The sequence below is a fragment of the Plectropomus leopardus genome, chromosome 18 (assembly GCF_008729295.1).
Source record: "Plectropomus leopardus isolate mb chromosome 18, YSFRI_Pleo_2.0, whole genome shotgun sequence".
Classification (NCBI taxonomy): domain Eukaryota; kingdom Metazoa; phylum Chordata; class Actinopteri; order Perciformes; family Serranidae; genus Plectropomus; species Plectropomus leopardus.
This window is the reverse complement of record NC_056480.1, coordinates 5,961,209-6,076,555: the sequence shown is the minus strand read 5'-3', so window position 1 is coordinate 6,076,555 and position 115,347 is coordinate 5,961,209. Positions and strand designations below refer to the sequence as shown.

Below are 115,347 nucleotides of genomic sequence, written 5' to 3'. Positions count from 1 at the left end.
ATTCTTGAACGTATTATGTTGGACGAATGCAAAAAAAAAAAAAAATCTTAAACTAAAAAAGCTGCATTGAAGCTACAAGTATTTGTCCTTGAGGCTCACTGAGATTGATGGAAAATGCATGACCCTTCCTGCACCATAATTCAATTATTATATTTTAAAAACATACCTTTTTAATATTGAAAGTAAAAAGTTTTAACTATTGTCACACATGCTGGTAAGTGAGTGCAAATGTCAGATGTAGAATAAAGTGATTTTGATGAAATACCACTTTTTTAGTATTAGATTTTTTTTTTTTTTTGCATTCGTCCAACATAATACGTTCAAGAATTGCTGGAAAGTTGGAAATCCAAAGATAATTTCTGGTTTTACAGTTTCTGGCTGTGATAAATGGTGTCATTTTGGCACGTTTAAAGACAACAGAAGGCATTTTTTTTCTTATAAATAGCGATGAAATAAATAACAAACAGTCCCTAAGAAGAAGGAATACTACATTAATCCCTCTAGGGAAAATTCACTTTACAGATACAACTCGCAAGCTGTGATTTTCAAATTTATCTCAGCATAGGAGCGAATAGGTGCTAGCCACTGTATGTTCATAACAAGATAGTTGTTTTCTCACTTTTTAACATGGGACCTTGAAGTCAATAATAGCAATGTATCTACATGGCTAATTAAAACATCTTAAAATATGGCCTGTAGCAACACCTTTCTGATGCAGTCAGTCAGTAAATGAATAAACATAACCTGCACAAAGTTGGCATTGACTGCAGAGCTAATAAATCAGGTTACGCTGTACAGGTGTTGTGGTTGTGATTCAGCATGCGTCTGAGCAGGGCTGTCAAAAACAAATCCAAGTTTGCTGCAGGTAACATATATATATATATTAAAAGTGCATGTATTCATTTTTTAATTCCCACCTTCTGTTTATTTCACACCAACCAACTTACACACAACACATTCTGAATTGGAATAAATTTTAGCCACAACCCCTAATTCAGCCGAAATCCAACCCTGGGCAGTTGAAATATGGATCAAAGTGAATTATTGTGTGTCGGGATCAACGCTAAAATTCTGAGGACCAACAAGCTAAATATACAGATAAATACAAGAGTGAAATCCTGTGTTTTACCACTGTAAATACTCCAAACTTAAAGACTACTTACTAGCTTCTTTTCTGGGCATTTCGACTGTCTCCATCATCAGAGGATGGAATTTGCTCAGTTGACATGGTCTAATGTTCATCCTCTGACAGGTGCGATCATTTTCATATATTTACATGCTTGTCTGTTAAGTTCCTCATGCATTTGACAACAAAAGAGCTAAATCATTTGAAAGCTCTAGAAAAAAGCTACTAAAATGGACAGAAATTGAAGAATTTCTAAAATGTATTTATATATTTTTCACGTTCAACAATGAACTTCAATGCTAAAAAAAAAATTGCAAAGTCACAATTTGCACAAAAAGTAAGACAATATAAAGACAGAACATACCAACTGCTCCCAAAATATTTATAGGAACAAACATTTAGAAAAATGCCAGTGATCAAGCTGTACTCTCAAACTTGCAATTGTATCGATATAAAATCTTAAAAAAATATGTGGCTAAATATTTCCTTATTCAGAAAGTAGACAGACACACTAGAGGACATATTCAGATATTTAACGTAAGTAAAAATAGTAATACCATAGCATAAAAATACTCAATTACAAGTAAAAGTTCTGCATATACATCCATTTAATGTTGTAGCTGGTAAACATTGAGCTAATTTCATCTTCTTAATATGTTTAATCTGTAACAATATATCATAATTTATTAGTTGATTTACATTTTGTATCTATAACTTGAATCTGCAAAGTAATGTATTTTATAAAATAAATGGAGTGGAATAAAATATTTCTCTCTGAAATGAAGCATAGTAGTTTAAAATAAAATGGAAATACTTATAAGCAGACCAAGTACAGTACTTAAGTGAATTCCTGCAGGCAACACTGAGATTACTGAAAATGCAGCATTTTTTTTTAAGACCTTTGTTTGGCGTCAAATTCACAAAATGAAACATCTTGATGTGGAAGCCACAGGGTGCATGTTTTTGGCATATGTGTAGACAATTTGCAGAAATTCAACATCTAATTGTAGGCTTAAATGTATTTGTTACTGAAATTAGTGTTGAAATATCAAAAACAGGTCTGTGTAGGTGGGTTTGCAGGGTGGTCTTTGTTGCTAAAAAGTAGCTGCTGCTGATTTTTGAGTGTAAACAGGGAGAGTTACAGTCAGCGAGCGTACTTACACACAGCTGTAAATGGAAAAACCAGGCCAAGTTAGTAACATCGCAGCTGAACGTGTGTGTATGTGTGTGTGCGTGAGCTAGACAGCCCGTGTGCACAGGAGTGTGTGTGTGTGGCTCTATCATCGTCTCCTCTCTCCACCACAGACAGGTGATTAATAAACATTAAACAATCCCTCCTCTCTCAAACACACCGGAATCTGACGGGAAGAGCAGCATATGTTTGCCTGGAGGCACAGAGAGAGATGGAGAGCGGCCCCGCTGAGTGTCAGATAGAGGGAGAGAATAGGGGGAGAGGGGGGTGAGGAGGAGAGGAGGAGTTAGGTTACGGACTGGGAGATGAAGGGATGAGGAGGGGGTTGACACAGGAGGGTAATGAGATGGGAGGAGAGAAAGGGAGATATAGGCAGGTAGAAATGAGTGATGTTTGAGTGTGTTCGAGCAGGCGACGCATGTATGTGTGCCGTCCCTGGAAAGCAGTAATTGCGTTGAGTATCTCGTCCTGGTTAAATAAAGCGAAGGACTGTGCAGGGGAGGTGAGAGGTGGTCGGTGGGAGAAATGTGGAACAGATGGGTTGAGGGGGAGCCGAGGTGTGAGTGGCTTGTTGGGCGCTGGGGGTCGCACTGCTGCCTGCGCTCCCTCACAGGTACAGCGTTCAGGGCTGCAGCTGTGACGCAGACGTCTCCTTGGGCCCCTGATGGAGCCCTGAACGCAAAGACGGGCCCTGATTTTTGTCTTTTTTTGTTTGAGTGGTCCCTTGAGGGGTGCACAAAGAAAATTTGTCCTAACAATGATATGGTCACTAACTCAGACTATTGTGTTGGCAAGTTTCAGTCTGTGCGACACAACTGCTAAAACAGTTCATTAGTTAGTTAGTTAGTTAGTTGGTTAGTTAGTTAATTAATTAGTTTTTATTTATGTGTCATGTCATTTCTGTCCCATCCCAAATAGGACTGCAAGACACTGTCACAATACAAAGTAGGTGTTGACAGATTATCGGCCTGGCTAATTATTGAGGCCAATATCTGATTATCTGCATTGGCATTTTATTTTGATGATCGTCTATCATATTATTTAATTAAAAAGTTCACAGAAAGTGTCAGCATGAGAGGAACTTTTTCTTAAATTTTCTCTTGACTTTTTTTTTAAATGCTGGGAACTTGCTGTATATAATGTTGAAATTTTCAGTTTAGATTAAACATTTGCTAAAGGCATTTAAACAAAGCTTTGTGTTGGAGTTTGTTTTAGTCCAAATTCTAAATATTGACAGAGAAATTGTCAATTTTATTGTAAAAGCATAACCGATGAGACTTCAGAGTTCACAGCCATGCTTAAGGCCTGAGCTAAACATTAATATTGGCATGCTAATTGGGCTGAAGCTAACTACTGTCTACTAACTAATTTTTCCCAACTAGCGTTATACCACTGGAAGATAATGGTTTTGCTGGCGACACTTTTCTAGCAATGTGTCTCATTGTGATCAGCCCTTAAAACAATTATTCGATGATAAAAATAATTGGTGAATAATTTCTATAGACTGACTTGTGGATTAATCAACTGTTCTGAGCTATTCTACTGCAGCTCTACATGCAAATATGCTACATTTTAAAGAGCTGCAGCAGTGCGTAAGTGCAAAGCAAAATGCACAGCAGTTAAGTTATAGCTGGTTAAGAGAGAGAGAAAGTGAGAAATACGTTTTCAGTTTTCTTTTAAAAACATTTAGCAAGGTTGCTTCTCTAATAACTATAGGCAGTGTGTCCCAGAGCTTTGCAGCATAACTAATAAATGCTGCATCCTCAATTTTCTTTTGGCTGTTTGGGGAACCTCCGCTAACATCAATCAAATCAATGCAATGCAATGGACTTGTGAGAAATACCAGTTGAATTTTATTTTAATATTATTATTTATACATACAGTAAAGAGCCAGAGCTGGACTCGAACCCGCGGCCGCTGCGCAGAGGGCGCTGTGTCGCAATAGCCTATCACCGTTGACGTTATTCTGACGTCACTGATGGTCACAAATGGAGCACAAACAAGGTCGCTGTCTCTGGACATAGAGACATCTATGGCGGGCACCTGTGGAGGTACACTCAGCGTCAGTACTCTGTAGAGACCGAAGTGCGGACGTGGAGTCCTGGAGATTAGCGTCTGAAGCTATAATCATACATGGTAAGTTTTGAAAATACACTTGTGTCTTGTGTAAACTATTCTTGTTGAGTGCTTATTAGCACACTGCTCTGAGTAATTTAAATTGGTGTATTATTGTGGTCAGAATATAATAAAGACTGTAACCGTCTCGGTTCACGGCGCCTCAGGGCACCGAACCTCCGTGTTTACATCCAGCTATCTGTTGTGCTTCACTACAAACCGAGTTAGCCGCTAGCTGCCTCCCCCAGGAAGCTAGTTAGCTGAGCCGTTAGCTCAGCCGTTAGCTGAGCCGTTAGCACAGCCGTTAGCTCAGCCGTTAGCTGAGCCGTTAGCTCAACCTTTAGCTCAGCCGTTAGCACAGCCGTTAGCTCAACCTTTAGCAAAGCCGTTAGCTCATTCGTTAGCTGACCCGTTAGCTCAGCTGTACAGTCCAGTTTTTGCGCCTCCTGCGGTGGTGAAAGCACCTTATAGTTTTAAATAGAAACATCAAGTTGTCTAAAACCCACTTTCAGACTTGTAAATCTCATATTCTGTCTGCGAAATTTGCAATGAAAGAGAGATTTCACTTTATTTTTACATGTTGACCACATTAGACCCGATCCAGAAAAAACTACTAGCTTGGCATACATGGATCAAATCTAGACTACATTATTCCTGAGAGGCTAAAGATTTCAGGTTTCAGGTTTGTGAAATATTAAGTCTCTTTATAAAAATGCAAAAAGCATTATACTTAGACATTATTGTAGAGAGGCAAAAGACTGATAAAAACACAGTTTCAAATTTGTGAAACCTGTATTATCTACAAGAAAAGTGCATTGAAATTTTGAAAAATTGTTTTTGCATTTTCATAAATAGAATAAATGTGTCAGAAATCTGATATTTTAACTTAAATAATATTTAGTCACTCTGGGATAATGTAGTCCACATTTGACTTGTCTAAGTAAAGTGGTTTTCAAGAGAGACACAGTCCAATGTGTTCATCATGTGAAAACACAGGGAAATCTCCCTTTTTTTGCATTTTCGCAAATAGGATAGGTTTCATAAACCTGAAATTGTGTTTTAAATAATCTTTGATCTCTCTGGGATAATGTAGTTCAGATTTGACCTGTCTAAGTATAGTGCCATTTTATCTGGACCTAGTCCAGTGTGGTATAGATGTGTATGTGTAAAATGCGGTAATATCTCACTTTCATTTCATTTTCACAAATAGAGTAAAAGCTTCACAAATTTTAAAGTAGGTTTCAGACAATGTTGGGACTTTACTTAAAACGTCTAACATGCTATCACCACAGCAGGAGGTGCAAAAAGCCGAGGGTTGGTCATTAAGCTTGAAAATTATTTTTCCCCTAACTTTCCCTTTAACTGCTGATGAGTGAAAATTCACATTGCTTTCTGTGTGATCGTGGCATGTAACACCACAAGTGTTTAGTGTTGCTATATTTAGTGTTATTTAGTATTTATTTAGTGTGCTATCGCCACAAAAACTAAACACCACACGAATCACCAACTCTGAAAATGCCAACAAAATGACATCACTTTGGGTTCTGGGAAACTGTAATGGACATTTTCCTCTACTTTTTGACATTTTATACACAATACAATTGAGCTAAATAAATTGACACAATCAATAATGAAATGAAGTGTTGGTTGCAGCCCTTACTATGACCTTCGTGTGTAGGTCACAACAGACTTTGCCTACAGGGATTAATAAAAAAAACATTACTGGCGTTACTGGAAAGAGCAAGTATTTGCAGTAAGAGCACGATAAAAGCACGTTGTCATCTTTGGATTTAAAAGTTGAAGTGGGCAATTGCAATTAAAGATATCTGAGGGTGCTGTTACTTTTTACCATTGTGATAATTCACATCTAAATGTAAAAAAACTCATAAAACTCAACTGTTCAGTTCTTAATTCTTTAATAATATATTACATTTATGCCGTAATACAATAATAATAACAACAGTAATAACATTAATAATAAACATACACAGAAAGTACAAAATGATTTGTGTTATTTTCTTAAGTTACCAACACGCAGTACTTTAAAATAAAAGAAACCAAATCTCCTTTAGCTGCCTTTGACTCCTCCTCCTCACCCTGCTGTTAGAGAACTCAATTTCCCATGACCACCACCTAACTACATATGGAAGCTGTGCCTGTCCAGTCAGGTAGAGTTAAAAGTCTCCCAAAGTTCAAGAGGAGCAAAGAGCAGGTTGTTGTCTCGGATATGGCTTTACGAGACTTCCCAGATGAGTTCAGTCCAAAAAAATGTGTGTAAGTGTGTGTGTGAGAGAAGAAGGCAGGGTTTCTAAAACACAGATAAAGGTGACATGTTTACCCAAATTTAAAAAAGGAGGGGGTAAATAAATACAGCCATATGTAGGAACTCATCCTGAAAAGATGTTTTGTAGACGCCATCATGACACAAACCAGCTACTGAGAAAAGAGGTCCATGCGTCATGTTGAGTGAGGTGGTTGTGGACACACATTACAGTACAGATATCATCATGACCCCCCCGCCTCCTTGACGAGAGGGACCGCAGAGGTTTGTCTGGGAGGTAAAAGTCTCAGTTTTTATCCTGAGGGCAAAGGTAAAGACACAGAGGGGCACCAGTCAGTCTTTCTCCCCTCTTTTTTCTTCCTCCTTTCTGCCTCTCATGTCATCCGTCGACATATTTTGTCCGTCCTCCTCCTCTATTTGCGGTGTTTCATCTCCTTGTCATGGTGGCTCTTCCCTCCGCCCTCTCCTTTGTCCAGCATTTTGATTGCCTCCATCAGGTAGCTCTGGAAGGCGGACAGCGCGGCGCATATGGCGGGGGTACCGAAGCCGTGGGTGAGCAGGCTGAAGTGGGTGAGGCTTCCCTGGACACCGGGCTCAAGGCAGGGGGTGGGTCGACTCCCGCCCAGCGGAGAGCGGTCCTGGGACATCATGTCCACAAACTCCTTACAGATCTCCCTGAGAAGAAAAGAGAAATTACTTTTTAATTGTGATGCTCTGAGAATTATTTACACAAAAATAAATTAGATTCATTGTTTAGATGGTTGTTGAAAAAGTGTTTTTTCTTAAAGAGGCCCTTTTAATGTGTATTTTCAGGTTCATACTTTTATTTGGGTTCCTACTGACACATATTTACAGGCTTCAGAGTTAAAAAAAAACCCAAACACTTATTTTCCTCATACCGTCAGTCTGAAAAGCTCTGTGTTAGCACCTGTCTCTGTAAGTTCCCCTCCTGAAAAAGCCCAATCTGCTCTGATAGGTCAGCGTGTCCCTGTTTTTCAAATTTCAGTGTTTCTGCAAGGTAACAGAATGTAGTAGCGAATGTAGCAGCTTCTTAACAAAATCTTCCAAACCTGATATGCTTTAACACACACGAAACACGAAATTGGGAAGAAATGAACAACACTGTCAACCAAGATTACATGTTTACCTGACATTAGCATGTAGCTAGCTAATTGTAGTAGTGAAGGCTAAACACTTGCAGTAGTGTGCCTGGCGCAGATGACTACATTAGGAAATCTGTCACAAGCTGATGTCAGCTTGTTTCGAAAAAAGAAAAAGGTATTAAAGTTTTTGCTTATTTTGATTGCTTTTTAGCTGCGTACGTTTACCTCAAAATTTTGATCATGTTTACTACGATCAACCAACATCGTAACGCTGTTCATATGACAAAATCAGTATATAGCCAAATGAGGTAATACAATGGCAATTGAGCCACAGGCCAACTGATTAAAGTATTGCAGTATTTGTATATTTGCAGTTTTCTGAACTGAGTGTCAAGAGTGACATTCATGGAGAAAAAAAATGCTGTATTAAGTTACTGCTAATACAAACCAAACATTTCCTACTGCTACAGCTTCACATTAAAAGAACTGAACTGGTGACACTGATTTTTATCATGAAGTAGTTACAGGAAATACAATATGATTGTCAAAATGCTTAGCACTTTGCACTATCATTCATCAAAAATGCATCTACAAAACAAGACAAGTCATTTTTGCATTTTTTTTCAAGCAGATCAATATGAAATATAGACTCATGCTGTGTGCAGCATAAAATTAGATCATGGATGCCCACAGAATGATGGAAAAGGGTAAATTAGTGCCTGGTTATTAATTGAAACTGCAATAGTTTATTTTGCTGCCCCCAGAACTCAGTGACCTGAGATGCTCCCTGTCTGGTAAACACTCAAGTTTTTCATCTTTATTACTTTATTATTAATTTATAGTCTGCAGGTCCACACTGACATTACTCATGTGATGTGACTCCTGCTGCTCCCCATGACCAGCATGAAAAATAGGTGAAGTGGCCCTTTAAAAAAAGTGTAGCGGGCGGGATGAAGCACTCACTTGGTGGCGAGCAGCATGCTGCGCCGTGTGGGGAGCTGGTCGGGCTCGCTCTGCCTGCACAGATACTCAGCTGTGGCTCTGGCTGGAAACTCTGTCTCACACACGTAACCAAAGTCCCGCGCCAGATGGACGGCCTCACCTGCAGGAGGAGGAAGAGGAGGAGGGTGTCTATTAAAATAGTCAAACCAGTACAAAAAGGGATAGTCTTTTACATCAGTTAGGCAACAAAGCAGCTCTATCTCTTCCTGTTTTTAGGAGCTAAAGGTCAGTTGAGATTTCGGATAATTAACCATATATTTGGTTTTAAATGATGCACATTTAAAAGACAGCTGTAACCGCTTGGGTCAGTTCAGGTCATGAGATAAACTCTGCACCCATTTTTCTCACTTTCACTACTCAAACAGTTCACTGCTCTTTGGCTTTGTGAGGCGGCCACAGCTTTAGCTTTTTCAAATGACACCAACCATGCATGCAGCCACCCGTGCTATGACTTGTTTATTCATGCCTGCTCATGCGAGGACATTTCTATGTGAATATGTGTCTCTATCTGTCAGGATATATGCAGGTCACTGTATGTGTGTGTGTGTGTGTGTGTGTTTGTGTGTGTGTGTGTGTGTGTTTGTGTGTGTGTGTGTGTGTGTGTGTTTCCCCTACCCTCCACTAGAGATGTTAGGAGAGTGACGTTGGCTGCCTTGCGTCGCCCGGCGGGCAGGTTGAGGCCAATCTTCTCCAGACGCTCTCTCAGACAGCGGCCACCATTCTTTGACTTTGCCCTGAGGGGGGACAGGGAGACAGAGAGAGCAGTTTTTAGGAGATGGTCCTTGTATATGTGTGTTTTATGCGCGTGTGTGTTTTTGTGTGTGTGTGCGCGCATGTGTCTGTGGCTGGGTATTTATGTGTGCTTTTGTGTCTTTGTGCGTTTATGTAAGTGAATGTGAAGCTGAAATCACCCGACAGTATGTTCTCTGTCAACACTGATAGTGTCTTGGATTTTTGCTGTTTTTAGTTGTTCTTTTACTTTACTTTGCACCCTATTCTTTATTTTTTTAACACCTGAATTTAAGGGCTTATTGATACAAAAATATTTTAAGGAATTTATTTGATAGGAGAAAATGTATTTTACACCTTAAGTAAAAGAAAAAACAAGAAATTAAACAGAAAAATCTACTTAAATTATCAAAGTAATCAAAATTAATAGTACCTAATATGTAGAAAATGGCCTCTGTGAGTGTTAAATTGTAATGTTTTGTTATAATGAATTATAATGTAGAGAGAATGTTGTATAGATATGATACCAGCATTTCATTGTTGTTGTTTTGTTGAGGTGGAGCTAATTTTACTCACTTTATGGACTGTTAGATGGTTCAACTATAACAATGCATTGTATTTTATTTTATTTTTCATATCTAAAATCTTAATTTCTATAGTGAGTATTACTATCAATTAATTGTAACAGTTAAAAGTACAATTTTTCCTCTGAAATGTAGCAAAGTATAAGTGTAAAGTAAAATGGAAATAATCAAGTGATGTACAAGTACTTCAAAATTACAGGCACTGATGTATTATTATCAGTGGGGTCGCTGTATCTCTCTACCAAGGAGGGATTATGATATTTACTACCCTTTAGATCTTTTAATTATGTCCTCTTAGAGTATTTCAGCATGCAACCCAAATCATAAAGTTGTTCTCTTGCCCTCAGGTGGCGGTTCGTTAAACCACATTGCATCTCTTGTGATTTAGTCCCATGACCCATTTTGGGTCCTTTAGCTCTGACCCCATCATTAAGTTCAAGCTCTCTTACTCTAAAAAAGCTTCAGTGTGAAATGACACCAAGAGTCTCTGTCGTGTGGTTTCAATCATTTTGTACAATTTTGGATAGACAGATAGTTTAACAGTTTACAGTATAAAAATCAACTTATGAGGCTTAAATGGCTTTTAACATTATTCATTTTTTTTTTGTAGGCCAACCTGGGACTTAACATTGCCCTGGTCCCCTTGACAAAAAGTCAGGTTGCTAAATGGAGGAACATATAAGAAATGGGAGGTTTGGTGGTCATCCCTTAGGAAACTTTAAACATCACACATTTTTGAGAAATTTTCTGCACCAATGTGTGCCTTTCCTGCATCAGTTTATGACTGACACATCTTTACTTTGTTAAAATAAAAGTCCTCTGCTATGCACATGCTCTATTTTTTATCCCTCTGCAATGCTGGATTGCTTCATTGAATTTTGTGAACACTGGCACCAAATAGTCACTGTAGATTTACTTTGGTTTTGGTAGATGGTTAAACAAAAGGCAGTAAATAATGGCTATTTTAATCTGAATAATCAACAAAATGTTGATTAATGGGAATAAGATATACATCACTTAATAACAATGCAATTGCAAGCTCTTTTCATCTGGATATATGCCATTTAAGGCACTGCCTCTCAACTTCTTAGGCTTGTAAAAGCTCAACTATGGACATATTTTCCCTTATGACAATTATATTTAGAGGCCTAAAAAGGTAAAACTCTCAAATGTAAAAGCTAAGATGCGAGAAAAGACAGACAAGATTGTGAACTTAAGGTGTTTTTTTGTCTTTGTCTGTAGCGCAACAACTTTTAAACTCCATCACATCTTCTTCATCCCCATCTCCCTCTCACCTGCGGAGGACTCCACCCAGCAGAGAGGCGTTGAGGCACTCAGGTGGGGAGAGGCGTCGCTGCACCTCCCCGACCGTCACCTTGTACTTGGAGGTGGAGCTGAGCAGTGAGAGGCGACCCGGGACTGAACAGAAAACCTCGGCTGGGTTGGACACAGCTCCCACACCCAGACCCTCCTTACAGAGAGACAAGGCGGACAGGGACGAGCCGTTCAGCTTGGATGGGATGGGAACTGAAGGAGGTACGAAAGAGAAAAAATAAAGTTTAGGCTCATTTGCGAGTTCAAAAGCAACAAACACAGAATGCAAACGTGAAAAAGATCTCAGATCCAAACATATGTTTTCTGCTGTGACAATTATTTTGTGTGAATGACTTGTGTGACTTCTCTGCTGATCTATTCAGTGTAATGTTCTCCCCTGCCTCGACAGCTCTAATTCTGGAGTGCTGCTTGTTGACTCTACTGTTTAGACTGCATGTGGTTACATTTTAATTGCGCATTCTCAAATAGCTTTAGTTCACACCTTAAAGACCTCATTTCACACTCACTTTTCTGCACTGTGGTAAACTTTTAAAATTCGGTTTTCTTGTATGGTTTTGGAGGAGGAGGAGGAGGGGTCATAGCGAATCATCTGAAGCCTTCTCCAACCACTTAGGAGTTAAAGATTTGAGGAGTAATGTGGCCTTTTAAAAGGTCCGGTGTGGAGGATTTAGTGACATCCAGCGGAGAGGTTGCAAAATTGAATTTATTGTGCCAAGCGTTTAGGAGAACTATGGTGGCCGATGCCAAAACGCAAATGAACCTGTTTGGTTTGTCCCTTTGCAGACAATAAACAGCTCATTCTAAGATAACAAAACCACAACTATTCTTATTTTAGGTGATTACAAACTAATGAAAAAACAGTTATCAATATTAAATACCATTTTTACCAATAAATAAGTCCTTAAATCTGACACACTGGACCTTTAAAAGGCATCTCCTTTATTTCTTAGTTGTCCAGATTACCTGTCGCAGCACTGACAGTCTGATGATTTATACTGAGATAAAAGTCTATTCAGCTTTTCTCGCTCCATCTTTGTTATGTCATCTTCTAAGGTGTTAATTGGTGTCGATGACATTATCTTTGCAGTCTTAATCTTGAATACTAAATCCACTTAAACTGCAGTTGTGTGGGCAGAAATCCTCTGAATTGAGAGGATTGAAAAGCCTCTTTGTGTGTTTCTGTGTGTGTTGATCTACTTCTCAACCACATCTTGTGAAAGGATACAGAGATAAATTAGAACACTACGTCATTGGTTTTATCCATTTTATTTTACCATAAATGCAGATGTTCCTTGATAGGACAGCAGCAGGTTTGAGGTTTTTTTTAGGGTTCATATTCAACCAGATAATTTTGTGTTACCTCTAGTGGGTTCTAGTCATGCAGATGTATTTAGTTTTGTACAGCCAGGTTTTGAGACACCTGTGTTTCAAATTTCTGCCTCTACCCCAGAAGAGTGGAGGCAAATGTTGTCCCAAAATGTCTTTCTAGAAAAGTTCCATTAACCTCTCTGCGAACTATTTTTATTGTAACCGCTGATTTTGTGGATTTTCCAGAAATTATTATGAAACTGTGTCTGGAAAAATGTGTTTATGTATTTTAAATGTGATTTTTCACCGCTGCAAGCACAACAAAAACAAAATCCCATTCACCTTCAATGTATCAGTGTGGAGGAAACATGAAGGATCTGGACAAATTTAACCAAAACTATCAGCATGACTAGACACAGCAAAAGCACAGAAAGAGAAGATATGCAAGAGAATCAGTATGTTTTTAAAAGGTATTTTATGCCTTTATTACTAAGCCAACAGTGGGGCTGCCTTATTTTCATTATTGATTAATCTGATTATTATTTTCTAAATCATTTAGTTTAGAAATGTCAAAAAAGGTGAAAAATGCTCATTACAATTTCCCAGAGCCCAAAGTGACGTCTTCAATTTGCTTCTTTTGTCCATCCAACAGTCCAAAACCCAAGACTCTTCATTTACTATCATAAATGACAAAAAACACAGAAAACCCTCAAAAATTAAGAAACTGGAACTGGCAATTGTTTGACATTTTTTGCTTGAAAAAAATGACTGAACAATTAATTGATTACTATTATAATAGTTTGAGATTAATTTTCTTTCGTTCTACTAATCCATTAATCGACTAATTGTTGCAGCTGAGTGTTAGCAGGAACTGACAATGGTTCCATGTTGTTCCCTGAAAGCATGTCTTTTCTCATAATTTGGGAGAATCAGCCCTTCACAGCAAGTTAATTAAGCCAGAATAGTAAACAATACATTTATGTTTACAAGAATATGCAACATGTGCCTGATTTTCAGAAGTCATCTTTCTCTTTCTTTCTGTGGTCTCCCCAGTCCCGATGGCTCTGCATTTTTTCCTTTCTCTTTCCTTAAAGAAAAGAATTATCTGTACAACTGTACGCCGGCTCTCCCCTCGCTCTGTGGGCGGCGGGTGGCCTCTTCACGACGCCCTGCTGTGCAGCACAGACTGAAAAAATCTCCTAAATCCTCTCATTCACAAGCAGCCGATCAGCGAGGCCACAGAGCAGCAGAGTTCCCTCTTTGTCATCTCTCCGCCCCTCCCTCTCTTTCTCTCCTTCTCTTATCATCTTTGACTCTTTCTTGTGCCTCCCACTCTTTATCTTCCCCCCTCTCCTTTCCTATACTTCGTCTCTTCTCCCTGTTGGATTTTCTTATTCATGAGGGCTTTAGGTTTGCTCCGCTATCTGCTCTATAAGTGCTTGCCGGGGAGAAGTCTCGCTGTGGTAATTGATCAATTCTAAGCGTTTGGCAAACAAGTGGAATCACTGTCACTTCATCAAATGACTGCTGGTTTGCTGCAGTTTGAATCAGGCTAGAAATGTATAGTGTGGGCCTCCTCCTCGTCTTCCTCGGGGATCTGATTTGGAGAATTAAATCCCTGTTTTTGTGAGAACTTTGGATTCAGGTTCAGGTCAGTCAAGGGTTTGGATATTTAGATTTATGATGCTAAAATATACTGAATTTATTATTGTACCTCTATGAAACAGAAAACATCCACTGTGTTTGAGAGTTATTTTGTCAGCAAAAGCACATTTAATAATTTGCTGTCAGTCATTTTACAACACACTGGCTGTCATGTTAAGCTTGTTTTCAGAGAAAAACCCCTTGCTTTTTTTTTCAGCACTACACACGTCTATCATATCTTTTTTTTGTTGTTGCTTGAGCGAGGTTTTCACAGTATCACACTCTAGCAGCAACAAATCCAACTTGAATTTTCTAATCGTGCCCCTGTGTCTCCTGCAAGTCGGTAATATTAGAGTGATCATACTCTGCAAATTCCCCCACAACTCCTCTTTTATCATGTTCCCCTCCCTTTTCTCTTCTTTGCCCCACTTCTCCTCTTCACTCTAATCCCTCTCTTTCTCTCTCTCTCTCACTCTCTCTCACACACATACACACTCACACACACTCACACACTCTCACACACTCTCACTCTCACACACTCACACACACACTCACTGACATACACACTCACACACACACTCACACACTGACACACACACTCTCACACTCACACACTCACACATCAAATGAAATAGCAAAACAGAATTATTTATAGTGTGTGTGTGTGTGTGTGTGTTGTGTGTGTGTGTGTGTGTGTGTGTGTGAGTGAGTGAGACAGCGCGAGAGAGAGAGAGAGAGAGAGGAGAGGAAGAGAGAGAGAGAGAGAGAGAGAGACTGGTGTTGGAGTGCCCCTAAACACAAAACCCCCTTCAGCATGTATAGCACAATTATATAGGTGCACACTTAGACACAAATGCACACATACACACTCAATCTTTCTCTTCTCTCTGTCTCTGTCTCTCTCTCTCTCTCTCTCTCTCTCTCTCTCCTCTCTCTCTCTCTCTCTCTCCTCTCCCTCCCTCTCTCACACACACACACACACACACACACACACACACACACACACACAGAGCCCTCCCACCTCTTACCTTTTTTAATGACAGAGTGGTCGAGGATGCCCAGGGCTGATCCTTCCTCCATTCCCTGTGTCAGACAGACAGACAGTCACTATCATTTATCCACCGGCCTCACGGCCAAAGCACACACCTACACACACTTATGCACACACTTGCACACACACACACACACACACACACACACACACAGCTTTTTGCTCTCAGGCCAAAGCAAGATGGAAGGTCCAGCGTTAGGTTTTCACTCGCAGCACATATGAACACTATCCATAGCTGAGTAAATAATAAAATCGGTTACTCTTATTCGATTTAGATGCTCTGTGCAGAATAGAAAGATGGGAAATTATGGAAGTTATGACACAGTTATTCATATTTCTACACATGTATTTTTGCCATTTAATGTTTTAAATTTTCAGAATCATATAAAAGCATATTTTTACATTGTTTATGAGCCCAGTGTTTGGTTCTTAAATCATTTTTTGTGCAAAAAAAAAGTTGCCTTTTAAATTTTAAATGCAAGAAATAATCCACTTATTCACTAAATATGGAATTAAATTAAAGAAAAACTGTCACAATTTACCCTGTTTCAAATAACTAAAGAGCAGTTTATTTATTGTATTTTTCCAATGTAACAATGTGACAAATGTAACAATTCATAATATGTGAAGACGACTTTTTTTTAAATCCTCAACTATAGGCATATTTAGGAGAATTTAAATGTTAAAAGAAGAAAATTTGATTAAATAATGATCAAAAACAGCCACCTAAATAATTCGATTTCTTTCATTCGCTAAGGATGAAATAGTCGTGTAGGGCGATTCTCGGATGTCTCCCTTTTGTGTTGAATTTATAAGAGGATTCAAACGCGGAGGATATAATCCATTAATCAAATAAAGGTCCTTGTCAAGTGGGAGCGTTTAACAGTAACATGCCCGGGTTGACTCCTTGCCTGGCGCTTCTCTCAAACGTTTCTTTTCTATTAATGACCGTGCACATCAATTGGTCTCGGTATGTTTTTTTTTTCTTTGCGAGGAGGCAACAAACAGCGTCTGCAGCTGCACCTGCTGCAGGGAAGCTGACTGCTCAATAAACCATAGAAACTATTCTTCTCACCAAAAAAAAAAAAAAAAAAAAAACTTGCAGAAGGCAAAAGGCTGCAGGATCACTTTGTCTTTGTGCGAGACATCGGATAATACTGCGTGAATGTCCTGACGAATAATAAGACGGGCAAATGTCACTAAATAAACGGTATTTTTTTGGGAACTCAAATCTTAAAATCTCCAAAAACTATTATATATTTTCGTATAATTTATGTGATTTATAAGACTTCCCCTTATAGTAGGAATTATAGATTAAGCTCAACTAAAATTTTACATTACTCGAAACACATCTTTGTTTTTAAAAATTATTAAAAACGACAAATCATGTTAGAGAAAGACGCATTCAACAGGCCACATAAAATCCACACTGACGAATAGAAACGCAGTCATCTAATATGTTTTTATACATGAATTTAGAACAAAATGTAAAGAAAAAACATAAACAATTCCTGCTAATATTCTGCAGAAATTAACATTTTAAACCTGACATCTCACTCAAACAATAAAGAAGGCATTTTTTTAAAAAAATCTGTTTCATTTTGTCTGTAGAAAGCGACGCACAATTGCTTTCTTTCATATTTAAATATCAGACACCAAAATCGCTACTGTGAATTTTTATGGGAAATACATATAAAATAAGCTAAATGTGTGCAGGAGTTTTGTTTAAATAAATAATTGCATTAACATAAAAGAAGAAGATAGAAGGTAAGTAACCATTCCAAATTAATGAAAATGATTATTAATGTGTAGTATCTGTTAATTAAAAGTGGTTCCTTAAAAATCTATTCGATTAATGTGAGCTATTTCATCATGAATTGTATCGTTTGAAGGAAAAGAAGATAAATTGCCTTCGGGGCCTGTTGCAAACATCCACGTCTTTTTAAGAACAGGAGATAATTTCGCAATTATTTTCCATGATATAGGGTTATTATAACAGAATTGGAATAGAAAAAAATGACAATTAATTAAAGAGATTTTGTTTAAAAAGAGTTAATGTTTGTGCGCACTTGATTGAGTGACTTTTACGCACGGTCTTCCCAGTGCGCAGCGCCAAAGCAACCAAGCCATAGAAAGCCAAAAATAAATAAAGTCACCTGAAGATCCTCCAGGCCGTGATGTCCCAGGTGCATCCCGAGAGGACCGTCCCCGAGAGCGGCAGCGCCTTCCCCGAGCCCGTGCAGCAGCCGGGGGACAGCTGGATACTCCCGCCGGGGGTCGAGGCTCAGAGCCCGGTGCGACTGTGAAAGGAGTCCCCCGTCGTCGGAGCGCGACCTCTGCGAGTGCCACGCCGCTTGCTGATGCTGATGGATGGAGTTGATGGAGGGGTAGGGGTCTGACAGGTGGGAATATGAGTCCTGGCTCTGGGAGTATGGCAGGGAGGACTGGGGGTAGGGGGGAGGGAAGTACGGAGGCTGGAAGTCAGAGGCCGGAGTGTGGCAGAGCGGGGGAGCCGAGGAGTAGGCAGCCTGGTTCAGGGAGGACAGCTGGGAGAGGCGCCCACTCGGCGAAGAGCCGCTTAGTCCGTCTGCGCGGTCCTGCAGAAAATTAAAAAGTTTGCTTCATGTCAGGAAGCCCTCATCAGACTGTTTCTCCCAAATGTGTGATACGAGACTATTGTATCAAATGTCAGACTCCAAAAGTTAGGAGCTCCGGGAAATTTTTAAAGTGAGAAAATTTGGAATTGCAGCTTCTTGGTGGCCATGACCTTTCTGACACCATTCATCTACGTTTGTGTGTGTGTGTATATATAAAGGTGGTTTTATTATAACAAAAACAGCTACACCACATAAATAAATGTATTTCCATTTGTGTTAGGTGGTTGGAAATAGCAGCGCTTGAAGTAATGCGCACTGGCAGAAGGCGCCCTTGGCATCGCCGCTGAACAGTGTCAGAAAGGTCATGGCCACCAAGAAGCTGCACAAAGGACAGGTAATGCACGACAACAACACGCTGCTCCGGGAGGGGGAATGCATCTGTAAATAATCTGTCATTGTGTCAACAAAACCACAGTGACCCCACAACAGGAAAAAAGGGTTCATTCAAGCTGACGAGGCGCAGAAAATTTATTTTGACTTTAAAAGTTTAACCCGCTCATGTAAAAGACACCAGCACGCAGCAGTGTGTGTAAAAACATTTAGTCCAGTAGCCTACATTTCTGCTCACACATCCTGGTATAATTGGATTTTTTAAAAAAGCTGGGTCACCCAGATCAATGCTGTTGTTGTGGAACAATGTCCATTATGTGCCAGACGGAGAGGCCCGCTGCCAGGTTAAAAACGCACATATACATGACATACAGCTGTAGGATTGTTTTCATTATTTTAGTCTAACAAAGTTTAAATGTGAAGCTGTAAAAACGATAACTCTCCTCCATACAGATGGAGTAACAGTCTTTTTCGGCATGTGTGCAGTGAGTGGACACTTCACTGTCAGCCGGTCTCACTTGCTGTGACACTGTGCAGACAAAGAGCATCTCCGCGGACAGATGCGCCGCGCCGCAACACAACACTCAGTGTCAGGAAGGTTTATTGGGAAGTATGGACACTTTGTTATCGAGAGCAAAGAACAAATTTACCAAAAATGCATTTAATTATAAAAAAAAGGAATCACCATTATACTCCTCAAGCTGATAGTTAATGTCACGTCCAAATATGGAGCAAATAGATGAAATCAGTCTTTTACTGACACCTTATATCAAACATATATATCACTGATACCTATACCTTAATCTGCACGGAATTAGCTGTTTTTAAGTGATAATAAATTTTGCCCATGTTCAATCTACTGACACTCGGCACAGAACTCTAAACTAAAATTGAATTACATTCATAATGAGCAGACATCCAACAGTCAAAAAATCTTTTTAAAAAAGCGAGTCTCTATCAAACTCACCATGGCCGAATAGGTGTGGATTAACATCTGGACCACTCTGGATACCCCCCAAATTTAAAATTCAACAGGATGCGCAGGCTTCCAACGACTCAAAGATGTTACCAAATGCTCCGACAGTGTAATCCAGACTGTTTCAACGGTCCATTAATTTCAAAAAGGTGTTATTTACTTTCCCTTCTCTCTCTGTGAGCTCTTTACGCGCAGATGAAAAGCTGCTGTCAGATACGCACACGCGCGCACAACACACACGGAGTCCTACAGACTCTCCATGAGCGCACTACTTATAGGTTTTGCGCACACCCGGCAGAATGAGGGGAGGGGTCGAGAGGGTCCACTTCTCTTAAAGAGATATATTCATTCAATTACGCTCCGTTAATTCAAACACGCGGCAGTTTTGCGTTTAATATTTTTAAAATGGCACTGGATGATGTTGTAGATTTTACGCACAGAGAGAGATGATTAAATATCACACTTTCTTTGTGTTTATTTAAGAAGCATCCCCACAAAAACATTTTAACGTCTAAGTTAAGACTGCAGTCGCTTTTACGTACGGATATGCAGTTCCCTCTGGTGAGATTTTTTTTTTCAGTTTTATAATCAAAATAATGCAGTTTTAGCCAAACATTTTACCCAAGCTGAATCGCTCAAACGTTTCACAAACGACAGGTGAATTTTCTGCTTCACTTTCCCTTAAAAAACAAGCCAACAGGCCCACCATGTGTAGCCTTTTACGCAGTGGTGATGGACTTAATAAGCCGCTTAAAGCGCAATATTAACAGAAGAAAACTGTGTCGTGTTGCTTTTACCTGCAGGCCGTCAGTCTTGGTTCGGGATTTCCAGAGCATGGTGATGCCGGTGGCTCTCTAGTCTGGTTGTCAAGCTGCAGCTGAGGGGTTAATGTGACGCGGTAGATGGAGAGGAGACGAGCTGAAGGTACAGAGAGAAGTGAGTTAGTTTGAGAGACGATGCAGGAGTTTGTATGGATGGGTGTTAGGGGGGAGGGGGGGGGCAGAAGGAAAAGGAGGGCGGGAGGTGACAGGAGTCGCGGAGGGGGGAACTGAAAACTTTTTCACGGTTTGTGCAGGAGCTGTAGGATCAATGGTGAATCAGAAAAACAAGTGGCAGGTGGTAATTAGAGGGCAAAACATCACTGATATGAACAAAAACGCGAATTCTTATACTTTGGATCGCCATGCAGCATTTTCATACTCCTTTTGTAAATAGTTGTCAACATAAAATATTCTCAACTGATAAGAATGAATACATTTATACAAATATTGGCAAAACAATAAATATGAATACATGAGTCATTCACCTTTCTACAACGTCTTGTTGCTCTTTGGTAAAATTACTTTATTAACACGGGGAAAAAATATTTTAGTCAATCTGCATTTTTTATGTATTCCTTTATTATATATGTAATACATTATCTTTATTATCTCTACGCCAAGATTTTACTGCATAAAATGACCAAACTGAAACAAAAACATTACTGGATAAGAGACAGGAAATTAGGTGGAAATCAAAAAAGAAGAAGAATCACGTAAAAATTCTTCTTTTACATGTCTCTGTGTAAACGCACGTGCATGTAGACAGAGGTATAATGTGTCAAGAACTTCACTTTATGTGCAAACAAGTCTCAGTGCGCCATCTTGTGGTAAATTATACACAAGAGGAGGAGGGGATTAACAGCAGCAAGTTATCCACCTTTACACCTTGAGACATCATGGTTTGTTAGATTTAAACACCTTTATTATGTTATATAAAAGACTTTTTAAATCCCACCCAGAATTAAATTTATGACTAATTTTACAGCAGCCACAATTGAAGGTTCAAAACAGCATGAACTGAATTAATAACTACTTAAGATTAGGGGGAATTTTGCCCAAATATTTATTGCAACATAAAACGTGACTTTCTGTTGACTGTATGCATAGAGTAAATTGTTATTATTATTAAAGTTAATGGTAATCGGAAGCTCTGACAGAGCAATGTCATAAAGAACTCATAAAAATTCTGCTTCTACTACACCACTTATGAGACTAGATTAACTTAAACTTTTGACAAGATAAAATTCCAGAACAATAAAAAATTATGACAGGCATGTGTTGCATTGTCACCCAGCTTAAATATTTAATTATTGTGCCTGTTTCAACAATGTAAAGTGTACTATTAACAGCCTTGCCAGATCATTTTCATAGTCAGTGTTAAAAGAATCTAAAGACACATCCTGACTTAAAAGTTACTTAAAAGGACTTGTGAACTAAAGTATAAGGTTGGCAATATTCAATTTTTGTTATTGTTTACCAATTCCATTAAAAACTGTTCAGTCTGTCTCTCGCTACTTATTGACTGTTTGTGGCTCTCAGTCCAGAGTCCATTTGTTCCTTCTGTAGATGCAAATCTTTAAAAAAAAGAAAAGTCAACATAAATGTGAGTATCAACTGGCACCCAAATAAGACTTAAAAACCGCTCTGCCTAACGTTGACGTAGTCAGCTAGTTGGGTTATTTATAAAAATAAATAAAAGATGCACACAAAGTAACATATTGTAGTTGGTTTTCTCACAAATTTGTTTTTATTAAAGAAATTAACATTTTACTATTGACATGTAACAAACTGTTTTCAGGGCGCAGTATGAACATCTGCATTACACAAAAAAAATATTAATTTTGAGTGCTGTCTTTTCAATACAAGCTCATTTTAAAAATCACAGGACCAGCAGCTAGGGCTGGGTGTTGTTTAAGAAATGATGATACCAGTACTCTTACAGTGACACTGTCACAAACAGAGTGCAATAGGAAGCTTGCAGTGACTGGCTGCAAGAAACCCATACACAAAGCCATTTTTTTAAACAGATTTGGGTACAAAAAACGTTGAAATGCAGGTATCATTTGACAGAAGAAGTTTTAGTACTACTTAATACTGAGTTATTTCGGTCAGTATCGAGTGATGATACCCAGCCCTCTCAGCATTATGTGGGGCCTTTCATCTTTTTCTCACAATAAAGTCTGCAGCAGCGGGTCACACATTATTCACTTCAGATTGGCGCAAGTATTAAACACACAACTTTGGCTTTCTTCTTTATTGCTTCATGTTCAACTCTACTGATTTCTTCAGGTTCCTCATAGAGACCAAAGCTCCTTTACCACTCCTCATCATGTCTCCAATCTCCAGTTTACACACTGGGCACTGGTCTGCCACGGCGCACAGGGCCTCCTCTAGCGCCTCCTGTGTGTGCTGGTCAGGCAGTGCGCTACATTGACTCAGCATGGTGAGTGTGTGTTTGAGCCAACCTTCCTCTCTGACCAGGGCGGTGATCCAGGGCTGAGCGCGGACGCAGCCTCCCAGCGCCTGCAGACCCAACCTCCAGAGCTCTGCTGCATCGTCCCAGCTTTCCTCCCAGCTGAGGCTCACCTTCACCGGACCGGAGCTGGAGCCAGAGTCCAGGGCGCTGCGGAGGAACCGGAGAGCTGAGGAGAAGAACCGTCTCTGGCTGGCTTCGACTGAGTCTGGAATATAAACAAGTATGTATGGTTAGTGGATATTTCTGATTTTTAACTAAAGCTGCCAATAATTGACATTTTGTGCCAATATTTACATTTGAAATGTGATAGAAAATATGTAATAACAAAATAATGACTTTCGGTCTATAAGCAAACCATATCACATTACAGAAAGTCAGACTGATTGATAAGTGCGGGTTTAAGAAGAGAGACTCGGTTAAAACTTTGAAACGTGGAACAACATCTTTTTTCTTGTGTTGCTTTCAGACACCTTTCGCAAGTATTTAAACCTTTGAACCCTGAGCAAATTGGTGCGATTTCTTTCATTTAGAAGACACAGAAAAAGGGCAGTTAGCAACCAAATGTTCCACAAATTCCAAGAAAAAAACAGATTTAGAAAATATTTGTTTTAGAAAATTAATTTAAAGGGAAGGGAAAATATCTAGGGAAAAAGAAAAAGGCTAGGGAAAAAATATAATCGCATGTTACAAAATGAATATATATATATATTTAGGAGTTTTTCTAATTGATTTCTTTTTTTTTTCTTTTTTTTTTTTCATTATTTATTTATTTTTAAACTAATTTTCAGGAAATGTTCTTGTACTTTTAACCAATTTCTTGCTAATTTTGGGGTCATTTCCTTTTTCACTGCCTCCCATGTTTTTAAAAGAAATCAAGCCAATTTGACCAGATTTCAAAGGGTTAACTGAGGTTTTAAGAGCAACAGTAATGTTTACATCCCCAATCTGCATCTCAAGTGCTGCAGAATTCCTGCCCAACCTCGAGCCCACATGATCTGCATCCCCAAAGGCCTTTTTCAAAGCAGTCATAGAAATAAATGCACAAGGGTAACTAATAACATTAGTAATGGCTGCATTCCATTTAGGTTTGCCATTTTCAAAGTCCTGGTACTTAAAAAACATTTTGACATTTCCCTACACGGGTGTAAATAATTGAATTAATAAAGTCTGAGTGCCTAACAAGGGTTAAAATACAATTTTAGGTTTTCTGTATAGCCCTGTAGAATTACTATAAAAAGAAACATGATAAAAACTTTACAGAGTATATTTACTGGACATAAGTTTGTGTTGTCCCAAACACAACGGGAAAAATTGGTCAGGCTTCCCACACACTTTCATGGACAAAACTTTAAAACTTTTCCATGACATTTCAAAAGCCTCTGACTTTTTTTGGCCCCACTGACATTTTATTCCAACATATCAGATCAGAATGAAACTCAAACATAATTTCCGCTAGTTTGAAAAATGCGGTAAATAAATTTACTGTTGCACGATTGTCACAAACCTGAGGGAGTTGATTTGAGTCTACCCATCATCAGACCCAACGTGCAGTAATTGGCTGCTAGGACCAGCAGGTGGGGTTTATGAACCAAGACAGGAAGTGCTGCACTCAGAAGGGCCTCCAGCGTCCTGAAACACGGGTCCTTCCTGGACAACAAAACAGAAAAAGTTCAGAAGAATGGTGATATCTCAGTTACTGATGGACATAAATAAAACAACAGATCATTATTTTGCCAGCTTCAGATGAGTGTTTCAGTTAGAAACCAGCTACCTGACTCTCTCGGGCTCTGTGACGGTGAAGTTGAGGAGGGCTGAGCAGGCGGTCTCCATGCTGGGATTCCTGGCCGACACCGCTCCACTTTTCCCTTTGAGGGAAGACCAGCACTGTGACAGAAAGTCCACCAGCAGGGCCGGGGTGTCGAGGGTGAGCAGCACCTTCCTGGGGCCTTCCTCCGCTGACAGGTGGCACAGAGCGGGGAGGAGATACCTGCAGAGAAGAAGAAGAGACCGATAACTACAGAATCTGTGGAGTAAATTATAAGCTATATGACTGATTTCCTCCAATATGTATTGCCATCTTTACCTCAGAGCTTCTTTGCCGGTCCACGCCTCCTTCTCCTCTCTAACGGACATCTCAGCCATCCAGTCAGAGAGGCCCTGCTCTGTGCTCTCGCCCTGCAGATGGCTCCGAGAGTAGCTGATCAAGAACGGCAACAGTGCAGTCACTTCCTCCTTCAGACAGGACGTCTCCTCAGCCAGCCACGAGCACAGAGAGCGGAAAGTGGCAAAAATAAACGGGTCACCATAGCGACTTGGATCCACCTATGAGAACGAGAAAAATTGAGGAAGCGTTCTTTAAAAAAAGTGCATGAACTGACCTCTGAGATTTAACATTTTAAAAAGAACCATTATTATAACGGAACATCAAAACACAACATTCATATTTTCATATATAAAGATTTATACACAAAATGTTGTGCTTTCCTCTCTCCTTCAATGCTCTGATACAAAAGTATTTTAACAAGTGAATATTGTTTTTTAAAAAACCTTCCTGGTCTCCCAAAAATATTTCTTTCTTCTTTTCTTTCCCTTGGCAGCGTATCTTTGCTTTTCATTGTCTTGCCAAGGAAAAAACAAGCAAAAAAATGCCTGCTATTGTTCCATTGTTCCACAATGTAATCCAATATTTGTTAGCTGCAGAGCTGCAACCAATAACAAGCAATAAATCTGACAATTATTCTGACAATTATTATGTAAGTTGTTTAGTTGTTCGGTCTATAAAATATTGAAAAACAGTGAAAAATGTCCAATACAATGTCTTTAAGCCCCAGGCCACGTCACCAAATGTCGTGTTTTGCCAATCAACATATCAGACATTAAAAATATTCAGTTTATTATCCAGTAAGACACTCAAAAGTAACAACTCATCAAATATGAGAAGCTATAACTACGGAATTTTAGACATTTTTATTTCATAAAGACCTTGATAAATAATCATTAAAAAAATAATCCACTTTTTAAAATACTGCCATTTATTTTCTCAGTTGACTGATTGATAAATCTAGAAAATATTATTTTAGCTCTATTTGTAGGCTTATTATTTCAAAATTAATTCCTAATTACATTACTAGGTAGTCACAGGCATTTACTCAGAATTTATGTCATACTCTTAATTACTAGGAAATGTAAATTCTTGTCACAGAACTAGCAAAAAATCATTTCACCCAAAACCAGCAACAAGTAGTGGAGTATAAAAAGACCAGAAGATAAGGTTGAAACGTTCTCCTCTCACCTGCTGCAGGTGATACATTAAAGCGGAGAAGGCCTCCTCCAGCACCCCGAGGACCTGCCTGCTCTGCTGCAGACTGAGCGAAGGGATGGAGCTCTGAGTCGGCACTGTCGTCTGCGACACTCCCAGACAGCAGGCCTGCTCTATGGCAGCCTCCATGATTCGATAACAGCCTGGAAAAATAAGTTATAAGAACAGTTAATCATGTTTAATCAAATCTTACCACATGGTTTCAGAGCAGATACTAAAAGCAGGGTGGTAGCTACCATTGAGGACAACAAGGTCATGTCCTCAGTATTTTTAAGAGACTTTGGAGATTTTAAACATCCTAAGAAAGTCCTATAACTACACACAAATTATACATGGAGAGTCTTTAAGCCTGATTTGGATATTTGAGACAAAAACTAACCATTTTTGTGGGAAAAAAACATAAAGTGAGATGATGTGATTCCATATTATTAAACCAGAATAACTGTCCATGAATGGCATTGTGGGGAAAACTGTGAAATAACATTTAGATGTTTAGGGAAATAGAATGGGAAGAAAATATATTTTAACTGTCAAATTAATGTGCAAAACATGTTTTTGGTGGTTAGTTAAGCATTTCAAAGGGGTGGATTATATTTAGGGACTCTGGACTCCTGGGATCAGTGTTTCTGTCCTGGCAACAGGCCTGGTTAAAAGAATTAGCTAACTTTTATTTTTATTTTTCTTATTTTGTTTTTAAATTTTAAAGTAATTCTCAGGTTATTTTCTTCTATTTTATTTTTAAACCAATTTCTTTTTTCCTTGATCATTGCCATCTTGACGTGTTTTTTTTAAGGAAATCAAGCCAATTTGCTCTGCTTTCAAGGGTTAATAAATAATGAAAATTGCCAAGGAAGCAGTGTGGGACAGGCATCAACACACTGACAAACTGTTGGCTTCAGCTTTGCAAGTATGCCAGTTATTAGGAAATTGACAATTACAATCACGAAACCTTTTTTTAACTGGAATACTACCTGTGAGTGTGTGCTGCAGCTCTGGGCTCAGATCGTTACCAGGTGGCTCCTCCAAACCCATCCTGACCTCCACACAGGCTCGGTTCACCAGTAAGCAGCAGAACTTTGGTGGTCCCACCAGCTCCCACCCGTGCAAATCCAGCAGACAAGCACAGAGGACCAGGATCGGTCCGATCTGTCTCGGGGTCAACTTAGCCTGCAACATGGGTCTCAATGCCCCCCATACGCGGGCCACGACCCCCTTCAGCTCCTCACTGTCTACTGCCACTCCTACTGGGGGAAGAAACTGCACCAACTGGGCACACATGTCAAGCTTGGTCTGGTCTGTGGCTTTGCAGAAGTCTTTGGAGAGCCTGACCAGCAGAGAGAGGAGTTCTGCCGAGTGTTTACTCCACACTTTGTCTTTATTTTTACCTGCGAGAAGGCAAGCAAGCAAGGCGAGCCCCCTCTCACGGCTGAAAGTCTGGTTTTGTTGCACTGCTTGGCACAGAGCGGGAATGGCGCCTCTGCTCAACAGCTGGTCGGCACCTCTGGGTAACGCACGCACAGCTGTGAGGACCTGGTAGCAGTCAGCAGCCATGGCCTCATCCAGCTTGGAGGACGTGGAGGTTTCTTGACATGTTGATTCTTTGTTTGCTTCACTGCCATCACCCTTTTGCTTGCTGGTCTTACCTTCTCCTAATTTTGCCACATTGGTAGGATTACTTTCTGTGTTTGAACTCTCTGCTGATTTACAACCTGGACTCATCTCTCCATCCTGGTTCTGTTCCTGTTTCTGCTGGTTCACAGGACCATTTGCTACAATGCCCAGCAGGAGTGGGACGGTGGTGAGGAGCTGGGGATGGGAGGCCATATCTGGATCTGTGCTCAGGGCAGCCAACAGAGCCGTGCCCAGTGAGAGGAGCTCCTGTGGGGGTAAGCCGGAGTTGTCGCTCCCTCTGACTGCTGTCACCAAAAGCCGAGCAGGAAGGTTCAGACCCACGGCCTCGAAGATGCGCCTTAAGGTGGGTTTGTCAAGCTGGTTTGCAGGGCACAGTCGAGTTATCTGAAGACAGAGAAGGCAAAAAAACAGAGAAAACACCCACCTATCAGATCTCTACGTGTACATAGCCTATATACTACACCATACACCTAGCTACAGTAAAACTAAAGCGGTACCTCTGGTATAAAATATACATTTGTGAAAGTTATTATATTCAGTTTTTGTTGAAACTGATTTCGAAAGGTGTTGATTAAACTTTACAATATTTTTATAAGGTGTCAGTTGTGATGCTGTGTTCATCTAAGAGGTATATTTTGCCCATTTAATCGATAAGTTTTTATGATGGTAAGACTTGAATATTGCAGCTTATCTAGGTGTAGTCACTGGTTGTAGCTGTGTTTTGTGTTTCTTTGTGGTTGTTTTGTCCCTTTTGTGGGTTTTTTGCTGTTTCTTTGCAACTCCTTGTGGAGTTTTTTGTATTCCTTTTCGGTCATTTTGAGTCTCTTCCTGGTCTCTATGTGTTGCCTGTGCGCGGTAGGCCCTGTTCAGTTATCCATCCAAGGTTGTGGTTAGGGTAGCAACTAACAACTAATGGTGAGTAATCTGTTGACTACTTTATAGACTAAGTGCTAAATCATTTAGGCTATAAAATCTTAAAAGATAGAGAAAAATAACATCCCCACGATTTATTCAATATCAAGTGATAAAAAAAACAGAGAAAAAGTTACATATTATATATTATATTTTGAGGAGCAAGAAACAGAAAATATTTTGCATTTTGTGTTCATCTAGTAATCATTTAATCAACTTATAATTTTTTGCACTAGTTACGGATAAATCAAATCTAAAAAGGGTAAAAAAAGCAGGGGAGTAGGTCCCAAGCTACCAGTCAAAGCCTCTTTTTTTTGTCTGCAGTGCCCTTTAATGCCAACATTTGTGCGCTTTCTGCTTTTAACCACTTCTATCACTGTTTTTAGGGTTTTCCAACTTGAACTAATGCTAATATTTTTCTAGCTGCTAGTTAGTACATAATATATGAATTGTACAGTCAATCAGTTAGCATACTAACAATATTAACTGTAGGGATTATAGTGAAAATAGTGTGTGCTGTGTATTTAATCTCACGTAGACACACACTTACCAGCAGAAGAGCAGCCAGTGTGTGACTGTCATTCTGAGCCTGTCTGAGAGCATGCAGACATCTCTCCAGCACCTCTCTCTGAGCATCAGTCAAACCACCTCCTGCATCCGTCTCTGAGCCTCCTCCACCTTCTCCTCCGCCCTGCTCCTCTTTCCCAGGAGTCTGGCTGCTCACGGCAGGTGTAACCTCGGCGTTGTCAGCCATTACGACCGTAGTAACTGAGCAACCGAGAGAGGAATTTAAAAAAAAGTAAGCAAAAGTTAAAAAAAGGAACTGAAATCAGATCATTAGCTCCACACTGTTGAGGACAACGAGATCAGCCTAATTTTGTGATTTCAGCTGGTCTGCTGAGTCACTCTGAGTAACGGCTAGAAATAATTCCACGGTTTGAATTTGAATTTGTAAACGTTAATTTAACTTACTGCGTGACAGCCCGATCGCGCGCGGTAACAGCTCGTGTGCGCTTCCCGGAAGTAAATTGTCAAAACAAAGCTGCGAGGAACCAATCAAAACGGTCCAAGAATGCCAACGAGCCAATCGCGGGAGGGATACTTGGAAGGCGGAGACGCCATTTTGGTCCGTGTTGTAAACGTCGGACAAGCAAAACTGCGCTGCTTTTAGGGGCACGGTAAACATTTTCACTCTTTTATTTGTAATTTTCAACATTAGATATTCTACAGTATGACTGAAGCTCGACAGGTGAAGTGTCTGTGTTGAACTGAGCGTGTTCGCTGTCGCTGCTGGTCGGCAGGTGGCGCACGGCGGAAGTAGTCGGATTAAAATCATTTGTCGTCAGTTTAATTTAAGATAATAATATATATGCATGTATTTTTATTTATTTTTTAATAGTATTATCATTCTGCTTGGTGATTTATTGTTGTAGATATATGTTTATATGAGTCATTTGATTTGATGAACAGTGGTGACAATGTTAAGTAAAAAAAGTTTAATTATATATCTTTCCATATATATATAAAAGAAGATAATTATAGGGAAGCAAGTTTCTATACATGACACGTTTTGTTTGAGTTATTGTAAATGAAAAAAACTGTATAAGGTGTGATGAAATATGTATAAAATATGATATTATGCGCACATCTCTTTGTACAGCTAAACTAAAAAATATTATGATAAAACAACCACTAGAGTAAGTGTCTGTTTAATATATATTTCTATTCTACACTTTTTTAAACCACAAATGTCGTCAATTTAAACAATTGTGCTTTTATTGGCCAAAAACGAGTCCAATGGCTGTTACTACGTATTTTATTTTGAAAATCCAGCCACCGGAAGCATTATTTATCAGTCATACTGGCGTCTTGACAGCAGCGTTAACACAGGCACATCAGCTGTACATGCGAGAGGAATACTGACCTAATTAACTGTACAGAGGACAACAACAACAACGACGACACAACACACCTCAGCCACCGAGCGACGTGAATGCCGTTTTACTTGTAACTGTAAGTGCTTGTTCACTTTTCTGTCTTTAATGGTGTCGTGCCAGTTGCCATTGAAAAAGCTCCGTGTTCCTGCACGGTGTGTAGTGAAATAGAGATGCCAGCAGCTGTTAGCCTCAAGGTGCTTTAAACAGAGGTGATCCCGGATTATACAGGTGAAATACCTTATGCTGTTCTACCTCAGCATTTATGTTTCAGTAGCTCTGGTACGTCGGTTGTAAAAACGAAAGAGCAGTTATTATAGGAAGTGTCATGTTTTTGATTTAACCGTGTCTCGTTTGTAATTTAGTAATAGAGCAGTGCACTACGCAGGCTGTAGCTATCGGCCTTTATTAAATTATTTGACAGCTGGAGAGAATTTTTTGTCTTGAGTATATCCCGGCTGCAGTTTTCAAGCTGGTATACATAATGCACAAGCCCACCATTTTGGATGAAATGTCTCTGAGATATTATCTCAGCAGTGGGTTTACTCATGCGTTTCCTTTGACTGACAGTCCTCCATTCATGCAGTCTGTCATGCACTTATTTGCGCTTTAATCAGTCTACTCTGCAAGAATCAATCATTCGTTTTCAGTGGAGCATAACTAACTAATATTTTCATGATTAATTTTTCTTTGAATTGTTTTGTCATTTTATCATTTGCTTGACAAGTAAAACTAACTATGGAGGCCACCAGAGCCTGCAAAAGCTCAAACAAACATGTAGTTTCAATCTTTGACAAGAAAGTAGTAGAACCTCAACTCTTTTATTTCTGTGAGGCTTTAAAATGCACATTTGTGGTAGTATTTTATATTTTTATTTATTTATTTTTTTTACAGCAAGCCATGAATCAATTTTTTGTCAGTTCAGTGAAGTCTTCATTGTCCTGTGTGGGAAATTTGACTCGCAGCATAATAGAAACAGACTAATCCGTCAGTCAACAGAATGAAAACCATCAATTAGAAAAAATGACATCCAGCAGCAGTACAAACGATAATGATAGCAATGAGGAGAAGGAATTGGGTAAAATCAAGAAACAAGAACAAGCAGTTAAGCAAAAGCATAAAAATGTTAATTTCTGTTACCAACAGTACATATTGTTCATGCTATTCCTGCAAGATGAAATAAATACACTGGATCAGAAAAGGCAAAATGAATACAATTATCAGCTTTAGTTGAATTTATTTGCACATGCACATGCATGGAAAAGATAGAAAAAGGAAATGTGTTGTGCAGGGGAGGTTAATAAGCAAAAATGTCTCATAGAGATACCCCTCCTCCTAAATAACCACAACAAAAGGTAGCTCAAACAGTCAAAATTTTGCTTTGGTCATGTGTTTAATGCAACCTGGTGTAAATACACCAGAATATTAGTATTTTAAATCTCATATTCTCTGCCCAGAACAGTTTAACACATGCTAAAGATGCTAATGGTGAAGCAGCATTTTGTTATTACGCAGCACAGACCTTGAATAACCTCTCTGATGATGTAAGACGAGCCCAGACTCTGACCACTTTTAATTCAAAGCTAAAACATTTCTTTTTAACACTGCCTATTTCTCTCCATAATGACTAAAAACATATTTTTAAACTCAAATATAAATAAGCTTAAATATTTTTTAAATATCTGCACCTCTTGTCTGCATTTCTGCTATTTTTAATGGTGATTTTTATATATATAAAAAAAAAAACCAACAATCTTGTATATCTTTTTTCTTTATATAATATTAATATTAGCATTTTTAATGCTGCATACACATTTCCTATATTTTTGTGGTTGTATTTCACTACCGAAAAATAAATATGTAAGATAATTATAACCTTGCTTAAAAAAAACAAAGTTTAAGGTGGCCTAAGACTTTTGCACAGTACTGTATCTTTTTAACCTCCTCTGATATCCCTGTACACGGGTTTGTGGTATTTCTCTGATACTTGCATTGGATCCATTTAAATATTATCCTAGGATTAGAGTAGTAGTCGCTGAAAGGATGTTGCTGTAGTTGTCACAGCAGAATCTGAGGGTTGTCATTATTTTGTCTCTCAAGGACTAGTCTGCCTGGGAGAGAAATAACAACTTCATTTTCCTTCCCTGTAGCAGCCAGAAGAAACTGTGCGTGGGACTTGGTGTCATTACAAAGAGAGCTCCACCAACCTGTCTGCCTAGAAGCCAATACGGAGCTGACAAGCGAGCTATTGACTGCTGCGACTGAGAGATTGGACGAGGAGGAAGAAACAGCCAGAGAGAGAGAGAAAGAGAGAGAGAGAGAGAGAGAATTGTCCTCTTCGGGTATAAGGGGGGTTTTTGGTCACAGAGATCATTGTTTTGCAGAAGCTTCTCAAGGGAAAAGTAGCCATTGCAACGGCTATAATGGCCAAGCTGTCATCAGCCCAGGTGACCGAGTGCACCTGAGCTTTACTGCTGCCGCACACACTCAAAGTCACCACCAGCCTGTGGGCATTTGCTGCGCAGTTAAAAAGCAAATCTGCTTTGTTGTAGATTGAAAAACGTGACTGAATCCCTCACTTATTATTTTTTTTTTTTTTTGCCCGGATTTATTTTTACCTAGAGCTTTTTTCCTGTTTTGGTGGCTTACCTGGGAGAGAAAAACAAGCACAAGGAGGACTAATGACGTTACGGATGACTGTTTGTGGATTTGGGATTTACTGAGCTGTTGATTATAGCACACGAGGAGCCTGCTGCGGCTCAAGCGTCCATGTGCAGGAATGTAGATCCACGTATGGAGGCACAGCATACAGGTTTGTGTCAGCAGCTTATATTGTGTGTGTGTGTGTGTGTGTGTGTGTGTGTGTATTTGAGAGTTTGTGATCTGTGCCTGGTGATCAAAACTTTGCTGGGATTTTTTTAAAAATTGTATTACTGCAGAAATATTTAACATATCATATAACAGATGCACATGTTTTCAGTGTAGACAAATTATCTGCAATCATGAAATAATCATAAATCTTTACTGAAGTCATCGGCTATCTTGAAATCTTTACTACAAAGTAGTAACTCTGAAAAGAGTATCACCATCTGCATGTCTTTAAATTCTGGCTGATGGAGACAGAGTTACATTATTTCCAACCATATGGATACATAGTGTCTCCATAACATCAACAGTGTCTGCACAGCAGATGCTTGTGAAATCTGCTCGATTCATTGCTATATTGCCCCGTAGTAATCTCCTGGTGAGACGTGGTGGTGGAAGAGGCATGCTCACGTCTTGAACACAGTGTCCCAGGACTTGTGCTGCTCACTCCCCCCCTTTTTTTTTTTATCCAGATCTGCTGTAAGAACTTGCATGAGCATTTGGGAGGGGAAAAAGAGCAGTATGGGTCTTTAACTCAGACTCAAACTGCATGCATTCCTCGTGAAACCATAAGCGTGTCTTCCTGAAGTGTTACTTTACTTGACAGAATTTACTTTTGTACCTCAAGAAAACACCTAAGTGGATGAACTTAGGTTAACCATTCTCATGCAACCGCATCTTGTGCCTTTTTTGTGACTCATCCAACAAGGTAATTATTCTCCAGCACGACTCTATCACCATGACTAATTACTTTGAAATGAGAAACTTCCTCATCACACTTCCCGTAGGAAAGGACATTAAGCATTTGGAAGTTACCACAGGGTTCTGGGTGGCCTGTGACTGAGTCTGTGGCATGATTTAACATAGTTTGTATATTTTTCAGCGCTCTTAAATTTGATAAAGTAACTTTTAGAGTTGTTCAGGCACTGATACCAGTATTGGAAATGCCTCCAATACTACCAAAAATGTTAAATAGGCATTGGTAAGTGCACAAGTCTATGAACTGATCCAATACAGCGTGATTAATAATAAACTTTTGAGTACTTTCACATCTGAATAAAAACATTATTTTCCCACATATTATTTCTTGCACTGTTTAGCCTGGCAACTACTATTTAAGAACAAAGAGGAATTGATTCCTGACAAGGGATGCAGCAATATATCGTTTTTTAAGGTATACCATAATTTGAAAGTTGACGATTAAAATGACTGTTTATTGAGTGATTGCAGTCTCTGGTTGCACATGAGAGAGATAACAGTTTAGGAGAGGGGTAGAAATGATTTGCATACAGCAACCATTCAAAGTGAAGCATTTCAAGCAGTCATTTCACTGTTGTTATTATCATACCCGCTGGGTAACGACTTGTAGATTGCATAGTTAAGATTGTCAAATAATGTGCTTAGACACTTCACTGCCTTTGGCTAAGACGGAGAGACTCGACACCTGTCATAGACGTGTGCAAACGTACTTTTCATTTTCCTTTTTACACCCATGTTGCTTGAATTAATAGTTAAAAGGAGGGAGCTCACAAGATTGTGAGTCATGTTTTACTTCTTCAAGAGTCACTGTCAACAGGATATTATCAGAATTGTTGCATAATGAAACAGACTTGTTGTATTTGTGCAACTACACTCAATCAGGGGAATTTTCTTTCTATGCTGCAATACAACAGAAGGCAGCAGCCTGAATTCTTATGTAAGGGGAAGATGTCGTGTGTTTGTTTCCAACAGACTACCAACTAGTTTTTGCTTCTTCCTCTGTTTTTGATGAAAATGTGCTTTTTATTAGCATCTTAATGTTATTGTAAATGGAAAATGATTGAAGTGAAATCCCTGCTCTTTGCTCTCTCTGAAACTCCAGTTGAAACAGTCAAATTTTATTTGCACAAACATTTTGGTTGACGTGTTATAGGATGTTCAAAATTTTTGGAGTGCATCTCTAAAGAGCTGAAGCACTGTTGTCTGTAATCAAGGCAGAGGAGGAGGAATCGCCTGAATAATTCATGCCATGGGGGCAATATGGCTAAAATCAGTAAAACATATTAAAATGAATGTTTTCTGGTAACTTTCTTTGCATTGCATCAGGCAAAACTCTTCCCATGTGTAAAACAAAGACATTAATGATTAATTTTGTTCATTTTTAGCTACATTTTGCATTGAATCATGAATTTGTAAAACAGAATTTTGTAAAACAATATGATCATCACAATCCAAAGTCAGAAAACAGCAATATTAAATGACTGCACATTCATTTATCCCGGTATGAATGATATTAAATGATCCATGTGTTGACTCATTTTCTCCCTCTTTTAGCGTAGTGTTTAAGCGGCTGAGCCTGTGAAGTTCCCGGAGACGGCCATGTTGAATCTCTTCCTCAGAGTGCTGGTGTTGACCCGTCTTCACCCGTCACCTCACAGCACCTGGCTGCCAACCTAACTCCCTGCTCCCTCTCTCTTCACGCATCTCTTTCTTCCACCGCCTCACTGGGAGAAAGGTAAGCATGGCGTCTTTTTCAAGTTACAGTTTTTGTTCAGAAGATGCACTTGATTGCTTTTTGGCAAGTAAACCATCTGCAGATTCAGGTGGTCCGCTGGATCTTGTTTTGTAGGCCGAGGAAAGTCATGGATTTAGTCAGAGTTTTAGAAAAGTTTTTTTCCTGCCTTCCATCTCTCCAATCATGTGTGCCAGCTAGCTGGAGTTGTGTTTGAGTAGAGTTTGGATCTGATATTTTCTTTAAAATAAATAAGTAAATAAATAATGTTGTGACAGTGTGATTTAACATGTAGGATCATGAATCCAAATGTTTCCATACCTGTGCTATGTCCCACTACTACCTTTAAATTGTTCTGCATTTTCACATTATATTTTATGGTCATGGATTTTAATTTTTTTTTTTGTGGGTCCTTGAAAAGTAATGGAAAAGTTTTGACATTTTGGCCATGAAAATGTGTGGGAACCCTGTTATTAATTACTTTCTTAGCAAATTCAGTTAGCCTCAGTTTGCACAAAGAATGGCAACTGGGAAATTGCAAGCATGGTTCTGTCCAAAGGTAACAAAAATACACCAGCATTCCTTAAGCTCACTGATTAACGCATGAATTCTCGTTCATTACATCTGTACCAAAATATGTATTTTAAAAAAATGGTTAAAATGGTTAAATATATTTCTAAAAATGTCTAACTATGCCTTTTAACCCATTGAAACCAAACAATGAGCAATGAAGGAATACATGACCCAAAAATTAGCAATAAATTAGTCAAAAGTTTTGGGAAAATTACCTGATAATTTGTAAAATAAATACAAAGAAATAAACAAATAAAAACAAACCAACAACAGCAAAAAAATGACCTTTGAAAAAGTGCTTAAGAAGTTATAATAATTTTGTAACATCATGTTAAATATATATATTTTATGATAATAGTAAATATATTTTTCCCTAGCTTTGTAAAATATTCTTTTAGATCTACAAATTTCTTGCAATTTTGTGTAACATTTTTTACCAAGTTGCTCATTGCCTATTTTTCCAATACTTGTAAAAGGCATCTGAAAGCAGCACAAGAAATGTGATGTCGCTCCAGGTTTCAAAGGGCGAATAGGTATTTTACTTTGCTTTGGTGGCTTACTTCTGTTGATCGACTGTAGAGGAAATGTTAAAGCCTACTCACAAAGTTCTGTTCCCTGTTTTTAGGTCCTTGGTCATTGTGAAAAATGCCCTATGCACACCACAAGCTGCTCACCTGGAGCTTACCTCACCTCCTCCTCCTCCCGCTGACCTACCTCTTGCTCTTGGCTTCTCCCACAGGTAAAACAAACCCATCGTTACCCTAAACTAAACTGGCAAAACCGCATTTGTTGACAGAGCACTGATAAGGAAATTAACATCTGTGCCTCATCTCAGCATTCATCTGCACTGTAGATTCACACGCCCCTGATTACTCAGGGCGGGTCTTCATCCTTCTCAGACTGTTATGTTATTATGATGCTTGTATAGTTTCAGGTCGTTAGTTGGTGTTTACCGTCCTTCTGCTCTGAGGCGGAGAGATAGAGGACTGTTGGCACCCCTGCTGTGTGTGTATGTGTGCTTTCTTTCTGATGCCACTCCGCTCAGTGGGTTACAATGTGAAACAGGACAATAGGGGCTCTGTGAGTGGACATTTTGTATGTGTTGAGGGGTGGGGGACAGAAGAAGAGTGGACAAGGGGATGACTAAATAGAGGCCAAAGGATCCTTTCTCAAACAAACTATAGTGCTTTTGTGTGTTTTTGTGTGTGCCAAGACCTGTGTTTTTCCAGACTTGAGTTACACTGACGCCCCGTAAAGTCAACCTTAGCTTTCTTGTTGCCATGGCAGCAACAGTTAAGGGCATAGCATTATCTGGGGCGGTCTGATAAACAGCATTTTTCAATTTCAGTTTTCTCTTAAAGCCATCATAACAGTTGTCGGCCTTGCCTTCAGCAGGACAAGCTCTCAAATCACTAACCTTACACTCAGCTGAATCTAATCTTAAAAAATATCTAGAAATATTGTTTCCACTTGTGTTTAAAGAACGGCAACAATCAAATGGGAAATTTTATAGATTAATGGATAGGCTCTGCTGTAGTTATGACAAAGTGATTCTCGAGAAATGTTTGCTGCTGACTGAACCTACTTTTAGCAGTTAAATACATCAGGACTGAAATCTAGGGGATTTTAAATTTAAAGAAGGTTTTGAGGCTCTATGGGATTTTAATGCTTTTGAATATGCTGTTGTAGAGAATACTGTTCTACCAATAAATATCAAAAGTTACCATAACTGGTATTCGCAGTACATTGATTGTTGACTTGGTTGCATTATGTGTGTCTACAAACTATAGACTTTTATCTGTTACCGTGTGTCACCATGCAGGACTGCAAGGCATAAATAAAACAATGCTGTGTTACTTTTTGATTTAGACTGCAGTTTTCTTAATTCACCTAGTGACTCAGCAGTTTCCCTTTTACCTGGACTGTTATCCACGGCTGGTTTGGCTTCTGTGTCTGTGTGGACATTTATTTACCTCCCATTTCTCCCTGTTTTTATTTTTACAGTCTGTGGCATTTTATAGTCTGCGCTGTTTTATTGCACCTGACAACACGGTGACTTTCTCGTGTTTGACAATGGATGGATTGACCTGAGCTCATCTGATAGTGCTCAAGCTCTTGAAGAATAATGCACACATAGGTGCAGCGAACTGTACCGGCTCACTGCTGATATGAGTCTGATATCGTCTGGCTCAGAGGGTGGAGTTTCGTGCATACTGCACAGTGTGCTTTGGGTTTTAATCAGTGTCTTGTTTTGTCAGGGAAAGCCTCACTTCCTCTCCGCTGCTGACTTGGCTGACTGCTCAAATTGCGGCTGCATGTCGGCTTTTCTGAGAAACGTTAACTCAAAGCCTAATCTGTGAAAAGTCTCGCTGTGGGTTTCACTTTGCCCCGTTCCCTTCAACAATGCCAAGAGTACCCAACAATGCCCTGATTGATAAAAACAAGTGCAATCTTGAAAGGCCTGGGAAGCACTGTCCGGTGGCGGATTCATGATTTCGCCTGCTTTTAGAATTTCTCAGCAGGAAAACCAATTCATAACCATCAACTATTATCTCCCCTTTCTCCCCTACATCAGCACCAACTTCCTTTTAACTGTGACACTGCTGCAAACGGTATCTGTCACAGTGACTTGTAGTTTTGAACATCACTACAGTACATCATTGTTTTCTTCTTCCCTCTGTCAATCTGTCTCCTGTCAGGTGTGTCAGCAAATCTCTGCAGGGTGACCGGCGGGGTGCTGGGGATCCACTGGAGCAGCATCGTCAGCCTAGGATGGCACTCGCTGGCGAATGGGCGAGGCGGGGCGACATGCTGGGAGTCCTGTTGCTTGAATCCGAGCTGCAATGCCGTTTGGAGCCTTGGCGGGCAGTGTGTGCTTCTCAGCTGCTCGCGGCGAAGGGGCTGCCCGATCAACACCCTGCCCCAACCCCACCAGGAGTCCCTTGGCCTCCTACAGCTGCTCTCAAAGGTACAGAGCGCACCTGAAACAACACATACACTCATTTAGATGACCAGATTTTTATTGATGTTGTCATTTTTCTTGATAGACGAATAAGCCTTTTCAGATGATAATGTCATTGATTATTGCAAACAGGACAAAATGAAGATAAAAACACATTTAACCCATCCTGGTAAAAAGAGAGAACTAGCACTGTATCAGTAGAGACACTGCACTGAAGTGTGTATATGTATATATGGCAACATTTTCTAAAATACTTATCTTGTCTGTAACTTTACTTTAAAGAGTCCCGTCTTAACAGCAAGACGTAGAAGAGCTCGTCAGGCACAGCATGCAGGAGGCCACGCGCCGCGCACAGGACCCTTTACCAGCACGGTAACTTTACAGAATATTGGTTATTTGTGAAACTTTTATATTGATCTTTGCATTGTTTGCTTGTAGCAGCAGCTATAAATTAGTCGGCCTTCTGTACTGAAATAAGTCGGCCAATGGACTTCCCTTTTCTTTGTAGTTTTTTTTCTCAAAGGGACAGTTGACATATTTTTCCTCTCACGTGGAGTGGTGTTTATCAGTCTAGATTGTTATGGTGTGACCTGCAGTGTAGAGATGTCGGATCCTGAACCAACAGGATAAACAGGAAGGAAATCAAGGCACTCCAAAAGTGTAAAAAAACAAAAAAAATAAGGAGGAATTACATGAAAAAGCATTTATTATAGTGGCTAAATAATTAAAAAAGCCACCATGTTTTGACCACTACCAGTCTTCGTCAGGGCTTTAAATAAACCTGGAAATTTCAATAATATTGCTCTTCACAGCATTGAAATCTACAATTTTTTACGGTTTCTATAGGAAAGTCCCAAACTGGAAACACCTGACCCGACTCCAACCATCCCCAGCACCATCACACTTCTCCAAACAGCCCAAAAGAACCTCAGCCAGTTGACCAATGGGAGTTCAGACATCGCTCCAGCTTCATCACAACAGAACTCAACGGTGGACAACACCGCCGGTACTGTTGCGTCTTCCAATAGCAGTGAGGTCAGCGTAACCACAGCGACTGCAACTGCGATCATCACAACTCCAACTCCAGCTGGTAAGGACACTGCCGTCTGCAGCAGCGGATGTCAGCGATTACCTATTTTCAGCTCGTTCAGTAATAAGTCTTCATTTATTAATTATGAACTAATGAATAATGTAGCAGTACTGTGGTTTTGCAGCCTTAGAGGAAGATTTAACACGACTCTCGGGTCTTTTTTCTTACTAAAATTAGTGAAACACATCCTTGTCTTTTTTTAAGCTTGAATTATTTTGTCACACATGCTCAAAAATTTGCAAAAGATCCTTTACTGCACCGTCATTGTTTTCACTTCAGCTGATGTTTGAAAAAAAGATGTACTTTGCCCACCAATTTTATGGCAGACTGCTCAGATGTTATTTTTCCAGATGAAAGCAACATGCGCTTTGGGTGTAAAGCCAAATGAGTGCAAGCAACAGGAATGTGCTGAGACGTGCTGGGCTTCTACAAACAGGAATAACTCGTATGATCCGTGTCTCCTCCCTGAAGGACAATACCGGCATTTAACTTCCATTCATTAAATAATGAAGACAGAGACAACCTTGCATGCCATTACATAATATATTTTTAACTAACTATACTGTAACTAAAGCCAACAATAACAAGATGAGCTGGTTTTGCTGCTGTCAGCTGTATTTTATGAGGAGTTTAGACTTTCTCACACAACAACAGCTGGTTATTCTGACACAGAACATCTGCCATTCATGGTTTGATCAAACAAAAAACAATTTCACACATTGTAATCAGTTTACAAGTCATATGGAGGAGTATTCAGCCTTTGAGAACAATTGCGTTATATCCCCTGTAGCCCTAAAGGGAGTTTTGTTTTCCTGATATCAGACAGAATTGCCAACTTGTCACACTTAGTTTTCATCTTCAGTCTGACATTTCGTCTACAATAACCAATTTCTGTGGATGAGAAATTTGATTTTCCCAACCAGTCACCAGCGACCAACGTATCCACCTGAATCTACTAGGGACTGAAATTTAGGTTATTTCTTTCTCTGTTGCATCAATTTTTGTTTGTATTTTTTTGTTTTGTAGATGCACAACATGTAGTATATTAATTTTGACCAAGGATGTGCTGGAGGACTATATTTCATCGTGCTATAAACACAATTGCACATTATTTCTCCTACCTCGGAAAATATATAAAAGACATCCATGGGATAAAATACTATCAGTATATACATTAAACCAATGTGCAAATATGTTATTCCCAACAAATTTACTCAGGTTTGTGCGTGTGTTCATCCTGAATCCATTGAAGGAGGGAAAGAATAGACTGCTGCTTCATATTTAAGTCTTTGATCATTTAATACAAATACCAAGAGCTTTTTTTCTTTTGTTTTTGTTCTTGCTTTTACATTTATCTGCCCTGAGTCCCCAAACTTTTTGGAATTTTAATAAGTATACCTTTTAGGATGTGTTATTCATTCCTATCCTGCTCAACACCACTCGTCAACCAGTCTCTGGCTTTTGGTTGCCATGCTGTGTTTTTGGCATCATTTCTGATCCTGTGTTGATTTCCACGACAGTGAGGGAGCTTGTGGTGTCAGCAGGAGAAAGTGTGGAGGTCACACTGCCCCGCAACGATATCGAGCTCAACGCCTTCGTCGTCCCAACGCCCTCGCCAGGTAAAAACCATGGAATCGTTAGAGAAACTATTGCGGTTCATCACCTGGAAACTTTCTGGGAACTTGTTACATATTCTTTGTTAAATTATGTAATTTCAGCAGTTTTCTGCTGAATTTTTACTAATATGCAGCAGAATTTTATTCCACACAGGTCGGTTTTCAAATATATTTCCAGTTTATAGGTGGTAGAAAGTAATCATCTCCAATCTGAAAATATCTGGAAAATCAATTAGACTCTAATGTATTCTAATTGTGTAATTGAGTGTCATTTATCATGTGATATTTTTGGTGTGATGAGTTATGAAGCACAACCTGCTTGATGGTTGTACTCCTGAGTCACCATCAGCACACTGTATGTCACACTGAGCTCTTGCCAGAGAATTTCAAATCCACACTGGAAAAAGATTATACAGTTACGAAGAGGGATGCACGTCATAATTTTGTTAATCCCTTCATCCCTCCTCGACATGCTCCAACGATCCCAAAATCTCTCAACTGGAAATGATCCGTATCTGATAGATTTTAATTAAATGCATGAGCAGTTTTGTTTAATGTTGCTGACTCTCTACAGGGACAAACTATGCATTTGACTGGCGTCTGATAACTCATCCCAAAGATTACAGTGGGGAGATGGAAGGGAAGCACAGCAAGACGCTTAAACTCAGCAAGGTACAGATACCCAGCATTCATATTCATGTTCTGCTAAAAATAAAACATGCAGCTGGAGCTCTTCTGAATGTATAAACAGGAGGTTTCAGTACTGTGTAGGGAACACTGATTGTCTCAAAAATATCACTTCCTCTTTGTGCTCTCTTTCTCAGCTGACTGTGGGCCTGTATGAGTTTGAGGTGATGGTGGACGGCGACGGAGCCCATGGAGAAGGTTATGTCAATGTCACAGTCAAACCAGGTGTGGATTAACCTGTAAAATCTCCTTCATATTGTGGTGATCTTAGAAGTTCTTTGCAGGAGAGGGTTGCTAGAGACTTAAAATAACCAAAACTCAATACACATGCCTTGATGCTTTGAGGCAAGTTTACAATGTTCAGCTCTGATCATTTAATATTTGACGCTGCATTTTGATATCCTGGTCTAACAGTCAGTGTTATTGAGGGTATATTTATGATTCATCTTCCGCTTTTGTTATTTAGTTTTCCTGTATTTGGAAAATGGTTTAATGGTTTGCATTAAGCAACTTTTCTTATTTCCACATCACAGAGTTGTGCAATATTTGAGTCGTATGAAGTTGAGTAGCTTGAAATGGTGATGCTTGTATCTGTATGGCATAATTATCGTGAAGAGAGTCTGTTTTTGGACACCTGGAAGTTCCTACTGGATTATTATTATTATTATTATTAGTAATTATAATAATAAATTATTATTTTAATTACTAATGATTTTGTTATTTTTTAATTATTTTTATTTGCTTATTTAGAACATAGAGAACAGCGACACAACAATATAAAAAGAAAACATACTTACACATATAAACAAATAGTCCATAATGTAGTTTTGATATTTTGGAAAGACTTTCCTGTTATCTGAGTCAAAGGTCTAATGGTAGCAGGTGTTGTCTGCTGTACAGACTGTGAAGTCCCTGGGGGCAGATTTGTGATTTGTGGTATTAGCCTATGCAAATAAAACTTTATTGACCTATCCAAATAAAGCCTAAAAAAATCATGACTGACTCACAGTAATACTGACTGCAAGACACTTCATGGGACATTTTTGTAGCAGTAAAAGCTACAGCCTCAAAAAAGGTTTTGTGGTGTGTAGTGAGATTTTGATATTGAGACTCTTGTTTTGCAAAGTTCCTGCTAATATTTGACAAAAAATTAGAAACATTTAAATGCAACTTTAAAAAAAAACATAGGACAGAACTTATGAAATGTAACATGTTTCCTATTCTAACCTGTGCTTTATGTTGTTATCCATACACAGTACACATGCTCCCTCTAATTAAACTAAGCTATAATTCGGTGTGACTCTTCAGCTGCATTAGGTCTTTTAAAGGCCGTGACTAATGTTTGATGGTGCTGTTTTTCCTGACTGCCAGTGTAAATGATACCAAATTGTCAGGAATCAGTGCACAGTTCTGCCTCATGTTGACTAATTACATTTGGAAGACGATGCTGCTTTCCTCCCACACACAGTTGTATTTCTGACTTTTGCCGAGGTAGCCACTGACGTGCAAACTGCCTTGGTCGCACAGCTCCAGTATGCTGGTTAATTTCTTGTTTTCCACCCGACAGAGCCCCGGGTAAACAAGCGACCTGTTGCCGTAGTTTCCCCAAAGTTCCAGGAGATCTCCTTGCCAACCAGCTCCACGGTCATAGACGGCAGCCGTGAGTGTCCCACGTGATATGCACAAACATATTTATCACTGGCCAAAGAGAGAGGCCATGCACCTAAAATATGCCACTATTTCCTGTCATCCTATTAAATTCATTTACCTGCCTTTTTCACCTGTGCTTCTCCTCCTCTGTGTCCTTCTCCTCCATACAGAGAGCACAGACGATGACAAGGTGGTGGCGTGGCACTGGGAAGAGGTTAAAGGTCCCCTGAGGGAGGAGAAGGTCTCTGCCGACACGCCTGTCCTCACACTCACCAGTCTGGTGCCTGGAAACTACACATTTAGGTACAGGTGGACCTCCGTCATCTGTAGAGATGGATGACATTGTTTTAACCTTTAGAAGTCCCAATCTTTCACAAGTATTTTGAAAAGACAAGTTAACTTTGCAGTAAATATGTTTACATTTCTGGTTGGCATACAGTTTGTGTATTTAACCTCACGTCCTCTCTCAGTTTGACAGTGACTGACTCAGACGGAGCTACAAACTCGACACAAGCCACACTCTTAGTCAACAAAGCCAAGGATTACCGGCCTGTGGCCAATGCGGGCCCTAACCAGGTCTGAAGCATTTTCTGTTGCCATGGTTCTTTCTGACATTTTAAAGATATTTATGTCTGTTTGTTGATTGGGTGTGTCTTTACAAGCCCTCAGTGGTTGAAAAAACAGATTTTGTGTTAATGTTCAGTAGTTTACTTTTATTTTTTTCCCAATTACATGTGATTAACTGTATTAGTATAACTTTTAATGCCAATAAAAAGACCCTAAGACCTTGACCTTGAGTCCACACCAGTGCAGTCCTGGTAATTTAAACCTTGTCTTTCCTCTATCGTTATTCAGGTCATCCAGTTGCCACGCAACTCCATCACTCTGTACGGCAACCAAAGCACAGATGACCATGACTCCCTGTCCTATGAGTGGTCCCTCAGCCCCGAGAGCAAAGACAAGGTGGTAGAGATGCAGGTGAGATACTATAGGACTGTAATGCATCCAATCCATTCTCATATTTCAGTTTATTTTTACCCTTGAGAAGAGAATCATGGCTCACAGTGGCATATTTTTGTGCTTTTTTAGGGCGTACGGACGCCGATCTTGCAGCTGTCTGCCATGCAGGAGGGAGACTACACCTTCCAGCTGACTGTGACAGACTCAGCTGGACAGCAGGACACCGCTCAGGTCACCGTCATTGTGCAGCCAGGTAAACAACTGGAGAGCAAAGAGCTTCTGTTTATGGAGCCTCAGCACTTCTGAGTAAGGTCTTCAGTGAAAAGTTAAGAGGAATATTTGGTTAATCAGCTCCTGAGAACATTCACTACAGTTCCTTACAACTGTCCTAACTTATTTCTGATAGTCATTTGCTCTGTTTTTAAGCCTATTTGTTCAGCTGTGTGCAACTTAAAGAGTGACCAGAATTCAACTCCTTATCTCAACAAGTCCTCTCCTCTATACTCAGGATGACCTGTTACCTCCTGTTTGCCCTCACTCTCTTCCACAGGTCATATACAAATATACACATGAAGTGTGAAGAGTACACTGAGCCAACTGTACATAATCTAGCTGTATTTACTGCACCTATATAATGTGTTAAGCTGATGTAAGTATTTATGCTGTGTGGAATTTCTATTTGCCTAACCTTTAGGTAACAGCATTTTAACTCAGTGAATGGGACGTGTACGTGGGTGCACATGTACGTTCAACCTGATAAGCACCTGGTGTCAACTTTAGACTGCAAACACACACTGGTAAAACATTCTCGCAGAGTTTGAACAGGAGCTGTTATGTTAACACACATCTACCTGCAAGGTCAGACCATGTGGGTTATAACATCTGAAAGAAAATACGTGTGGTTAAATTAAAACTTGTTGCAATTCAGGACTGCTGTTTGATAATACACTTTGGCCCTCATGTCTCGTATCAGATTGTCCTTTTTATATTATAGCTTTTTTTTCTGTGATGTTATTAGTTTTTTTACGTTTGTATCATTTATTGTGAATATTGTTTCCTTCTCATTCTTCATTTTGTTCTGTTGCACCTCTGATTAAAATGTTTGACATTGATCTGATTTGGATAAAAGCTGGATGAATTATGCATGTTGACCCCATTTAGGTGCAGAATCTCATAGTTTTTAAGGGCTTTCATGCTGCACTACTGACTCCATTTGAGAGTGGATGTTCTTTGTTAGTTTGCATTGGTTATGGAAGAAATGGTTCATGTGGTTTTCATTTCAGCTCAGACTCTTTTGACAGCCATCAGCCCACTTAATACTGTTCCTGTCATGTGGGTTGTAAAACAGAGATGTATTTTTAGTTTCCTCTCACTTGCTGTCCTTTTAGAAAACAACAAACCACCAGTAGCAGATGCAGGACCGGAGAAAGAACTGACGCTGCCTGTCGATCGAACCACGCTGGATGGCAGTAAGAGCAGAGATGACCAGAAGATCGCCACATACCACTGGAGACAAACCAAGTGAGTCAGACACAGACTTATTCATGTTTGCACACATCTATAAAGTTGATGCAATAACTGAGACACAGTCAAATGAAAGCTATGCTGCAATTACAGTATTATACAGTTTAACTGAAATTTACAAAAGAAACTGATTCTGTACTCCCCCCGACGAAGACAAAGAGAAAAACCCCTGGACGCTGTCCTGCTTACTGCTGACATATTTATTCAGTGAAAAAATGATGTTTTGGTCTAGCAAACCTTCATCAGGTATGATGGCAGCATCAGAACATTTGTTCATGTTCTGATGCTGCCATCATACCTGATTAAGGTCTGATAGACAAAAACCTCTTTTTTATATGTCACTCAATAAATATGTCAGCAGTAAGTGGGACAGCGTGCAGGAGTTTCTCTCTTTGTCTTTACTTTGCTCCCTTTTCCGATGCACCTGTCACAGATTCAGGTGTGCAGAGATTTTCCTCAGATTTCAAGGATCAGCACTTCCCTCAACTGTAATTTCTGTCTCTCTCTCTCTTTCATTCTTTCTATTTCTAACCATCTGTCTCGTCATCAGGGGTCCTGATGGTGTGAAGATTGAAAATGCAGACAGCGCTGTTGCCACGGTGACAGGTCTTGAGGTCGGCACGTACCAGTTCACCCTGACCGTAACTGATGAGAGAAAGCTACAGAGCAGCGACACTGTCACGGTCATCGTCAGAGAAGGTTAGGAGAGTGTGTGCATGTGTGTCTGTTGGAGTCAGACAGGTGCGGGTTATAGATGTTCTTCCGTAATCAAGGGAGCATTGACCCTTTTCTTTATACATGAAACCATGGAGGAAATGCAGGATCTTTTGGAATGCTTAAAAAAATGTATTTTACACTAACATACAACATTTGCATCCTTTTCATACTACATAAATGTAGTTTAAAGCCATTAGAGGCAGTGGTTTACAGTGATTTTGGAACAGCTAAGGGGTGTTGTTACACAGGATGCGGAGTGGAAACATGGAGCCAACAAAGTTTACCTCCATGGGCTCTAGTAAAACTCACGTTAGGAGAAGGGAAAAACAAGTTCTCACCATGTTACAGTTAAATTATAACCATGTACTTATCTACCATCTGCATCTATTACCCAATGTTGCCTACTTTTGACTGTTCTGGCAGATGAAAAATGATTCAGGGTTCAGTTGGCAGATGCTGTCCTTAGCTCTGCATCCCACATGAGAAAAAGTGACTAATTGGTGAAGTAATAGTGAAATTGCAATGGGGTCAAGGCTGTGTGTTTATACAGTGTTTCACAACTGCTTCAAACCCGGCTCAGTTAATCATAATCAGGGACTGTAACTATTCATTTCATAGAACAACACAGGTATTCAGAGAGAAATCATTGTGCCACTTGTTAATCATGACAATCCCGCTGGATTCAGAGTCACTTCTGCAAGAACAGGGGAGAAAATGTATAGCCTACTGATCCTAAAAAGATAACAAGTGCGTATTCTGGTTAGAGAAAATGGGCGCTCATCAACACAAATGTAAATAAGACAGAGATATTTCTCTTAACATTAAAGCAAGAAGAAAAACTCAGGGGTAAAAAATGCCCCTACACAGGATAAAATGTCTCTTTTTAGGTGTTACTGTGATCTAAACTTTGTACAAAACACTGAGGACTTGCTCTCTAACATATTTTTTGCTCAAAGTCTTGGTTCAGATGAGCAAGTGCTTTTACTGCACCTGGAACAGCCTCAGTGAATGAACATACTGTATTTCGCAGTAAGAGTGTTTTTCCAAACAAATGTGTTAATTCAGTGTCCTTCATAATATTTTTCACCAGAACTGGACCAGCCGCCAGTGGCTCATGTTGTGTCGAGTCAGCCCATCGCTCTGCCTGTCAGGACCGTCACACTGGATGGATCTCACTCCACCGATGACAAAGGTGGAGTCAGCTACCTGTGGACAAGAGATGATAGCAGCCCTGCTGCTGGGGTGAGACTGGCCTTAATCTGAATATTACAAATATTGTTGTTTATGATATTTTATATTGGACAGAATAGAAAACTAAAGAAAGGTCCACCATGGGATTTTCTGAAAACCTTATAACTTTTAAAGGTCCATTGTGTAATATTCAGGGGAATTTAGTGGCAACTAGCTGCAAGGACTGCAGAGTAAAAGCAGGTGAAATTTCCCTCAATTGGAAATTCTGCAGTTTCATTGTTCAGGAGGTTTTTACTGGGAGCTGAATTATCCGCAGAATTCTCTTCCTCTCAAGAACAAACAAAGTCAGTGATTAAAACTGGTAAAAACACTGGATGAAGCAGTTTCGTGTGCAAAAATAATGTTTTTCCAAAGCTGCTTGGCTCGTCTTAGAGGGTTTTACTACACTGACTGATGCTAAAACACAGATGCTCCTATCCAGAGCCAGTGTTTGCTTGTCAAAGTAGAAACATGGCGGTGAAACATGGCGGTGAAACATGGCGGTGAAACATGGCGATTTCGGTTGACAAGGTGCCGCTCCTTATGTAGATATAAACGGCTCATTCTAAGGTAACAGGTGATTATATACCAAAAAATATATATTATTACATTACATTTCTGCCAAAATGTCCCCTTGACTCGTACACACTGGACCTCTAAACCACACTAAAACTGCTACTTTTAACCAACATCAGGCTGTTAGAGTGAAAGTGTCAGGAGATACTAAAAAGATTTTTGTTTCTTGCTCCATTAGGATGTACTGAACAACTCTGACCACCAGGCAGTGCTGTTTTTGGGAAACCTGGTGGAGGGGAAGTACAGTTTCACCCTGACTGTCACTGACAGTAAGGGACAGACCAGCACGGACACGGGCACAGTGGAGGTCAAACCAGGTGAAGTGAACAACACAACTGAGAAAACTCCTTTATTTTTGCGTTTGCCCTGTCCACTGCCACATACTGAACATTTCCTTGGGATCATTAAAGTCTATTTTCAGAAAAAGAAAGAACATAAAAACTGTAGTTACAGCATTTGATGACAAACTACCTTGCAGGATGTATTGGAGTTTATTTTTTCCTGTAAATAAGTTTGTGCATGCAAATGTTTTCCCCGCAGCAAGAGACTTGACAACCCACAGCAGAAGGTTGAGCAGGTCAGTGTGCAGCATACGGTGCACAGACACAAACGCAGCCAGAAACTAATCCATCACTTGGTGCTCTGGCCTCTTTCCCAGACTTCAGCGTGTCAGATGGGCCGGCAATCAGTCTCATGTTATTCTCCTTGTTACATTTTCGTTCCCGCTCTTCTCTACCACCCTCTGCCAGTCCATGTCTCCTCTGTGCATTAATCTCCTTTCTCGCCTATTTTCTCCTCTCTGTTTATCAGACATATGGGAGCGTGACCTGGTGGAGCTGGTGCTGGAGGTCTCCGTATCCCAGGTCTCCCACCGCCAGCGCGACATGCTGCTGCGCCAGGTCGGGGTTTTACTGGGCGTGCTTGACAGCGACATCATTGTGCGAGAGATTAGTGCGTTTAATGAGCACAGGTGAGTCGTTCTGTACCTTTATAACCATCTTTCATCATAAACTCTGTTTGACTAACCAACTTATGAGACACACAACCATGACAAAGTCTGCGATGAGATTTTCTTGATTCAGCTTGATTGTTGGACATTTCTATGTAACAAAGTATTTTTCCCTTTGTCCTTCGTCCACAGTACTCGTTTGGTCTTCCTGGTGTCAGGCGGTCCAGGGCGCCCTCCTCTGTCCGGCCGTAACGTTGCACTGGGCCTCCGCAACAAACTGCGCAAACAGAAGAATGACTTTCTCATCTACAAGGCCCGACGAGTGGATACAGTCAGTGAGTACCCGACAAATATAGTTTGCAAGAGAATAGTTGTGAATATCATTTTGGTCATAATCTTGCAGCCCTACTTTGAAAGCAGAATAAAGTGGTATTATGCTAGACATGAATTTAAGATGGATAATACTGTGTATATTAGTTTATATGTTGTTTTTATGTTGTCATCTACTGTACACTCTGCTGTCTCTCTCCTTCCTCAGTCTGCCAGCTGAACTGCTCGAGTCACGGCGAGTGTGACTCGTTCACTCGGCGGTGTGTCTGCCACCCTTTCTGGATGGAGAATTTCATCAGAGCTCAGCTGGGAGACGCAGAGAGCAACTGTGGTGAGATGAGATTAATCTTAACTGAATATTTTGGGCTCGTTCTGAAACTGTGATACCTGCACCGGTGGCACGAAAGCTCCCTCCAGCTGTACTTTACGTGTAGATATTTTTAGAAATTTAATACATTTATTTAAATATATGATACCATAAAAATTCTGCATTTCAGTTGAAAATACTTAAACTATGCAATTCCTGTGATATATTTTAAAATAAAATCCTGTAATATTTTTGTTTCAGTATCAGCCTGCTATATAGTCGTATTCACACACATAACATGCAAATACGTCTAGAATTAGGTACGACCTAAACTGAGATGCAAGATAGTAATTAGAGGTAAAATTAATCTTTTTAAAAACTGCAGTTGTGGCATCAGAAGGGACCTGTTAGGAGAAGAAGTGCACATCAGGAGGAGAATATTTCAAGCAGCCTTGTTGAAACTGAAGTGGATGACAATCAACTGAGCACAAGTACTTGTGACTCGTTAATCAGCGGCAGTGAAGTCTCCACAGCACTTAATGATGAATAAGAGTTGTGTGGAAGAGTTCAAGTACCAGCTTGAGTGCTTCCCCTTTTTCTAACAGCGTGGCTGTGGCTAAAAACAGTCAATACATAATCCTCTGATTAGAAATAAAGCTTCCTCCTGTGTGAACTGCCTGTAGCTGATTAGGTTAGGCTGATGTTACTGTATTTCAGCATCACTCATAGTGGTGGTACTTGGAAAGACAGTTTGACAACCACAATTTTATTTGTTTAGTGAATTTGATGTATTCTCTTACATAAAAATAACATTCTTTGCTTGTGTCTCACTAAATATTTTATTTTCAGAGTGGAGTGTACTCTATGTGACTATAGCATCCTTCATGATTGTGGTTGCTATAGCAACAGTTGTCTGGGGGATGGTGTGTTGCTGCAACAGGTGAGCACAATTTCTAAAATATCAAATATTTTTAGGTTATGAACAAATGTCTTTTGACACATATAGAATATGCATCATTTGATGATAATTGTGTGCTTTTATTTCCTGAAAGGCGTAAGAGCAAAGTGCGCAGAAGCAAAAGCAGATATAAAATGCTAGAAGCTGATGAGCAAGACAGTCTGGAGCTACAGCCACCAAGAGCTGGTAAGACACACACATATACACCATCGCCACCACCAAATATCGTAGTTCACCTTTTTTGCAGTGCATGTTGCATGTTAGCAGGAGAAGTCTGAAAATTTTAAACTTAAAGTCACAGGAATCATACACATTCGTAAATTGCGCACGGTTTGCTGCTTATACTCATGGATGGATTACTGAACAGAGCCACAGGTCACATGTCGAGGGGCCCAAAATGTCAGGGCCCAAAATGTCACTCAGATTACCATGTGTTGACACAATCATAATCATAATAAGACAAAAATGAGAAATGACCTCAAAGAGACACAGAACAAGCACAAGGGGCCACAGAATGAACACAAAACATCTAAAAAAGACACAAAATTACCTCAAAGTGACACAAACCACCATAGAAAGACAAAACACGACTACACTGGATTCAAAATTGTGTCAGAGAGACACAAAGTGATTAAAAAAAGACACAAAAAGAGCACACAAAGATAAATAATGATTGACAAGAAACAGAAATGGCCAAATACGACTCAAAATGATCTCAAAGTGACAAGGAGAAAAAATACCACATAGAGATATATATGAATTGCCTCATAATCCGCCTATGCTCAAAATGCCAGTCAGTGATGCTTTGTGTTAAATGACCCATTTAACACAAAGCATAAAAAAGCATATTTACACAAAGCATATTTACTATTCTAGATAAAGTCAGACGACCTGTTTAAAGAAGAACTAAATGAAATATTCAGCTTAGTTTGACACATTTTTTGACACTTCATCATTTTGACATCCGATCATGTCTGTCTGTCCTTCTCCTCTACCAGCCCGCATGAAGCCGGTGCCTGCTCCCACCTCCTCCGCACTCATGCACTCGGACTCTGACCTGGACAGTGATGACGGGCAGGGCGGGGTCCCGTGGACGGAGCAGGAGCGCGGGCATCTCCTGCGGCCCCAGAACGGCTCCCTGAGGAACGGTCAGGGGCCAGTGAGGGGCAAAAAGCAAAGAGAAGAGCTGCTATAGCAACAGAGGAGGGGGGGAGCTCGCTGCTGCTGCTGCTGCCCTCGCACACACACACCTCCTCCTGCTGTCACACCCCCTCTGCTCCTCACTCTTCCTGTTTTGTTGTTGTTTTTCAACACAGAAACCTCACACTTCTCATCCATGAAGACAGACTGTGTGATACCTGGATTAAGGAAGGAAAAAGAGGAAAAAACATGCTGGAAACATGTTGTCCCACTTTTACTGAAAATACACCACTGTACTGACATTTCCCTGCTCCCACACTGAGCCACTGCGGAGGAAACACAAGCTCCCGGAGAAACGGGGGTGATGCTGTGTTTTGAATGGTGTAAAAACACAACATAGACCCCTATAATTTAACACAGAGACATAACGAATGTACTGTTACCCCTTATGGCGCACGAAGTAGCCTGAATTACTTTATGGATTTAAAAACTCTGCTTCAACGACACGAAAACCAGCCACTTGACACGCTCACACCTTGCCTCTCGTAGACACGCATGTACGCACACAAAGACGTCGTATTCACACTGTTCCAGGTCAAACTGATGCTACCAAACACTGCCATGTAAAAACCAATGGTCAACTCTGATGATTTTTGCTCGTGGCTGACACGGTGACTCGTCGGAAAGGAAAAACAACCAAAACAAGAGCTACCAACAGCAATGGACTCTCCTCCAAATAACAAAAAAAAAGTGCATGAAGAGTGACAGGTTGCAGTTCTGGTACAATTTGATACTGGAATGATCGTCTGCATGTTTGTGTGTTGGGTGTATGTGTGGATTTTTTTCTGGCTGCTGTGTCAAAAGATGTTTCTTCAGAGCCGTTTCTATGTTTTTATTTCTGTTATTAACCCATGGAAGAGTCGCAAAGTTGTCAGTAATGGCAGTCAGAGGCAGAAGATCCTTTAAAAGACGTGCTTTTATTCTGAAATGTCTGGGACACACTGGAATACACAACACTAATGAGTTTAGTCTCGACGGAGACGATAACGAGGAGAACTTCACGACACAACGAATCCTCTCTCACCTCGACATTAATTAATGAAATGCTTGCTTGAACCATGAAGACCACTTAAGTTTTTTGTGTGTGTTTTTTTTTAAACAACCTTCAGGCTGTGATTAGATGTCGATGCACTTTGATTTCATGTCTGTCAGCTTCATTTTATCACGTGTTGATTGAAAAGGGAGATCTGTGATGGTTAAAGTTGGAAAAGTTCAGCCACAAACTTAACTTGACTGCATCCAAAATGAAGGAAAATCTCCTTGACTTTAAAGGGACAGTTTGCCCCAAAATCAAAACACATATTTTTCCTCTTACCTAAAGTACTATTTATCAGTCTAGACTGTTTTGTTGTCAGTTGCAGAGTGTTTACAATCTTTAGTCTATTGGAAAAAGTCATAAATTTGGCTTCAAACCTGACTTTGCTGTCATGTGCAGGACTCTCTCATCCATCATCAGATGCAAGCTTTCAGCTGCGAGTTGATGCAGTTAGCAGGTGTAGTTCAGGATAGAGAAAATAGTTCCTACATGAAGCTGCTCACAACAAGATCTGTGGATTATCTTGAGTCACTGTGTCATGATTTCTGGAAAGAACACTGAAGTTGGTGTTTTCAAATGTATTTTCTGGTGCTTTGAGCACCACAAGCCCAGTGACATCGAATTAGTTCCATTTTATTTGAGCGAAGGCAGACATCTCCACGCCTGATATCTTCAACACCCAATAACTCACACCAAAATAATCTAGACTACTAAATAGCACTACAGGTACGAGGAAAAATATGTTTTTTTTATTCTGGAGTAAAAGATGTGTTTTCACAAATTTGAATGCAGCTTAAGTCCAGAAGGACCTCAGTTATTGGTGCGTACCTGTAGGCTTGAAGTGAAAAGGATGGTGTAAGTTCGCAAAGTGGGACTTTGTAATCTGTGAGGTAATTTTGCAGATTTCTGTGCAATTTTAGCAACCACTTCTAATCTGTGTGGCTTCAAATAGAATGAGCAATTTTATCCATGCTTTCCTTTTGGCACAGTTTATTCAATTTGGGGATTATTAAAATTACGCAAAAAGGAAATCCATGTTCAACAAAAATTAGACATTTAAACAGCCATCACTGAACTTCCATATGGGATGAAAGTGAGTTGTTCGTCTTGACAGACCTGAAACTGTTTTAAAAACTAATTTTGTCTTCCCACATACGTGATGAGAAGGTTAATCTGTGGGGTGTTTTGCCATAAATATAACAAGAAAAGGACACAAAGGAAGTCTGTAGGAACACAGACTTATCCGTGTTTACTGTGTGTGTATCAGTGACGGGTGTTTTTGCACTGAGGGAAAACTTTAACCAAAAAACTTCCCTGTAACATCTCAGTCTGTGATTGTTTTGCATGTGAAACTGGCCACATTTTGAGTCTCTTTTTCATTTGTTCTTTCTGTTGAATGTTAAAAGGGGTACACCATTGATTCACTTCAACTTGTACTCTGTGTGAAATAAGCAATCATTGAAAAATTCTGCAAAAAATGTCTTTTTCTTTTAAGTCCTCTCATGCTGATGTCAGTTCTGCTGCACTAGTTTAGCACCCGGTGGTCATCAGACCAGGGCCGATATTTAGAAAATAATAGATTTTATTCAGAGTAGCTGAATTTATCTGGTCTTCTTTTGCCGACTGGTGTGAGGCAAACTAAATTGAAAGTGCACCCAAGTGCCCTCTCTTGTGAATTATATTTTACAACACTTTAAAATAATGTTATATTCTTCCCATGTTTTTTGCACATCATAGAAAAAAGGTCTTTGGAATAATTGCCAAAATTGAATTCACTCTCATTTCTAGTTTATCTGTGCACATTTTCACTGCGAAAAAAAAGTCACTGTAAAAAGAAATAAAAAGATATTTTATGGTTAATTCTAGACCAATCTGACAATTCAAAATTAAACGTTTCTTCTGTTACATGTAACATTTGCAAGAATTGAGTGAATCGACCTCGACTCTGACGGAGTCCACTGTGAAGGCGGATAGAGGGAATGCGGAGCTAAATGAAGGGAGTTTAATTTAAGATGCTTTAGATCAGCTTTTAGTGAAGGATTTCCACCCTTCCTTTCTCCTGTGTGACCTGATGCAACTGGATAATCTGTAAAATAAAATAAAATGTTTCAGTTTGTTCTCGTTTTCGGACACGTGTGTTTGTTTTTTTGCCGTGTTTCAGAGCAAAAAGTTGAGATGAAAGCCTGAAATCACTCATGTTGGACCTGAAGTTCACCACAAAGGACTGTCCTTATTTCCCACTTTGTCTCAGCTTGTTTTTTCCTTGTAAATTGTCCATGTTATGGAACTTTAAAGGCTTTTAAAGGTGGCATAATGTTTGATATACTTGAGAACAGAAGATATGAAGTTACAGTAGAATCCTGACACATGCAAAATTAGCTGAAAGCATAATTGCAAGCTTGTTTTTCAGAGTATTTCTTTCTCTATTGATGTAAATTATAACTTGTCACCAGGCCTTCACAGTAGGATGATGCTGCTTGTTATTGCGTCTCAGTATATCTGCACTGTCTTCAATATTTCATGCCAAATGCATCCTTCTTGTACTGTAAGAGCATTGTTTTATTCTATTATATTTTGCCTCTCATCCACATTACACACTAACCGATTCCGCCCACTGACCCTGATATAAGTCATCATCGCATTTGTTTTTGTCTTCTCTGTGACTTTTATGAGCCCATTAACCTCACCGTTTGTCCTTTGCTGCTCCATTAAGATAATTTGTGAGATGATGGCGTCCATAACAACTGATGGTGGAAGATGCCGCTTTAGTTATGTAATATTGACCTCGTCGAGACCGCAGATTGAAGGAGAGGTCAGTAAATATTTTATATCAGTGACTGTGGGAGGGTGATGATAGGACAAGTATGAATCTGTAAGACAAACACAACAGAGCCCGACATTTAATTTTAACTTTTCTTTCCTGACAGCATATAAAACAGTTAAAGAAGGGCTGTAATGATCTGATCAAACAGAAACTTGACATTAGACAGCATTAACATTACAACTGTATACGATAAAATACCAAAGAAATTTTTTTTAATTTAATTTAATAGTTTGTGTCATGTTTTACGTGGAATAATGATATAATTTTGTTATTAATTGCTACAGATTATTTTACAAAAAAAAAAAGAAAATTAAAAGTGAGTTTTTAATTTAATGTTAATTATTGTTTAAACAGGTACATTTCTGTCATATGCATCCCACATCAGAAGGTGGGACAGCCCAACAAACATGCTTAACTCTTTGAAACCTGGAGCAACATCACTTTTCTTGCTTTCAGATGCCTTTCACAAGTATTTAAACCTTTAAATCCTGAGCAAACTGGTGTGATGTTTTCAAAACATGGGAAAACAGGCAACAGGCAGCAACTTTGTAAGAAATTTTCTAAATTTTAAAAAAAAGCTAGGGAAAAAGAAAGGTAGGAAAACTATATAATTATCAAAGTTACATATTAAAATTTTTACAAAATTACTACAATTTTTAACGCACTTTTTTCCCAGGTAATTCCCTTGATATTTTGTTTGTTGTTTTTTAAACTAATGTTCAGGTCAGTTTCTCTTTCATTGGTCATTTCCTTCTTTATATGTTTTTGAAAGAAATTCAGCCAATTTACTCAGGTTTCAAGCGGTTTAACATGACACATAACAGGAAGCATGCAACACTGATATGTTTCCTTAACTGCACATGCCTGCAGATGCATACACAGCCTATATGAATGTTTTTTTTTTTATTCCAAGGACATTTTAGGGAAAATTAATACCATGATTGCGTATCTTTGCTGCATAGCTTCCAGATGCATCACGAAAAGAAGGAAAACAGTTGTTTCATCTTTTTTTTCCTCGTTATAATGCTGCCCTCTGCCTCTCACACTCCTTATATGGGAAAGGAATTAGTTGCGCGAACAAGGGCGGAAACGCAGCGCGGTGACAGCTGGGTAAATTCACCGACATCCAGGAAGAAAAAGACGAAGCCCAGTCTGCTCTGCGAGCCTGCACACTGACTGACTGCACACTCCCACGGCCACATAAAAGGACCAAATCACTGCTTCACCAGTTAGCAGGTAAGCAGCATGCAGTTATAAGAAATACGCGGGTTTGTCGAACAATTTCGCTTTAGCCTTAAAACAATAAGCGAAACAGACAACCGCGCGTCGTCCTCTTCGCCGCTGCATCGAATCATTCAGAAATTATTTATTTATTGAAATGATGCTAACACACCCGGCTAGCTGTTAGCCGCAAAATCTGACGTTTAACGTTTGGCTGACACATATCTTTCAGCGCTTTCAATCCTCTTTCTGTGATGAGAGACGTCGTTTCGCTGAAATGTGGAAACTTCTTTTTTTTCGGGCAGCATTAGCTAACACTGGGAGGGGTGTGTGTGTGTGTGAGAGAGAGAGAGAAAAAAATCCAGGAAATGCCGTAACAAGACAGCAGACCTTTCACAGCAGGGAGGGGAAATAAATAACACCACATACTAGCCATTTAACTAATATATGATTAAGTTTAACTCCAATTTCGCCCAATTATGTCGAGCAGAAACAGTTAGTCGGCAGTTAACGTTCGCTGGCTCTCATGGTGTTTTGACACATTTTGTGTACCCCGCAGACTGCTTCCTCGTTAACGAAACAACCGTTTAAATGAAGTTAACGTAATTCAGGGACACATTTGTAAACTTAACCTGTCAAAGTGACTCATTGTCCTCTCAGATTTAACCGATATTTTACGTATAAGTAACGGTTTGTCGGTTCGCGGGGACTCAAATTGCCCGGGTCACAGAATTCCTCACAACACCAACCGGCTCTTAGCCTGCTAGCTTTAGCCGAGCTAGCGTCCCCGTCCGTCTGATTGAAAACCCCCGGTGATCGCATTAACATCAGCGGCTTGAACTTGATTTGTTGGAGCCCTGAGCCCACCGAAGTAGGACTGTTTTGGAAGGTTGGAGCTCACCGCCATTGCTTTGGCCTACTTTTCTACCTCTGCGACAAATGAGAGATAATGTGCTTTTTGGTTTATTTCACGCAAATTGATAGACAAAGCTACACATACAGTCTCTTCTTTATGTCTGAGCGTCTGGCCCCCGGCAGAGAAACCCTCACACAGACAGGCCTAACCTACTTCACTGCCCCTGCAGTGCTTCATGCAAACATTTCTACCATATGCTCCCAAAGTAGGTCTATGAATGCAGTGTTGCATATTGGATGAAGACCAGCAAAAGCTATAATGTAGAGGAGGTAAATGTGAGTGCATCTTCCTCCAGATAAGGGGCCTTTCACAATTAAAATTTGCCATGTATATGTACACATACGAGCATTTTGTCCTTATTTTCTAGCATTGCTTTTAATTTACAAGCACAGAAATGGAAAAGGGGTTGACCAATATGTGTTTTTCAGGCCTGATACTGATTATTTGTAATGATAAACCAATATTTGGAACCGATATGCATTTACAATTAAAAATGAAAAATTTTGTCATCATCAGAATATAACAAAACCCAGCACAAAACATTGTTTAAATGTCTTGTAACAAATGTTTATAATACATGTTGTACACAGATGTAGTTCTGTGGTACTTTAATATTTGTACTGGACACTGTCTTTCTAGCAAGGTATTAGCTGTGAATTTGCATACACAGACAATACTTGTTAAAAGGTTCATAGGGGTGGGAATCACCAGAGGACAGCTGATATGATATTAACACAGTACTTTGGGAACAATGCAATACTATTGTGATTGTAAACATTTCACCATTTTGCTGATTACTGCGCTAAAATGTATTGCTGTATATTAAGGATGTTTTTTTGTTTTGTTTATTTATTTATTTTTTTCAATTTTAAATAATACCCCCAATGGAGAAACTGTCAACATCTGTTTTATCTAATGGCATAATGTTTTAAAGATACCACCCCTAGGATCAAGTCACTGTTTATTATGGTCTTCTTTGGGGATTTGTAATCAATAAAATATCACCAGGCTTAGCATTTTAACTGTAAGAATCCAAGCATATGCATATCCAGCACATTTTGAGTTAAAAAGTCCACAGCAGACTCTGATTCCTCCTCCTCTGAAGTTTTGGTAAGCCCCGCTTCACCCTTTATAGTGCTTAGATCTAAGGAAAATGTTATGAAAGACATAATTCCCTGGTTTGACTCATTGCTATATCTGCTCTCACGTCTCTGGAAACTTGTCTCTGCTCTCTTGATGGTGGAGTTTCCTCGCCGGTCAGCACTTTGCTCGAACGTATGTGGTCACTTTACTTTAGTGCACTATAGGAAATGTTTTACATTTATATTACTGATGTAGCAGGGCTGGATGAAGCCTCTGAGTGTCATTATAAACAGCTTCTCATCAACAAACATTGTGTTAGCAAATTAAACAGTTTAGGTGCTTGTTTTTACTTCCACGTACACCTTTAGGGGCCACTCCCTTCCTGTACTGGTGTTGAGTCATCTCCCAGGAAATATAACTGTTGAACTCTGGTGCCTGCAGGTACACCTTAAAAACTGCTCTGGCCCCGAACATTTAGACATTTAGGTCAAGGGTAGTACGGGTGTGTATCCTGCTATGATCTAATTTTATCTCCATGGCTTGTGGAGAAATTAATTTATTTATTATAACTTATAAGCCTCACAATTTTTACCTAAGAGACTACTTTCTGAGTTGAATAAATCACATTTTGACAGTGTCAGTAATTAAAATATAGACTGATCCAAAAGATTGCTTTCATACTCAAAAGAACCTCAGTATTTTGGCTCTAAAATCTTCTCACGTCGTCACACAGCTATGAAATTTGACATGCAAGGTCCTGAAGGACGTCGTTATGCAATAAATGTGATGCATGAGTCATCCTTTGTTGCTTTTACAACCATCCTGTCACAACCATACCCGGTCTCCCCTATGCCAATAAAGCTAGTGTCAGGATAATACCCAAGACTTGGTGACTAAATATATATATATCTTCATCAACAACAATCTGACCGCACACTTACGTAGCAACCGCTAGCATAAAATGTCACCTCACATTTGTTTTTCATCTATTTTGAGAAAGGAATGGGTTCTTCTACAAAGGCATTTTGTCCAATTTTTCAAATATCATTTAAACACAATGAGAAGCACATGAGCTGTGCCTAAATAGAAATAAAATTGGATTTAAACCATCAGATCAAAGAGTAAGAAAACCAGATTAGGAATTTGACAAGGAATTTGGAACCAAAAAATCTCATGTGTCCATATTAGATCGCCACACATTTCTCCAGCTCCTTTCCCTCTTTTTTGTTTTTTTTTAACCAGTGAAAGTGCATTCAGATATGTCTCTAACTTCGTCTATCACAGCCAAAAACATTCAGCGCTCTCTGAGTCACTAGATAGCTACAGATTTGGTTCAGTCCCTGCGTAGTGAAAGTGACACTGTCGCTGCAGGTTTGTCTTGCTTGGACTCATTAGTGAGAGTGGTCTGTGCGCCTCCATTCACCGTCGGCCAGGTGTAAGTACCTGAGACTGGAGGCACTCTCAGTCACACAGGTGAAGGCAGCGTCAGGTTACAGCCGTCTTATGTAATGTTAGCTTTTCTCATTAGGTGTGTGTAAGTGTAAGATTATTCTAGACTTGGATTCAAGTTGGTTAATCATGTACTTAAGGGGAGTAGGTTAGGATAATCAGTGTGTATGTCGGCACACATTCCCCGCTGTTATCAGAACGAGGCGCATCTTTCGTGCTTCGTATGTGCTTCCTCGGTTCAGACTTTTTGTTATGAAACACACAAGAATCTGCAAATTACATAGCTGGGAGCAGGTCTGCGTTCTGCAGAGAGTCAGCACTGACTTGTAAAGATCGACATACCTTTACTCAGCAAGTCCTGACCTGCTTACCGACACACCCATCCTTCTTCTTTTTCATTACTCAAAGCACCAAAAGGGCTTCCCAAATTACTTAAAATGTGCAAATCTACATGTTTACATTTAAGGTGCATGACACACACTAGTATGGCTCTATGCATGAAATGTGTGTTTCAGAGTGAGGCTATAAAAAATATTATACATTAATATGATTTTCTGCTTTCATTGTTTTTCTAACCAACCTCAGTCCTAATCATAAACAGCAATTATTCATTAATTTTCGGATTTTTAACCTTTTTTAATGCCAGGTTTTTGTTATGATGCCACTATGTTTTTAGAGACAAAATGTTTTGCATAATATATGCAAAGTAGTTTTATTTTTTGACTATCACAGCCTGGGATGTATCAGTGATTTGCAGCAACACTGATGGTGACAATGCACCAAGTGGAGTTAACAGTTGCAGCCCTACACTGATCCAAACCCTAAATATAGAACTTATTAATTAAAAACACAGGTGTTGACATCTTGTAGGCAGGCAGGCTACTACAAAGCCTCATGGGACTAAACCAACAAAGAAAAAACGTTACGGAGGATCCAGAGCACTGCTGTTTGTTATTCCACTTAAGTAGCTGATTCTTAATTGCATTAATTGCCTTCATCTCAGTCCCCAATTAGAAGACTACCGGAACAGAAAGTACCTCTGTGTCTGGATGATTAAAATACAAACGCTTGGACAAACGAGGAAGTGAAGAGCTTTTTAAATTAAAGAAATGTGTGGAGTTGCGGATAAAAATATTGCCGTTGCAACAGACCTTGAAGCTCCTGCTTCATTTCTCTGTTGTTTCTTTCTCCCTCACAGGTATGTCTGAGTTGGCGAGTCTGGTGCAGCGGCTGGAGGTGGCCGTGTGTCGCCTGGAGTCCATGTCACCTGGAGGCAGCGGCGGTGGAGCTCCTGCTGGAGGAGGTAAATGATTAACTATCGTTATCATACCGTAGATTAATTCCACTTATCACGAAGAAGAGGTCTGTTGACCCTGTGTGAGATATCCTAGTGTGCTTAAAGTAGCATCAATCACATAAATCAAAGCGTTTGCATGTAGAAACCAAAGCTGAGCCTAAAGGAAGCTTCTGGGCTTTTCTTTCACAACTGTTAAAGAAATCAGATAAACGTGTTAATGCAGATCTCATATTAGTGCTGCCACAGCCATTCAGTGCAGCTTCACAAACAAATAAAGGTAACAAATCCTTTAACCCCTGTCTGCCTTCAAAGTGTAAGGACTTTGCAGTGTAGCAGTAAAAATACTTCACCACCCTTCCTATAGGATTTTTCCCCTGACGGCTGCTCATAGCTTTGTTAATCTGCACTCTGTAAACAAAGGTCCCAAACATTGGAAAAACTAGTTTGGTAGTATATTGTGTGTCAAAGAACGACTCTACACCTCCGTGCTAAATGTTTAATATTTAAGTACAGTTTCTGGTAACAGCTTGAGAGTCTATTTAATCCTTATTTATTAAGGATATTTTAAAACGTTTTTTTCACATTCAAACTCCAATGTATGAATATTCTGAAGAATTAAAAGTTAATTGCTCTTTAAAGCGGTTTACTTGGATTATTATGCTATAACATGTTCATCATATCAGTAGTATTATTGCAATTATAACTGGGACAAAATATCATTCAAGAAAAGTAGGCATGGTGACATTATTAACCGCCCATAAAAAGTTCTTTAGTAGCTGGTTATGTTCTTGAAAATACTAAATGATTATAGACATGACATTTGATTTTTTTCCCGTTGTGCCTCAGTCTTTGCCACATTCCAGTCCTAAGTAAAAGTTCTTTGATTTTGGTGGTATTTATCACTATTTCTTAGTCTGATGTTTGATTTTCATCCTTTTTTTGCCACCTTATAGTCATAAAAAATGTTTAAATGCATTTTTGTGCCTTGTATCTTTTCTCTCTGTAGCTGTATCAGCATACGTTGAGGCCTTTGACGAGATCGTCTGCGGTCCCGTGGCCGATTACCTCTCCCTCAGCAAGACGATCGGTGGCGATGTCCAGACACACGTATGTCAGAGTTTACATGCAAAGCAGCGTAAAAATGTGACAGTTAAATGCAGTCAGTTCTGCATATCAACTTATCTGATACACCATCAAAAGCATTGGCCTGTGTTATTACATATTCCTTTTAAAGTTGTCGTGTAATACAAAATTGCCAAACGGGAATCTCTCTTGATTGCAGCATGCATGTTTGTTTTGTTGGGTATGTGATTGTTGGTTAAAATGTCAAACACATTCAGAAACACCAGTATGAACATTTTTCCTCCATTTCTCTTCAGATATTTTGAACTAACGTCACTCTGTCTCCCCTTGCAGGCAGAGATAATGAAGAAGCTATTCACCCTTCAGAGAAATTTCCTCGTTTTAGCCTCCACCCACCAGAAGCCCTCTGATGTGAGTTAAACACACTTGGTAATTGTTAGTCCCTTAATTGTCTCAGTTAACTGAGCAGCTTCGATCAATCAGTCTCAATAATTTATTATGGTCGCCTCTTGTTTTACATCCCTGCAGCTCCCTCGCTCTCCTGTAAAGGTCCTCTGTCACGGTTTCTCCTCTTTCCCTGCCCTTTAAAGTTATTACATATATTATTATATATTTATATTAACAGTATCTTACAGGCTTACTGTTGAATTTTCCAGCTGGATTTGTAATTATTTAAAACTGACTAAAGCTGGATTTAGTCAGTTTTAAATAATTGCTTTTGTTACATAACTCTCCTGTTGTGACAGTGTTTTCCTTTCCAGACACAGAGTCACCACACTGAAAGAAAAACGTCTAAATCTAAACCTTAAACTTCCGAAAAATCTTTGCTCATTTTAAATTTTTCCCAACTGTGAAACTTTGTGTCGTCTCTTTTTATTTCAGAAAGATTTGATGAATCTCCTGAAACCCATGTCCGAGGTGATCGTTGAGGTGCAGTCGTTTCGCGAGAAGAACCGCAAGTCGGCAGAGTTCAACCACCTCTCTACCGTGAGCGAGAGCGTGCCCGCCCTTGGATGGGTCAGCGTGGTAAGACTGGGGATGGGATCATTCAACGTGCAGGGAGGGAGCTTGTTTCGTGTGCGCGTGCGTGTTTGTGTGTTTGTGTGTGTGTATAATGGCCGGAAACAAACCGCTCTTTGATTCTGTCATCGCTGTCTGCTGAGTGACAGTTTCTTGGCCGCCAGCAACAGAGCTTCACTGTTACAGTTTAGACGATTAACTCTTTGTTTGCTGATTTGGTTCTCATGAATAACACATCAGAGTTTGGAGTGGACATAACCGATTCTTTCATTTTCTGAACGCCTACTCCAATATTTTGAAGATCTCTTCGTCAGCTTAGCTTGTGAACCAAATGTATTACCACTCATTTTCCACTGAAGTATAAAACTTAAAAGAATAGTTCTACATTTTGGGAAATACACTGATTCCCTCTTACTGAGAGTTGGGTGAGAAAATCAATACCTCTAAAGGTCTTTTATGTTTGAATGCAGACAAAAAAAACAAGGACTAAAGGCTAATAGGGTTTATCAGCTGCACATTGGTATTGAGTGAGATTCATCTTGTTGCCTGCCATTGACCTATTGGCAAATAAAATGACTTTCACCAAAGTTGGTGACTTCTGTTTTTCTGTTGTGTCACTTCAGTTTTGCACAGGCTAAAAAGCAGGACTTGATGACTGATATTGTCCCAGGGACAATAGAATCCATGCATCCATCGTTTCCATATTAACTCTACATTATGAACAACAACTCAGTGTTGAAATCGGCAGGAGGAGAGCGAGTTAATGTAGTTTGTAGGCCGAGTCAAAATCTCCAGACTGGACCACACTCGCAAAGTCACAGCTCACAGAAAGTCTGTGAGTGCTGAGTGCCGTCAAAATCCAAATCTCACCCAGTCCACAAGCGGCCTCAAGCAGACTTTCTGCAGAAATGAGTGTGGTTTTTGTTGACGTGTTTTCTTTGTGTCCCAGGCCCCGAAGCCAGGCCCCTATGTGAAAGAGATGGAGGATGCCGGCACGTTCTACGCCAACCGTGTGCGCAAGGAATACAAGGGAAAGTGCGTAAAGCTTCTCTACATTTTGCAGTACAGCTGTACACAATTTAGCCCTACTAAAGTTAGAGGCTAAAATGTAGTGGGCCTCTCTTTGCCTTTAATTTAAATTATTTTATATCTCCAGTCATTTGAAATGTAACCAAAAGGGTCAGATGAACTTTTCTTATGCAGCCAAGCCATTGGCTCAACCCATGTGTCTCCAATCTTTCCTTCTCCTGAACTCTTTTTTTTAACATCAGTTTTACTGAGTCAGCACTGCTGCACGACACGCTGCTGACACATGCTGCTGTCAGACTTCCTGTATTTAGGGCTGGAATCAAAGCTGTTGTGTTTATGAGCAGAGTTACAGTCAAATTATAAGGTAGAAGACAGAAGTCCGGCTGTTAATGCGGAGCACAGAAACGGCTTGCATTCATATTTGTAAGTGAGCTCTGTTGAATGCTGTAAACAAAGAGGATATCCCAAAAATTAAACTGAAAAACGTTAAAGCGCTGTGCTGTCGCTCAGCTGAGAACACAGTGTGAGATCTGGACTTAGTGGTGACTGTGGGTTAGAAAATGCTCTATTTTAAGGGCTAAACCTCTGGTTTTGTTTCTTTTTTTGGGTCTCATGCATTGTCTGTTTTCCTGTGAGACGCAGAGACCAGCAAAAAGGAACCATAAACTGCCAGAGGGGGAAAAAACCATAAAATGTCTGTCTCTGTCGCTTCCTCGCAGGGACGACAAACATGTGGAGTGGGTGAAAGCCTATCTCAGGATCTGGACCGAAATGCAGGAGTACATCAAAAAGCACCACACCACCGGGCTGACCTGGAGCAAGACCGTGAGTCTCATGAGAGTAAATAGAATAAAATATGGGGGGTTATTCGCCCTGGAATTTTCCTTTACAAAATGTGGACATGGCCGATTTGCAGGGGATCAAAATCACAGATGTCCCCCGCAACTATTATAAATTACCAAAGGTCCCTTCGTAATACTGGTCCCGTGAGAAAAAGTCATTGGAAACAAAATAAAAACCAGCTTTGTTCTTGTTTGTTTGCAACCCAGATAAATAAAAATAAAAATGTATAACATCCTGAATGATGTTCAAATAAATCATCATCAAATATTTTTCAAGGACAATTATATTTTGTATAGTCGGTCCAAAACATGTCAGAAGGTTTGTACCTAACCACACCTCACCGATTCAAGAGTATTTTTAAAATGCATTTACATTTTTTTGTGTAGCACTTTTCAAAGCACAATTAGGAAATGCAAAGTTATATAATAGGAGTAAAGATGAGATTGGCTGATTTTTTTACTTTTAGCAGTTTGATAAATACTATACTCCTCATCTGTCCTCGCTGGTCCAGCTTTTAAACTTTTTAAAATGTGTAAATCCATGTTAGTGGAATCACGCTGTCACATTGTTTGGCTTCAGTATTTTCTGATTTTCTGTCTGCCTCAGGGTCCCATTGCTTCAGCCTCTGCAGCTCCTCCCAGTGCTCCTGCTGGTGGTTGTCCTCCCCCACCTCCCCCCGGTCCACCTCCTCCCCCCATGGACAGTGCACCCAGTGGAGGTGGTGGTGATGGCGGAGCGGCCAATCGTAACGCTTTGTTCGCCGCCATTAACAAGGGAGAGGGCATCACCAGGGGTAGGTAGTGAACAGCAATCAATCTGTTTTATCAGTTTTTAATTTCTTATTTTTTTTTTATTTAAGGGAAATAATAAATGTCAAGTAAGGTAGTGTGGAGGAAAATTATATTAATTTTTGTGTCTTAGAAATACAAAGTGAGTACCTCACAAGGTCCCTGCAGTTCCTTAAAAAATCTTAAGACACAAATAAATAATTAGAAATAATTAGAAATAAGTCCTTAATTGGTATTAAAATGTCTTAAATAATTTTGTCAAAAGTCTCAGTTTTTCAAAAAACTCCTAAAAAATAAAAAAAAGGATTTTATTTTTTTTATTTTTATTTTTTAACCGACTTTGCGTTGTAAAATCTCAAAATAATTGGTGATAAAAAACTAATTAATGGAATGCCTCTCGCATTACCATCACGCAGATACGAATAGAACCAACAACACATTTTCCAAATGTTTTTTACTTAGACAAAAAAAAGTTACATTTTATGTTACAATATGTTTGTATGATGGGTTTATTTTTCTATTTTTTTGTTATTCTAAAAGTGGTGTTAAATTTAATTCCAAGTGGTATTAAAAGGTCTTGAATTTTATCTGTTTTAGGCTGTAGAAACCTTGACCTCAGTACTCTTGTATTCTTGACAGCTGTGTAAGTCATAATCCTGAGTCGCTGTCGGACTGAGAAGTGTCTCCTCTTTTCTTGACATCTCTAGGCTTGAAGCATGTGAGCGATGACCAGAAGACCCACAAGAACCCTAACCTGAGGGCTGGGGGTCCTCCAGTACGTGCCGGACCAAAACCTTTCTGTTCCCAGACTCCCAAAGCTCCTGCGTCTGCCGCCAAGACGTCCACACAGCCCCCTGTGCTGGAGCTGGATGGAAAGAAGTGGAAAGTGGTATGTTGTTTGTGAGCTGAGTTTACTTAAACTTATAGTTAGTTATCCAGGTAAAAGGAGACACGTGAGATGAGGACGAGGTCGGATTAACTAGACTTTAAATTGTTTTTTTTTTAATAGCTAGCTTTTTATAGTTACTCAATCTTTTTTTTCTTCTCGTTCTGCAGGAGAACCAAGAGGGAGCATCCGACCTGGTGATCGAGGACACTGAGCTCAAACAAGTGGTTTATGCATTCAAGTGTAACAAGAGCACCCTGCAGGTCAAGAAGAAAATCAACTCCATCATTTTAGGTAAGAACAAAACTGTGTGTTGTGTTTTTTAGAGATAGTTATCCCATGTCAGCCTGCTGGTTTTGTGTGAAAAACAGCAAAAAATAAAACCCAAATTATAAATAAATTCCAATACTAAAGGTTGGCTGGAGAATAAGTATAAAAAAGCTGATGCGCTGTGTAGAACATAAATAAAACACAATGCAATGATTTGCAAATCTTTTTTTGACCTTCTGTTGTAACAAGAAAGAAATTTGAGATATTTTTTGGTCAGTTTTTACTGAATATTTGAAGGCGAGCTACATTTATGTTGGCATATATAACTGTAACACTTATTCTGTTGCAATTTTATTTTCTTAAAATTAGTAATAAAATGTTCTTAGTGTTTTTGTCATATAGTTGAGAAGATCCCCAAAAACTATTATAATATGATATAAAGGCCGTATCACCCACACACAGTGCCAACTTTTTTGGAAGTGGGTTTGTGAAAAGGCCGGTGTGGTGTGAGGTAGAACAGATGCTATTTAAACTCTTCATTTGACACGTTTGCTTCTGCTCTCTAAAAAAACATTTGTTTGCCTCCATCAGACAACTGTAAGAAAATGGGCCTGGTGTTCGATGACGTCGTGGGCATTGTAGAGATCATCAACTGCAAGGACGTCAAGGTCCAGGTGAGACGAGGACGGACACATTGAGTCCTCTGTAGCTCGCTCAGCAGACTGCAGTGTTTGTTGTTGTGTGTCATGATGTTACAGTCATTTCTGCCGTCTTTCCACTCTTTTTGCTGAACATTGATGTCTTTTTGCTTTATATTAATGTGCTTGCACACAGCACCGTGCTCAGTTTTTGGCCACAGAGCAGCTCCAGCGTTGTAGCGAGATTCAGCCCTTTCGCTGAAGGATTTGTCGGCAGTAGTTTGATGCAGATAAATGTGTGTCCCGTCAGATACAGCAGGAATAAATCCGACTCCGTCTAACCGACATGCTGTTAATCTGTAGCTGCCGCATGCATTTTGTTTCCTTTTTGTATCCAGGTCATGGGTAAGGTCCCCACTATCTCCATCAACAAGACGGACGGTTGCCATGTCTACCTGAGCGAGGACTCTCTGAACTGCGAGATCATCAGCGCCAAGAGTTCGGAGATGAACATCCTGGTACCCAAAAAAGATGAACCAGGGGACTTTGTGAGTACCCTTTTAATTTTTTACAAAATAATTAAAGGATAAGTCTGTTAATTTAAGTTTTAAGTTTTTTATTTTGTTAACAAATCCTACAAAAAGACGAATCAGCAATAGCCCAAGGGAGCTCTTTACTCTCCAAGCATAAGGCGAGATCAGCCGCTGTGTAACAGGGGCGGCAAATGATTGTTATTGTTATGCCATCATTATTGTTTAGAACGGGCCGTCGACGCGTATGTTATTTGTCACACTCGAGGCAGCCGCTGTTGAATTACATTTCATGGCTCTTTTGAAACAGTGAGTCTGTAATCACACACTGGAGCGGCGCGTTGCTGCCGTTGTTTGGTTGTAAAAGTGTAAAGAAGGCATAAAGAAGGGACTTTGATTTTGTGTAAAGGCTCATATACACCAAACAGACATCAGAGAACCAGCAGCCATTAAAGCCCCATGTGTCACCTTGCGTCGCCGCGTCCCTGCCAAAAAGTTGCACAGGAGCAGAGCTCACACTCTCGCAGCAGCAGCTAAGTCAGCAATTTAACGCGCCAGAATGCCGCCAAAACATTTGGCTGTGCTAGACTCCATTGACATTATGTGTATTCAATATAATAAGGTACTCTTAATCAGTTTTCGGGGAATGATATTGGTTTTTAATCAGTACAGAGGCTTTCTACAAATGAAATACACATTTCAGCACGACTTCTCTCTCCTCTCTCAGGTGGAGATCGCTGTTCCCGAGCAGTTCAAGACAGTCTGGGACGGCAAGAAGCTCGTCACCACAGCGACAGAGATCGCCGGATAGACGGGGGCTAGCAGGTGAAAAGGCAGCCCCTCCTCGACACCATCCCCACCTCCTTTTTTTGCAAATGCCTTCCTGACTGATCGACCACCCCACCAGCTAACTCTTCACACTGTAGACTGAGATTTGGACCGTTATATCTCCCTCCCTCCCTCCCGCATCAGCCAATCGCAGCTTAAGCTGTCCCTTCCATCAGCCAATGAGAGGACTGCTCGCTTTTATCTGGAGCAAAATCCTCCAGCCAATCAGCAGGGAGCGGCTTGTCGTTCAAATTGGTCTCTCCTCTCCTGTGAGCACTTTTCGAACACGTTCATGAGTTTTGCCAATAGCTGGGATGCTCTGTGTGATATTTTGTATCTTACCTGGATAATGCTACGCTAAATTTAACACGTAGAACAGCCAACATGGGAATGAAAGCAGCCAATCAGGCTCCGCTATCGGGATTATTCTTTCTCCTCTTCCTGGTCAGGAGGGGCTGGTGTTTTTTTTTTTTAAAGTTGTGGCTTGATAGGTTTTTGTTCCATTATATGCAAACCACTGGTGACGCACTTGTCAAACAAAGAGGATAATGGCATCCATATCACCTCCGCTGACTTTAACTCATAGTGGATAATAATACGAAAAACTCTCAGAGCACATAAATAGGATTAAAATCAAGTTGTGTGCACGTCATGAACTTCTCATTTAGATGATGTTGGAACAATAAAAATGATCATTCCATGTGCTTTCCCTTAAATCCACACATAGGACATTCCCGAAAACTAAAAAAAAACATTCCATACAAAAGAGGCATGTAAGGAAAAGTTTGCGATAAAGAGAAACAAAGTGGAAGAGAGAGACTGAAGGACATCATGAAATGCTTCACCTCCACCTCAGTCTCTAGATTGGAAATATCTGCTGTAATCATCTGTATAGATATCAATAATTACTAAATAAGTCTTAAAATATTATCCCGACCATCGACGTCTCTCCACTCGCTCACGTCCGCACTCTTCGGTTCAGCTCTTGAAGCTGTTCGCTGAATTTTCTTTTATATCGTCTCTTTCTTTTTACCTCCTTTTTATTGTTTCGGGTCCAAAAGTCAGAATTTTTGCTCATTAGTACCGGAGACATCATTAAAACATGTTGCAATAAAATGATTTTGTTTGTCTTTATTGGATTAAACATGTCAGATGTTCACAGATGCAACAAAAAAAAAAGTATCACAAAAAAGACAACAATTTGACCTCATCAGAACTCAGTGGAAATAACCCTTAGTAATGTAGCAGTGAACTAACACACAAATTAGCTGCTAAAATTAACATCACAAAAACACCAACAGGCTACAAATGATTAGTGCAAAAGGAATGATGTGCTCTCTGCACCCCCTGCCCAAATTATCTAGCTTTTACTCGCCGGCTGCATTTTATTGCTACTGAAACAGAAAAGTTAAAATCTGTTTTGTACATTTACTCCGATTTACATTTTTAGCGTAAATAAGGCAGCAGGTTTGCATTAAACCACTGTCTGGTGAACTGCAGGTGGTCTCCATCGGTTGCCAAAAACACTAACTTCCCAGCTTTGTCCATCGCTGCCAGGCCGAGACGATCCTGCAGGAGGACACACACAATTATATTATACCTCCTCAGAAACTTTGCCATCTAAAGGCAGCCTCTGGTATAAGATAACAATACTACAGTGTCTTAAAAATACTGAATTAACCATTAAACCCTTTGAAATCTGAGAAAATTATTTACAGTTTTTTCAATTCTTTCAAGGCAATGAGCAAGAGAAAAAGAAATGACCCAAAAATGAATAAAGGGTGCAAGAAAATTACAGAAAAACAAAAAAAGTTAAAGAAAGCATAAAAAAATGACCTGGAAAAAAGTGCTTTAAATTAACAATAATTCTGTACCATAATTTGAAATATTTAATTGTGATAATTCTACACCCTTGTTTGTTTTTCAGTTAATAATGTGGGGAAAAATTGTTGCAATAACATAATGAGGAATCATTTTTGTTCATAATAATGGTAATTTAGCATTTAATACTTTCAAATTCCTTTCAAATGACCAATTTAATTTTTACTAGTAATTAACTTAAAAATGTGTTTATAATTACAGTAACAGCACAGAACACTTTAAAATTATTTTTAAATAATGTGAAAAACTTCATGAGGAAAAATGTGTGTTAATAAATCTGGTAATTAAATAAATAATTATATAAATAATAATAATATTAAATAAATAATTATGAACAGAAGTTTTTTAGTTTAGTTTTTTTATAACCCATACAAGTTAAATTTTAAAGTGTTATATACTTAATTACCAGATTTATGAACGCACGTTTTAAGTTAAACGTTACTCATGAAGAAGTTGTTCACTTTTTTAAAAAATTATTTAAAGTACTAGACACATAACTCCTGCTGCCAAAATTACGTCACATGACGTAAGATGTCACGTGACAACACAACAGGGAAATGTTTACCTGTACGTGTCTCCCACACACCTGCAGGATAACAGCTCCCTGAGGAAGGCCGCTGTGCCGAAACATGTCGGTGGTTTTTCTGTATTTCTATTCTTTCCTCTCTTTTTTCCAGAGTGTGTGTGACTCCAAATTACCTCTCCACCGCGCTCAGGTAAGCTGCTTCTTTCTGGCTCCGTTTTTTCCAAACATTTAACCACAGAGCGCTTTGTTTCACCGCCAATACTCGGCACACTGAGCGCGCCAGTGTCCATTCATTTATTTGTTTATTTTGTCTGACTAATTTCTTGCAATTTGTGAAACGTTTCTTACTAAAGCGCCCATTTTTAACCGATGTTTTTGTAAGAATTCACACTAAATTGCTCAAAAGTTTATGAAAGCAGCACAAGAAAAGTGAAGTCGCTTTAGGTTTAAAAAAAAACTGCATAAAAATAAGGATGAAATGTACCAACTCTGCGACTTTACAATGGTACAAACTGACAATAATATGAAGACATATTACATATTTTTTAGACATGAAATGACTTTCAAACCAGCAGAATTTAAATGTACAATATACATTTTAATGTTGTTAGGGGTCTCTTAATTAAAACGATAAAGTTTCTCCTTATCAGAAATAGTGTTAGTTGGTCAGGACGTTTTTAAATAAGCAAAAAAAAAAAAAAAAAAAAAACACCCTAAAAACCCAACCAAAACAAAAAATGGGAACGTGAGCTAAATAAATAATAATTAAAGGAAATCACCAGGAAAACTGCTTAAAAATTAAAATAATTCAGTAAAGAAGAAAAAAAATGTAGTTCTCAAAAATAATTTTCTAAATCTTCTAATGTCTTGCAATTTGTGGGACGCTAAATGCCAAATTCCTCATTGTTTTTTCCCCACGTTTTCTGAAAGAAACTGCACCAGTTTGCTCAGTGTTCAAAGGTTTAAATACCTGTGAAAGGTATCTCGATGCAGCACAAGAAAAGTGATGACGATCCAGGTTTGAAAGAGTTAAGCGGTTTAAATAAAACAAATGAATGAATGGATGAGGAGACATCAACACATTTACCTCTTTGTAGAGAACGCTCTCCTGCAGAGTTTCGGTCTCTTTGGCCTGGCCGGTTTTCAGGAAGCCGAACCACTGCAGCGAGAATCAGGACAAGACTGTTTGTCATGCTGCTTTATTACAGAATATTCAATAAAAAAGACTCATAGAGTGTGTTAAATAGAGTAATTATGGAGTGTGTTTGTAACCTCCGAATCAACAGGATCCACCACCGTGTCCTGCAGGAACTTAACCATGACGAACTTGTCCAGCAACTGAAGATTCTTCTTGTACGTCTCATTTACAACCTTTTAAAGTGACAAAAACAAGTATTACAAAACATATTGAGAGAGCTGATGATGATTTAGATTCAGCGTTTGCACTGTCAGACTGCAGCTGTGGTCTGCAGCCACATACTGACCCTCTCCTGATTGATGTCGGCCAGGAAGAGGCTGTACTTCCTGTACAGGTCATCATTTAAGGGGTCGTGCCAGTACTGGGCCTGCACCAGGCTGATAAGCACAAACACAACATGCCGTCAGCGCTGCAGGACAACAGTCCAGGGCTCCTGCAAATCCTTGAAAAGTCTTAAAAGGCGTTACATTCATTTATCTAAATGTAAGGCCTTAGTTGGTATTATAATGTCTTAAATCAATTATTCGAAGGTCCTAAAGTGCTAAGACACAGAAATCAGGATTTCTATGATTTTTCAGATGTTGCATTGTAAAATCTCACAAAAAAAAAACTTAACTTGACCATACTCTGTGATAAACATTTGGGTAAAATTGTCCCTAACCCTGAGTAGTCAGTTCATGTTTTGTTTTTCTTGCAGTTTTGGTTATCATGAAAGTTGTCTTAAATTTAATTCCGAGTGGCATTCAAAATGTCAACCATTGAAAACTCAGCAAATTGTTGTTGTTAAAATATATATATATATATATATATATATATATATATATATATATATATATATGTATATGTGTGTGTGTGTGTATGTGTATGTATGTATAATGTTGGGAGGAGGTAATGAGCAACTTCAAAAGAAATTACTTAATAATTTGTGAAAAAAAGACAATTAGAGTAAGAAAAAGATTAAAAATAAATAAATAAATAAAAAGGAATAACTTGGAAAAACACATGTACATATTTCTGTGACATGACTTTAACCATGTAATAACAAAAATCTGAATTCCCCCATGTTTTGTTTTTTTTTTTAAATACAATTTTATCTCTCCTTTTAAAAACAGACAGCAGATTTTTCAGTTCCTTCTGTCATCATTTCCTAAAAGAAACCAAAAACAGTTTTCAGGTCTCAGGTTTTTTATGCTTGTAAAAGGCGTCTGAGCGCAGAGAACTGATGGGGGTCAAATCTAATTTGCCTTAAGCTGCAGGAACCCTGTCGTCTGTGCAGCGCTAACATATCAGCACCACTGAGCGGGAAACATTCAGAGGGGAGACGACTCACTGTTTCTGAACTATGTCGCTGTACGCGCCGTTGTTCAGAGCTCTGCGGATGAAGTCACAGATGTGGGAGCTCTCTCCGGGGCAGCGGGGCAGCCCGTACACTCCTGAGGAGGAAAAAAAAACACCACATCTGGATTAGACAGTGATGATTCATATTCACGCTGTCTCCCAGAGCTTTAAAAGATGATGGAGAGGTAATAAATGAGAGATAGAGCTGATAGATATTTACAGTGTCAGTATGAAGAATATTATAGTCCTGACAGTACTCACAATAAAATTTAGATTTAAACATCTGCAGTTAAGAGACAAACTCAGTTTCCTCTGGAGTATAATAAAAATCTACTGAAATTTAATGTAATTGTATTATATAAGAGATGTACAAAAAATATGTTTAATAAGTTTAATTTAGGGTTTTCCAAAATAAATACTGCTACACCACTGGTCTTACTGTAATGAAACACAACTCCTGGACAACATTTTACTGGTTTAATCGGTCAGCGTCAGACATCAACTTATGGGCTGTGGTGAATGTAATTTTTACATTTGAAGCTTTAACTGACTGAATGTTTGGCATCATTTATGACAAAAATCACCTTAAACATCCTGAACAAAAGACTTAATTTGAATTAAGTGATTCATAGGCTTAAAATAGTTTTTTCTTTCTTTTTTTTGCATTTTCACCTTTATTTGACAGATGAGTTTTTTTGGCATGTCTGTCTGTTTATTTTGTTTTGTTGCATGTTGATTTGGTTTTAACTCAGTATTTCTGCACAGTTGCAGATGACAGTTAGTCTACACTGATGTTATTACTATTGTATTATTTGTAGAATTCGATTTCACCTGCAGCTGCATAGGATTATTTCTAAAAAAAAGTGTGATCTAAACATTTCCAATAACTCCAGAGTGCTGTTCAGCCCAAAAGCAAAAAAAAAAAAAAAAGGATGTAATTATTTCCAAAATTCATATGTTTTGATCTAATGAAATGATATGCCTTAATCCTTATTTGTTGGTGTTTGGCCTTCAAAAACAACATTTTTACTGCAGTTAGAAACTGTTATTGCTGCAGAGGCACGCGCGTATTAACGGGCCGGTCTAACAGCACCATAAACTGATTTAATAAAAAAAACTCCACTCATTTAATACATTGAATCAATTTATTAAAATTGGGGATTTCTTTTAGGGTGATGCCATAAAGTATGACAATAGATATTTGGACTTTTATTCGAAAACCTCAATAGAAGCTTCAGATGTTAAAAAAAACCTCAGTATAGCCCTACATGACACCAAACGTTAATCCAGAATCGTGCATTTATTAACTTTTTATGATTGGTATAGAAATGAAAAAACGAAGGGGAAGTGAGCTGAACTCGTGTTTTGGGTTTTTCATCATGACGTTACCTTGGTGTTGGCCCCCGATGGAGATGAGGGTTTTCATTGGCGGAGAGGGACAGCGCTGAGCCACAGCTCTCCTGCAAACAGAGGAACCAGGAAGAATCAACACGAGCTTCCTCATTCTTCTTAAAAACACAAAAACTTTTAACAAACGGAGACTGCGAGAACGACGCTCGGGACTCAGACGTTTTTCTCTCGTATTTCATTCACTCTGCAGGAGAATCGGGACGGGCAAAACTCCACAAACACAGAATTCATCCAATTTCTGCCACATTCACATAACAAAACCAGCCCGTGTCCAGAACAGTGGCTACGTACAGAAACTGTGCCCCCTGGGAGAAGCCCATGGCATTGTATCCTCCCTTCAACTTTGGGTCCTGCGCCAGCTGACTGCACACCATGGACACCTGCTCATTCACGTCCATGAAAAACCCATTTTCTGTGTCCTGCAGGAGGAGAGACATGACAAGTCCAGAGCGTGACCGACAGGTTACAGAGAAGAAGACGAGCTCCGTCCACGAGGAGAGGAGCAAAGAGATAAAGTCACGGTGTTACGACGGATCAAAGCAGAGCCGTGCTGGTTTGCTATGAATATTAAAACTGAAAAATGACATAGTGAAGTTGTAAAAGAGCCACTTTTCTGATGTAACCTGCTCCCGGAGCACTGCAAATACCACAGAAGAAGAGCCCTCACACGTCATGTGGACGTTTCAATCAGACCGGCTGTGTGACTGCCGGGTTCACATGTGACATTCACGGCTAAACATTCATATTTTCACATGTATTGTGTGTTGGTGCAAGAGGGAAAAGAGGACCGTTTTTTTCTATTGAAGGCAGTGACAAAATTTACGCACCTTTAAAGAAATCAAATAAATTCTCAGTGGATTTTTTTTGGTTAAGTTTGGAGTTACTGAACTTAAAATAGCTGTTTTTAGCCACAGAAACATAAAAAAATAAATGTAATATAGATACAAACATAAATTCAAAATGCAGCTCTGCTATTTTCAGTGTTGGGAAGGTTACTCTGGAAATCTAATGTTACAGATTACTGTTAAAATTGTAATAAGTCTGGTAACTTTTAATTATTTCAAAGTAATATCCTATAAACATAAATGCATGAATTTTGCATTTAAACGGCTTCGCTGACACATGTTCGTTCCTGCACAGCAAAAAGATATAAAGCAACTGAATGAATGTTTTATTCAACATATAAACTTTTTTACTGAAAATCAATTTTTTCATATTTAATCAACATGTTGATTTGTATCTGTAATTTAAGCACATATTTTTCTCAGTAACTATAACTGATTACAGTTACATTTTTTTTGTAATTTAATAACCAGAACTAGTTCTATGTAACTAGTTACTCCCTAAGTTTGGCTACTTTACATTACAAATGTGCAGAGACCAAAAAAATGAAAAGTTTTCTTTTTTTTCTCCAGCAGCAATTTAATCATTTTGGGATATTTGGTTAGGAAATTCAAAAATGTTTTTTAGTGTGAAAATACCTCAATGACACTCTTTCCGATCTTCAGTGAGAGCACGTAAATGCCAGAGATTTCTTCCTCCATCATCTTCTTTATGGCCCCCATGCTGAGCGGGTTACAGCAGCTGTCGCCTGGTGGACACAAAAACATTAAATATCATTTATTTAAACGTGACTCACGCTGTAATGTTAAATATGGTTCATGTGATATATGCAGCACATGGTGACACGAACCCCCTTTATCATGAATGTGGGCACACTGTATTTTTATTTGTCACTTCAGCAACAAATGTGATGAGATTATACCCCCCAAAGTGCACGATTTATTCTCTTAGAGCAAAATTCATTTTTTATTTTTTCATTGACGGTGAGAAAAATGTACATCTAACACTTTGTCAAAGGACGATAACACAAGCTGTACTCCGTCTCACAATAACATCAGTTAAACATGTATTTAAAAAAAAAAAACAAAAAACCCGACAGCTCGTCAATCTTCTGTTAAAACACGGAGGCGTTTCTGTGGAGCAACAACAGCTTTTGTAACTTGACCTCAGACGCACCCGAGTCATTGTTACTGAAGCAGAACAGAAAGCGTTTGTGTTTTTTTTCACTTCCCTGTCTGTTAGTTCTTCGATCTTTAGTGTAAAATTAAAAAGAGCAACCTTCGAGTTATGAGGCTGCACACCTCACCTCGCTCACATTACAGGTCCAGTTTGTATTCAGCCGGGCTTCTGTCATGTGCACGTTTATACAAAGTGGTGCTGGGTTTTTATTTTTTTTTTTTTTTTTTTTTTGCTTTCCTTTTCGTGTGGGGAGCGCTCTCCTACAGTTTAGCTTTCTCTTTGTGTTCTGAAATAAGTCTGAGGACCAAACTGGAACAAACTGATAAAGAATATATACTGTAAGTGTTACTGTTAGAATCAGATGATTTTATCAACCTTAAAACCTTAAAACTACAAAAAAATGTTAGATTTTTGTACACAGTCTCCTTATTCTCTCTCTCAGAATCAGAGGCTACAATCCTGACTGAATATAAATGGAAATGTCAGTAGAAAAACAGCACGATGCTAAACAATCAGCCGTCTGTGCCTGGACTTCACTTACTGACAAAGTGAAAGACCTCGTGCAAAACCACTGAGTCGTGGACCCTATTTGTCTTTTGTTATTTTATTTATCAAAATTTGTTATTTTTCTTTTAATTAATTTTGATATTTTTCTTTTCTTATTTTTTATATATTGTTTTCTATTTCTCAACTTTTTTTCTGTCTTTATATTCTCTTTATTTTCTTCCTCAGTAGGTTCACTGAGGCCTGTTGTAACGTGGATCTAGTTGCTGCCAGGAGTGTGCGGTGGGGGGTTTTTGTTGTGTATTTGTGTGTTTGTTCTTCATGTTAATAATAACAAAGTTGGTTTTACACCTTAACACTTAACACTACATAAGGGGAAATAAAATGGAGAAGCTGGATGTTAAAGGCTTTTTTTTCTTCTTTTCAGAATAACAGGTGGCAGCCCAGTCACTCACCCATCCCATGCCACAGCACCAGTGGTACGCTCCCATTGTTGGCTTTATGAACTGGGCTGCCGGCAACCAGCAGGACTGAACCAACCAGCAGGAAACACAGGAGAGCTGCCGTCATCCTGGAGCCTGAAAGAAATACATAAAGGGTTCAAAGTGAGCATTTTTGTGTTGCAGAATTCATACTTACCCTTTTTCACTTTGAACTATTTTTAGCAAGATTTAAACAACTAAAGCTATCAAAAATTAACTTAACCCTCCCTTATCCACATAATTTGACACATTTTCCTGTACTAACTTACTTCCTGTAAGTATTAAAAACTAGGGGGAAAAGATGTCACCTTATACAATCACATTTTCCATTGATAACACTTATATTATTTATATTTTAATTACTACTGTGCAGCTTTTTTATATCACATTCTACATCATAATTTACCACATATTATATTAATACGCCACTTATTTTTGAGTCATATTCAAATCAATGTTAATACACACAAAAAGCAAGCACAATTAATCATATCTGGTGTACAGTTAACATACACTTGCTGACTGCTGTTATAAATCACACTACTATCACTTAACTTTGCAATTTTTGTCTTCATGTGCTCTTGTATATGTTCTTTAATAAAAAATACATATATATATATATATATATATATATTCTAAATTATTATTATTTAGTCTTTTATTTTTAATATTTATCTGTACTTACATCTGTCCTGCAACAGCAGCAACAGGTAGATTTCTCTTCTGGGGATCAATAAAAATTTATCATCTTAAAAAAGATCCTTTCAGTATCTGATCTCAGCCCTGTGTATTCTTTGTTACCTGTCCCTGTGCGCATTATTTTTTACCTATGTTTCACTTAATGCTTTATACTTTTTAAGAAAAAAAAACAACGTAAAATACTTAAAATAGCTTTGCTGTCAGCGTTGTTTGTTGTTGGTTTTTTTGCTATTTTTTGGAATCAAACTTTTAATTTTTGTTGTTCTCTACTGGTCCTAATATTAAGTTAATTACAAAGATACAGTACAATAAAAATTGTTAAACCAGCAGTCAGTAGATCAGAGTCATGTGAGTCTACAATGCTTTCATTTCGCTATAATTCCGCAAAGACTGTCTTGGATATATCAGCAAAAAAATACAAGGCTAAAACAAGTAAATCAGCCCTTGATGCGCACTAAAATAAAGACACTGTCAATGAATCATGGGGGAAGTTAGCTCGAACAAGCTAATTAACTTATCAGTATTTACATGGAATAAATCAGTATCGAAATACATTTTGAATAATGCGATAGCAACTATATGTTATTGAGAAGGCTAAACGTAAACACGACGTTTTAAAAAAGCCTATAGCTTTGATATAATGAGCCAAATTAATTTTAAAAACGAGCATAAATGTCAAAGATTACTCACCGTTTGTGTTCTTCCTTCTTCTGTTTAGACCTGCTCGTCATGTGACTATGTTTGGAGCGAACAGCCAATCAGATTGAAGGGGCGGGATTAATGCGTAAGAGGGGCGGAAATATAACTTGTGACTAGCCTTTTCTTTTTTTCTTTTAGTATTTCTTTCTGTTTTCTAGCCTGAATTAATCACACATTTTCCACTATTTTGGTTATTTAACGTATTGGTATCTTTTATTTTTAACTTCGTGTGGTTACGTTGCTTTCTGACGTTGGTATTTCAACATTTAAACACCGCGTTCATAGCTGCTAGCTAATTAGCCTGCCATGCTAGCTGGTTGTGAATATCAACAACATTCCTGCGGTGCGGATTATTCAACCAGAGAGCCAAAACTTCAAACGCTGACACACTTTGGAGGAGAGAGTAAGTAGATAAGAGAGAGAGCAGGCTCGTTAGTTAAGTATAAGATGTCTTTGTATGAGGAGCCCGCGTTAAGTGGGAGCTACGGGGATGTTGTGGGGTCGTTTCCCAAAACTTTTGGTTACGGGGTGGAGGAGGAGAGCCCCGCAGCAGCTGACAAACCGAGGATACTGCTCATGGGGCTGAGGCGGAGTGGAAAGTCATCTATTCAGAAGGTAAATCAACCAAACTGCACACCACAGAGTCAACTTAAAACACACATCTGAAGTAACACGACTGGTAAATGTAATAATGCAATGTACACATATTAACCATGTTAATGTTAATTAGGTCCACCTGGTTGGAGATTCAACATTTCCCTTCGAAACTTAAGCAAATTGGCTTGATTTCTGTCAAAACATGGGAGGAATGCAATGTGTTTTTCTATATTTTGTGCCTTTTTATGCTAATGATGTTTGTTTTAGCCATTGTACATACTGTATCTTTATATTGTTTATATTTTTTTTTTTTAAAAAATATTATTAGTATTTTTGCAATTTGTAGAACATTTCTTGCCCAGTTGCTCATTGGCTTTTACCAGAAATTTATTTTTAAAAATATATATAATTAATTATTAATTATTTTTTTTTTTATTATTATTTTATATTTATTTTATTTTATTATTTTAATTATTATTTATTAATTCATTTATGTATAGCATTATAAGAATTTTAAATATAGTTCTTTCCTAGCGTTTGTGTTTTTGTCCTATACAGTTTTCCCTTGCTTCCCTTGTTTTTTTTTTTAAATTGCAATTTGTAGAACATTTCTTGCCCAGTTGCTTATTTGCTTTTACCTGAAAATCACTTTGAAAATATATGAAATTTGAAAAAAAAAAAAAAAACTAACGAGAAAATGGCATGCAAAAAGTGCTATAAAATTGTAATAGTTCTAGAAATTAATTCTAAATATAAAATTATGATCATTTTAAATAAAGTCCTTCCCTAGCTGTTTGTTTTTTTTTTTTTTACAGTTTTCTCTAGCTTTTTAAAAATAATTTTCTAAATCTACTTTTTTTTTTTTTTTTATATTTGTTGAACATTTCTTACCAAGTTGCTCACTGCCTTGTCTCCCATGTGTTTGAAAGAAATTGAAATAATTTGCACAGAGTTCAAATGTCAAAATACTTTCGAAAGGCGTCTGAGAGCAGCACAACAAAACTCATGTTGGTCCAGGTTTCAGAGGATTAAATCCCTCCTTTAAGGAGGTTCTAATATTCAGGTTTTGTTCAAATTGTTTTAGTTTCTTAGAAACTATTGATTCAACATTATGATTGTTTACAAAGCTGCAGTTGTGTTGCTGTTAAGGTCAAGGTCCGGCTTTTTGTCATTATTCAACACAGGATTGCGTAAGGACTTGCAGTTGTAGCTCCCTCATGTTACTCACACAGAAAATGCAAACTAAAATATTTAAATTAGTAAAGATAAACTATATGGGGTATAAAATGGAACAATGAAAATTTAAGCATTAATGAAAAAAAGTATAACTTTATTTATATTTACAAGAAAGATTTACAGTTACCTCTCCACATCTAACTCAATGTGTTACATTTAAACACATCTTTTGGACTAATATCAGAATTACTCTATTGATCCCCGGGGAAACTGTATAATGTTACTGTTGAGGCATAGAGAGAGAAGTTATGTTAACCCTTAGCATAAAATATTAAATAAAATATCAATAATATGGAATATGTATTATGTCTGAAATATGTTAAGTGTGTAAAAATATAGAAATGTATGCATTATGTTACATTACAATGTATAAAACTGGTATGTAAAGTTTCAGAAATATAAAAATATGTATGTATGTATGTATATGTTTGACACAATAGACGTATCCTTGTACATTGCACACATATTCTCTTTACTGTGAACTCTTTCACATTGCCTGATCAATGTTTTTGCACATCCTGCAAAAAAACTGTACAAAACCTAAAGCTTCTTGACTTTTGGAGTACTTTTCTTTTATCTTTATTTTCCCTTAAAATGTTAATTGCATGCAACAAACACCTAATTCACTGAATGTGAAATCCTACTTTGTAATAAACCTTATTTTGATTTTCTGATGAGGTACACATGACCACAACCAGTAGATTAGTCCTGCAATAAATCTCTCCTTTATGAAAGATTTAATTTTCAGTTTTTTGTACAATGCGTACTTTCTGTCCACACTAAGAGTTTTTGTACATCCTAAAATCTATTTACAAAGCGGTCACAATCTGAGATTACAGGCCAGATATTCTGGTGTGAATGAGGAAAACTGAGCTTTTGGAAAAGAATGACTGAGTGTGGGCAGTAAAATTTAGCAGATAACCTAATGTTGGATGTCTCTTTTTAAATGTTAGTATAGCTGATAAAGCAGTAATGTTATTTAGCTGTAATTGCTTGTTTTGAAGCAGTAGCAGAGGAGGGATCTGTACTCTAGGATGGAAAACAGGTGTTTTATACGCGCGCACACACACACACATATATGTATACATACATTCATATACAGAGTAGACAGAAGTGACAGTAAAGTGCAAAACATAATATTAAGTCAGTGTGGGGGGTACTTGGATTAAAAGCAAAACAAAGACGTAAGAAAATAAAGACTGTGAATCAGAGAAGACACTGAAAGTATCTACATTGACCCAAAACAATAATCCCTCTGCTCCTCCGACAAGGTTGTATTCCACAAGATGTCACCCAACGAGACGCTGTTTCTTGAGAGCACCAACAAAATCTACAAGGACGACATCTCCGGCACCTCCTTTGTCAACTTCCAGATCTGGGACTTTCCTGGCCAGGTGGACTTCTTCGACCCTACATTTGACAGTGAGATGATATTCAAAGGAACCGGCGCTCTGATCTTTGTCATCGATGCTCAGGTAGGATGACAGAAGTGTGACATTAGTTTTAAACGCTTCCTGTGTGAGATGACTTAACACGTCACTTTTTTTCCCTGTTGCTAGGATGACTACGTCGAGGCCCTCGGGCGGTTACATCTCACCGTATCCAGAGCCTACAAAGTGAATCCAGACATCAACTTCGAGGTGTTCATCCATAAAGTAGACGGTCTGTCAGACGACCACAAAATCGAAACACAAAGGGACATTCACCAGAGGGCCAACGACGATCTGGCAGACGCCAGCCTGGAGAAGCTTCACCTCAGGTTATTGTCCGACACATCTGCACAAGTTTAACTGCAAGATTTAGCTGCAGATCATTACTACAAATAGAGATAACTTTTATAATTGTATTCTAACAGAATTAAAGTTACACGTGCTCTACGGACAAACAGAGAGATGATGATTTCAAGTTATCGACGTGACTTTTGGGTGTTACTTGTTTGCTATTAACTTGTGAAATTACCTAATGTGCCTTAAAACTGCACCTAAAATCGTGCAGCCCTATCTTTATGTAAGATGTTTATTGGTAATATCATAAATTAAGATTTAACATTAATTTAAGATGATAAACATTTAAGACTTTGTCACTGTGGAACAGCTGGATTTGTGTATTTTTTCGTCCTCGCAGTGAGCCAGCATCATTAGTAATGTTGGAACTGCGGTCTGTTTGGTGACTGTATCTGTGTCTTTTCTAAGCTCTCCTCTCCTTCTGTCCATCCTCAGCTTCTACCTGACGAGTATCTACGACCACTCCATATTCGAAGCTTTCAGTAAAGTCGTCCAGAAGCTCATCCCTCAGTTACCAACGTTGGAGAACCTTTTGAACATTTTCATATCCGTACGTAGTTACTTTGTTTATCCACAGAATAAAGTGTTTCCCGTCTGTGCCTTCTCGTGTTGACATCCTTCATGTTTTACAGCATTCTGGGATCGAGAAAGCGTTCCTGTTTGATGTTGTTAGCAAGATTTACATCGCCACAGACAGCTCTCCTGTGGACATGCAGTCCTACGAGCTCTGCTGCGATATGATAGACGTCGTCATCGATGTCTCCTGCATTTACGGGTGAGAAGAATTATATTTGTTTTAAGTGTTGGCAATGATTGTAACCGTCAGATCAAATTTTAAATGTGCCTTTCTGTCTTCTCCGTCTCGGCAGGCTGATGCAGGATGGCAGCGGCTGTGCTTATGACAAAGAGTCTTCGGCCATCATCAAGCTCAACAACACTACAGTGCTTTATCTGAAAGAGGTCACAAAGTTCCTCGCTCTCGTCTGCATCCTCAGAGAGGAGAGCTTCGAGAGGAAAGGTCAGTACACTTTATACGCAGTTGAGCTTTCATTAGTAGACAGTGGTGTTATTAAACAGGATGTCCTAAATGTGTGATTGAAGTGTGAAACTGCCGACTCAAAAATGTCTAAAATTAAAAATGTGGTTTGATCCTGCAGCTGATTTATGGAGCACATCCTCTTCCAGCTGGCAAACTGTTAAAAGCACATCTTTTTCTCTCTGTTTTGGCTCTCTGTTCACACTAAGTCACCGTTTTTCACACCCAAAAAGCTCAGCTTCCAAGTTGCTGGCCAGGTGTTTTGGTGTGAATGAGGAAAACTGAGCTTCTGAAAAAACATGACAACTTTTATGTATCTTTCATTGTAGTCTCTCATTTAAAATGTCTATAGAGCCGAAAAAATCAGACAGGAGAGCCGCACACTGTATTAAAAGCTCCCTGTTATTTTACGTGTGCAACGTTTCGCTCAAACAGAGATCTTCGTCAGGCTTTGTCAGTTGTTTTGTTTTTTTTACAGTGCCTTAAGAAGATATCCGCTGGATCGAAATATTGCACAATTAAAATTACCGCGTGTTTAAATAGTGTGAATATCTCCTGTCTGATTCTCACTTTAGTTTAAATGTTTTTATCCAGCACCTGTATGTGTTTTTTTATATGTGCGTACCATCCACCCTGTTTATATCGATAACACACCATTGTTATTTTACGATCAAAAACAGTTTATTGCTGAGAAGGTTTGCACATACACATATAAATATGTTTTAAAGTGGAAGAGCTGCACAGTTTGTGCAGGAATGTGCAAAATATTAATCACAGACAGATTTGCAAAAGTTCACAGTATAAAAGAATACATGCATGTGAGGAGAGCGTAAAGATGTCAAATAATGTAAAACATATTTACCTGTTGTTATGTTTATCGGAGTTTATTGGAGTCAGTTTACTCAAGTCCTGTACTTAAGTACAAATATTCAGTACTTGTACATAACTTGAGTAAATAATTTTATGCTTTTTAATACTCCAAAATACTGTACTTTTTACTTTGACTGCTATAATTGCTAATAACTACAAATTAGGATTTTACATGCAAAACTTGATGAACTTAGAAAATATGAATTATTGTTATAGGTTTAACAACAGTATATGTACAGTACAACACATGAAATTAACATCTAGATACATCATGTCCAGTACCTGAATCTTTATCAGGGGGTCCTCAGAGTTACTCCGTTTTATTTGCTTTCTAAAAATTTAAATACGTCTGAAAATACACATAAATATATTTGTGAATGTGGAGTTTCCTCCCTGAACTACTTGGAAAGGAAACACAGGTCAAGACTGCAGCCTGAGACTTTCCCCAAGAGCCCTGACACACCAAGCAGGCGGTCGGCCGTCGGTCAAAGTCAGGCCGTTGTTAAGCGTCCGGCTTAGGTCTTGCGTTTTCCGTTGGAACTAGTCGCCCGTTTTTGGCTACTTTTCAGCCAGTTCAGCGTGTTGAATTGGCAGCAGAGCTCGTCGGTGAGAGAAATCTCTAATTTTCAGTTCAGCTCAGTGCATGAGAAGAGAAAGAGAAGTGAGGAATGGAAACAAAGTTGCTAAATGAGGTAAGATTATGATTTTAGCCTCTGAGCTCTTAAGCTGAAATGGTTCATAACTGTTTTATTGTTCACTAGTGCACAGTAAATGTCATTTGTTCTTTAAACATCAGGTTGTGTTGTTAATGTGCGAAATGGCTAACTAGTGTATTGAATTCGTCTTGTCAGTTTTCTGGTTTCCTTTTTAAAAGAAGACAAACTACCTTTTTGTTATCCAGCATTAAAAAAAACAGCCTGTATTCACGTGCTCATTTTTTGTAGAAAAGGGGTGTCAGAGATTTTTGGAAATTGCATTTTATGTTGCAAAATCTCTTCATCGTTTGAAATTAAATGCTTTAAACTGTGTATTTGTTCTTTTTTTCAGGTTTGATAGAGTACAATTTTCACTGTTTCCGAAAAGCCATCCATGAAGTGTTTGAAGTCGGCACCTCACCGGAAGGCGTCAGCATGTCCAGCAACAACCTGACGGGCCTGAAGTACGCAGCGCTGAACGGCAGCGCGGTCTAAAGGGCAGGAGATGTGTGCAACTCTTCGGTTTACAAAAAAGGGCAGGGATGTGGAGAAACGATATGAAAGCACACGTCTCCTGTCAAACACGTGGCCTTACTGTGTGAAACTGAATGTGAAACCAGCAGGAGCTGCAACTGATTATCTGAATGATAAAAACTCAGTCTGATCAACACGGAGATGAAATGTGTTGTTCAGAAATATATCTTTCCAAGTATTACAGGTCACATGTACCAAAAAAAACCCCAAAACTAAACAGTGATTCCTACTTTCTGCACATTTATGGGTAGTAAAAGTCAGTGATGTTTACCTTCTCGGCCAGTTACTTCTGTGTACTCTGTTACATATAAATACTCCTGAAAGAGACTTCTGATCCAGTTTAAGCACTTATCAATATGAGCGCGTCTAAATCAACCGTATTTCCAGGGACTAAACTTTCCAGTCCAAACTTCAGTCAAGTTCCCGCTCATTTTCCTCTGAAATATTGCGTGCTCTAAGCCGGTTTAATCCCAGTGTAAAAAAGAGAAAGCGCAGTGTTTGTTCCACTGTGTGTTTTCTGTTGATAATGACTCATGTGACCAGCGAGCGGTGCTCTGCTCAGGATCCCCACAGACCAGTACTGTGCCAGTTACACCATTAGAGCCTCGGGTGATTAACAGCATGTTGGTCTTAATGCAGTCTGGAAATAACGGATGATGCTCTTCACTCGTACAAAGCTGCCTCGCCTGCTGACAGTCCACTTTTTGTAGCTTGTGATGGACGTTTTGACCAAATTTACTTCCCAGAGATTCAATTTCTGCTTTTCGGTGCGAGCTTTGAATAATATATATATGTTTTTTTTTTTTTATTATTGTACATAATAATTCTTTAATAAAATATGTTTCATATTTTGTTGAATTAAACTCGACTTTGTCTTTAAAATAGGAATTAAAATCTGCCACTATGGGGGAGGGTAATTTTATTATGAACTGTTTTTTTTTCTTATTTTATAGTTATTATCGTTATGAGATGATTTATTCATTTTGAAAGTTGATCATCATTTTGAGAAGATTTTGTATTTTTATAATATACTTAATTCATATTTATGAGATATGGTGTTAGTTAAATGTATAATTTATATAGTTTACTACTGTTTTCTTACTGATGTCCAGCAACAAAGATTTATTTGTCATTTTGTTTCATTATTTTGAGAAAGTTTCTTGTATGTTTGAGATGCATAGTCAGAATTATGAGAATCTTTCTCAAAATAGTGAGCTACGAAATTAGTTAAATATCCACAGCCGTTAGTCACACTGTTTGGCTCAGTGTCTCATAATTTTGAGTTTCTTAAAATTAAAAGATACTACAACACAATAGTAAGCCACTATCATAATTATGAGATACAAAGTTAATTAAAAGTCCTCCACCAAACTTTTATGATGTCAAAGTGTCTTATAACTTTAACTTTTGAGAAAGCTTCTCAAAGTACTGAGATATAAAATCAAAGTTTTAGGAACTTTTATAATTAAGGTATACTAGGGTAATAACTATTGGGCATTATTTTTTGTTCTTCATTATGTAATTTATCTGAGAAGCTATTTATTTTTTATTATTATTAAATTCCCCCCATCAGTCGTATTTTATATATATAATACATATCTATTATATCTTCTATATCTTATTATAATGATCAACTGTTGTGATTTTAAAATAGTTGCCAGAGTTAGTTTAAAATCTATGGCACGATGCATGAATTTAAGAAAAGAAATAAATGCTGTTTTTCATTATTAACGAGATGATCTCATTAATTCAAAGAAAAACAAATTGATAAAAAACAGTTAACAAAAATCTTACCTTGTAATTAAAATAAAAAACAAGAATTGAGATTAGCATTTTGTTAAATCAGGAAAAAAAGGATTAACAAGATTATTATCTTGTTTATTTTGTTCATTCAGTAAAAAAAAAAAAAAAAAAAAAAAAAAAGAGCTGATTTTTGACCATGCTTAAGCAGTGGGCTTCTATGGTGAGGTTTTAGGAGACCAAAATGTGATTTTAATTTAGTTTTTTAATTCACACCTTTTGCTTCATGTGTATTAAATCGGTATTTTAGTGAAACTGATGTAACTAACCTGTTTGAGCAGCAGGTGGCGGCACATTTACATGTGAATATTTGACATTTCAGGATGATTTAGTTCTGAACTTTTATCCTCACTCCAACTCGGGCTATAATTCAAAACATTAATGTTTTCAACAAAACCTCCAGCATGAACTCTGAGACCTATAACAGCAGCCCATCAGCATGTGAATAAGCTTAAAAATGCCACACACACGACTGAGCAGCCTTCATCACTTCATATACACATGTAGCGTCCATCCTGACTTAATGAGTAGTGGCAGGATGGAGCCGCAGCTGAAGCCTCTAATCGTCCCCAGACCTCCTGCTCACCACTGTGGAAAATGGAGGTCAATGAGAGGGAAAATGATATCTTGTTTTTTCTTTTCCCGGGACCCTGCAGTTTGCTCCTGACCGCAAAAAAATGTCGTGTAGCCGAGAAGAAACGTTAGACCGAAGAGTGAAACACAATACAGAAAGTGTGGAGGGTTTAAAGCTGCTGCTCAGCACCCTCATCCACGTGTGATGGATGGAAACTGTGCAGAGAAATGATGCCACATGGTAGAAATTTACTTACTCCCCCTGTTTAACCTTCATAAGACGTATGGATATACTGTTTACAACTATTTCACATTATAATGTAGTTTAAATCAGAATCAGTTTATTGTCACTTCCATACAATTAGTGCACATGCACATACAAATACAGTAATTAAAAATATATAAAGCAGACAAATGACATTTTACCAATGTAAAATGTGCAGTATACACACATTAATTTCATTAAAAATATTTGTTAATTAAGTATTTATTCATTTGTAATCTGTAATTGAATTTTGAATTAGCAATTATGTCAAACACAAGATTTTTTGTGTTTCTATTATCAACCATTCATTACCTGTACACATAGAATAGTTTATAATATTTGTTGGCAAATACATTAGTAAACACTTACAGCTGTCCTTATAGGTGTCCCTAAATCCTACAGCCTGGGGTTTTCAGTGTACACCATCCGGTATTGATTGCCAATTTATTTTCAGACTTGATTTTTAATATATTTTTTAATCATTGCACCTCTTGTCTGCACTTTTGCTATTAGATTTTATTTCTTAAAAAATGTAAATAATTTAGCAATTAATTTTAACTTTTTATACCTTTTTTTCTGTACTCTTATTGTAAATCTGTAATTTTATATTTTATTGCTTTTTAAAGTACTTTGTATTGCCTTGTATTAAATGTACTATGCAAATAAACCTGCCTTGCCCTTCTGCTTATAAATGCTCATTTTTGGGTGTAAGAAAACACGTTAAAACAATGTTGTACAAACATTATTCAAAAAATATCTTGTATATTATATATACAAATATTGTATATATATACAATACAAAATTATTGTGACTTTTATGTAAAATTAAAATGCTGCTGTAGAGCGCATTAAATAGCTCCTATTATGAGATTATTACAGGGATTTTCCATTAAGAGAGATAATAAAATGGTTTACATCTGCAGCTGGAAGCAAAAAGTCTACTGTGTGTTTAAAATATTCAATTACATCCAAAAAACACAGTCAGTCTACCTTTTTTCAGCTTGAACTTTCCACAAGGTGACAGACAGACAGAGGGAGTGGAGACAGACTGAGGAGAAAGGGGCGGTGTTTGAGAGAATACTTCAGTTTTTTACGCACCAGATACTTCAGTCAGTGGAAAGCCGTCAGTCTGCAGCTCGCAGGAGTTTCACCGAGGATTTAATTATCTGTCATTTTAGACACCGGAGCAGCACGAGCGGAGACGCTGCACCAGAGACTCCTGAGAGCATCTCCAGAGGTTGCTGCTGCGCACACAGAGGTACGTTTTCATCTACACGATTTATGGGAAATACTTACACCTTTCTAATGCGAACACATAGACGATAAGTGAATTTAAAGTGTGTTATGGTGAGTTTGGGGTGGTTTTACCTCCTCACATGTTGATGTGTGCTCCCCTGAGGCGTGCGCAAATCCTCACCTGTCTCTACTTTGCGCGTTAATGAAGCGTCAAATGTCTTTTAAACTTATTTTTTTCCCCGGTTTTAATTAGTTTAACAGATTGCTTTTAAAATTAAATGCAATGAAAGTGCCCCTATGTAGGGTTTACAAATGATAGCTGTATAAATGCTTAATAAATTGTTAATTTAAGGCAATCAATGAAATCAACTTTTGGGTTTCCAGGCTCTGAAAACTCCCTTTGAGTAGTTAGAATATTTGACCACTCATTTATTAAAAAGGTGGGAAAGAAAGTACTGCAAATTATCTTATTAAAGGTCCAGTGTGTAAGATTTTGGAGCATAAAATAAGTATGTTTTCTTTTGTGTTTAATCACCAGAAGATATGAATTGTTGTGTTTTTGTTACCTTTGAATGAATTGTTATATCCATACAAGGAGCATCTCACATATGAGGTCAAACCTCCAGAAACAGCCTCAGGCTTTGAAGCCAGTTTTTTCATAGCATCCAAATGGAAATTACAGTAACAAGGTCCTTCACGTGATGCCATGGGGCCCAAAAAGACTTTTTGCCAATGACTTACATTGTTAAGCAGATTTTTGTAAATAAGTGGATACACTTTTTTGAGCATCGCAACCCCTCAAAATGACCTGTCTTACATCGTGGTGTGAGCCATTTGGTCTGATAACATTTTGAAAGTTTAGAAAAGGCGTAAGATTAAATCATTTTATCCCCAAGTTAGCAGAGCACTAAACCAGACGTTAGCCGCTTGGCCACGCTCTGCTGCTGTAAGTCTCCAGTGAGCATGCGCTATTGCAGTGGTTCCCAGCTGGTGGGTCATGGTCCAAAAATGGGTCATGGCTCCATTCTGAATGGACCGCAGGTGACTCATGGCTGTGTCAAGTTTGTAAAAAACACACTTATTTTGTAGTATAGTGGATTTCTGGCACAGAGCTTTTCTTTTAAAGTGCCGTTTCTGATTATTGTTTCATTTCCTTGCGCTCTAAGCTAATGTGTTGTGTGTGAACCATGAACTTATGACTACAGAGAAATCCGGGACTGGGCTAGTTGGGTACCACTGCTCTATGGGCCCAACAATGCGGAAGATGTGGGTCATTTCATACTGCGAAGCATTTTTGGCTTCATGCACCACTGAGCAACTTTAATAGGAATGCTGTATCCATGTCTCTTAATGCATCCACGGTGCAGGTCCTTGTTCACGGAGTTTGCCATGTTGCACCGCTGTGTTTCTGCAGTAGCCTAGAATGGACCAAAAATATACTGGCTCTAAATAGCACCATTCGTATTTTTGCATTGCTATAGTTAGCAGCCCCTCCGTGACGAAAGTGTCGGGAAACAGATTATTTTTTAAACGTGAAACAGCTTTATTCAGTGTTTTTACCAGTTTTAGTCATCTGGTCTGTTTGTTTCGGAGAGAAAGAGACCTCTGTGGAAATTTCAGCTCCTGGCAAATCCTCCCAAACATCTGGATTAGAAAAAAGATGAGCACACATCAGCAGGTGCTGGGCCAGCGGCCTGTTGCTTACATGCTAAACATTATTGGACAAACACTGATTTGTAATATAAAACAGTTTATTCAGTGTTTTACTGAATGCGGGTAATTCTGCTCTCAGTAAAAACCTGAACAACAAACACTGAAAAAATTCTAAGCAGGAGAAGTTTCAGCTTGTTGCAATCTGCAATCATCACTACTAGATGTCACTAAATCCCCCTAAATCCTACACACTGGACCTTAAAATAGTCAAAAAGATGTAAAACTACAGACTTGATTGCTTGTTAGAAACTGTGAATCTTGAGCATTTATTAATAGACCTTTACCAACATTTATAAGTGCATTATTATCAAATTGAAAGATAAACACCTGCCACCTCTGGGAGTTTCTTTACAAATTAGCAACCAAAAATGTGCTCTCTTTAATGACTTAATATAATACAATTGATATATAATACCTTTGTAAAAGACTTATCATCAACGAGGACTTTATAAACAACAACTGAATAGAAAGTGTATATTTCCAAGCCAAATATGTGACCCCCCACATCCAGGATGGACCAGAAAAGGATGTTCTTTCTTTAGAGTGAGGAAACAGTGGATGTTTTTGGGGGCTGGGGGCCTGAGCAGGGTCCAAAGTGAGTAACTGATACTGTGAATAAGTGCTGCAGCCCCCGTCTTTTTCAAGTGGGATTTATGAAAAGGAGAACAAGGAGACCTTTGAGGAAACAATCCCTTTGCTTTAATGTTTCTTGAATTGGCTCGGCTGCACAAAATAACGGTTCATATCTCGATAATTAAAAGCTTAATGTCATGCAATCAGGCATGTTAACAAGCGATTCAGTCTCGTAGAGTTAGACTGATGTCATGTCTACTTCAGATTACAAATTTTCTTCTGGAGACTCAGCAAACCCCCTCACCACCACCACCATCCCTCCACCTCCTCCGGCACCGCTCATAGTTTCCATCACCGCACACTATTCCCATCATGATCCAATCCATTTGGGTGAAATTAATGCATTCATAGAAACAATGCAGCTCTGGTTGCATGTGAATGTGTTTACGTGTTGAGAGGGGGTATTATTTTTTTGTTTTGCACAGAAAGGAATTCCTGACTTTTGTCTTTTTTTAGAAAACAGAGGGCGGAAGAAAAAATGCTTCTCTTGTTTGCTTTTTTTTCCCTTCTTCTTCTTCTTCTACCACAAGATTTTGCCACGTTTTGACCACAGTTGCATTCCTCTGAGATTCTTGCGTTGGGCGAAGGTTGCGTCTGTGTACAATTGCTGGAGAGGAGCCAGAAACAAAATAAAAACAGTCAAAGTGAGATGATTTTTGGGATTGTAAAGAGTCTAATCATGAGTCAGTCTCACGCTGTGTTTTCCATTTCCCATTTCTGCTGAGCAACCTGGGAGAGTTTTACAGGAGCAGTTTGACATCATAGAGACTACAGCTAACCTGTTTCTGTCCAAAGGCAGCAACACTAATAACATTTTTATTACTTTTTAAAATCAGTGCAAAAACTGAAGTGTAAAAAACATTTTCTGTTTTAGGGGTCTACATGACAGAGCTTTTCTCCTCCAGGAATGTTTCTTTAGAAAAATAATACGTTAAGTATAACACTGGAGCTATAGGGGGACTGACCATTGATCCAAAGGCCTGAATTCTGAAGACCCATAGGTCCAGAAAATGTCCCGTTAAAAAAAGCCCTCATCTCCGACAGCTCATCATCCCAAAACCAAACACCCATTGCTCTCCGGTCCCTTTCTCCGAATACACACACACACACACACACACACACACACACACAAAATACACACTTCCTCACTTATGCAAAGCTAAACTAAACGTTTTACTGTAAAGAGATGAAAGTGGTATTAATCTTGTCACCTGACTTTTGGCAAGATAGATATAATACCCCTTTTTCACCTAAATCAGTGTGTGCACTTGTAAACCTGCAGTAAACCCACTAAAAACAGGCGATAGACTGCTATTCCATTGCCATTAGAGCTTTTTTTGGTTTGGAGAAAAATGTACTTGCTACCTCATCTCCAGTTGATCAAAACCTTCAAATCATATATCTGGATTTTTTTTAGGTGTAGAAGTTCAATTTGAACCTTTTCTTGATCTGATAACAGTGACTCCTGAATCAACTGAGTCCGAAACCAGTTCTCCACCTCTCTGAAGTCAAATAAATCCAGCAGCCAACATGAAACAGAGACAGCAGGCCCAGTCTCAGAAAACAAACATCTGTTAGCGTTAACACCCAGTACTCGAACTGCCCAACGCCAGCTGGCAGCTGATGGGAAAATATGTTTACTTGTGTGTTTGTTTTTGAGGATAGTTGTCTGTATTTTAATATTGACTGTTTATTTGCATTGGTCAGTGTTCGTCTGCAAGTTTAATCCAAGTGCAACAACTAAGCTGCCAAAAGTAACTCGACTAAAGGTACTTCATCTAAGAGACTTAATAACGGTGCTTGATTGAAACCTTTTAATCTGCCTTTTTACTTTCATTCTTTTCTTCGTCATCCGCACAAATATTTTTAGCCACATTTGTGTTTAGTTCTGGATGTTATCACCCTGTCAGTTGGTCCAGACTGAAATATCTCAATGACTATTAGATATATTGAACTGAAATTTTGTACAGACATTCGAGTTCCCCAGAGGAATAATTCTGGTAGTCTTGGACTTTCCCTCTAGCACCATCAGGTCAAAATGTGTCCAGTACTTTGGTTTATGACCAAATACCTGCAAAACTAACGACATTTCCATCAGCCACAGCTCTACTTTGTGTTTTGCGCCAATTATTAAATTTTGATGCATCTCCAACAAGGACTACGCTGTTACTGCAGGATGTGGTGGGTTACTTGGTGACAAGATCTGTAACTTACCCATTTTATGTCAGGTTAGATATAGTGTTTTTTGCGTTACAGTGTTTTGACCTGTGGAAGGAGACGTGTGGAGTTCTGCTGACAGTGATATCTGCAGCTGTATTGATACAACTGCTAACGGGAGTAGTGCTACATTCACGTGTTCCTTGGAAATATTGTTTTTTCAAGTAACAAGCACATGAGAGGCCCTCAGGAGTTATAATTTTTCAAAGGAATTTGGGAAATTTTGCTAATATTTGAGTTGCGAAGTTGTTTCAGGGCAGCAGAAATGGCGGAAAGCATGGAAACAGTGTCAACAATTGATGGTACAAAATTACATATTTTGTTCCAAGTAACAATTATTTACTTTTAGTAGTTGCACATTTAGTATATGCATCTATTAGCTGTAGTAAGCAAGCAAATGTGTAACTATAAAGCATGCCAGGCGAGTATACTAGTGTTGATAATTACATTATTTTGTAACACAAGTTGCCAATGTGACGTCATAAATGCACTTTACGACCTCAAAGCACATAAACGTAACGAAGTTGGAAGAGCGACTTCCCAACTCGGAAACCACGACCTTCCAACATCATGGACGCAGCATAGCAAGCGTGCTACAGAGCAACAGTTTGGTAATCCATGCATGAGGCGGTAACAATATCTGATCACAAGTGGACAGCTGGACACGCATGATAGGCACACAACGATATGTCTCGGCTGTCCCATTGAGTTTGGATCACCAAAACGCACGCTAATAACAGGTCTAAACAGAATCTATGAGACCCACCAGGCTTTCAACCAACTCCAGTGTAAACCCTTTCACATTAGACGTTCAGAACAGCTGACGTAGCATAAAGAGTGAAAAAGGCAGCTCAGGGTGGATGGGTCCATCATCTTGTGACCCCGTACCAGGAACTACTGTGTGAGATCACCGTGTAAATTTGCATGGTGGTGACTTGTGTACTTGTCATCTGACTGTGATTTGTTTGTCAGTTCATTAGACGCCAGCCGAGGTGAAACTGCAGCTGCTGCCCACATTGTTTCCCTGCATAAACAAAGAGCCAGCTGGAGACTCATAAAACAAAACCAGACTTTCTTTAAAGGTGCTTGATTCCCCGATGTTATAGGCTCATAGCGTAGCAGGTTTTGAATCATTAAATCCACTGATAATGATCATATTACAATTTTAGTAACATTCAATGTGACTGAAGAGATTTCTATAATAACTTGACATTAAGTGAACACTTTGAAACCCAGACCGCCCTCACTTTTCTTGTGCTGCATTTAGGTGCCTTTCAAGTATTTAAACCTTTGAACCCTGACAAAATGGGTTTGATTTCTTTTTTTCCAACAATATTTTCAAAAGAAATCAAACCAGATTGGTGGAAAAAAAGAGCAATTTGTCAAGAAATGTCCTACAAATGGCAAGAAATTAGTAGATTCAAGAAATAATTTTTATAAAACTAATAAAAAAAATCTAGAAAACGAGATCCCTAATTATCATAGTTACATATTTAAAATTACGTCAAAGAATTGTCATGATTTTTTTAAAGCCTTTTTTGCAGGTCGTTTTCTTTTTGTTTGTTTAACTAACTTTTTACTAATTTTTGGTTTATTTTCTAAAAGAATTTACTTATTTCTTGCTAACTTTTAAGTCATTTCTTCTTAAGTTGCTCATTACCTTCTACCCGTGTGTTGGAAATAAATCAAATCTATTTGCTCAGCTTTTAATGGGTTAAATGAAGCTGAAAGATAGTCAGCCTTACAAGAAATTCCTGCTGTTTTTCCACATTAATCAAGATCCTGATACAGATCTGCCGGCTCTATCTCACGATAGCATCAGTATCTAAAACAGCAATTCATCCTGGTAAGATCTAGACAACAAAATACGCATTGTTGGATGTATTTATGTGTGTGAATGCAGCTGAAATACAGCATGTGATCTGCAGGAAGTTTTGCAAAACAAGGCCAGACACATACTCTGTCTCTGAGAGCTCTTTATTCCCGTAATGTGACCGCTTATTTGTTGTTTGATGTTACATTAAGTGGAATTTAGAGTGAAGAGATTTTCTGAACAGATCATTCATGACATCATATAAACTGAAGAATGACACAGTTAAATCTTTGACTCTAATTTGACCTTAAAAGGATTTCACCAAAGAAACTGCAGCGATTTTTGTGTTCAAGTAACCCAAATAATGTTGCCAACTCAGTATCTCAAAATGTCGTCATTGTTTGAAAGAAGCAGCAATTCATCCTGATGAGATCTTTAATCAGCGACAACAAAGTGCACAATGTTTGTCCGTGATGATTTGTGTGTGCGCAGCTGAAATTAGCCTTGTGATCTGCAGGAAGCCGCACCACATTGAGCGTCTTTGTACAGGGGATGAAAGGCAGTGCAGTCAACTGACAGCCATAAGAGACCAGCCTTGTTTTTCTTTTTTTTTTCTGTAACAGTTTGTAGCTGAAACCGTGAGGGTGTCACTTTCCCTCCACCGCTGCAGGGCTCCTCTGTTGTTGGCATTTTCCACACAGTATTGTGCCGCCGTCAATATTCTCATTCACCTCCCCAAATCCAGGTTATGTAACCCGGCCAGTCGCACAATATGAGGACTGTTCTGAGCTTCACAGGCTGTTAAATTACCCTAATCCATTTCAGGGGGAATAAACAGTAAAAGAGGGGTGGTAATTAAAAGCCAACTTTATTACACGCTTTCCTGTTTTAAACGAACCCACACGCGCAGTTTGGGTTTTATTTAATGAGCGTTACAGTAAAAGAGAAAGCAGTGATTGTGAAGCATTAGAAAGTTTACAGTCACAACAGGCAGCACTGATCATTTACGAGCAACCACATTGGAAAAATGACAAAGCCTTCGAGTTATATTTCCTAGTCAGAGATATTGGGAATTTGTGAAAATGCTGCCCAGTTGCCAGAAGAAAATGTTCACATTTCACATTACATCCACCTAGATTTGGCATCATTTTTTCCAACTGCAGCTCAGTAACGTAGCATAAGTTCTTCACCGTTCTCTGCTGTAACCTGACTGCATGCTGTCGGATTAGTTCGAACAAAATGGATCCGGGGAATTAGGTGTCTTGCTGGGAATAAAAAGAAAATGAATTGGTTTGTGGCACACTTTTTAAACGACACACTTTTGAATTTTTGAGCTTGGGAGGAAGTTATAAAGTAAGTGAAGTGATGTGAAGTGATGTTGATTGTTGATTGATGTTAAAGTGCAAGAGAAATTGCAATTTTGATTCAGTCTGAAGTCATCAAGTTTTGGAACTCAAGTCCTAACCTATAGAAAACGGTGACTGTAGGTTCAATAATATATATAAATAGTCAAAAAAAGTCTCTTAAAGCAGAGAGAGTGGTGTGTGCGGAAAGTACCCCCCCCCCCCCAAAAAAAGGCCCTGGGTCTGTTTTATAATGCATGAATTAGTATTTTGAGGCTCTGACAGATTTAATACTTACCTACATATTTTGTTCCACTGGATTTTATTACGTGTGACAGCAGTTTTCATCATGGAATAATCTGGTTTGTAAACCTCAGACATGAAGTCTAAATTCCTCGATGGGGGGAAAATAAACACTAACACCCAGAAGCAGCAGCAGAGAGAGTCTGGCTCCGGTCGTAAGAAACTGTCCAGGTTGTTGAGGAGTTAAACAGCAGCGAGCCATGAAGGGACATGAGACAGAAGCTTGATCCTGGGACATAGTTGCCATTTGGCCGCCACTACAAAGTGTTTGGAGCCAAGTAACTCCTGTAAATCTCTCACCGGGACAGACGGTGTAGAAGAATCCAGCATGTCCCACTCATCAAGGTGAATTGTGGGTTTAAATAGTTTCAGCAGCAATGCTACCAGAGAGAGAGTACTTAGACAGGATGGATGACTGTTTGGTTTAACGTCTCGTGTTAAGGAGAACAGGGGCGACAAGTATTCTTGGGTGTAATCCAAGAGGACACCTGTCGAGTAAAGTGAACGCCTCCTAAAGAAGGCGCTGACTGCATGTGAGTCAGACGGCTCATATTAATATCAGACAGTCTGGATGGTGTGAAGATTAACAGATTCTAAACAGACGTTTATTTGCAGTCAGTCGTGACTCTAAAGCGAGATGTATGCAACACAATTGCCAAAAAAAAATGTTTGCATTGTAAATTTCTGCAAACCACAGATGCATTACATGTGCACCTTATTATGTAGCAGGTATGTGCACAAAATCACTTAAATATGGCTAGGAAAAGATAATGTTTTAGCTTAAAATACCTACTTTGGAGGCCACAAAGGTGGCAGAAAAAATCAGCAATGTCTAATAAAAAAACAATAGCTTTTCATGTCTAAAAAGCCACTGGAAAAACAGATTGGTCTCTACAAAACACCATGGTTTGGTGCCTAAAAAGCTGCTGAGAACACAGCTAAAATGACATAGTATATGAGCCGACTTTATTATCGGGAGGTGGAGGGGATGATGTGTAGGGTGAGGTGAGACGCCCGGAAAGCTGCAGGTCATTGTTCAAGAGTGATGCATTTAGTTGGAATTAAGTGAGCCATTGCTGTTTGGGCGTAACACCAAGTGGGTTTTACGCCCAAATCTAACATGTTAACCACAGCGTTGTTGAAACATAAAGTTTCAATGTATCTGCTAAATAATAACGTGCAAATGTATTGTGTTGTAACATTTTTTGAACTATTGTTTGATTGTTAAATGTTTAAACTAGTTAAAACTAGTTTAAATCTGTATTAAATCTGTCAGAGCCTCAAAATAAATAGTTAAAACTAGTTTAAACTAATTTAGCAGGGACTGCCCATCCAGCAGATTTTTGTTGGCCCTAAGGCTGTTGCTACAAATACAGATTGTACTTCTGAATTTTTGTATGAGTAGTGAAGCAGATCAACTTTTAAACTCAGACTAAGCTGAGATCAAACACTTAAACTGGGCAGTGCTGACAAAAAAAATGAACCAAGATTTTTTCACGCCACTGCCTATTTCTCGCCTTAAGTGGTGTTTTGAGAAACAGATTTTAGCTTACTGTTTAACTATAATTCGAGATAATTTATTACCAGCCAGCCGCCATCGTGTTTCTGATGTCAAAACAGATGAATTCGCATTACGTCACCCATCAGCGGGAGCGTTTATTGGTTCCGATGCGGCGCAGTGCATTCTGGTAGTTGTAGTTTTTCTACCTCTTGAGCAAAAGCAAATGCCACAGCCCCTTTTCTCTGTTTTCTCTGGTCACATAGCACCAACTTCAAAAGTATTTGCATCTTTATAATGCGTAGACCACCTGGTTTAATGAAAGGACCATCTTTCCAGCAGCGAAATACTTATTAAAGTGACCTCATCCCCCATAAAGTTTCACTGGACTGTCCTATAGGAGCTATAACATATTGTTTTCAACAATGATGGATTTTAATTAGACGCTGTCGTGTTTTGTCCTATAAGAACTCCCTGTTGGACGCCTAAAGGAGAATTTGATGACAGACAACAGCTGGAGACCACAGAATGTGTTCACAGATGTTGTGGCTCAGGAAGAGAAACATAAAGCTCAAAAACTGGGAAGACTATGTCCGGAAGGAAAACCATTGTTCTATCTCTGCATTCATCGTAGACATGGACAGACAAGAATAGAAACCCAGAACTTCTTTAGACGTTTTAGGAGGGGAGTGGGGCTGATTTCCCCAACCAGACAGCAATCTGACAGAAAACAGACATAGGATGTAATGTTTTCTCTCAGTTTGGTCGTCCTCATGTTGTGTTGACCCGGCCTGATGCCCTGTAAGAGGAAGCTGTTATCTGCAGGGAGGGATGCATGAGGATGTCCACGCTGTTGTGCTAACATGGCATTGGGAGAAAAGGTCTGTGGAGGAGAGGGAGATCTGGCTTCAGGACATGACCGAGAACAGACTGTGTTTATCTTTTTTATGTTTATCTGAAATTGCTGCATCATTGGTTATAAGAAACAAAATGTTTGATAGCAGTCAGACACGAGGAATGTAAACTGCTCTTTCACTTTGACTCCTTCGGCGGACCAGATGCAAATACTTGGAGGTTACCGAGCATGAAGCGCAGTACCTGTAAATGTGACGTTTAATTCTTACCAGCTTGTAACAACCACAAAAATAAGAGAAGACAGAGAAAACAAGTGGTCTTCATTACTTTGCACCGAGCTCTGGGTCCTTTCATCGTTTAGCCGGTGACGTCTTCCACCTCTGAGGAGACGTGGGGGGGGGGGGTCTATTCTCATTCCTTGATCCCTCAGGGAGATTTTAAAGCCACACGGTCTCTCAGCTGCACTTTGTTGAACCCACCTCCTCTTTTCTGACATTACAAAAACACGTCAAAGCCACTCTGAGACCAAAATAGGCGAGAAAATTTTAAACAATCACTGTTTCCAAGTGAAATATTTAAGCGTCTTGCCTTTGTAAATGTTCCAGAAGTTGTGATCCTGAGCATGAACATATACCCAAAGTCCACAAAGTTTATCCATAATCTTCATTCACACTGTGTATATCTCCCTAAGTCATGCCTGCTCCGTCTAAACTGTTCCACAGGAGGGTGTTTTAACCTCCCACACTTCATTTCCTCGCTCATTTCCGTTTGCCGCTGCAGAACACGGGGTCACATACCCTGCTAATGTCTCACTGTGTTCAGTCATAATGGGGATGATGTTATTGTCAGTGTGCCCAGTCTGATTTCCACCTGTCCTTCCTCTGCTCCACCAGCTCTCAACCCACTCATTTATTTAAATTAAAAAAGGAAGCTACTGCAGGCCACTTCCCAAAGTTAACCGATGCCCAGAGCCTCAGTGTATTTACTGTAAGCAGTGAGGTTTTTCAACAAATACTGGGTAGGACTCTTGACATATATCATCTCATTTCCTTGGAGGTTGCTGCTTGCTTCAGACATGTCGGTACATTTTGCCAAAAGTTGTCCAGATTAAAACTTGGTTTTGGTTAAAAAGTGACAGTTTTTTTTAGAAGTCTATAGGATCCATAAACCTTTTTTTATTTTGCAACAGCATTAGAGTGACTTTTTCAGTGTGAATCAGGGCTTAAATAAACATTACACATTCACAGAAATGCTGTTAACATTACAGTTAACAAACTTTGCAAAAATAACTAGATACATTAACATCTTTTTAACTACAAATTATGATAAAAATCATGCCTGCTGAGTGTTGTCAGTTTGGAGCATGTTGTTTTCAATCATACAAGTTCATTTTAAACAAAAACTCATCAGTTGTGTCAATAATGCTTCTTATTTCTTGCTGGCTGTCGGTGACTCTCAGTTCCTCTCCTGACGGGCCAAAAACTATTCAGCTAAAACCACCAAAAGTATCCCCTTTGAGTCGCATTTATCCTGAATCTGTATCAAAGCATGTCTCTGTATCAAAGCATGAAAAGACTAATTTTCAAAATAATTTTAACTAATTTAATTTTAATTTCTCGTTTAATTTTGATGCTACTTTCCCTCTTGTAGGGCCTTGATTGATCTAAATTTACTATTTACCTAGCATCTTCAGGGTCAGTCATTCTGTTCCCATCCCAGGGTGTCAAATATAATTTCTCATGCCTCTTTCGTGTGATACCGACTCCAAAGGCGCCCTTTTGCATCTCTGTGGACTCATCCTTTAACATGTGTATGTGATACACAGCAGTCGTGGTTAGGTTTGGGAAGAAAAACATGGTCAGAAAAAAAAATGTTTTGGGGTTAAAATTAGTATGTAACATGTTTTGTTTTGTTATTTTGTCAGTGGTGACAGGAGAAAGTTCTGTATTTGAAAGAAAGTTGTAGACAAAAGGAATAAACTAGATAATCGAGTAGTATTTCCCTTTTTAAACGCAGGCCAAACAAAGATTAAAAAGCCCTCAAGAGATCCTTTGAAATAGAGAATGCTGTTTCGGTTCAGCTCCCAACAATTAATATTGTTTAGTCGTTCTTTCTCAATGCCAAACCGCCGCAGGGGGTTTCATACAAGAATGAGGGGGAGGAGGGGCAGACATTATAAGCTTACACTTATTGGTGAGTGATGATGAAACAGGAGTGGAGGAAAGAGGAGGAAACAAGTGGTTTTGTCATTACTTATCAAATATAAATCAACTTTGAGTTAAAGTGATCATTCAGCCTTTTCTCTGCCTTCTGGATGTGAAACATTTTTCATCAACAGTTAACTTTTAACTACAATATGATGTCTTTTGGTAGCCCATCTGCTTTTCTTGCATGTTAAAGTTTAATCTAAATATGATTCACCCAGTTTTTAAAGTTACCATTAACCTCCTCCTCACAGACTCTCATCATCTCCAGATTTTTATCTTCTTAAACCCCACTGTTGCTTTTAACACAATCAACCGCACCACTCCTCCTCAAGATAAGAGAGTTTCATTTAACCTGAGTGAAATAGTTGTGCAGCAGTTGCTATGAAAAGTAGGAAAGAGTGCAAATATATAAAGAGGGCAGATATCAATAGTTAATATGCAAAATATACACCTCCTCCTCTGCTGCTACTTCTTTGTCCTGTGGCATTCCCCAGGGTTCAGTGCTTGGTCCTCTCCTGTTCATCCTTGACGTGCTCCCATTTGTTAAACAAGGCAGCGATTACGTTGCCAAAAAATGGAATCCAGAAAGCAGTTTAGTAACATGCAAGCATAATTTCTATGAGACAGGATTGCTATTTCAAATACCCCATAAATCACATTAATAGCCCCAAAGCAGTCCTTTGCCACTTTAAACATATAACATTACTCTGGCCATCTCCGAATCTTTGATTAATGGAACATCCAGACTCGACTACTTCAGTGTGAATTTTTATGCTCCATCATTCAAAAAAACTTCAGTAAGTCCAAAATTGTCTATGTTCAAGACTCCAAACTCACTATTCTACAACTGCTTTTAATTTAATGACAATATCGAGCACTATCAGTGTTTTTTTTAGTAATCTATCACACAGAGTGTTTTTTAATATCTTTAAAAAACTCTCTATAGTGCTATAATGTGTCTTTTTACTCCCATTTTTGTCTCTTCTGTTGGTCTTTATTTCCCAGCTGTATATCCAAAAACTGTCTACCTCCCTTTTCCCTGCTTTCTCTCTCTGTCCCACTAATCTCACTCCTCCTCCTCCTCCTCCTCCTCCTCCTCCTCTTCCCTCTGCTGTTGTCTCACTGATAGCGAATGCTAAATCGTGCCTGTGAATTCTTTCAGCCTGAAGAAAGACATCATGAGTGACAACTTCGACTGCAAAAACTGCAACGAGTCCCTGTGTGGACGCAAATACATCCAGGTGGAGGAGAAACCTCACTGCATCCCCTGCTACGACCGCCTGTACGCTAACACCTGCCAGGAGTGTAAAGAAATAATTAGCCACAATGCCAAGGTGAGCTCTACTCACACAGGGGTCGAAAGTATTTACTAAACTAACTTTTTTTGCTGTTACGTTATACTTCTGCTTCACTACACTTCACTGCATTGTACTTTTGACTTTAATATTTGAAAGCTAAGATTCAAGATCAAGAATTAATTGCAAATATATAAATTATATCTAAGATATTTTATAAAACATAGGGGTGTTGCCATATAATGTATTGACAATAATGGTGAAAATCCAGTCTCTTTTAAATAATTTCCGTTTCTTTTCGTTTTCATGTTGTTTCCCTTCGCCAACGCTGTCTGGTTGCCTTTTCACCATCTATTAAGTGTAAAATATAAAAACAGTTGCCAATCCTAACTATGATGTATTGCTTTAAATAAAACTACCCAAAAGTATATAAACCCACTGCAATGTTAAAATGCAGTTTATGAATCACAAATTATCATAATGAATAAGAATATAACATTATCAGGGACCATTCTTCTTCTTTAACAAGCACTTTTGATACTTTATTATTATTATTATTATTTATTGATACTTTATTGGTACTTGAACATTGCTTATTTAACAACACAACTTAAAACTATATAAATGTCATCTGTCGTCATTATTATACATCAGCTGAATTTCGCATCAGATGTCACAACCTAAATTTAACCAAATATTAACGACTATTGATGTTGGTGGCCAGCTGGTTCATGAAAGAAATAAGGCAAAACACATAAAAACTAACATAAATACAGACTTAGGAAAATGAAAACACCAAAAAGTTATTGTAAAATAAAAGTAAAATTATTAAATTTAATGATCTGAGTACTTCCCCTACTGAAACTGTTCACATCTGACTGCATTATGATGAATTTTCTAACTGCTTCTAGAAACCAGCTGCCGTTCCTGGAAAACTCTCTCTCTTTCCAGAACACCAATTGTCTGTAATCCCCTTTAAGTTTCCTAAAAGTCTGAGTTAGTGAAAATTAAAAATGCTGTCCTGCAGGAAACACCCAAAGACGCCATGAGGCCATCAGCGTCCTGTGAGTTATGGGCTCCCTGTGAGGGACTGGCAGTAAATTACGCTCCTGCTTGCTTTGGCCGTCCCTCCTCCGCACAAGACATAACAACATTCATCCTTCATCCTTCTCCTCCGTCCCTCTGCTTTAGTTGTTTCTTTTATTGTGAAACGCCACGCCTCAAAAATAAGTTTTTCACCCACCCGTTCAATGTCGGCCGTTTATCACGGAGCTCCATGAACTGCAGATGAACTGGAACACAAGCAGCTGTTAGAAGAAAAAAGCACAAATGGGTTATGCTGATTTTTTGTAAGAAAATATCAATGAAGAAAAAACTTCTCTCAACTCTTCTGTGAACTCTTCCTCTGTTTGGCGGACAGCAGGGTGTCGTAGGGAGTCGGAAACTTTGTCGGCAAACATCCAAAATACAGAGAACTGAGTCCTGTGGTTGACCGTGACCTCCAAGCAGATGGGAGGCAGCAAATAGAGAATCTCCCTGTGAGGAACAAAAACATATCAAGTGTTTTTATTAACTTACAGCTCAGGGTAAAACGTTTCCATATTATTCACTGTCAAAGGATAAAGCTGGTGTTGTTTCATATTTTTTTGTCATTAACAAATGCCAGAAGACCATCAAAACCAACAGCAACAATAGTCGGTTTCCTAAAATCTGACTTTCCTACAATGTCTGTGGCTCTCAGCCAAAGCCTACTGATTCCTACTGAGGAATAAATAATCTTCGTTTTTATATTAAAAAACGGGGACCTTTGAAAACACTTTTAATCTGTTTTAGTTTAAAAAAACTCTGGGGTTGAGCTTTTCTCTGGATATTCGAAAACTGAGACTTTTGGAAACAATGACACAAGCACAACGTTCACTTTCTGATTGGCTCTTATGAGTCAGGACATGTCAAACAAAAAACATTATAGCTACGCCTACATGCCTTTTGTGATTTGTGATGTGGGTGCTCCTTTTCTATTTGCCATGGCTTCTCTGCTGATGGATAACGCTCCATGCTGTTGTCTTGGCAGCAGTACCATTTGCTTTGTAACGACTCCCAATCTGTTTTCCAGTGCTTTGACTGCGTAGAAAAGAAATCACTGGTCTTACTTTTGGCCTCATCCAAATTTTCTGTAACTACGCAACCAATTACAGAATGGACAATCTGTTTCATCTTTGCATCCGTATGCGCATGCCCAGTGTACATGAATGGTCGTGTGATACCCATTTTCAGGCGTGTTGCTGTGGATGAATTCTAAAACCGTGCTACTTGTTTATATGGAGATCATTTTCATCTTTAAACAACAACATATTAATATGGGTGTGACCTTATTTTGCTGTGTTTGGGGCAGTCCTGATCACAGCGCGCTGGTGAGGTCAGGACTTTATAAAAAAGGTAGCGACCAGTAGACTGTGAGCAACACGCATTCAAGAGGTAGCAATGCAAGTCGTGGACACAGCACCTAAAAAAAAACAGCAAACATAGTAAAGGAGACAACACGTTCTCATGCTGAACCCGTCAAACAGTGACGGCCCGTCAGTGACCTTCCACATCAACCTATGACGTTCTGGGTCCTCTACGGTGATGTCAACAAATGCACGTGTGGTGGGATGATGTGGCATGGTCCCTATGTTCACACAACAGCGCTGACTGTCACTGTGGTTGGAACAAAGTCACAGATGGTTAGGTTTAGGCAAAAGAGGCACATGGTAAAGTATAGAAAACACACACACAGAACATGAACTCTGGACTCCTGCATGGAAGTCGCTTGTTTGTGGGACCTCCCAAGCCACCTGACCCATAGGCGCATTTGCAGTCTTCACATTACATGGTTACCCAACCTGTTCTCACTCTGTACTCAGAACGTCATAGGTTGATACGGCAAGGATACCTAAAACGTCATAGGTTGACATGGAAGGTCACTAACCAACCATCACCATGTGATGACTGCGGAGTGAGACCGTGATGAAAGAGCGACTCTGGGGTTAGCTTTCACTTTCACTGGCGATACTGTTACGAACAGTAACCAAGAATTCCTGCAAAGTAAACCTTTAAATCAACTTTTAAGCCATAAGCTTCCACAATATGTGTTCGCGATTCCATTCTTAAAAATTTCAATAACCCAAACAACAAAAACTTTTTTTTGTCTCACATACCTTGTTTGTCTCTTTTACCTGCTCTTGTTAGTCTTATTTTTTCTGCCAGATGTGTTTAATTACACTTGACTTAATTTGAATATCCTTCTCATATTGGGGAGGACTTTTGTTTGGCTTCTCTCCATTAACATGTCCATTTAGTTTTATTATCGCATGTCTCTTACCATGACCTCTGCATTTGGTAAACAAGTTATTGACTTCTATCTTACTATACCTTAAAATTGGGATAAAGTAAATAACAGTGTGTTTATTAAATACCTTTGAGTGTTCGTTTTTATAATAGGTCCATTTTAATCCTGACTGGTTTCACTGGTCACTCAGTTTGACTCTCCTCTTCCTCCAGGAGCTCTTCTATGAGAACAGATATTACCATGCACACTGTTTTCGCTGTTTCCGCTGCGACCGCTCTCTGGCAGACGAGCCCTTCACCAGCCAGGAGGACGCACTGGTGTGCAGCGACTGCTACTGCAACGAGTTCTCCTCCAAGTGTGTCTCCTGCGACAAGACGGTCATGCCAGGTACAGCTACAATAAAGACTTTATCCGTCCAACACCGAGTTCAGAAACCTCCTCTGGGTCAGATCTTTGAGTAATCGCTCAGATAGTCAGAAAGTTCACACCCTGTCTGTTTGGGGATAAAGAGGCTAATGAGTTTTTGTTATCCGGGGTGTGACAGCTTAGATGTGGCAGGATGATTGTTTCCTTGCTCTGCTGAAAATATCTTTCAGCTCGGGGGCGCTGTGACGACACGAGTGCAGCAGCGGTGTCGGATGACTGAGAATTACCCGGGCCTGTGGGTACTGTGGGATCTCATAACTCACCAGTTCTTTTCTAAACTGAGCAGTCATTTTCTTCAGTTTCTGCTCGGCCTGGAATGCCTTTAAGAGCTGCTCTGCCGTTTTCTGAACAGTGCAGCCGAGTTCAAAACACCGTCATGCCTTTGGGCTGCAGTTCAGGTCCCAAAAGTCGTAAAACAAGGCCTGTGATTAAAGGAACTCAGAGGCATGACTGACCTCTCTGCAGAGGAGCATGTGCTTCTTATGGGAGTGGACAAACACACTGTAAAATCTGACAAGTTGATTTTACTTAAAAAAAAGGAATCATTTCTTGAAAAATGTAAATAAATGTAACTATAACTCTTTATTAATATTAACTTTATATCTAATTGTTGAATTGACTTAAAATGTAGTTATATTTACTTAATTTGGGGATGTTGTTGCAATTTTAAAAAATCATTAAATTAAAATTTCATTCAAAATTTCATTAAATCAATCTTTTTTAAGTTTTAACAACTTCAGTAAAGCAAGTTTACTCTGCTGTACTGTATATCTGTATTCTTCTGTTTGCAAACTCATATTTTTATTTTCTTAACATGTTAACAAAACAGAACTTGCAGATCTCCTAACTTCATTATTGGAAAAATCCTCTTTGTCATGATCAAGTTAAGTAAGACTAACTTGGTTTACTGAAGTTGCTAAAAATTAGAAAGAACAAGTTACTTCAACTTGTCATTATTTAAGTTGCAACAACTTCACAAAATTACGTCAATACAAATACTTTTTGACTAAACCTAACAATTAGATATAAAGTTAACATAAATGTAGATCAGTAGGTATATTTACTTTCCCTTTTCAAGGCAATCTTTTTCCAAGATTTTTTTTAAGGAAGATCAACTTGTCAGATTTTACAGTGCAGCCTGTAATGAAATTGTTAACACTGTAAAAGAAAAAAAAGATATATATATATAAAGTAGTGTTTGGATGCTGTGCTTTGTTACAGTGTGTCAGACTGTTTTGATGCAAGATAAGCTGAAGTATTTCTGCGGCACAGGAGTGAAAACAGGTTTAGCCGTCACACTGAATCATCACTTTTGGTCTTTGTCGTGTGAACGCTATCAGATTTCATTCCGGTTTGTATTTTCAGCACAGTTGCACAGAGATCAAAGAAATGCCCTGTGTGACACAGAGGGTTTGTACATGTCCGGGAAAATATCAACAAACATCATCTCAGTTTCCATGCTCATCTGCTCCCACTCTTTTTTTTCTCCTCTGACAGGGTCGAGGATGTTGGAATACGGCGGCTCCACGTGGCACGAGGACTGTTTTGTGTGTCATGGTTGCGAGAAGCCGATCGGCGCCGAGGCCTTTATCCCGGACAACAACAACTACTACTGTGTGCCCTGCTACGAGGGCAGGGTGGCTCCTCAGTGCAGCCACTGCAAAAAGGTGAAGTGGGATCTTGATTAATTGGTTCAGAACTTTAAATCATCACAGTTTCTCAGAGTCCAAAGTGACCTCTTTAAATGTCTTTTATCCGAACGGCTGCCCAAAAACCCAAAGATATTCAATTTGCAACAAAAAAATGTATAGTTGTTTTACATGACTTGGATGCAGGAGAATGAAGCAACATAGTGATCATCAGATGATAGACTAAAATTGATTAGGCATCATAACAGAGGTACAATGTATATGTCAGGGTTAAAGGATGAATATGTGACACGAAGAACTGAGTAATAAACATGAGCAGTCATAGGTACATAAAAGAGTACCACCTTAAGCTCAAACACTTCAGTAGAAAGCCAAAGAAAAAAGCCGAATTTGCACCAAAATGCTGCCAGGTATCTCTAAAAGACGCATCTTAAAATTAAACATGTTTTCCTGGAACAGTTTGTGTTTGTGTGCTCCAGGCTCTGACTAAAGGAGGGGTGACCTACAAGGACGAGGTGTGGCACAAAGAGTGCTTTCTCTGCACGGGCTGTAAAGCTCCGCTGGCCGGCCAACCCTTCACCTCGCAGGGGGAGAGTCCGTACTGTGTCAAGTGTTTCAGCAGCCTGTACGCCAAAAAATGTGCCGGCTGCAACACGGCCATCACAGGTTAGTGCAGAGTGCAGGAGCACAGGGTCGTTGTCTGTTGGATAACACAACCATTGAAAAGCTTTAAAACATCCCTGGTTCAATCCTGTCTGTGGCTGTTTATCATCTCCTGTTTTCTCCCTGTGAATCCTGTCTGTCTTGATGATCTACTATCAATAAAATGTCAGAACAATTATCGTCAGCTAACAGGTATAGGCAGTCAGGTGACTCAGGTTGTAAATCCTCACTGATCCTTTCTTTGTGGTTTGCATTTATCCACTTTTTGTGTTGTGGTTTCTTTTTATTGTCCAAAAAAACAACTGCTAATTTTCAGTTATTAGCAGTAATTTTTCTACAGTTTTGTTAATTTGTCAGGCGAGTTAACAGTAAACAGTGACGCTACAAACACTAACGCTAGATCACATGCTTTGATGTTTCTGTTGAATCCTTCATGTGTATGAAGGCAATTTCGATCCTACTTGGGAAAGGCAGACGCTGCCACTTTAACAAGTTAAGTTTTAAGGTTTGAACGGGCTCAGCAGTACGTTCAGTATGACAGTGGCATTCAAATAATATAGTAAATAAGCTAACTGCACTAACAACAAATTAAGCAGACGCTAGATATCAAACAAAAGCCAGAGACTGGTCCATATTCAGTTGCTGTGAGCTGCAATCTCACCACTTTTAAGCAGCAGAGAGAAGATTATGTTATCTCAGAGCCTTACAGTGCAGAAGTCACGCCTCCTCTGTGCTGCTGCATCTGTCAGCTGTCTCTGGGAGGCCCCCCTCTAGCCACTAGACAGCGACAGCCAGTAGGGGGCCCCATTAGGGGGATTCCTGGCATTTTGTCGTTGCTGCAGTGTCTAAAAGGTTTCCATCATATTGTCATGATATGGACCAATATCAGCCATCTCTGGGGGCCCCCTTCCAATTCGGGGCCCTAGGCAATTGCCTACCTTGCCTACTCTATTGCAACTCCTCTGATTGCGTACATAATCTGCATTAACTTTTTACCTTTGTCTTGTTTTATTGTGCTCTCTTCTTCGTCTTCTTTTGTTTTCCCGGCTTTCTTTTGCAAATTTATGCTGTTTGACGTCTGAATCAAAGCCCGGGGAGGGCACTATGGAGCATGAATGCCAAGGCCAGTTCAGGTCCGACTGAGGCATAACATAAGAGCGTAAATTGATCCCCAACTGCATTATCTTGGTTGGGTTAGTCTGACTTCAAGAAATTTGACTTAGTATGATTTCAGTGGGACTAACATGTTAACATGTCTTTTAAAAGTCCAGTTTTAGTCAGGCTAACACAATAATTTTTCTGACATCACGTAAATGTACCGACTGAATTGTTCTGCTGTTTGAAGCAGAGCAGGTGGTGTACGGCGAGTTTTAACAGCTTTGTCAGTGAAAACAAATGAGAGCTTTGAGAGAGAACCCAAAGTGTAAAGTTTCAGCCAGACGGTTCAACAATGAGCTGAAACTCACTGTTAAACTCTAAAGAGGCTTTAAAGACACAGTGTGTAGACAAACATCTTGAAAACAAGCCACAGACTGAATCAATCAGGACTGTCTCATTGTTCTACCAACAAAAACATGATGTTATAATCTCATAAAAACTCTACACACGTTAGCTTTCAGTGAGCATGAAGAAGCAAGAAAATTACAGAAAAGACAATGCAGAAATACAAGTTCAGCGGGTTCATTATCATCTTTATCTCATCTCTTTATAATGTTGGCAAAGAAACGTGCCAGAGTTAAGAACTTTAAGAGAAGAACTTTAATTAGATGTTTTTGACCACAGCTGTGAACTAGATTGCAGCATGTTGACAGAACTGGCAGCGCTTTCTTATTGTTTCTGCCAACTGTTGATGTTATCTTACATTCTTTATGTTGTTTCCATAATGCTGCAGGGCTGTTATTAAATTTTCCACCCACAGTTAAAGATTCCTTCATTAGTCGCTCATCATGCGTCGTATTTGTGTCTCTCAGGGTTCGGGGATGGGAAGTATGTTTCCTTTGAGGACCGGCAGTGGCACCAGCCGTGCTTTAAGTGTTCGCGCTGCTCTGTGTCACTGGTGGGCTCCGGCTTCTTCCCCGACCGCGACCAGATTCTGTGTACAGACTGCAACAACGACGACTGACCGCCGCTCACACCACCTGCAGCAAATATCAAACACGGCTGACACCAGCAGCAGAACGTCTAAACCTCAGCCCTGAGCACAAACACTGCAATATTATAAACTCACTCACAGTAAAGCTGACACAAAGCTCAGTATTTACAACTCAAAACTCTCGTCAGCCTGTAGCACATGTTGTATAAATTCTGCAGACATGTCCTGTGATGTATGTATGACTCTGTTTTTCATTGTTTTATATATTTTGCACATCAAAGACTAAATAAAATATACAAAAGATATGTAAACATTTAAATTAAACTGTTTGATTATTCATAAAAGTGGTAATACATCATTTTATAACACTTTTTTCAGTACTGCTATACAAAACCAAAATTTGAATTTGAATGTTACTTGTTTAGTTTATTCAACTGCCCATTTTCTTCTTCTATGTAAATTTATTTGTTGAAAATGTTGCAAAAAACATATATTTTCTTTTAATTTTGGCTTTAAACTATCTTTTCTGTCATCCACGCAATGATAATAAATATGATAAAAACAAGGGGTAGTGTATACATTTATTAATAAATGGTGTTTTGCTAAGTGAAATGAACATGCACAATACATCCCATAATGTGCAGTAGGTATCAGTTAGCAGATAAACCAGGGATACTCAACTCGCTTAATAACTCGTACAGAATTATGTTCAAAACACAAAAAATATTGTAATGATGGATTTCTATTCTAAATGCAATCATAAATTGATTGGGATGCATAATTATGTGTTTTTTCTATCCAACGGACAAAGAATATTAACGCGGAAATCACCTAATAGTAAATAAATGACAATAAATGGTCTAAACAGACCATTTTGCAAGAAAAAATGTGAGGTTATAGATCCTTCCATCTGCACTTCTTTCAATAAATAAGATCTAGTTTTATATTTTTATGCACTCTGGCACTTTATCTAC

At 38.9% G+C, this 115,347-nt stretch overlaps 7 protein-coding genes across 12 annotated transcripts; 4 read left to right on the top strand and 3 right to left on the bottom strand.

The window, feature by feature from the left end:
- Positions 1 to 6,473: 6,473 nt before the first annotated feature.
- On the bottom strand, positions 6,474 to 20,269 carry tfap2e (transcription factor AP-2 epsilon). 2 transcript variants are annotated; one of them, XM_042506719.1, is made up of 7 exons: positions 20,231 to 20,269; positions 17,627 to 18,067; positions 15,448 to 15,502; positions 11,428 to 11,659; positions 9,435 to 9,553; positions 8,781 to 8,919; positions 6,474 to 7,389 (listed from the first exon to the last, which is right to left on the bottom strand). In XM_042506719.1, exons 1-7 carry the CDS (start codon positions 20,267 to 20,269, stop codon positions 7,128 to 7,130), a joined length of 1,287 nt encoding a protein of 428 aa, XP_042362653.1. In that variant the 3' UTR covers positions 6,474 to 7,127. The 2 variants fall into 2 exon arrangements, with proteins under 2 accessions (XP_042362653.1, XP_042362654.1); XM_042506720.1 differs by lacking the exon at positions 20,231 to 20,269 and adding an exon at positions 19,425 to 19,527.
- Positions 20,270 to 21,978: 1,709 nt separating this feature from the next.
- On the bottom strand, positions 21,979 to 29,601 carry ncdn (neurochondrin). 2 transcript variants are annotated; one of them, XM_042506387.1, is made up of 8 exons: positions 29,566 to 29,601; positions 29,144 to 29,361; positions 27,021 to 28,065; positions 26,023 to 26,192; positions 24,814 to 25,052; positions 24,502 to 24,717; positions 24,235 to 24,377; positions 21,979 to 22,935 (listed from the first exon to the last, which is right to left on the bottom strand). In XM_042506387.1, exons 2-8 carry the CDS (start codon positions 29,345 to 29,347, stop codon positions 22,508 to 22,510), a joined length of 2,445 nt encoding a protein of 814 aa, XP_042362321.1. In that variant the 5' UTR covers positions 29,348 to 29,361; positions 29,566 to 29,601; the 3' UTR covers positions 21,979 to 22,507. The 2 variants fall into 2 exon arrangements, with proteins under 2 accessions (XP_042362321.1, XP_042362322.1); XM_042506388.1 differs by lacking the exon at positions 29,566 to 29,601 and having other exon boundaries at positions 29,144 to 29,493.
- Positions 29,602 to 29,745: 144 nt separating this feature from the next.
- kiaa0319l (KIAA0319-like ortholog) lies at positions 29,746 to 56,375 on the top strand. Of its 3 annotated transcripts, none has more exons than XM_042506312.1 (25): positions 29,746 to 29,771; positions 32,678 to 33,339; positions 35,706 to 35,886; positions 37,082 to 37,195; positions 39,156 to 39,424; positions 39,701 to 39,790; positions 40,265 to 40,508; positions 42,029 to 42,127; positions 42,699 to 42,796; positions 42,949 to 43,036; positions 44,379 to 44,471; positions 44,632 to 44,764; positions 44,932 to 45,037; positions 45,317 to 45,439; positions 45,551 to 45,674; positions 46,810 to 46,942; positions 47,496 to 47,644; positions 48,753 to 48,904; positions 49,647 to 49,785; positions 50,279 to 50,438; positions 50,610 to 50,752; positions 50,956 to 51,078; positions 51,904 to 51,994; positions 52,107 to 52,198; positions 53,011 to 56,375. In XM_042506312.1, exons 4-25 carry the CDS (start codon positions 37,102 to 37,104, stop codon positions 53,205 to 53,207), a joined length of 2,940 nt encoding a protein of 979 aa, XP_042362246.1. In that variant the 5' UTR covers positions 29,746 to 29,771; positions 32,678 to 33,339; positions 35,706 to 35,886; positions 37,082 to 37,101; the 3' UTR covers positions 53,208 to 56,375. The 3 variants fall into 3 exon arrangements, with proteins under 3 accessions (XP_042362246.1, XP_042362247.1, XP_042362244.1); XM_042506313.1 differs by lacking the exon at positions 29,746 to 29,771 and adding an exon at positions 30,337 to 30,606 and having other exon boundaries at positions 35,711 to 35,886; XM_042506310.1 differs by lacking the exon at positions 29,746 to 29,771 and adding an exon at positions 30,337 to 30,606.
- A 1,829-nt stretch (positions 56,376 to 58,204) lies between these two features.
- cap1 (CAP, adenylate cyclase-associated protein 1 (yeast)) lies at positions 58,205 to 72,069 on the top strand. The gene is made up of 13 exons (XM_042506125.1): positions 58,205 to 58,308; positions 62,940 to 63,044; positions 64,045 to 64,145; positions 64,455 to 64,532; positions 65,004 to 65,147; positions 66,091 to 66,176; positions 66,890 to 66,995; positions 67,620 to 67,806; positions 68,509 to 68,690; positions 68,858 to 68,981; positions 69,549 to 69,631; positions 69,994 to 70,143; positions 70,853 to 72,069. Exons 2-13 carry the CDS (start codon positions 62,942 to 62,944, stop codon positions 70,934 to 70,936), a joined length of 1,428 nt encoding a protein of 475 aa, XP_042362059.1. The 5' UTR covers positions 58,205 to 58,308; positions 62,940 to 62,941; the 3' UTR covers positions 70,937 to 72,069.
- Positions 71,002 to 81,777, bottom strand: ppt1 (palmitoyl-protein thioesterase 1 (ceroid-lipofuscinosis, neuronal 1, infantile)). Of its 2 annotated transcripts, none has more exons than XM_042506127.1 (10): positions 81,704 to 81,777; positions 80,288 to 80,410; positions 78,788 to 78,897; positions 77,598 to 77,725; positions 77,286 to 77,356; positions 75,889 to 75,991; positions 74,845 to 74,935; positions 74,633 to 74,731; positions 74,448 to 74,519; positions 71,002 to 72,522 (listed from the first exon to the last, which is right to left on the bottom strand). In XM_042506127.1, exons 2-10 carry the CDS (start codon positions 80,400 to 80,402, stop codon positions 72,400 to 72,402), a joined length of 912 nt encoding a protein of 303 aa, XP_042362061.1. In that variant the 5' UTR covers positions 80,403 to 80,410; positions 81,704 to 81,777; the 3' UTR covers positions 71,002 to 72,399. The 2 variants fall into 2 exon arrangements, with proteins under 2 accessions (XP_042362061.1, XP_042362060.1); XM_042506126.1 differs by lacking the exon at positions 81,704 to 81,777 and adding an exon at positions 81,000 to 81,022.
- Positions 81,778 to 81,812: 35 nt separating this feature from the next.
- On the top strand, positions 81,813 to 89,365 carry rragcb (Ras-related GTP binding Cb). Its single transcript, XM_042506900.1, has 7 exons — positions 81,813 to 82,327; positions 84,817 to 85,020; positions 85,105 to 85,304; positions 85,765 to 85,879; positions 85,962 to 86,104; positions 86,199 to 86,347; positions 88,283 to 89,365. Exons 1-7 carry the CDS (start codon positions 82,160 to 82,162, stop codon positions 88,423 to 88,425), a joined length of 1,122 nt encoding a protein of 373 aa, XP_042362834.1. The 5' UTR covers positions 81,813 to 82,159; the 3' UTR covers positions 88,426 to 89,365.
- A 2,860-nt stretch (positions 89,366 to 92,225) lies between these two features.
- fhl3b (four and a half LIM domains 3b) lies at positions 92,226 to 114,938 on the top strand. The gene is made up of 6 exons (XM_042507119.1): positions 92,226 to 92,360; positions 106,083 to 106,254; positions 109,756 to 109,930; positions 111,467 to 111,636; positions 112,098 to 112,284; positions 114,252 to 114,938. Exons 2-6 carry the CDS (start codon positions 106,099 to 106,101, stop codon positions 114,401 to 114,403), a joined length of 840 nt encoding a protein of 279 aa, XP_042363053.1. The 5' UTR covers positions 92,226 to 92,360; positions 106,083 to 106,098; the 3' UTR covers positions 114,404 to 114,938.
- Positions 114,939 to 115,347: the final 409 nt, after the last annotated feature.

Excerpts from the sequence above, each read along its gene's own strand:
- tfap2e (XM_042506719.1), bottom strand. The coding sequence starts at position 20,269 with ATGCTCTGGAAATCCCGAACCAAGACTGACGGCCTGCAG. Across the intron at positions 18,068-20,230 it reads CCAAGACTGACGGCCTGCAG|GACCGCGCAGACGGACTAAG; the intron begins GTAAAAGCAACA and ends AATTTTCTGCAG. Across the intron at positions 9,554-11,427 it reads CTGGGTGGAGTCCTCCGCAG|GGCAAAGTCAAAGAATGGTG; the intron begins GTGAGAGGGAGA and ends GTCCCCCCTCAG.
- ncdn (XM_042506387.1), bottom strand. The coding sequence starts at position 29,347 with ATGGCTGACAACGCCGAGGTTACACCTGCCGTGAGCAGCCAGACTCCT. Across the intron at positions 28,066-29,143 it reads CACTGGCTGCTCTTCTGCTG|ATAACTCGACTGTGCCCTGC; the intron begins GTAAGTGTGTGT and ends CTCTGTCTTCAG. Across the intron at positions 26,193-27,020 it reads GCTGCAGCACACACTCACAG|GCTGTTATCGAATCATGGAG; the intron begins GTAGTATTCCAG and ends TTATTTTTCCAG.
- kiaa0319l (XM_042506312.1), top strand. The coding sequence starts at position 37,102 with ATGCCCTATGCACACCACAAGCTGCTCACCTGGAGCTTACCTCACCTC. Across the intron at positions 39,791-40,264 it reads CAGGACCCTTTACCAGCACG|GAAAGTCCCAAACTGGAAAC; the intron begins GTAACTTTACAG and ends CGGTTTCTATAG. Across the intron at positions 44,472-44,631 it reads CACGGTCATAGACGGCAGCC|AGAGCACAGACGATGACAAG; the intron begins GTGAGTGTCCCA and ends TCCTCCATACAG.
- cap1 (XM_042506125.1), top strand. The coding sequence starts at position 62,942 with ATGTCTGAGTTGGCGAGTCTGGTGCAGCGGCTGGAGGTGGCCGTGTGT. Across the intron at positions 64,146-64,454 it reads GTGGCGATGTCCAGACACAC|GCAGAGATAATGAAGAAGCT; the intron begins GTATGTCAGAGT and ends CTCCCCTTGCAG. Across the intron at positions 70,144-70,852 it reads AAGATGAACCAGGGGACTTT|GTGGAGATCGCTGTTCCCGA; the intron begins GTGAGTACCCTT and ends CTCCTCTCTCAG.
- ppt1 (XM_042506127.1), bottom strand. The coding sequence starts at position 80,402 with ATGACGGCAGCTCTCCTGTGTTTCCTGCTGGTTGGTTCAGTCCTGCTG. Across the intron at positions 77,357-77,597 it reads TCCCAGGGGGCACAGTTTCT|GAGAGCTGTGGCTCAGCGCT; the intron begins GTACGTAGCCAC and ends CTCTGTTTGCAG. Across the intron at positions 74,732-74,844 it reads CCGACATCAATCAGGAGAGG|GTTGTAAATGAGACGTACAA; the intron begins GTCAGTATGTGG and ends TCACTTTAAAAG.
- rragcb (XM_042506900.1), top strand. The coding sequence starts at position 82,160 with ATGTCTTTGTATGAGGAGCCCGCGTTAAGTGGGAGCTACGGGGATGTT. Across the intron at positions 85,021-85,104 it reads TCTTTGTCATCGATGCTCAG|GATGACTACGTCGAGGCCCT; the intron begins GTAGGATGACAG and ends CCCTGTTGCTAG. Across the intron at positions 85,880-85,961 it reads TTTTGAACATTTTCATATCC|CATTCTGGGATCGAGAAAGC; the intron begins GTACGTAGTTAC and ends CATGTTTTACAG.
- fhl3b (XM_042507119.1), top strand. The coding sequence starts at position 106,099 with ATGAGTGACAACTTCGACTGCAAAAACTGCAACGAGTCCCTGTGTGGA. Across the intron at positions 109,931-111,466 it reads CGACAAGACGGTCATGCCAG|GGTCGAGGATGTTGGAATAC; the intron begins GTACAGCTACAA and ends CTCCTCTGACAG. Across the intron at positions 111,637-112,097 it reads AGTGCAGCCACTGCAAAAAG|GCTCTGACTAAAGGAGGGGT; the intron begins GTGAAGTGGGAT and ends TGTGTGCTCCAG.